Genomic DNA, 144,179 nt, shown 5'->3' with positions numbered 1-144,179 from the left:
GATCTATCATGCGAAGCCGTCCGCTGTGACAGAGCGGTTCTAGGCGCTTCAGTCCGAACCGCGATGCTGGTACGGTCGCAGGTTCGAATCCTGCATCAGGCATGGATGTGTGTGGTGTCCTTGGGTTAGTTAGGTTTACGTACTTCTAAGTGTAGGGGACTGATGACCTCAGACGTTAAGTCCCATAGTGCTCAGAGCCATTTTGACCATCATGAGAAAGTTAGAGTCTACGCATGATATGGTGGCCGGAGCGCAGTGGCGAATTTTCTTTCGAAGTGCTGAGTGAGTTCATTCGTTTGTTCAGAAGAAGAGACCGACAGGTTTTGCCCTTTTCGGCCGCTCTGCGATGACAGAATGGAGAAGCAAGCATTACAGTCTTTCTAAAGCGATTTGGGTTTATATGTCAGTCTCTTGATGAAGTGCCCATCATTTCGTTAAAGGTCATAGTTACTGCGACACTTGGAATTAAGTAAGACACTGCGTAAAATTCGAAAAAGTTTGCAGTGAAAAATAGGGGTCGGAATGATTTGGTATTTGCATATTACATAAGATGTTACTGTGTATAAGACTTAGCTACCACACTGAAGTTTTCTTTAGACTTGGTTGGAGATCTTTGCCTGTCAGCAATCACGAGAAAACTGATATGTGGCGCATTCTTTTGCGATCGCGATAAAGCCAGAACGAAACATCCATAACACTGCTCATATCTCATAAACAGTTTGAGATATCGAAACGAGATTTTGGTAAATGACAGCGCATGAAGAAGAGAGCATTTTTTTTGCATGGTTAATAAGCAGAATTTCATTAACTAGCGTATTATTTCACTAATTTTTAACCGCCATCGATAGCTGGTCAAACAAGAAATTGTATGGGTTTTGGGGTGACATAAGTGAAGGCATTACACATTGATATTTGTATTGAGGATGTGATTTTCCATTAGCTATTGACCTTACTTGTTCTCAGTTCCTCACTTAATGAACCACTGTTTCAGAAATATTTTACAACTGCAACTGCACAAGATGTCCGTGAGGTAACATTGCGTAATCTCCACTGTATTTTGGCGAAAGAAGAAAATTTTAACGTGGTAACAATGGAAATGTAGTTTTTACTCAAAATTCGCCACTCACGACGCTTCTCTGAAAGGTACAAACGGTTCACAAGTCAGGCGCAAATGAATCGATGCTTTTGTTACCTTTTCAGCGGAAATATTTTTAGATACTAATCAAAGCAGAGGTGACAGTGGATCTTTTTTGGATGGTCACTATGCAAGTTTGGGTGTGGAGGGGCTCCACTTCATATTCGGAAAAATTGTAGCGTAGACTGCAGCTTAGTACGGCGCTTCTACTCCACGTTCGGTATTTCCCCTACAGTGCGCTGCCCGCCTGCCCGCAACCCCCACCACTGCCGCTCTCGCCTCGCTTGCGCTGCAGACTGCGCGTCTACCGACCACGTTATTTTGCGCGCACTCTACTTCCGTTGTCAAGTTTTGCTTATCATTGTATTGGGTTATACTATTATTTAAACTAGTTGTCACTTGACAGGCAACAGGCTGCAGCGCTCCCGCCACCAATAAACCAATGGCAACCGGGGCTGTCGGCTGCCACTGCGTTGCCACTTCGCTCTGCTGAGCTGACTAAGGCATTGTGCCAGACAGTCCTCAGCGAGCCGTTGTAGACGTGCGGGTGAGAGATTTGAGTGACTTGTAGCTTCGCGTGTTTACGATGTCTGATGAAAGCAGTCGCAAGAGAGGGAGGCCGAGGCTGCACACTCCTCGGAAACCTCCAAAAAGTGGCGGACATGGAGTCGTTATACGCAGTCAGGCGCGTGAATACGTGTGTTCCTTAAGGGAGTATTTTGAGAGAGAGAGGGATGCAGGAGGACCTCTCGTTCCTTTGGATAAGGTGGTGGAGCGAACTGCAGCTGCTCTGCAAGTTAGCGACCGATCAGTAATAAGAATCTGCAAGGAGAAATTCACGAAAGAAGGCTCAAGTGAATCCTGTAAATTGGAGACACCTGGGAAAAAGAGGCGACTAGAGAAGAGGGTCACAAAACTTGACTCTTTTCAGGAAGATGCCATTTGTCGTCAAATATACGCATTTTATTCGAGGAAGGAGTATCCAACACTCAAAAAACTACATGCTACCTTCACAGCGGCTTCAGGGTAGTAAATCTTCTTTGTTACGAGTCGGGAAAATGTTAGGATTTCGCTATAAATCCGTCTCTGGCAGAAAGTTACTAATAGAACGCCAAGATATTGCGGCCTGGCGATGGCGCTTTCTTAGAGAGTTAGTGGGGACAAATTTTGATGATATCGTTTGGCTTGATGAAACGTGGGTGAATGCAGGACACAGTTTAAAAAAAGGCTGGACAGACGGTGCCATCAGCGGTAGTATGGCAGTTCCGATCGGCAGAGGAAAAGGATAATTGTAGCACATGCCGGAAATTCAAAAGGTTTCATTCCAAATTGTCTGCTGCTATTCAGTTCAAATAAGATCTCGGACTACCACGAAGAGATGAACCACAATACTGTTGTGAAATGGTTTGAAGACTGTATGCTCCAGAACTTAAAAAAAAACTCTATCATCGTTATGGATAACGCTCCTTATCACTCAGTAATGCAAGATAAAGCACCCACAAAGGCAACGAGGAAAAACGACATTGTTAGCTGGTTACAGAAACATGAGGTACAGTACGACAGTAATTTGACAAGGGCAGAATTATTAGAACTTGTATCGCAACACAAACCAAAGAACCCGATTTACATTGTGGATGAAGTAGCAAAAAAATACGGGCATAAAGTGCTCACATTGCCTCCTTATCATTGCCATTTCAACGCAATAGAGCTGATTTGGGCTGAGGTTAAACGGTATATTGCAGCAGAAAACAGGAAATTCACATTAACCGAAGTGGAACGCCTTTTGAAAGAGGCAGTTGAAATTGTGACATCGGAAGACTGGCAGAAGGTAGTGCATCACGTGAAAGGAGTGATACAGGACGCATGGAACGATGAAGGTATCTTACAACAAAGTGTCGAAGACTTGATTATATCTGTCAATACGAGCAGCGACACGCACAGTTCCACTGTCTCTGACTCTGAATTAAGCGGTGTTTTCGCATTATTTGCTTTAAGTTAGACTGAATTTTAATTCTATTTCATTTTGTATATACACCAAGATGTTATTCAATGTGTGTAATAGTTTTCGAGATTTGCAGTCTAAAGAAGAAAACTTTTCCGGACGCGAAAATTTCTCACACTTCAATAGTTAATGTAAGAACGGCCCTAATTAAAATTAAGAATAGATATTTGATATGCTTATAGATACCACTGAGACCGATACTGTACGTAAATTTCAAAAATATTTACATAATATTTATAGAAGATAGAGATTTTAAACGTCATACTTGTTTCGAGTTCAGTACTGATAGGGTTGCTTAAAAACGCTGTTTTCAGAAATTTATATACAGGAAACGTTACGCACTACGAAAACTTTTAAGGATTCTTTACCGAGTGCATTACTTTGGTAATGAATGGAAAAAAATATTTTGCTGTGACACCAATAGTTTCTCAGTAATGACGTGATAAGTTAGAAGCTGTTTGCGAAATCGAGAATTTAAATGGTTTCAAACAAATTAACGTAACTCTTGTCCTAATTAAAATTAAGAATAGATATTTGACAGATTGAGAGACATTGTAGAGATATACATCATATGTGGGTTTGAAATTTTTTACTTACTTTTTGTAGAAGATACAGGCTTTAAAACGATTTTCTATCGCCGGGGGTAGCGATGCGCTGAGGCGGCTGCCTCCAGCCAGTGCTTGACGTGACAACGCCGCAACTTCGCAGCGCAAACGTCAAGTGACAACTACTTTAAATCAGACTATAGTTCGATGGTGTACAGCGGCGTGTCGGTTCGCAGGCGGCGGCGGCAGCAGCTGGGTGGGCCGCCGCGAGGGCGACTTCACGCCGCGGCTGGGCCGCGAGTCGGCGGAGCAGGGCCCGGCGCAGCCCGCGGCGCAGGAGTGGCAGAGCGCCGAGGAGCAGGTGCTGTCGGGGCCGTTCGTGCCGCGCCTGGGCCGCGGCGCCGCGCCCGCCGCGCAGTTCAGCCCGCGGCTGGGCCGGCGCGACCCGCCCGCCGACGGCGCCGGCCTCGTGTGGCTGCCGTTCGTGCCGCGGCTGGGCCGCCGCCGCCCGCTGCCCGCGCCCGCCGCGCCCTTCGTGCTCCGGCTGGGCCGCGAGTCCTCCGAGAACTGGGCGCAGCCCTTCGTGCCGCGCCTTGGCCGCCGCGTGCAGCAGTACGGCATGCCCTTCAGCCCTCGCCTCGGCCGCGACGCTCCCGACCAGCTGCAGGCGGACGAGCAGTAACGGCGACGACGCGTCGCCGCGATCCACTGTGCCTGGCTGAGACGCAGCATGCCGACATCTAATGCTGCCTGTCAACATCGCGTTTCACTGTAGCTTCTCGGCAATAAATCGATTGCTGCATATCTCACTGTATTTTTGTGACCTATCCTTTCCACTGTAAAGAATCTTCCTCTATTTTTTAAGTTAAATAAACCATCCTTCGACTATACGAAAGAAAAATTACCATTTGCCCGTATGTTTTCAGATGATGTTATTTTATTTAGATGACCAGTTTCGGCATCTCATTAAGGGGGATAGGACGTCAAACGGGCCGACTTGGAGCAGGAGAGGCACGATAGGACATTTTAATTTTCAATGTCTATATTTTTACAAATAAATTCATAAAACTTTGTCAGCATGACCAGGAAGGATTCAGGATTCTCGCTCATAGCAGTGGAAGTTCAAAAACATTGCAAAATAAATATTTTTACATGTGAAATTACATCATTTTTTTCACTTGCTATTGGCTGCATTTGTTGTTATAGGTACACTTTTCTTCGTAAGTAAGAGAAATTCTTCGACGAATTTTGCACAGCACACAATTCATACTTCCAGATTTATGAAACTCTTGAATTTTCCAAATCTATTAAAAACTGTGGTAAAAATTGAGATAATTAACCATAAAATTTAAGTTTTTTCTAAACATGACGTTTAAAACGTAGCAACTCATTCATTTTTTCATCAATTAAATAAATCTTAGAGTTTCATACGTCTGTAAGTATGTTTTGTATGCTGTGCAAAATTCATCTAAGACTCTCTCTTACTTATGTGGAAAAGTGTACCTATAGCAACAAATGCAGCCAACAGTAAGTGAAAAAAATGATGAAATTTCGCATGTAAAAAAATCATTTGATTATGGGATTTCCCCGTACGATCATTTCACCAGTATACCGTGGATATCAAGAATCCGGTAAAATATACATATCATATGGTACTGTGACCGGTCATGGGCTGATACCTGGCTCTTCTATGAAAGCTTGCAAAACGCATTCTGTGTGGTCAGGCGTACAAGGAAATCTTGGTTTCCTTTGATGGGCCAAGTGTCATGTGACCCATTCAATTTCAGCAGTGAGACAAGAGACAGAACTAAGATACGATTATTCGGGTATGTTCTCTCTAAACACATTTTGATACTACAGTATCTGCCGTAGGTGGTCAAACAAGTCAGGTCCAAGATTAAAACGAACACAAGTTAATTTGAATTACGTGAACAAAATTTTCCTTCTTGCAAACAAGTCTTGAGGTAGTCATGAACAAATTAAGGTATCGTGGCTGAGCTCAAACAGAATTTCTGGCGGCAGATATGATAATAAATGAATTAAGTTCTGATCTAAAAGTTCTTGGCACACTTACGACAGAACAAATCCGTTCATAGCGTCACAGCGCTGTGAGGCCAGTTAAAGTTTGAATAAAGTCAACTCTTCCAGTCAAAGCACAAAACAGTAAATCACGAGGCCTGGTAAAGGAGAACGTAGTTCTGAGCTAAAATTTTAACGCACTTAGGATACAAGCAAAATCCGATCAAATTTCTTGGCGCACAGAGTAAAGAAACAAAGTCCGATTATCGGTTCTTGACTCTCGTAAGGTAGAACAAAGTCTGATTGAAGTTCTGGACACACCCGTGCAGAAATAAAGTTCATGAGAGAGCAGTTAGATTTCCTACGGTGAAAGTTTCTAAGAAGTTCGGCGAAGCTGCATTAAAGACACTTGAAGAAAAATGACAAATCCGGTGGTCGGTCACCACGTCGTAGCCACATCTTCTTTTGGATGGTCACGTTGCAGGATGTGGGGCGAAATGTTGGCTCGGACGCCAGTGACGGCGTAGCGACGGCTCAGGAGTGATATCCTGTTTGAAGAAATGCGTAAGTATTCGGCACCTGGTCCAGGAAGCCCGGTAACTTCCCAGTGCTCGTGTGCTGGCCTAATCTCTACCCTCGGCATCAACATACATTCGGTCTGGCTTCCTGTCACGTGGCTGACGTAGGAAAGAGGTCGTTGGAGTCACCGAACTTTGCTCGCGCCTTGGGTGACGTCTGGTGCTCGCGTGTAGCGAGGCAGCCTAGTGTCGGTTGTAGGAAAGCCGGCTGCCCGCGGTACTTGAATGTAATGTGGGTTGCTGGCAAAACAGGCGCAAGCCCACGAAACTTTCCTTTACTTCTTCGGTTTCGCGAAAATTTGTGAGTTCGCCTTCTCTAACTTCGGGAGCGACAAACGCCTAAACTCTCCACACTGCCATCTGGGTTACTCCAGAGCACAACAAACGTACCACGGACGCTTGTGAGCTCACGAAACGACCGAATCTGCAGCTGATCTCTCGCACGCTTCTGTTAACATTTTTGTGACCTTAAATAAAAATTGCATTTGTCTTCTCACAAAATGAATATCTTGCCTTAGTTAAACAAAACACTTGTCAGGTAACTCATGACTACTACACAAATGAAACGGCCAAAGCAGACTGACATCAATTGGACACAAATGAACATGGGTCCACATAGAACACATCGTTATCGAGGGTACAACGAGTGCATCAGCAGAGTGATTTCTTTCAGTTTTTTGCAAAATGAATTTTAATTATTGATTACAAACTTAATCTGATGAGTATCACTTTGATCTTAAACATTCATTACAACCCTCAAATGGTGAAAATTTCGACATATATTCATGTGAGCTTTCTTCGTGGTCTTTTTACTGACAAATACGCCTGGAATTTGTTACGGTATTTCAAGTGTTCCAGACATCCAAATTTTTTAAAGCTTATATTCTGCTTCTTTACGTTTTAGGAGAGCTGGTCAATGGCACTATATGATTGGTTATTATTTGTGTCCGTCAGATTATTGTAGTTGAACTGATATTTTTAAAATCCTATAATTCTAATTACCTGTATCTACCTAACATTATTAGTAAATGAAGAAAAATATTCTTTGTGAAAAAAAAGGACGTTACTGAGTGCTCGAAGTCTTTACTCATAAAAGTGGGTAAAAAATATCATATACGAGTAGAAGCTGTTTAAAGTTCTTAGGTTGTTCTACGCATTCAACTTTGTCAGAACTTAACATCATTTTATAATTCCTGGATAAGGCTTTACTTTCAATAGCGTGTAACAGATACACAAAAAATAAAGTAATTGAGTGTTGTGATTGTGAATACAGTTGGGCAATATTTACATACTGAACTGTAGTGTAGATTTGTGAACTTCAAAACTACGGTGTCGTGAATTGATTAACAAATATTGTAGGCTATGTAAAGCGTGAAAAAAAGCATTACTCTCAGTCCATATTCTGTGCTTATTAGACTGATCACTCCATTCAACAACTCCTGCTATTCTTTCTCACTTTCACTGAGGACAGCAATGTCATCAGAGAATCATACCATTAATATCCCTTCACGCTGAATTTTAATACCACTCATGAACCTTTCTTTTATTTCCGTCATTGCTTTTCGATGTGTAGATCAAACAGTATGGGCCAAAAACTAAGTCTCTGTCCTATACTCTTGCTAATTCAAGCACTTCGTTATTGGTCTTCCGTTCTTATCGTTCTCTCTTCGTTGTAATACCGAGCGAGGTGGCGCAGTGGTTAGACACTGGACTCGCATTCGGGAGGACGACGGTTCAATCCCGCGTCCGGCCATCCTGATTTAGGTTTTCCGTGATTTCCCTAAATCACTCCAGGCAAATGCCATGATGGTTCCTCTGAAAGGGCACGGCCGACTTCCTTCCCCATCCTTCCCTAATTCGATGAGACCGATGACCACGCTGTCTGGTCTCCTTCCCCAAACAACCAACCAACCTTCGTTGTAATACTTATTGTATATTATGTGTCTTTTCCTGCAACGTACACCTAATTTTTTCTGAGAAATTTGCGTTGTCCAAACTTTTTATTGGTCTGCAAGTCATGTGGCGTTCTGTCTCGGCAGACGTGCCCGATCTGCCTCGTCCTCCTGGTATCTACTCGACAGTGGCTGAGTCACTGTCACAGTCTTCGTGAATGCTCTCCATTAAAATAATGCAGAAACCTCACCAGAACAACAAAATAAGTAAAAAAAAGTCCAGGCCCTGTAACATCACACTCGACTGTTAAGTGAGGTTAAACTCTATCCCTCCTTCTATTGCGACCTCAAAGTCAACAGGGTGTGTGTAGTTTTGCTAACGTGGTTGCGGAGGTAGACTACCAACAAAGAAGAATTTCTACAATGCATCATTTATGTCTTCTCCAGCGTTATGCACGTAAGTACTCTCTCCACAAACACGACTGCCAGAAAGTGCAACATTGAGCATGATTGGCGGATTTTGGTTCTGTATTGGGGTTACGACAAACACGTACGATATGAAACCCCGTGCAGGCGAATACTAGGAAGGGCTCTACAGTTAGGAGCTACAGTATCTACAGTAAGTACGAAACATGTGTTGAACACTTGTAGGTGTGCTGACTATCACTCATCACCTTGTTAGTTGCGCTTATGCAGCTATTCAATTTTACAAAGGTTTTATAACGTGTGTGCTTTGTCTTTTCTAATTTTACTAAGCGGTAAAATGTTACATTGTCTTTTTGAAAACCTACCATTTTCTACCAAAGACAATTTTTATAATATCGATTCCACCACTCTGCCCCCAACGAGAAACGCTGTGATTGACAAGATCAATGTATAGTATCAATGGAGGCCCCTTACCCCCCAAATTACGGTGTGGCAAAGATTATATGAGAATTTCATCTCAAAACTTATGCGTATTTCATCACATATTGGTACACGCATGGCATCAAATCATACAAAGTTACGGGAGGGATAGCCAGAGTCCTGATGTGTGTAATGACGTTTTCTTTAAAGGCATGCTATATATTCTTTACCTTTAATACATTATTCTGTTGCAAGGTACGTGTTATTACAAGAATGTAGTATGTTACATCTTCACATAAATACATTACTACAGTCTTATCTGTTCATCTTCAACAGTAATTTAGATATTTAACACAGGAATGGAAGCCTCCCATTTTGAATTTGCTTCCTAGTGTTTCCACCACTGGCATGTTCTTCGTGCGTTGAGTGGAGCTCGTCCTCCTATCTCTGCTTCTAGCGCGCAAGATACTAAAAAATTTCTATATTTGTATCCTTTAGTAACGTTTTTAATTAAAAAATAAAAATTTTAATATTTTACGATCGCAGAACGTTACAGCCCTTACCGTAAAAAAATCTTTCCGTATTTCACTGTTGTCGCCCTGCAGAATGGTAACTAGGAGGAAGTTGCCGTGGACCCGAATCAGAAGACCACGAAAACATGAAATATCATTTCCACACTGTGACATCTTTTAGTAAACTCAAAAACTATGGAAATAAGTGTTATGGAAAAGTTTTGTAAATCATTCTTTGATTTTCGTTTTTGAACGGATCAGGTGTGGAAAGGAATCACAAGACAATACTATAACTGCTGCCAATCATCTTTATTGTATATATAAAACAAATATATAAAGAAAATATCTCTAGTAACCAAAGAAAATGTAATATTAGTGCGTTTTTTAGTTTTCCTGATTTACAGTTGTAACCCTCTAATTGCACTACTTATGCAACATTTATCAATAATATTCAAAACTACAGAAGGTCTTGTTCACCATGTTGCTTTCTTGCGCGTTTGAAACGTTGTTGAACTGGACTAGAACAATCTCGTATGTAACAATTGTCCCAGCAACCTGTTGAAAGCGGAAACGAAACACTATGAAACGAAGCTACGTCTTTCAAGAGACCTTTTCTATTCTCAAACATTTCTTATGCATACATGCAGACTGAAGAGACGACTGAAAATTTATACCAAGGCCGGGATTCGAACTAAGGACTCGTGTTCACTTTTTTTTTTTTATTTCATTTTGTTCGCTATTGTTTGTTGCATCTGCTCGGGGCGGACGTCGTAAGACATCCATTTATGTTCGTTGTTGATCGATTGACTCAGTTTTTTTATTACAGAGAGCACGTAACTCTCTGACTGAACACGCTGAGCTACCGTGCCGGCGTTTCACATCCTCCCACCACCACCACCACTGTTCACTAGGCAGGTACGCTAACCACTGTGTGATGATGATGATGATGTTTGGTTTGTGGGGCGCTCAACTGCGTGGTTATCAGCGCCCGTACAATTTCCCAACCTTTGCTCAGTCCAATTTCGCCACTTTCCTGGATGATGATGAAATGATGAGGACAACACAAACACCCAGTTATCTTGAGGCAGGTGAAAATCCCTGACCCCGCCGGGAATCGAACCCGGCTAACCACTGTGCCATCCTGGCACCGTGGTCTAGCACTAGTGCAGGGACTACCCTAGCATGCCTCCCTCCTCAGTCTGAATGTATAAAACATAGATTTGTGAGACTTGCGGAAGGCTTCTGGAACTATATAGTTTCCTTTGATTAAAACACCTGTGTCTGTGTTTCAGACAGCACTGCCGGCTTCGTTCGATGCTGAGGTGCTATTCTAATACAACTGGAGAGCATCTGCAGTAGTGTTCCAGTTTATGGAGAGTATCAAGTGGGCTGAGGCGTGAATGGGAATTTGGATTGAAGAAGGAGGTGTGGCGGGTTAGTCTGTGCAGCCGCTCAAGGCTACTGCGCGAGGGTGCTGTAGTGGTTACCGCATCTGCCTGGTCAGCAGGAGATCTGGCTTTGAATCCCGCCCTGGGAACAGATTTTCATTCTTTGTTTCAATCTTCATATATGCATCGTAGAAATATGAGTATTATGAGCTTGTAGCTCACTGATACAACAAAAAAAAGTCTGAAATTACAGTGTTAGTTCTTATTTGTAAAAAGGAAAAAAAGGTTCTAGCCTAAATCTATATTTGAAATCCACGACAATTGAGGAGCACTCTAGCCACTTCTATGCTAAAGGCATTGTAAATATACTTTTATCAATTAAAAATTCAGAAGCGAATTTTATTGTTGTGCACATCAATAGGGGGACTGATGACCACAGATGTTAAGTACTATAGTGATCAGAGCCATTTGAACCATTTTTTTGCACATCAGCACCACATACAATGGAATTTCCAGACGAGGGATGGATGAAAAATGATATCGAACCGTTTATTAATCTTACCCCAGCAATTTCCTCTACCATGGATACTGTCTCTCCATGAGAGAATACTGCGTCTATCACTAGTCGTCTACTTGAGTGTGAGTGGCTTGTCAGTGGTAGGTTTACATGCACTGTACGGGAAAGGCAGAGACCAGGGAGAACTCAGTGTGGTGCATCCATCTTCCTAATCAACAAGTTAGAAGCTTTACTTCCAGTGAGCCAGTGCTACACACCTCAGCTGCCGGGAAACCTGTCGTGTACTGTGAGGGAGAAGAAAGCGCAGGCGGGCAAGAATCTGTTAATGGTCGTCAGCTCGAATGTTATGCGAATAATGACACGCTTGAGGCAAAAGTCAACAAGAGAAAAAAGGGCCACCTTTTACCCTCGGCGTGTGCGCCTGAAGGCCTGAAACAACATGATCAGGAGGCTCTTCCAGCAGGCATTGAGTCAACATGTTATAGCCAACTGCAGGTTGTGGAACAAGTTCGAACGAACCATGCTTTTCGTTTGGGCTCCGAGATCATACTTGAATTATTCCAACGAAAGACGGAGAACTGCTCACGAAACTTCAATGAAGCACATAATTTGTAGCATCAGTGAATTGTGCTGCATATAAAACAAATTATAGAATATTTTCGTAAGGGCAACGTAGTCATAAAGTTTTAATTATTACCTCGAAAAAATAAATTTAATTATTTTTGTTTGTTTGCGCCTGCATGTATGACGTCCCAGTACCGTAGCACGCTGCTCGTGGAGTCCAAACAAAATGACGCAGTCCAGAGAGGAAAATGTATATTGTGTGGTAATTCGTATTCAGTAGCAGCGTGAACGTATCGAGTGTGCCAGGTCGATCTAGACTGCTGAAGAAGTCGTCTGGGTGCGTTACAGATAAAGATTCGTCACTTATTTTTGTCCCATGGAGGAAATTATTGAAGTCCTTTCACAGAAATATCCTCGTAAAAGCGATCTACACATAAATACAAGGGCTTTCAATAAGTAATGAAACACTTTTTTTCTGAAAGCAGGTAGGTTTTATGCAGGATTTCATTACGCCATATTATTTCCCACTCTATTGGCTGCAAAACCCTATTTTTAACATAGTCTCCGTTCAATGCGACGGCCTTACGGCACCTTACTGGGAGGGCGTGCATGCCAGCATGGGATCACTCCACTGGTCGACATCGGAGCCAGCGTCCTGCTGCGTCGATAAACACCCCGTCATCCAAGTACTGCATCCAAGTACTGCATCCAAGTACTGCATCCAAGTACTGCATCCAAGTACTGCTTCCCGCCGAGTGCATCCTTCATTGGGCCAAACAGATGGAAGTCGCAATCGAGATACGGGCTTTAGAGTGGACGAGGAAAGATAGTGCAATGATATGTATAAGAATATACAGCCTACACTTGCGGGTTAACTTTATCGTTTACCTGTGTTTCAACGTTAGTAATAACGTGTTCTTCAGAACCTGCAAAAAGTTAATATTATAGTGTGCTAGTAAATTATAATATAATATTAACTTTTTGCAGGTTCTGAAGAAGACGTTATTACTAACGTTGAAACCTAGGTAAACGTAAAGTTAACCTGCAATTGTAGGCTGTATATTCTTATATAAACAATATCAGTTGCTGTCGTTGCATAAAAATGTTAAAAAATAGTGCAATGAAGTTTTGTGAACTCTTACTGAGTGCGCAGATTTCTGTCAGGCTTTGCGTTGTCGTGGAGAAGCAGAAGTTGGTTTGCATCTTCGTGACGACGAACACGCTGAATTCATTTCCAAATTTCCTGAGGGTAGCACAGTACACTTCAGAGTAGATCATTGCACTACGAGGGAGGACACCAAACAGAATAACCCCTTCGAAGTCCCAGCAGACTGTCTTCACGACTTTACCTGCTGAGAGTGCCGCTTTGAATGTTTTCTTCGGAGGTGAGGTAGTATGGCGCATTCCGTGGATTGCCATTTTGTTTTCGGTTCAAAGTGATGAACGCATGTTTCCTCGCCTGTGACGATATCCGACAAATAAGTGTCACGATCAGCGTCATACCGCCTACGCAAAGATGTTCCTTCGTAGCTCTTACGCTCTTAGGCAGCGAGGTACCCAGCGGTCACACGCCTTTGGGAATTCCAAATGGTAAATAAGTGTGTCGGCACTACCAACAGAGACGTCTAGTCGAGCAACGAGGTATTTGGTTATGATCAGTCGATCACCTGAAATGTGAGTGTACGCCTGTTCTAACATTGCAGGAGTCACAGCTAGCTGCTTGTCGCCGGTCGACATGCGTGAGATCCGACAGGTTTGTGCGACCTTGTTGCGTTGATGATCGATGCGTCGCCCAGCTTCTCACTGCGCTTTCGTTCACTGCCAGGTTGCGCCTATGAATATCTGCGACTCTCTGGTTTTCCGCTAAAACAAACTCATTCACAACGCTCTGCCTGGAACGCGTCTCAGTTACAGACGCTGTTTTGCAGGCTACGTACAGCGTCGTCTCCTATCGGAACTCCAAGAAACTGTAGGGACCGAATTGGAAATATTCCACGATGTCCTACAACGAATTCCATATTTTTCCAACCAAAATTGGCCGAGAAAAAAAAGTGTTGCATTTCTTACTGGAAGCTCCACGTGAAACTACTACTACTACTACAGTAGTAGTACTACTCTTACCACTACTAAAATTCCTATCACATTAGTTGTTCTACACCTAAAAGAATTACACGTGAAACTACTACTATTATTATTACCACTAGTACTACCGTTACCACTCCTCCCCCTTCCATCCTGTTTTTTCCCCGCCTACCCTCTCTCTGCCTCCCTTCTCTCCCCCAAGTCCTTTTCCATTCCCCTCCACTTCCTTTCCCCACTCCCTCTCGCGTCTGCCCCCCCCCTCCTTATGAGCCATCTCCCTCCGCTGGTCCCCCCCCCCCCACTTCGTTTTTCCTCTCCTCCCCCTTTCTTTCCCTTATCTGTCCAGGTCCCCCCTGTCTACCCTTGGCTGTGGTGTGCGATATTCGTGCCCACTTTTTAGTGCAGTGTTTCCAGTGAGTGTTAAGTATTGTGCGTCTTTTCCGAAGTGTTGCGAATGGAAATCATACTGCAATTTTGTCTTATGATGACATGATGGAGACCGTGGCTGTTGTTTGAAGACAAATGTTGATGGTGTTAGGACAGCAACCAGCCACAAATTTACTTTCAGTTCCTTTATTCAAAGGATACCGTTACCGGTTTCGAATCGTTGTGATTCATCCTCAGACGGTTTACACGCTTTCTTTATGATATGTGGTGTGTTTTTACAGATACTGTCGGTGGGTGTGATTTTTATATCTCTTGCGAACAGAATCCAGACTGTCGCAGTGTTTTTTTTAATTGTCTGTCTACTATTTTACCTGTCTGCTTCCTGTGTATTTTATTAGCATCGCCGACCCTATGTTTTATATTTTAACTTATCCCAATTTCCCGCCATTTTACGATTTAAGTCAACGTTTTTATCGCCTGCTTTTATTGTTTACTATCTTCTTCCCATGTTTTAAAAATTCTGTAGGCTGAAGAGCGGCTTACTAAGCTGCTGCCAGCCCGCCCCTTTCAGGAGGAATCTAAACTCAATAAAGGAAAAAAAATACTGTTACCACTACTAAAATTCCTGTCACATCAGTCGTTTTACACCCAGAAGAATTGCAACTGAGAAACTACCAACTACAAATACCTTATGTCTGGCAATGACAAATTCTTTCTAATAGTCTTACCGTTAACATAAATGTTCTTGTTATACTGAAAAAATTAAACCCAGTAAGTGCAATCTCATCTGAATTGATTTGGTCAAGTAGTCTCTGCACCTGTTGAACAGAAACGTATCTTAGTGTAGGGTACTTAAAATGCAAAAACTGGAAAGTTAATGCTATTGCTTGTTCGTATCCACTAACTATGTGGAGTATATTCATAATTATGTACCTCTACTCCATAGCTCTTTGGATGTACAAGGAAAAGAAGCCTTTTAGGCTCATGGCTCTTCTCATAGACTCTTGCAGCAGACAGAGAGACTGCACAAGTTCTGGCAACGAGGTAGGCGAATGACCAACATCGATACACCATCTCCAGCATACTCGGATTCAAACTGTGAACAAAAGTAATCAGATTAGAAACTCAGTCCGAGCATTGACCTCACTATATTCTCTGGAGACATACACCGACGGAAAAAGAAAGTGCTACACCATCAAAACCTTGATCGCACGCTACAAAACTGACATGGCACTATTTCCTTGCCTGTGGGATTTGTAGGTTAAAATTTCCTCCTTAGTTTATATTTAGTACAGAAAAAAGTATTCCTACTTATGAAGGTGAGGCGAGAGCATGATGGCTGTTGGATGTGTGTAACTTCATTGGAACTCAACAGGTGGAGGATAGTAGTGCAGCAGAGGACTATTTGCTGCTGCAGATTGCCCACATCAGGGGCGACCTTACATTCAGAGTCAAACCTATTGCCCAACTCCATGTGTAAATACCAAGGTTGGAATTTAAATAGTGGCCAACACTTCTGTGGAGACACTATGCAATGGGACCTACTATTGTCGCTGATAGCACACGTTGCTGACATACCTACTTTACATCTGAGCAAATGGACTAGCCCGTCCCACGTCACCGGCGTGCCCACAATCTAGGGAAACAGTCACTTGTGAGCGAGCGGTCTAACGTAACGGTGTCACTATGTTTTCGAAACAGGAACAACGGAGTTGGGTTAAGATTGAATGTGCCAGAGGTCGTACAGTACGACAGTGTGTCATCAACGTCGTCAAGAGGCGTGCGGGGAATCGGCATTGCCGTACAGAACAGTGGCACGTTGGGTAAAAACCTTCAACGAAGGTCGGCAAACTGTGGCAGACATGCATCGACCAGGTCGTCCTAGCGTCTCTGAAGAAGAAGTGCATGCTGTTGCCACGTTAGTGGACAGTGATCGACGCCATACGATTCTGAGTTCACCCACGAAACCGGATTAGTGCATACGACTGTGCTTCACATCCTGAAGGAACGCATGAGCATGCGAAAAATTGCATCACGATGGGTTCCGCATGAATTGACGGAAATGCAGAAATGGATGCGTTACGACGCTGCTCAGACGCACTTGGGGTCCTATGAGCGCGAGGAAGGGGCTTTCTTACGCCGTTTCGTAACACTGGATGACGCATGGTCCACATCATACGAGCCAAAACTGCAACGCCAGTCCAACGAATGGCGTCATTATGGGTCGCCGCGAAAGTCGAAAGTGTGTCAGAGCCCCAGTATGGTCAAAGGTATGGTGAATCTCGAGTACGACTGTGATGGTGTTATCCTAACTCATTACGTTCCTCCACAGCAGACCGTCAATGCACAGTATTACTGTTCATCTTTGGAGCATCACCTGCAACTAGCTTTGCGAAAGAAGCGGCGGCACTCATCATTTTGCACGGTAATGTGCGGGCGCATACAGCGCAAGCTTTGGCTGCTGTGTTCGGTCAGTGGGACTGGGAAGTACTGTACCATCCACCATACTCCCCAGACTTATTCCTTGTGACTTTGGTTTGATTCCGAAGATGAAGGAACCACTTCGTGGCATTCGCTTCAGAACTGTTCAAGAGATTCGACAGGCAGTAGACCGCTCCATTCGCACCATCAAAGAACAGGCTCTGCTAACGGTATACTACGCCTTCCACATCGCGGGGTCTATACAACGCTGGTGACTACTTTGAAGGACAATAACAGGTACAAACATGTAACTCTTTTGTATCGGTTGTGAATAAATAGTTGCCACTATTCATGTTCCAACCCTCGTATATCTGCACAACATGTGTGAAAAAAATCAAAAAAGTTTAAAAAAAAGTAAAGAAAGGAGTAAGCAAACAAAAAAACTTATATATTTATTTATTATTAATTCACAGCGTATGTGTACTGTGTAAATATAAATATCTACCTAGCATGTGCGTCATGTAAATAGAATAGTTTTTAAGTTTCACCTCCCTCTAGCTGTACAAGACTGATTAGTTTTTAAGTGTACACGGTCCATCAGAGTTACCATTCAACATATGCTACTGAGACTGTGTAAATCAGTAGTAATAAGTAAAAGTATCTACGAATTAGTTTTTAGCGTAGATTTATAAAAAGATTGTAAATATTCTCATCCGGTGTAACTGGGGAAAAATGTAAAAATATACTCAACCAATGTTACTATTGCAGCGTGTATGTGAAATAGCATCTCTGCATTAAAATATCAGAGTCAAATTGTATTCAAATTGTATTCTACTGTACCTCAAGAACTGCACTGTATCTCAAGAACTGAATTGTATCTCAAAAATCAAATAGTATCTGTGTGAACTGAGTAAATGAAAAAATGGTTGCTATATATTTTTGTTGTCGTTATTTACAAAAAAACTATCCCATACCGCATTGTGTTTATAAAGAATGTGCATGACACAAATGACATTAGTTCCTCTGAAGATGACTGCTATTAAGGAGGTGAATTTTAAGATAGAAGATAGTAACATATATGGAATGGTTGAATTTAATTACACCTATCGTGGAGCATCAATTGTCCAATGTAGCAGGAGGCACATGAATGTGTCAACTTCCAAAGACTTGTAGCAAACATGTCTAAAATTACATCTACTGTGTTCGAAGAAAACCACAGACATAGTATCTGGGAAACACTGTATGCTATCAAAGGGGGAACAGGGTGGAAACAGTAAAGCCCATTGGTACCGACCGGCCACCATGTCATCCTCAACGACAGGCATCACTGGATGCGGATATGGAGGGGCATAACAGACATACACTCCTGGAAATGGAAAAAAGAACACATAGACACCGGTGTGTCAGACCCACCATACTTGCTCCGGACACTGCGAGAGGGCTGTACAAGCAATGATCACACGCACGGCACAGCGGACACACCAGGAACCGCGGTGCTGGCCGTCGAATGGCGCTAGCTGCGTAGCATTTGTGCACCGCCGCCGTCAGTGTCAGCCAGTTTGCCGTGGCATACGGAGCTCCATCGCAGTCTTTAACACTGGTAGCATGCCGCGACAGCGTGGACGTGAACCGTATGTGCAGTTGTCGGACTTTGAGCGAGGGCGTATAGTGGGCATGCGGGAGGCCGGGTGGACGTACCGCCGAATTGCTCAACACGTGGGGCGTGAGGTCTCCACAGTACATCGATGTTGTCGCCAGTGGTCGGCGGAAGGTGCACGTGCCCGTCGACCTGGGACCGGACCGCAGCGACGCACGGATGCACGCCAACACCGTAGGATCCTACGCAGTGCCGTAGGGGACCGCACCGCCACTTCCCAGCAAATTAGGGACACTGTTGCTCCTGGAGTATCGGCGAGGACCATTCGCAACCGTCTCCATGAAGCTGGGCTACGGTCCCGCACACCGTTAGGCCGTCTTCCGCTCACGCCCCAACATCGTGCAGCCCGCCTCCAGTGGTGTCGCGACAGGCGTGAATGGAGGGACGAATGGAGACGTGTCGTATTCAGCGATGAGAGTCGCTTCTGCCTTGGTGCCAATGATGGTCGTATGCGTGTTTGGCGCCGTGCAGGTGAGCGCCACAATCAGGACTGCATACGACCGAGGCACACAGGGCCAACACCCGGCATCATGGTGTGGGGAGCGATCTCCTACACTGGCCGTACACCACTGGTGATCGTCGAGGGGACACTGAATAGTGCACGGTACATCCAAACCGTCATCGAACCCATCGTTCTACCATTCCTAGACCGGCAAGGGAACTTGCTGTTCCAACAGGACAATGCACGTCCGCATGTATCCCGCGCCACCCAACGTGCTCTAGAAGGTGTAAGTCAACTACCCTGGCCAGCAAGATCTCCGGATCTGTCCCCCATTGAGCATGTTTGGGACTGGATGAAGCGTCGTCTCATGCGGTCTGCATGTCCAGCACGAACGCTGGTCCAACTGAGGCGCCAGGTGGAAATGGCATGGCAAGCCGTTCCACAGGACTACATCCAGCATCTCTACGATCGTCTCCATGGGAGAATAGCAGCCTGCATTGCTGCGAAAGGTGGATATACACTGTACTAGTGCCGACATTGTGCATGCTCTGTTGCCTGTGTCTATGTGCCTGTGGTTCTGTCAGTGTGATCATGTGATGTATCTGACCCCAGGAATGTGTCAATAAAGTTTCCCCTTCCTGGGACAATGAATTCACGGTGTTCTTATTTCAAATTCCAGGAGTGTATTATAAGCTAAAAGTTCATTTACTGCTCTTTCAAATTAAAAGTAATTTTACATTTTCATCAACACACACAGCAACACGATTTTCACACATCTTCTTGAGCCGATGGAGAGCTGGACACCCATAGAATTCCAAGTCTTGAATAGCACCAGACTAGAAGATTCGATGCATCCATCTCTCCGCCCGCCTGGAAGGTGAGAGATCGCTGCCCTTCCTTCCTTTGATTGAACTGTCCACAGAGAGCAGAGGGTATGCGATGGTGCAGGGGCCGGCGCTGCAGTGGTTGCAAAGCGATTCCACCATCTCTCGCACAGCTACGAGAGGTGCTTTGCACTGAGGTGCATGCTGCTCAGGTTCGTGTTTCACTTCTGCCTCCACACTCTAGGTACCTGTGCCACAGCTAGATATTGTGGCACTAGTGGTAACTATAGTGCCTCAGTAACACACGAATAACGAAAAAAAAGTAAGTAGAACGCTCAAGATTTTTGTAAGTATATGCTATAAACAAATAAAAACATTTCAGACTTTTGCATTATAATCATCTTTTACACACTGGGTCCAAGAATTGAGCAGCTCAATTGGTCGATTTGATAATTCTCCTCTGTATTTCCTCCTCCTCATCCAAAAGGACGAGGTAGTGATGCCTTTCAGCATCCTCAGGAGCCGCCATCTCATGCACCCACTCCGGTACTTCACCCTCTCCTTGGAGCTCTGTACCTCGTTCGCTGACGTTGCCAACAACAATAAGATGTAGAACGTAATCATTTCTTGAAATTGTTAGACATGTACAGACAATCATTCAGGAAATCGTATTCTTTAGCTCCTGAAATACAAATAAAATATCATATTCTCTAGTTCATTGAAATTACTTATATATAAAAAACAGAGACTGAATTAGAAAATCGTATTCTGCTGCTTACAAGGCTGAATCAATGGCCTGCTTTTGGCCTCACACACCTTGATAGAAATACCTAGGAAAGCAAAGAATATGTCTCAGACAACTGAATGCAACGTGTTACGAAAAATAAATGTAGAACATTACATCCACAGTACATTATGTTAAAAAAATTTCTCTAGCAGCTACATTTTGGGAAAAAAATAAAAAAAATGCACTTATGTTATTGCTGCGCCGACTCGATTATTATTCCTGGAGGCAGCTACTGCAAGTCTCCAGCTGCTGATCTACAGCAGATCAACCAACATCTTCGGGATGAATGCTGAAACGACAAGAAACAAAAAGGAGGACTGTAATACCAGCTACCCAATAAAAATTAGCCACACACTAAAATTACAGCAGCAGTCTGTTCAAAAGCTCGGTAATACGGAGGTGTGCCTCTACCGACTACGACATAAACGGTTGCTATGAGGGATACTAAAATGAAGGTACATTGAATGAATGGGACGATTAACTTACATGGCAGGCTGTCCTGGCGAAGGCGTTTGCTGCTGCTACCCCTTATGATGCTGTCGTTGAAATTTCAGCGGTTTATTTCTTTCAAAAAATAAATAAATAAATAAAAACTGATGCAGGAACACACAAGCAACCACACAGGTCAACTGACGATGGCAGAATGAGAGCGACTGCACCACGATGAGGGTTTATATAGCGTCTACTCCACCCACCATTTTACCCAGGGGGCCAGTAGAAGTGCAGCATTCCTCTCATCTGCTGATGAATGCTGGTCTGTACATCCAGGACAATTTGGTGCTGATCTGGCAGCCACAGATTTCGTGCGCTTTTGTATGCGAGTTCTGGTGCACTCTAGAAATACCCACTTGTTCTGCTGATCCGTTCTATGTGCTGGACGCGCACGTCGACCCAGGCAGAGAGCGCACTTCCGGTTGCTGCTTCACTCTGTGGCGAGCTGCGGCCACTGATGAACGCGTCGCTTCACTGGTCCCAGGTTTTGCACTAACAAGCTACCGTGCTAGTGTATTTAACAATATTTTTACGTGATGTAGAATCGTCTTGATGTGGTTTATTTGCACTCATTTATTTTAGTTTCAATTTATAAACAATATTCGCATGCGACGGATTTTGGAGTGTATTTGGGTTCACTTATTTTTATGTGAAGTATTTCTGTTCCACGCAAATTCACAACACCACCTCTTGTGAACACTGCCTCATCGGCAAATAACATCTTGGATGTGAACAGTGGATCTTTGGCACACTTCTGGAACGATTGACAGAACCGCTGTCTGCCATGATGACCCTGTAGCCCTTGGAGCCTGAAAGTGCTGTACATGATATGAGTACAACAATTGTTCATGAAGTACCCTCCCCCAAATAAATGAGTGAGACACGCCTTTTGCTATTGCTAATCGTCGCACACTGGTTCCTGGGGTTTCTTCCACCGAACGTGGCACACGGTCCTCCATATCATGGTACTTGTGTACCTCAGACGCTGGAAAAGTTTGCCGAACAGCTTATCAGAGGGCGCTCTGCACTGTTAATATTTTTGAGCGTGGAGGGCACGGACTGGCAGGATACGTTCATTTGCTAAACCGTAGCAGAATATCATATCCGCCATTTCACTCGTCGAGTAGTAGGCTTCTACTTTTAACAAGTGGTGGAAGAGAGAAAATGTGAATGTATTATACCAATGGTACTCACAAACGTTGCAATAACAGTCAACACATAAGTGAATTCGCGTTTGGAAGAAAGGAAATAACCATGATACGTACTCAGGATTGAGCGTACTGTACAATAAGGGAGACAAATACGGCGAAAACTACTGTAGTCTACAACACGACTCGAACCACACAACTGCTTGCAGACCACCTAATGGTAGGTAGAATACTGTGAGTAAGACATCATAATATCCTGCAGACACATCTGACGGAGCGCCAGTACTACGACTGAGCTAATATCCGCAACCAAACGTAGCACAGCCCTTCCTCTAAACAAGTGTTAATCTCGGAAAGCATGCGTTTTCGCACCCATGTTTATTGGACTTATTTTTCTTGTTTCGGTGAGTACTACCGCCTCTCAAAGTTTTCGTGGTTTTTTTTTTAACATCCTGTGTTTGGACATACCATGCAGACACTAACAGTTTCAGCTCACACATTAACCTTAAACTGAACTTTTATGTGGCCTGAATTGTATCATCAGCTTTTTATAACACCAAAAAAGTAGGCTATAAAATTTGTTGTTTCATCTCAGTTGTAACCAGTACTAAAGATACAAGAAGTGGATTAGCAGCTGCTGCAGCAGAATATAGGTAAACTAGCAAAGGCTGCGTGTCTCGGATGCCTTTTTTCAGGAAACATGTCTTTATGGGACTGTGTGGTCCCTCGCCCATTGCGAGCTGCACGGCCGTACATGCAATCATATGTGCCTGTTCACAATGTTCATAATGCAAACACCTTGTCATGGTTAAACGAAAAACGTACCAAGCGACTCAATCACACTGTAATCATGAAACGTTGGAGACAGATTACTTTCAAATGTACATAAATGTCAAATGAAAACATGTATCTGTAGGGACGTGTCACTATCGAGGTCACAATGGTGTAACAGCCGATTGACTCGCGTCTTCACTATCATCTTATGTAACACATAAATACTAATTACTGGACACAACGGTCGTGGCATTTAAAATTTGAGTAATAACTTAGAGATACAAATAATTTTTAGATAAATTTCTATGTGAACTTTTTTCTTGTTACCGTATGAGAAAGCCACCTACAAAGATTTCAAAAGTATTTCTGGTATTGCCTGTACATGAAGCTCGTCCAGTGGATATCCTGGATATCCTGTTTATTGTTCAGGATATTTCCATAATGATGTTGATATAAACATTCAGGTATAATGAGGAAGGGCGATATATCAGTGTGAGACAGAGAATGCTGCTTCAGAAATTAGTTAGTCGAAAGTTATAGAGAAAAATGAAAGAAAATTCAATTCATTGTTGGTGTACTGTCTAGGCCAACGGCTTTGCCGCAGTGGTAACACCAGTTTCCGTCAGATCGCCGAACTTAAGCGCTGTCGGGCTGGGCTAGCACCTGGATGGGCGATCATCCGGTCTGCCGAGCGCTGTTGACAACCGGGGTGCACTCTGCCCTTGTGAGGCAAACTGAGGATCTACTTGATTGAGAAGTAGCGGCTCTGGTCTCGTAAACCGACATACGGCCAAGAGAGCGGCGTGTTGACCACATGCCCCACAATATCCGCATCCGGTGACGCCTGTAGGCTGAAGATGACACGGCGGCCGGTCGGTACCGATGGGCCTTCCAAAGCCTGTTCGGGCAGAGTTTAGTTAAGTACAGACTAGGACAAAATCCAAGTAGACATATTTATGCAACACTTTTGTTTTCACAACTTGCACAAGGTGTTACATTCACAACAGTTGCTGGGCGTGGTAACACCAAGAAGTTATGTTGGCACGACATTTGCTCTTGTTGCTTTTAAATGTAAAGTTCATGTACAGATAAAAAGGTGCAGTTCTCAGCACATATTATAACTTTATTCTATTTCTGCGTGTTCATGTGAACACCAATTTTCATTAAAGTATTTGTCCATACATCGACTGTATTCAAATAAAAGCAAATAATGTCTCTGTGCAAATTACGATATATCTTCGTATGAGGTTCCTTGCATCAGTACCAGCTGTACGGCACATGCTGGATGCTGACTAAGTTTCGCAGCTATCATGTCCTGTGAAAAGTAACCTGTCAATCATAATGGAAGCTGATAGAAGGAGACGAATAACAAAGTCACCTATACTATCGCAGTAGGTGTAGAATTCGTTTTTGGATCTAAATCGCTTATAAAAAATACTCATGGGGATTCGTTAAAGAATTTTCCATCTTCTTGTCACTGAGCCAGCATCCGGCATTACGCTATGAGACAGTCATGTGACTTCCAGTGCATCATCTGAATATGAGCCTGGAAGGGTGCTAAAAGTTCTAAAACCGGCTTATGGAATAAACAACATTTCAAGAAGTGACTCATTGCAAAAAAAAATGACTCTGAGCACTATGGGACTCAACTGCTGTGGTCATCAGTCCCCTAGGACTTAGAACTAATTAAACCTAACTAACCTAAGGACATCACACACATCCATGCCCGAGGCAGGATTCGAACCTGCGACCGTAGCAGCAGCGCGGCTCCGGACTGGAGCGCCTAGAACCGCACGACCACCGCGGCCGGCAACTCATTGCAGTTTCCTGTGTTTGTATTGAAAAGTCACGGGTCACGAAACAGCCGTAAGGGATAAGTTTAATAATAATGCTTTTTGGTATTGTTTGGACATGACTGTGTAGTATTTTTAAAGTATTGGAAATAAAAGATCACTGACATAAAAATTTGTGTATATTCGAACGTCTGAAATTCAAATTCGAATAATTACACTTTATTTAACCACATTTTAGTGTTGTAAATTGTTACAAGATTTTTATTTACATCTGCGGTCTGCTGTGCATTATTTCGTACTTCTGTACATTCTGGCGTCTTGCAATACCCTAGTCGTGAAGGGTTCAAGAACAGGGTCTGTTATTCTCGGCACATACTGGCTAGCATTCAGTCAATCTTAAAAGATTTTCAAATCGGTCCTGGTGTCACAGCCAATATCTTTCCACACAATGATTCCAGGAGTTGGAGAGCTATGGTTCTGGAGAATCGCTGCTTCCTGTGATTCTCCACCATGTTGCCTATGGACACAATGGCGTGGAACTGACAACTACAATCAGAAGAGAGACTCGTCGCTGAACATTATAGGGCGACCCTCAATATCCCAGTCCTATCTCTATACCATGCAAGTCCCTGTTGTCTGTGGTAAGGTGCCAATGGGAAACGATGCGCGGCAACTCGAGATCTCACCCAGCCTCCAGTAATCTTTTCCCAACGACTCCTGGTGACGCTGTACCTGTAACTTCTGCTTTCATTTTAGATGTTGTCCTCCATCTACTCGCCACACTGGTATCCTGAATCCAACTCCTTTTATTTCAGGCAATCGTCATTGCGATTTGTCGGTATGATGCTATCATGTCCCCCAGAACAAAGATTCGACCTCAGTGCACATCCTCAGTAGTGGAGCAAATAGAGAACGAGGGCAGTTTCTCAGTGTGGGGTCCCTACATAGGAGGTAAGCATATAATCTGCTCCATGTCAGCCCTTAACCTATTGTTCCTTTTTATTGACAGGTCCTTACTCTCTTGTTATAAGCCGCTTTATATCAAATTGGTATCAAAATAATTAATTAATCGGACCCACCCCTTGCCTGCCCCTCCTCTTCCCTCCCCACCCCTCCACAAACCTCCAACGGTCCCCCCATCACCCTCACCGAAACAGGTGCACTTTCAGGCCTGAGTTATTCGAATATCCCCTCCCAGTCTATCAATTTGATTGACTATTTAATTAAATTGATCAATTCATTAATCTCTCCCCCTCTGGGAAATCCTCCAGCCCTCCCGCTTTCCTCCCTCACCTCGAAATTGGTGGCTCTGTGCTGGAGAGGAGGGAACTTAGAACAGGAAATTCAGTTACATAGAAGAAGGCACATTGTTTGCTAAAAGAATTGCTTCTATTTGCAGTGGTTAGATCTCTCTTGCTCATCAGTCTCTGCTGTTTGGGAAGATGCAGGTCTTGCAGAATACATCGAAAAGAATCAATTACATCGATCGATTTTTTTAAATTCCGAACACACAAGGAATACTGCCAACATAACTCACCGCACGTAGTCATACCGCTAAAAATCTTTCAGTCGCGAAGCACGTGCTGTACGCCATGCGCCACCTGCGTCACGTATTCCTCTGACCGCTGTTGACTGCTGCACAACCAGCCGTCCCATTTGCGCGCGTAAAAAAATTAGGTAAAGTGTTTGATGCCCCAGTACGTTTGCAAATCTTGCTTTAAATAATTTGTTTCAAATACGTTTGCACACATAACACTGCACTGTGTACGTAGGCTGTTTAGATTTTTATATTGGTAATGCCGCGTAGCGCTCTGTATGAGGATCACTGGCTGTGCTGTGTGCGGTCTGTGGCTGGTTTGCGTTGTTGTCTGCCATTGTGGTGTTGGGCGGCGGCGGCTGGATGTGAGCGGCGCGTGGCGTTGCGCGGTTGGGAGTGGGCCGCCGGCGGTGGTGGATGTGGGGAGGGGGATGGCGGAGTTTTGAAATTTGTCATGAACTGCTATATATATTATGACTATTAAGGTGGATACATTGTTTGTTCTCTATTAATATCTTTCATTTGCTAACTATCCCTATCAGTGGTTGGTGCCTTCCGTGGTTTGAATCTTTTATTTGGCTGGCAGTGGTGGCGCTCGCTGTGTTGCAGTGGTTCGAGTAACGAAGATTTTTGTGAGGTGGGTGATTTCTGAAAGGTATAGTTTAGTGTTACTCAGGGCCATTCTTTTGCAGGGATCTTTGATAGTCAGATTGCGTTGCGCTGGAAATGTTGTGTGTCAGTTTGGGCACAGTCTTGTATACTTGTTCAAAGGGGACGTTTCACTGTCTCACTACTTAGACGAACCACAGATGATAGTCAAAGAAGTGTGGCGTGGAAATGGAAAGGAAGAGAAAATCTCCACACGCAACTCAGGCACTGTGTGGACATGAACTCATATATACAGGATGTTAGGGATATTAAGACAGATATTATAATCACTGGCACCTTAATATGTATCCTCTTCGGTGTATTGGTTTCTTTTTCCCTGTGTGTAACAGTTTTTCTGCGACAATAAGGAAATTGTGAGTCCGTCTTGACGCAAAACACTTTTTGTTCTTTTTTTATTCATTCCGAAAACTAGTTTGAGCTACAAATATCGCTATCATCGGTGGGTTCTTTAAATCTAATACATGGAGAAAATGGTATAGTTTTAAACATTGTAAAACATTATTGCATTTGTACTATTTGTTTTCTTAAATATTGATTTACTTTGAATACCTTCATACTACCCTTTTCTTATGCGTTACAGCGACAACAATCTTAAAACCATGCTGTAACGTATAAAAAATAACGTAGTAAGAAAGTATTCACAGAAAACAATATTTAAAAAGTACCGTTTTTTTATAAATATGCTATTTAAAAAGTACCGTTTTTTTATAAATATGCATGTATTAGATTTAAAGAACCCACCGATGATAGCGATATTTGTAGCTCAAACTAGTTTTCGGAATGAATAAAAAAAGAACAAAAAGTGTTTTGCGTCAAGACGGACTCACAATTTCCTTATTGTCGCAGAAAAACTGTTACACACAGGGAAAAAGAAACCAATACACCGAAGAGGATACATATTAAGGTGCCAGTGATTATAATATCTGTCTTAATATCCCTAACATCCTGTATATATGAGTTCATGTCCACACAGTGCCTGAGTTGCGTGTGGAGATTTTCTCTTCCTTTCCATTTCCACGCCACACTTCTTTGACTATCATCTGTGGTTCGTCTAAGTAGTGAGACAGTGAAACGTCCCCTTTGAACAAGTATACAAGACTGTGCCCAAACTGACACACAACATTTCCAGCGCAACGCAATCTGACTATCAAAGATCCCTGCAAAAGAATGGCCCTGAGTAACACTAAACTATACCTTTCAGAAATCACCCACCTCACAAAAATCTTCGTTACTCGAACCACTGCAACACAGCGAGCGCCACCACTGCCAGCCAAATAAAAGATTCAAACCACGGAAGGCACCAACCACTGATAGGGATAGTTAGCAAATGAAAGATATTAATAGAGAACAAACAATGTATCCACCTTAATAGTCATAATATATATAGCAGTTCATGACAAATTTCAAAACTCCGCCATCCCCCTCCCCACATCCACCACCGCTGGCGGCCCACCCCCAACCGCGCAACGCCACGCGCCGCTCACATCCAGCCGCCGCCGCCCAACACCACAATGGCAGACAACAACGCAAACCAGCCACAGACCGCACACAGCACAGCCAGTGATCCTCATACAGAGCGCTACGCGGCATTACCAATATAAAAATCTAAACAGTCTACTTACAACTGTAGCTGGAAAGTGTGCTGTAAGTTGCGGCGCAACGAACCACAGCTTGGAATGCATGGTGGCTCTCTCAAGTGTTTAGTTCTGGTACCAACTTCTTGTCGCCGCTCGTGAGCATAGCAGCCTTCCCAGGAGCACGTGGAACAGAAATACTTCACATAAAAATAAGTGAACCCAAATACACTCGAAAATACGTCGCATGCGAATATTGTTTATAAATGAATGGGCAGATGCAAATCCCCGAGTAATTCAGGAAAGAAGGCATCAATAACGATTCTAAATCAACGTATGGGTAGGCGTACTTGGCGACGGATGAATAGGGCCATACCACAAAAGTTAACTGGTTACCTGGGACGCATTATTTGGACTTTATCATTGTATTTCCTACCTTGCTGGAGGCTCTGCAGCAACGAATACAAACGTGGTTCATACATGACGGCGCACCAGCACACTTTCGTCACAATATGTGCTAACATAGAGGGGGGGGGAGGGGGAGCACACCTTGGCCTGCTTGTTCTCCAGACCTTAATCCCTACACTTTTGGTTAAGGGGGCTCTTGAACGAATTGGTCTACACCAGGCCAATCAACGTTGTGAGTACACTATAGGGTCGCGTCTTTAATGCGTGCCAGCAGATACAACAATAACCGGATATATTTCAAAGAGTGCGTCGTTCCTTACGCCGGAAGGCAGAGTTGTGTATTCTCATGAATGGACGCCATTTTGAACACCTCCTGTAAACACGTGTTTATCATAGAAAGTTTGTGTTGTGAATTGGCAGGAGCCAATTCACGGAGTAGTTTAGAGGAAGCCGAAATGCACGCGTTTAATTACACGCTGACTGGCGTGAGGTCTGGAACAGTTAAGGGAATTAATAGTAGCAAATAAAGTACGTAGTTGATATAATACTTAACTTTAATCCACAATTGGTGTACATCGCTCTTGACGGTACATGTTATAATCTCAATAACAAATGCTATGGCGCCTTGCTAGGTCGTAGCAAATGACGTAGCTGAAGGCTATGCTAACTATCGTCTCGGCAAATGAGAGCGTAGTTGTCAGTGATCCATCTCTGGCTAAGTCGGCTATACAACTGGGGCGAGTGCTAGTAAGTGTCTCTAGACTTGCCGTGTGGCGGCGCTCGGTCGGCAATCACTGACAGTGGCGACACGCGGGTCCGTCGTATACTAGCGGACCGCGGCCGATTTAAAAGCTACCACCTAGCAAGTGTGGTGTCTGGCGGTGACACTACAGTTTGCATTTCCGGATCCATGTTTATTGGACTGATTTTTCTTGTTTATGCTACCACCTCTATCTATGGACAAATCTAAAACTATTGGTTCTATGTAGAGGGCATTCATAACGCAAAAATTCTCCATCAGAGTGCAATAGAAGTGCGCAAAACCAGCGACACCGTCCGGGTAGGTTCCGAGGGCGTGACAGTCCGTGATCCTACAAGTACCTGCGTGTGTGGAAGCTTTGGTGTGTGTTTCCGGCTTGAATACTTTGTAATGTGTTCTTTCGTTAATAACTAAAAACAACGGATTTCAGAGCATACGTTTCCTTTACTGGTTTTCTTGTTTTGGTGTGGAATACCCGTCCGACGTTTGCAAGAGTACATCTGATGCATCCAGTATAATTATGCCTCTGTGTTTGATGCATATTGTGAAATTCGTGGGACACTTACGAGAGACTGTTGAGGAGCTGATAGCAAATGAAGTAGAGATTAGTTGTGAATGACAGCAGAACAATTTTGTTGATACGCGCATTCGTGGCGTGGGCGAGGTGTGCCAGGCTGCAGTAATTCTCACGGATGCGCTGCCAAATTTTCTGTGGCACAGCCTGCAAAAGAGGAGAACACCATTTTAAGTGCACCCAGCAAGACATCACAAAATACGAACATCAATTTTAATCAACGATATAGAAAATTTTATGGTTTCTTTAAAGTACTGTTTCAGTTTGCTGCGAAGATCGAACCACATTCGTCGACATTTGTAACTTAACCTGTAAGGAACACGCTTAATTTCAGTAAAGTGAGCCACACGTGTACTGTACTGTGACAGAACACTAATACAGATTAGCGACGTTTAATTTGAGGTTCTGTTTTGCCTTGCACAAAGTGGGTAAAAATATCAAATAACAGTAGTGTTTTGGTGCCAACAAGATGGCCAACTCCGCCGCACATACTGATTGACTGTTTCATTTTAAGTAGCGGTAAAGTACTGTGTTGTGATTCGGAGAGCAAGATGTGGGAGTGTGTGTGTGTGTGTGTGTGTGTGTGTGTGTGTGTGTGTGCTGATGAATCTGTGTGGGTTATGTGAATGCTGTGTGGGTTTTGTAAATACAAAGGAGCCCGCCATTGTCGCTGCTCTAGCCAAGCCCTGCATATGGGCAACCCATAGATCAAACGTCAGTTTGTGCCCGAAGGGTGGACTTGTCTCCTACCATCCGACCACCTCTTCCGGGTATTTCTCTTTTTTTGCCAGGCACTGTAGATTACGTAAGTTAGTTATTTGATTGCTGTTATTATTATTGTTGTTACTGTTATTATTTTGTGTATAGGAATTTGACATGTCGTCTAAATACTACTGCAAATCGTTTACATCATCAATTTTAAGGTAATGCGTGTCATTCTACAGATCATAAAAAGTTTGGATGCCAGTCAGCTTATGTTACTTCAATTTGTTAGCGTTCTGTAACAAAGGGTCACACTTTAATTTGTTAGTACGTAGTGCAGTCATATTAATGTGACCACTGTCTATGTCCCGGCCGGAGTGGCCGAGCGGTTAAAGGCGCTACAGTCTGGAACCGCACGACCGCTACGGTCGCAGGTTCGAATCCTGCCTCGGGCATGGATGTGTGTGATGTCCTTAGATTAGTTAGGTTTAAGTAGTTCTAAGTTCTAGGGGACTTATGACCACAGCAGTTGCGTCCCATAGTGATCAGAGCCATTTGAACCACTGTCTATGTTCGGCGACAATGTACGATAAGTCCTAACAGACGGCTGGTAGTAGCAGTAGCAAGGGAGGGTATATAAAACGTGTTGGGGGGATTTGCAAAACAGAAATGAAATGATGGCATGGCACTGCTGGCCAGGAGGCCCCCATCCGTGGAAGTTCGGCCGCCGAGTGCGAGTCTTACTGCAGTCGACGCCACATTGGGAGACTCACGTACCGGCGATGAGGATGAAATGATAAAGATGACAGCACAGTAACCAGTCCACGAGCGGAGAAAATTTCCAACCCGGCCGGGAATCGAACCCTGGCTCGCTCCATAGGTGCGAGGTTACACCTGCAACATTCGCCGATATGATCATGTTAGTGCTTCATACTCCGAGCTAGGGTGGCTGGGGCCGGACAAATTGCGTGACGACCACACTCTATGTCTACTTCACCGACTCCTCGACGCACAAGCACCCCAGTACCTTGCTTCAGAGATTAAAAACCTGTCATGCCATCATAATCGAAACACGAGGTCACTCTTATTTGGTATCCTAATTGTGCCCACTCGCAAAACAAAAACTTTTGCAAACTCCTTCTCAGTTGCCGCTGTCCGCCTCTGGAACAAACTGCCCCTTACCTTGCGCAAAATTCAATCTCCTGCTGCTTTTAAAAAGAAGTTGAAGCATTTCCTACTATCATTCTCATAACGTTCTCCACAAAATTAATGTACAAGGCCAATCCTCTAATCTGTCAAATAGCAAAGCTAGCGTCTCCTATCTTGCTCCTGAGATGCCTTCCTCTTCATCTATCTCTATTAGCCACGCAATCTTCTTTTCCCTTATATTTCCTTAATTATGTTTCATCATGTCTCTCTATTCTTCTCCTCCCTTCTCCATCAGTATCCCTCATACTCCCTGCTGCTAGCACTCCTATCTAAAATCTGTCTCTTCAATAATTTCTAATTATAACAGTACTTATGATCTACGAATATAAACTCTGCATGTATGTATTTTTCCAGGTGTGCCTTTGTAATTGTTTATTTCACTTTTTGTGCGAGATGTAGTTTAACATGCCTACTAAAACATATGAATGTAAAATAAGTAGAATGCCTGGTTAGATGTAAGAGAGGAAATAAATAAACTGCCGATTCAACTGTGTTGCACAATGAGCCGTAGATGAAAGAGGCGAACAACCGCTGCGAACACGTGTACGGGCGAATAGACGTGCAACTGGTGCCCAACTGACCGCCCAGATCAACCTAGCGGCTGTCGTGTCTCCTCAACGACCGATCAGCGAACGTCGCTGCATGTGGACCTCTGCACCCACGATGACTGCTGTTCACTGGCGACAAACATTGGTATTTGAAAGCCAATACCGCAAATGGACGTCCACTGACAGGTGGTCTTTTCCGATGAATCAAGTTTCTTGATCGGTCGGATAGAAAGCAAATACTCTGTAACATCGCCAGATGTGTCAGGCCGGATGAGGGAGCGTTATGAACTGGGGAATGTCTTCGTGGCATTCCCTAGGCGATCTCGTCGTTCTAGAAGGCAAAATGGATCAACACAAGTTTGCTTGGGGACCATGTCTACCCCTACATACAGTTTCCTTGTAAGGTGGCTATAATTTCGCACCTTACAAGCACTCATCCACATATTTTGCCGTGACCTACAAACACAATTAGGTACCATGTGATACGTTGTACATCGTATATATGAATATATAAAGAAGAATGACACTGTCACGTACGCCTTGTAAATAATTGTTAACGCTTATTGCATGAAAGGTGACGGAGTATCTTTATTATCAGAACGGCGTAATGAATGATTGCCTATACTAGTAGAGGTTGGAACGACAGTGGAAATGAAACTGCAGGAGGAACTCAAGCCCTGGGCGGAAGGCCACACACAGGTGTGTTGGTTCTGCTTAAATACAGGAAGCAGCAAGACGGACGTTGGGACACGTGAGCGCTGGCGCACATTACAGGGCTATTACAAATGATTGAAGCGATTTCATAAATTCACTGTAGCTCCATTCATTGACATATGGTCACGACACACTACAGATACGTAGAAAAACTCATAAAGTTTTGTTCGGCTGAAGCCGCACTTTCAGGTTTCTGCCGCCAGAGCGCTCGAGAGCGCAGTGAGACAAAAGGGCGACAGGAGCCGAGAAAGCGTATGTCGTGCTTGAAATGCACTCACATCAGTCAGTCATAACAGTGCAACGACACTTCAGGAAGAAGTTCAACAAAGATCCACCAACTGCTAACTCCATTCGGCGATGGTATGCGCAGTTTAAAGCTTCTGGATGCGTCTGTAAGGGGAAATCAACGGGTCGGCCTGCAGTGAGCGAAGAAACGGTTGAACGCGTGCGAGCAAGTTTCACGTGAAAGATTCAGTGTTTAAACCTCCTCCACCAAGAAACGTGCCAGAAATGCGAGCTCGCATCAACAATGCTTTCGAACTCATTGATGGGGACATGCTGCACCGAGTGTGGGAGAACTTGAGTATCGGCTTGACGTCTGCCGAATCACTAAAGGGGCATATATCGAACATTTGTGAATGCCTAAAAAAACTCTATGAGTTTTTGTATGTGTGTGCAAAGCATTGTGAAAATATCTCAAATAATAAAGTTATTGTAGAGCTGTGAAATCGCTTCAGTCATTTGTAATAACCCTGTAGAGTCGCGACTGGCCAGTATTCTAGCCGGACGGGAAGGATTATACTTCAGAAACTACGAAAATCTGGGACGCAGCTGAGAGGAACGAGGAAGCGTCACCTTGGAAATCATGCATCAGAAGCGTACCATTGTATGAGTATTGGTATTTTCTCGCAAACTTTCTGCGCTGGACAACTAAAAGACTAAAATATGGTTAATCGGCGTTCGGAAGAATATGTAGAGAGGGAGAATATCCCGTAGTTTCGGGAATATGATTCGTTTTCGCAATTACGATGGTGGGGAGCCGAGCCTTGCCGGGGAGCCAGCGGTGGAGAGACGAGGTCTTCTGTTGTGAGCGGCCGTGTGCGACGGTCGCTCGGTATCAGCTTTGTTGGTACAGACAGAGTTACTGTCTTTGCCCTCAGGAGAGTTTACAGTTAGAACAGTTAGGCACTGTACTGCTGCGAACCTATACGATTCTGGATTTCACCTCCGGGATGGAAGTCGTCGTCGAGGACGCAGCGTTCAGTAATTGAGAGCACTTCCTCTGCCTATTCTCCCTTTCGTTGAGACGACATCTGAATTCCGTCCTTGTGGCTGGGAGTTCGCGTTTCTCGTCTGTAGAACACAGAGAGGAGAAGACATCAGAGTAGATTAGTCAGAGGACCGACTTCTGCCGTCCTAGTGTTTGAAAGAGTTTATTTGTGGCTGGAGTTCTTCCATCATGGCAGACGAGTACGAGAACCATCACTTCGACGCACCGGACGCAGTAGATACGGTGACATCGCAAATTGCTTCGGCGTATTAGGGCTATAAAGCTAAACAGCTGTGATCACGTTAGTTTATTTCCACTGAGGTTCCACACCACCGTAGATCATCTTTGACAGTAGTATCTTCTAGTGTTTGGTACGTAGATGATGTCAGTCATTTCGCATTATTGACATTAGATCGTGCAGTCATAATAAGGGGCAGAGTTGGGCAATTAATTAATAATTTTAGTCAGGAAATATAGACAATTGTACTTAAAGGTTTGATTTTAATCTAAAATAAATATATATATTGAACAACAACGTTTATGATTCAGTGGTATTAGTTGTCTTCATCATTCGTTTATGTTTAGATTGTAATATATAGAATTAAGAGATCCTAAGATGTGCTTCAGGGGGTAGTCGGAGAGGGCCAAATCATCATTTTAGCGTTTATTATTTTCCTTTGCGCACATTCATTTTACATTCTTTGGATGTTTTTCTTTGGCACGAAGGCATCTACCAGCAGGTCAGTGCAAAGTGTCACATAGCTCACAGTGTACTTGTGTGGTTGTAAGATCACCAGGATAAGTTTACCGTACTCTTCTGGCCACAAAACTCTCCTGATCTGAGCTCAGTCGAGAATCTGTGGGACCACCTAGATCGGGCTCTTCGCGCCATGCATCCTACGCTAGGATACTCAACCGAGAGACCCAGCGCAGCCAGCCACGGCGTTGGATTGCAAGTGACTGAACATCTCTGTCTGTACCTTCCAGAACATCACTGATGCTCTTCCTGCACGTTTCGCAGTTGTTTACGCTGCAAAAGGTGGTTATTCAGCCGTTCGACAGGTGCTCATATTACTGTGACTGCACAGTGAATATTATACACCGTTCATCTACGTCAATGTTTATGTATAACCTACATACATCGAAATAATATGGAATAAGTTATTTTTCAGATAATTTAATTCATTTACATTTAAATACACTACCGGCCATTAAAATTGCTACGCCAAGAAGATGACGTGCTACAAACGCCAAATTTAACCGACAGGGAGAAGATGCTGTGATATGCAAATGATTAGCTTTTCAGAGCATTCACACAAGGTTGGCGCCGGTGGCGACACCTACAACGTGCTGACATGAGGAAAGTTTCCAACCGATTTCTCACACACAAACAGCAGTTGACCGGCGTTGCCTGGTGAAACGGTGTTGTGATGCGTCGTGTAAGGAGGAGAAATGCGTACCATCACGTTTACGACTTTGATAAAGGTCGGATTGTAGCGTATCGCGATTGCGGTTTATCGTATCGCGACATTTCTGCTCGCGTTGGTCGAGATCCAGTGACTGTTAGCAGAATATGGAATCGGCTGGTTCAGGAGAGTAATACGGAACGCCGAGCTGGATCCCAACGGCTTCATATCACTAGCAATCGAGGTGACAGGCATCTTATCCGCATGGCTGTAACGGATCGTGCAGCCACGTCTCGATCCCTGAGTCAACAGATGTGGACGTTTGTAAGACAACAACCATCTGCACGAACAGTTCGACGACATTTGCAGCAGCATGGACTATCAGCTCGGAGACCATGGCTGCGGTTACACTTGACGCTGCATCACAGACAGGAGCACCTGCGATGGTGTACTCAAATACGAACCTGGGTGCACGAATGGCAAAACGTCATTTTTTCGGATGAATCCAGGTTCTGTTTACAGCATCATGATGGTCGCATGCGGTTTTGGCGACATGGCGGTGAACGCACATTGGAAGCGTGTATTCGTCATCGCCATACTGGCGTATCACCCGACGTGATGGTATGGGGTGCCATTGGTTACACGTCTCGGTCACCTCTTCATCGCATTGACGGCACTTTGAACAGTGAACGTTACATTGCAGATGTGTTACGACCCGTGGCACTACCCTTCATTCGATCCCTGCGAAACCCTACATTTCAGCAGGATAACGCACGACCGTATGTTGCAGGTGCTGTACGGGCCTTTCTGGATACAGAAAACGTTCGAATGCTGCCCTGGCCAGCACATTCTCCAGATCTCTCACCAACTGAAAACGTCTGGTCAATGGTGGCCGAGCAGCTGGCTCGTCACAATACGCCAGTCACTACTCTTGATGAACTGTGGTATCGTGTTGAAGCTGCATGGGCAGCTGTACCTGTACACGCCATCCAAGCTATGTTTGACTCAATGCCCAGGAGTATCAAGGCCGTTATTACGGCCAGAGGTGGTTGTTCTAGGTACTGATTTCTCAGGATCAATGCACCCAAATTGTGTGAAAATGTAATCACATGTGAGTTCTAGTATAATAAATTTGTCCAATGAATACCCGTTTATCATCTGCATTTCTTCATGGTGTAGCAATTTTAATGACCAGTAGTGTATGTTGCATACTCATTTATTACATACGAGTATAAAAATATATATCTTAACAACAGCAGCAAGTATTCGATTGTTTCCACTAGATAAGCGACAAATTTTTAATATAATTTATTTTACACCGTAGTAGTAGTTTTCCACGAGGAACTTGGGTAATTTGTTTTCACACTTAGCTTTCGTATGTGCAAGATATTTTATATTGTAAGGTAAATGATCAAAGATTCCGTAATCAGCATTTGTCAAGACCTTATCAGCTAAAGCTTTCACCATTTTCCGCAGACAGCGTCGATGAGTTGTTTCTTTCAACTTGTGCCACGTGCCTTAGGTGTGATACCGACGCGCTGAATCCAGCTGTGGAGAGGCCGATATAATCGTGATTGATCACTGCTGGACCCATACAGAAGATGGTGAGTTCACTGCTGCTGACACACAAAGCCGACGTATCATATCGTATCACTGAGCGTGCGAAATACAGTACTTGGATGGAGCACCTCCACGTCACCTCTAGGCTACAGTGGTAACAGTTGGTGGATGAGCACGGCAAAGCATTCTTTAGCGTGGCGAAACACGACTGCTCAGCCGGTACTCAAAAATCTTTCGTTGTGGCAACGAGACAACAGCGCACTTTGCAATTAGTTCGATGGATTGCCTATACCGAGGTAGCGCACTGGCTTCTACTCTCGCCTCCTGTGTTCGGTTAGGGAAATCTGGGTCTCTGACTACAGGGTGCTTATGAATTACGTATCAGCGCAGAAAAGACTAAACTGGTTTAAGGACAGATGCTACGGACACTGGTGCCATAACAAGTAACCGAAAATCTCAGCCGCTGTCTAGTGCTCGTTGAATATACGTTAGTTGTGCAATACAAAAACTTCAAAATTCTAGGTAATGATTACTCTTTCTGTGACAATGTTACCTAAGAGGACCACATCCACATAAGTATTAATTCGATTAATCTATTAGAAGAGGCAAGGGATACATCACAGCGAGCTGTGGAATTTGCCACTGACGGCGCAATAGCCACACCGACTGCAATGGGCGACGTAGGAGGTGACTTAAGGATTCACAGTTTCGTACTTCGGGCTTCGGCAGCCTTGCAGACGGGAGTTACATGACTGCGGAATCTACAGGTCGTCGCTCCACTCCTGCCTGTTACTGTTTCGCCACGACAATTGGCTACTTACTGGACTATTTCATCCACAGTCGTCAAACGCTTGAAGAATGAAAGCAGTTGTTTCATCAACATACTGCGCATTCTCTGTGACACCTTTCTCCAAAAGATTAATCAAGATTTATTTATTGAGTAAGCCTTATTTTCTTTTATTGGTGTACATACTATGTGATCAGCGCCTCATTACCTAGATGATACATAGTGTTGCCAGATATCTCGGTTTTAGGAATGTCATGACCTGTCCCGCGTGAGCATTAGGTGGACGCCAAATGTCCCCACTCTTAGGTACTGCTAACAAAATGGCCGAGTACACGGAATTTCCAAAAAATTTCTGAACGTAGCAACTAAGAAAGTTTGAATTCGTTGCGACAGGAGATCGCAATCAGCCGATGGACAACTCAGTACATGCCTGAACTGTACATGTCGAAAACACTCAGCCGTATGGCACCCATCAGAATTCTTTTACTACCAGCTTAAAGCTGTTACTTTTGGTGAACAGAGCGAAGACTTTCCACTACCGGTGGACCAGTGTACCAACTTGGTTCATAATACACTCAAAGACAAAAAGGAGACGTACTACGAAGAAATCATCCGAATGGCAAGGAAATCGGTAGACGTGATGTACATGTACAGACAAACAGGTTGTTACAATCATTTTGTGGTGGAAGCTCTTTCCTTGTCCACGTTTACTTCCTAGTATGCAATATAGGAAATGCGGTTCTGCCTGGAGAGAGAGAGAAAAAAAATGTGTTTGCTCATAGCAGAATCACATTTCCTTATAACGTAGAACGACTGACGACTGCAATTTCAGAATAATTGTACCATCTATTCAAGACAAAGAGCTTCACGAACTGAGCAAGTCAGTAACGAGTTGGTCCACCTCTATCCCTTACGCAAGCGTTTATTCGGCCTGGCCTTGACTGATATACACTCATGCTCATAAATTAAGGATAATACTGACACACGATGAAACAACGCTCTGGTGGGCGGTTTGCGGGTTTAAATCACCTCTGGGTATAACCATGCAGTGCATTTGACCTGCGGTCGTCGTACGGTGGCGCTGGTAGCAGTACACATACGCAGATATGTGTTGGTGCATGTCAGTGTACGGTGCAGCGAGTAAGTGTGCAGACGTTTTCAAACGTGCTAATGGTGATTATGTGTTGAAAATGGCTCAGAGAACACATATTGATGACGTTATGAGGAGTAGAATACTAGGGCGACTGGAGGCTGGTCAAACACAGCAGGTCATAGTACGAGCCCTCCGTGTGCCACAGAGTGTGATCTCAAGATTATGGCAACGATTCCAGCAGACAGGGAACGTATCCAGGCGCTACAGTACAGGACGTCCACAGTGTACAACACGACAAGAAGACCGACATCTAACCATCAGCGCCCACAGACGGCCACGGACTACTGCAGGTAGCCTTGCTCGGGACCTTACCGCAGCCACTGGAACAGTTGTCTCCAAACACACAGACAACTGAACAGACATGGTTTATTCGCCCGGAGACCTTCAAGGTGCATTCCACTGTACTCTGGTCACAGGAGAGCCCGTAAAGCCTGGTGTCAAGAACACAGTATATGGTCATTGGAACAGTGGTGCCAGGTTATGTTCACGGACGAGACCAGGTATAGGCTGAACAGTGATTCTCGTCGGGTTGTCATCTGGCGTGAACCAGGAACCAGATAACAACCCCTTAATGTCCTTGAAAGGAACCTGTATGGAGGTCGTAGTTTGATGATGTGTGGTGGGATTATGACTGGTGCACCTACACCCCTGCATGTCCTTGACAGAGGTCAGGTCTATCGGGACGTCATTTTGCACCAGTATGTCCGCCCTTTCAGGCGTGCAGTGGGTCCCACCTTCCTCTTGATGGATGATAACGCACGGCCCCACCGAGCTGCCAACGTGGATGAGTACCTAGATACAGAAGATATCAGGCGAATGGAGTGGCCTGCCTGTTCTCCAGACCTAAACCCCATCGAGCACGTCTGGGATGCTCTCGGTCGACGTATCACTGCACGTCTTCAAACCCCTACGACACTTCAGGAGCTCCGACAGGCACTGGTGCAAGAATGGGAGGCTATACCCCAGTAACTGCTCGACCACCTGATTCAGCGCATGCCAACCCGTTGTGCGATCTGTGTACGTGTGCATGGTGATCATATCCCATATTGATGTCGGGGTACATGTGCAGGAAACAGTTGAGTTTTGTAGCACATGTGTTTCTGGACGGTTTTCTCAACTTATCACCAATACCGTGGACTTACTGATCTGTGTCGTGTGTGTTCCCTATGTGCCTATGCTATTAGCGCCAGTTTTGTGTAGTGCCACGTTTTCTGGCACCACATTCAGCAATTATCCTTAATTTATGAGCATGAGTGTAGTTGTTGGATGTCCTCCTGAGGGATAACGTTCCAAATTCTGTCCTTTATATTGTGATAATCCCGAGTTGGTTGGAGGGCCCTGCTCATAATCCTCCAAACATTCTCAGCTGCGGAGAGATCTGACGACCTTCTTGGCCAAGCTAGGGTTTGACAAGCACGAAGACACTCAGTAGAACATGCAACACGACAGTAGCTCTCATATACCGTAATGCCGCAGTATTGTTTTAAGGTGATTTCCTACGCTCGTTTAGGGAAACATCGAGATGGCCTCCTTGCACGGCTCACAAAACGCGGGCCAAAAATAATGAAAGAAAAGGATGAAGTCCAGAACAAAATTTACAAACAAATGGCATTGCGTCACACATTCATCCATCGGCCACCGAAATTTACAATTTTGCATTTTCCGTCGACAGTTGTATTAATATCAATTTATGACCAATCTGAATAACTCCTTCGTGGTGCGTCTTTTTTTCCTTAGAGTCTACATCATAAGGATATTCTTATTTAATGACTGAAAATTTGCGTCTTCTTGGTTTCTCTTTACGTCCCTACTTTTGGGTTCTTGTCTCACCGGTTTTTTATACCACCAGTTGATAACAGCCAACACATCACGATAAGTGACAATAAATACAATTCTTTGAGGTTATCGTGGGGGAAAGATGAAGATAATACACTCCTGGAAATGGAAAAAAGAACACATTGACACCGTTGTGTCAGACCCACCATACTTGCTCCGGACACTGCGAGAGGGCTGTACAAGCAATGATGACACGCACGGCACAGCGGACATACCAGGAACCGCGGTGTTGGCCGTCGAATGGCGCTAGCTGCGCAGCATTTGTGCACCGCCGCCGTCAGTGTCAGCCAGTTTGCAGTGGCATACGGAGCTCCATCGCAGTCTTTAACACTGGTAGCATGCCGCGACAGCGTGGACGTGAACCGTATGTGCAGTTGACGGACTTTGAGCGAGGGCGTATAGTGGGCATGCGGGAGGCCGGGTGGACGTACCGCCGAATTGCTCAACACGTGGGGCGTGAGGTCTCCACAGTACATCGATGTTGTCGCCAGTGGTCGGCGGAAGGTGCACGTGCCCGTCGACCTGGGACCGGACCGCAGCGACGCACGGATGCACGCCAAGACCGTAGGATCCTACGCAGTGCCGTAGGGGACCGCACCGCCACTTCCCAGCAAATTAGGGACACTGTTGCTCCTGGGGTATCGGCGAGGACCATTCGCAACCGTCTCCATGAAGCTGGGCTACGGTCCCGCACACCGTTAGGCCGTCTTCCGCTCACGCCCCAACATCGTGCAGCCCGCCTCCAGTGGTGTCGCGACAGGCGTGAATGGAGGGACGAATGGAGACGTGTCGTCTTCAGCGATGAGAGTCGTTTCTGCCTTGGTGCCAATGATGGTCGTATGCATGTTTGGCGCCGTGTAGGTGAGCGCCACAATCAGGACTGCATACGACCGAGGCACACAGGGCCAACACCCGGCATCATGGTGTGGGGAGCGATCTCCTACACTGGCCGTACACCACTGGTGATCGTCGAGGGGACACTGAATAGTGCACGGTACATCCAAACCGTCATCGAACCCATCGTTCTACCATTCCTAGACCGGCAAGGGAACTTGCTGTTCCAACAGGACAATGCACGTCCGCATGTATCCCGTGCCACCCAACGTGCTCTAGAAGGTGTAAGTCAACTACCCTGGCCAGCAAGATCTCCGGATCTGTCCCCCATTGAGCATGTTTGGGACTGGATGAAGCGTCGTCTCACGCGGTCTGCACGTCCAGCACGAACGCTTGTCCAACTGAGGCGCCAGGTGGAAATGGCATGGCAAGCCGTTCCACAGGACTACATCCAGCATCTCTACGATCGTCTCCATGGGAGAATAGCAGCCTGCATTGCTGCGAAAGGTGGATATACACTGTACTAGTGCCGACATTGTGCATGCTCTGTTGCCTGTGTCTATGTGCCTGTGGTTCTGTCAGTGTGATCATGTGATGTATCTGACCCCAGGAATGTGTCAATAAAGTTTCCCCTTCCTGGGACAATGAATTCACGGTGTTATTATTTCAATTTCCAGGAGTGTATGAATACAATAATTAGTTCTGAATTCAAGTTGCTAATTTACTTCTGGTTGCATGATAGTTCCCATAAACTATGGATGAAATACGTAAATGCAGCACTATCGCCTGCCTGTACAAGGGGCGGTAGAGGTACTTAAAAATACGAGCAAGGTACAATCTCTCAAAAACTCCATGATGGCTCTGTATATTGTTCCGTTTTCTGATGCGAGGATAGTGATGATGCTAGTAGGGATTCCGTGTTTCGACTTGTTTAGTTTCTTCTAAAAAATGATTTTCTGGGAATGCATACAGTTAGAAATACGTCCGATCCAAAATATCTGGGAGCCACTCTGGGTCGTACTGTGACATACAAGCACCATCGCAAGAATACGTAAATAAAACTGGAAGTTATAAACAACATCTTTCACAAGATCACTTGCATGACCTGTGGCTATCGACTACAAATCATGAGAACGACAACCCTAGCAACAAATTACAGTGCTGCAGGGTATATGTGCAGTTGGGTGCAAATCTATCCACGCAAATACATTGACAAGGCACTAATTAAACATCTAGGCTGTCTTAAACCTACGCCATTTGTAAAATTCTACCGGTTCAGCCGGCCGGGGTGGCCGAGCGGTTCTAGACGCTACAGTATGGAACCGCGCGACCGCTACGGACGCAGGTTCGAATCCTGCCTCGGGCATGGAAGTGTGTGGTGTCCTTAGGTTAGTTAGGTTTAAGAAGTTCTAAGTTCTAGGGGACTGATGACCTAAGAAGTTAAGTCCCATAGTGCTCATAGCCATTTGAACCATTTTTTGCACCGGTTCACAGGCATAGCACAACCGGTTATACGTCGTGAAGTAGCTGTCAACACAGAGAGAACAATTCGGTCTCATCAGGAAGCGCATCCATTACATGGGTGCGTTGCAGCAGTTCCAAAGTTGAGATCCAGAAGAAGTTTCCTCAAAGCCACTTCAGTCTTGCATACAGCGGCAGTTACAGTACGCAAACAATCGTAAATTTCTCGACTTGACAATAACTACCTCGCTTCTCCGTTCGGAAATCCTCCCGTTGGTCATAACAGATTTGGATCGTGTTGAGGTCAATCAACCGTCTTCCTTCTGGAGCAGGAATATCCGGGAGTAGCCTCCATAAATGGCAATTCCCTGTGGATACCACCAATTGTCATTGTGGAGAACCGCAAACGGTGGATTGCCAACTGTTCCCTGCATCCTGGACAGAAGATCATCTGCTTGCAACTCCGAGAGCCATTGAAGTTGCAAGATTTTGCTCAACAGTAATGTAACTTGATTACTTTTTTTCATTTGCTTTTAATGTTAATAAGTATGTATTTCTTTATGTCTCGAATGAATAAGTAAATAAAGTAACTTGTTGGATGCTGCACCGCTTGCACAAAAGGAATGTGTTGCTGAGTCGCACGAACAAGTTGAGAACTCACTGACGCCTCTCTATGAGGGTGACTAATAGTTGCTGTGATGTAAATGCATCCTTAAGATGTTGTATACTGCATGTCTTGTTCGTAAACCTCACTGTTCTGAGTTGGAGTAGGTTGCAGAACATGCTACTGATGACCACTGTGTTCTTCGTGTTTCTCCCCTCCCCTACTACCCTTTTCGTTCCACACATTATGTGGCCTGACTTTTCTTTCAGAGATCTGATTAGTGCAATGAAACTGGGATGAAGTAAATCTCCGTTATCCGTTGCTCCCTTTACCGTAAGATTAACATACTCATTTCGTTGGGTGGCTTACACACACTCGTCTGCGACTTTATAATACACTCCTGGAAATTGAAATAAGAACACCGTGAATTCATTGTCCCAGGAAGGGGAAACTTTATTGACACATTCCTGGGGTCAGATACATCACATGATCACACTGACAGAACCACAGGCACATAGACACAGGCAACAGAGCATGCACAATGTCGGCACTAGTACAGTGTATATCCACCTTTCGCAGCAATGCAGGCTGCTATTCTCCCATGGAGACGATCGTAGAGATGCTGGATGTAGTCCTGTGGAACGGCTTGCCATGCGATTTCCACCTGGCGCCTCAGTTGGACCAGCGTTCGTGCTGGACGTGCAGACCGCGTGAGACGACGCTTCATCCAGTCCCAAACATGCTCAATGGGGGACAGATCCAGAGATCTTGCTGGCCAAGGTAGTTGACTTACACCTTCTAGAGCACGTTGGGTGGCACGGGATACATGCGGACGTGCATTGTCCTGTTGGAACAGCAAGTTCCCTTGCCGGTCTAGGAATGGTAGAACGATGGGTTCGATGACGGTTTGGATGTACCGTGCACTATTCAGTGTCCCCTCGACGATCACCAGTGGTGTACGGCCAGTGTAGGAGATCGCTCCCCACACCATGATGCCGGGTGTTGGCCCTGTGTGCCTCGGTCGTATGCAGTCCTGATTGTGGCGCTCACCTGCACGGCGCCAAACACGCATACGACCATCATTGGCACCAAGGCAGAAGCGACTCTCATCGCTGAAGACGACACGTCTCCATTCGTCCCTCCATTCACGGCTGTCGCGACACCACTGGAGGCGGGCTGCACGATGTTGGGGCGTGAGCGGAAGACGGCCTAACGGTGTGCGGGACCGTAGCCCAGCTTCATGGAGACGGTTGCGAATGGTCCTCGCCGATACCCCAGGAGCAACAGTGTCCCTAATTTGCTGGGAAGTGGCGGTGCGGTCCCCTACGGCACTGCGTAGGATCCTACGGTCTTGGCGTGCATCCGTGCATCGCTGCGGTCCGGTCCCAGGTCGACGGGCACGTGCACCTTCCGCCGACCACTGGTGACAACATCGATGTACTGTGGAGACCTCACGCCCCACGCGTTGAGCAATTCGGCGGTACGTCCACCCGACCTCCCGCATGCCCACTATACGCCCTCGCTCAAAGTCCGTCTACTGCACATACGGTTCACGTCCACGCTGTCGCGGTATGCTACCAGTGTTAAAGACTGCGATGGAGCTCCGTATGCCACGGCAAACTGGCTGACACTGACGGCGGCGGTGCACAAATGCTGCGCAGCTAGCGCCATTCGACGGCCAACACCGCGGTTCCTGGTGTGTCCGCTGTGCCGTGCGTGTGATCATTGCTTGTACAGCCCTCTCGCAGTGTCCAGAGCAAGTATGGTGGGTCTGACACACCGGTGTCAATGTGTTCTTTTTTCCATTTCCAGGAGTGTAGATATATAATAATTCCATCTGAATACCTGTGAATAATAATGGATATAATTTTAAATGTCAAGGTAGGAACGTAAATAACATCGTGTTACACTGGATATATATCTTACCCTGTCAAATACACGAGCAATATCTTGATTGAAATGTTCAAAGCGATCGGCAAGTGCAAGGCTAATCAGTATGAGGAAGAGGTCCATGTAGTTCCAACTGAAAGTGGCCGCGGTGTTTATGGTAGCGAGCCAGGCGGAGGTCCAGTAGCTGAAGCCGATGTAGTGGTAGGCCGACGGGAACTCGTTGGCCAGGTACAGCTGCAGCCACGACAGCCCGCCTGGGGAACACTCGTAGGCGTGGACGACGTTGAACAGCCTGGCCAGGATGTGCTCCGCTGTGGAAAGATTGTGTGGAACACTTGTACGTCCAGCTACCACACACACGGTGCGCGCTGCAAACACTACACGTCAACAGCTTAAACAGAAGGAGCGACGGAAGGAGCTTTCAAAAGTTAAAGCTAGTGGCTTAGTGGCGTTGTGAGCGCGGGAAGCAACGGGGTTATCCCTCATTGCTTTCCTGGATAAATTCCTTGTTAGAGCAGTTTGTTGCCATCTTCCTACGAACTGTTAAGATCTGTAATTTGTTCTGTGACAAGAGGGAAGATGAAACGCCGTGCTAGCACAGAGTCGGTGCTTGTCGACCTCCGAGGTCAATGTCGCCATCCAAAGCGGAAGAAATGGCGCTGTGATTAAGTGGTTGATCTCGCATTCGGGAGAAGTAGGGTATGTATCCCCCTTCCTATCAGCTATCCCGATTTACTGCTTTGCGATATGTATCTTTTGTAAATCCCTTAGGGCGAAGGCGGATGTGCTCCTTTGAAATGGATACGGCCGGTAGTCCATCCTAATCCAGTCAGAGCTTCTCCACCATCTTCGATGACCTCATCTTCGGTGAATCTTTTGGCACTACTCTTGGTTCACCACCCACTGGTTGTATCACCATCACCCCTAAAGACTCTTCAAAGTTTGGGACGTAACCTAGGGGAGGGGCTTTACACTGCCAATTCTCTGCCGCTGTCAGCTCAGTGTTGTTGATCAACAGTTTTTCCTGCTCCAGGATTCGAATCGGTTATCTGGGGGTCGAATGTCTGCGCGCTAAAGCCCATTAACGACATCTACTGAAGAAACTCGTGCTCCTTAAATGAACTGAGATGGATTTAAGTACGGTAATGTATAAGATGTCCATAAAAGAATGTCCCAGTTTCAATGGTACATTACAGCAGTTTAATTTAGACTATGTACAACAAATCAAACATCAAATTGAAGGTAACCTAACCCACTTTGTCTTATAAATGTTCAATACGTCCACATTAAGCTATGCGGCACACATCCAACCTGAAATACAGCTCCTTCCACGCTTCAGTTAACAAGCCCAGAATAATGGAAGCAATAGCCTCCTCACTTCTGTGGCTCTATTATGGGAAATCATTAGATAGTGGCTGAATGTACACACGATCTTTTATAAAGCACCAAAAGAAAAAATCGCATATTGTGAGGTCAGGAGAACGTTGACTCCAGTGACAATTACAGCCAGTCCAACGGTCAGGGTCTCCGACATTGAACCACTCTCATACAAAGAGATGCCAATGGGGAAGGGCTCTATCTTCTCGCCAAGTTTTCAGGTTCACCTTCTAACTGGGTAAACAGCCATTCTTGTAACATATATGAGTCACCTCTATTGCGTTCGCTTTAGCGAATGAAATTGTCCGTACACTTGAAGTCAAGAACCAACGCAGGAAACCATTAGTTTATGGGAATCTCTTTGATATTATACAACTTCACGAGGATGTTCTGACACCCAGATAAGAACATTTTGGATATTTACCTTTCCACTTAAATGAAAACTTGCCTCATGACTGAACACCAAACGATGAAGAAAGTCATCTTATCACTGCAACAGTTCACTTGTAAGTTGCAACGTACACCATAGTCATGTCGCTGTAAAGCAAGTACGGTACCGACTGCAACCGGCATGGGCGCATGTGCAAACGTCTTCTTAAAACTCTCCACACTGTCGTCTTTGGCAACTGAAGTTCAAGACTTGCTTTCTGAACAGAATTCTTATGATTACGAAAGTAAGATGCTCTGTGAGGATCAACATACTCTTCAGACACTGCTGGTCGCCCCTTTACCCGATCGTGTCGAATTCATCATACCGTCGGCGGATGTATTTGCGAAATCGGGCATTACAACTACGCTTTAAAAGAAATTCACACTGAACTGAAATTGCGGATTCACTCTTAGTAAACTGCAGAACACAAAACGCTATACATTCAGGAGTCGCCATTTTGTGATGTGGTGTTGCAAACGCGAAAACAACAAAGCAGTACTCGCGCATGCGCACATCTAAAATTGTTTGAGTTACTCTTGCTAACATCGTAGTTGAACAGAACGACGTGATACATAAAATTTAAAAAGATAAAAGTACGTGCTTCATAGACACGTGGTACCCCAGACAGTTCAGAAGACTGTGGTGTGATGTACGAGTAACACAGTTCGAAAAATAGCTATCTTGTCAAATATCCAGTTGACGGGTACCAGTCATGAGAGTTTCTTGGAGGTTATTGAAAGTAAATTATTTCTCAGGCGTTCCCTCACCCATTTTAAATAAAAGAACAAAGCTTCGAACAACAGTAGATATTCTCTTACTCTTCAGTGCAGGTACATAACCGAGAAGAGCAACCGCCAAGGCTCTCTTATTTCGTATTGCGTTGAAACCCACCAGTACCAGTGGCGTCCTAAAGTGGTTAGTAATCTGAATTCCAATGTTCCAGTTTCGGGGAACGAAAACTCCAACCACACATAGTTCTAGAGCCGCTCGTCATTTGGCACCAGTCATTAAAAAAAGGAGATTATGGTTTAATGTCCCGTCGCAACGAGGTCATAAGTCACGATGCAAAAGCTCTGCATAGCGAAAAATGGAATAGGAAATCGGCTGTGTCCTTTGGAAAGAAACCATCCAGGTATGTAGGAAAACCTAAATCTTTGTGGCCAGGTAGGTATCTGAGCCTCCCGAATCCGAGTCCACTGTACACACTGCAGTCAGGCGGCAGGCGTAGCTCAATGAACGCCAGGGACGCAGCGAGCGTTGTACGTGAAGCAGTGTAATACGTTATAACACTTTGCTGCGTGGCGGATTTACAGGTAATACTCCAGCACATTTTCATGGGAGATTTGACAGGAAAATGCCTTTGGATTAAAAAATTTATTATTGGCAATATCTTTGAATACTTCTATCTAGCGCCATACCTATTTACTTCGTGCTAAAAGTTCATAACAACTAGGTAATTTCCTCATAAACATCTCTTCTATCTTTAGAATAAACGTAGCAAACAATTTTTTAAAAGAGACCTGAAGACGCACAAATCAGAGATCGATGCAATTCCTTTCGGGATACTTACTAATGCAGAAGTACAACTATTGCAATACTTTGTATAAAATGTGCACAGTCTTTGGATATACGTCAGAATAAAATTACAATATAACTCTTTGTATACTAAAATATACTTCAAGTTTATTGCAGTTACAAACTTACATGTTGTAACCTAAAATGTAAGAGACCAAGAAAAAAGTTACCTACCCAAAGCTGTGAGCATCAGAACACACGTGATGATATAAAAGAGCTTTGGCAGACGTGGACTGAAACTTGGGACTGTTGCATCCATCGCCCACCACTGGGCCATGAGATCCGGCCATCCTCGTGCAAGTTGTATAAACAGTAGCGAGGTAAGGACGTGGCACATGAAGAACACACCTGGTGCTGGAAAAACACACATAATTCTCGTGAGAAAGCATACAAATCTCTAAATAGAGGCACTGAAATCATTCTACGCACCATAAGAAACACTTCACTCTACTATGACCACTCGCATTAATGTGACCACATGTCAAAGACACGGATAAACAAACGTTTCAGAGTGGACCGCTGTGAGACTGGCAGGAAGAGAGTCAATGACGTTCTGAAAGGTAGCGACAGGGGTGTGGAGCCATGCCATCTCCGGTACCGTGGTCTGATGAGATAGGTTTCTCGGTTGAACAGCCCATCGAGATGGCTCCTCATATCTGTGTGAGAGGCTGCATTGTCCTGCTGGTAGATAGCGCCGTGCTGAGGAAAAACAAACTGCATGTAGTGGTGGACATGGTCTCCAAGGATAGATGCATATTTGTGTTTATCCATTGTGCCTTCCAGAACGACGAGATCATCCAAGGTATGCCACGAAAACAATCCCCAGACCATAACGCTCTCTCATCTGCCCTGGACCCTTCGGACGATTGTTGCAGGATGTGTGCGTTCAGGCGTTTCATGCTGTACACGCCAATGGCCAACTGTTATCTGAAAAGGCCACCTGTTGCCTCTCAGTGGTCCAGTTGTAGTTTTTTTTTTTTGGGGGGGGGGGGGGAGAGGGTCATCAGTCGTCTCACTGGTTGCTGCAGCCCGTCACGAATTCCTCTCCTGTGCCAACCTCTTAATCTCAGAGCAGCACTTGCAATCTACGTCCTCAATTATTTGATGGATGTATTCCTATTTCTGTTTCCTCTACAGTTTTTATCCTCTGCAGCTACCTCTAGTACCATGGAAGTTATCCCCTGATTTCTTAACAGATGTCCTACCATCCCGTTCCTTCTTGTCAGTGTTTTCCACTTATTCCAGTCCTGGCAAATTCTTTGGAGAACCTCTTCATTCCTTATGGTATGAGTCCACCTAATTTTCGACATTCTTCTGTAGCACCACATCTCAAACGCTTCGATTCTCCTCTTTTCCGGTATTCCCACATTCCATGTTTCATTATCATACAATGCCGTGCTCCGAACATACATTCCCATAAATTTCTTCCTCAGATTAAGGCCTATGTTTGGTACTAGTAGACTTCTCTTTGCCAGGAAAGTCCTTTTCGCCAATATTGGTATGCTTTTATGTCCTCCTTACTTTGTCCATCATGGGTTATTCTGCTGCCTAGGTAGCAGAATTCCTTAACTTCATTTACTTCGTGGTCACCAATTATGATGTTAAGTTTCTCGCTGTTCTCATTACTTTGGTTTTTCTTCGATTTACTTTCAATCCATATTCTGTTCTCATTAGACTGTCTATTCCATTCGGCAGACCCTACAACTCTTCTTACTTTCAATGGGGATAGCAATGTTGCGGTAGTGGCGTGCAAAATCCAGCCTTCATCGCCGCTGAACAGAAGTCACCGCAGTTGTCTGAACCATGTGCCTGCTGCTGAGGCCCATACACAGCAACGTTCGCTGAACGGTCATTGAGGAGGAGACACTGTTGGTAGCGCATGGTTCATCTGGGCGGTGAGTTGCTTAACAGTTGCGCCTCTGTTCTCTCGTACACATGTCGACAGTCGTTATTCATCCCTATCGTCTATGGCCCGTGGTGCACCAATGTTACCTTGACGCCAGTTTCGAATAGCGCCATTTTGCCATGCACGGAGTACTTTAACCACAGCGTCGTGCTAACAGATAAACGTAGCCGGTTAGGAAATGATTCTGCCATTTTCCTGAAAGCCAATGGTCATGTCCTTTTGGATTTCAAATAAATCGTTGATTTTCCGGGTTACGATAGCGACTGTAGTTTTTCCTGCGTCCCACTCTGCATCCTTTATATGCCTGCCACTGCTAGTGCTGCCATCTACCGTCTGTGAGTGGTTATTGCGCGTTCATGTCGAACGTATGCTGTGGTCACATTAATGTGTAATTACTATAACTATTCTGTTGTTGTTAAGAAGAGCGTAATATGGACAAGAACAAGATACCATTCCTCAATAATATAAGGGGCGTTCAATAAGAAACGAGCCGGAATCTGGAATGCGCAAACCGGTGACAGGAGGGTAATATCGTGGCGTGTGTAACGAGATGTGCTTCCGACCAGAGCGTGGAAGTTTACAGCTCGTCGCTAGAGGGCTAGAGGGCTATACACCAACATCCCTCATGCCCTAACTTTGCCACTATTGAACAGTCCTCTCCCAAAGTCCTTCAGATTTCAAACCCACCACATCATTCCTTACACATCTTGGCAACTACATAGTGACTCACAACTACTTTTCCTTTGAAGGGAAGGTATCCATACAAATTGCAGCACAGCCCTGGCCACCTGCACTGCACGTCCTACTCCAACCTATTTATGTGCCATCTACAGGAAACCTTCCTAGCCTCTCAAAACTTTCAACCATGTTTGGTTCAGGTTCATTAATAATCTAAACTCAGGGCCAAGACATCTTAACCACATTCCGGCACATCCTCAACACCTTTTCTCACTTCATCTGATCCTCTCCTACCCCATGGTCCACCTTCCTGTATGTTGACCTCCACCTCACTAACAGATCCATTCTTCCCACGCCCGGGTTCCCGAGTTCGATTCCCGGCAGGGTCACGGATTTTCTCTGCCTCGTGATGACTGGGTGTTGTGTGCTGTCCTTAGGTTAGTTAGGTTTAAGTAGTTCTCAGTTCTAGGGGACTGATGACCATAGATGTTAAGTCCCATAGTGCTCAGAGCCATTTGAACCATTTGAACAGATCCATTCAGAGCTCTGTCCACATTAAACCCACTAACCACCAACAGTACTTGCATTTCAACAGCTGCCATCCATTACACACCAAAAATTCCTCCCATACAAACTAGTCACCCATGGATGACATATCTGTGATGACGAGAACTCTCTTGCCTATTATGCTGGTGGCCTTACAAACGCCGTCAAAGACAGGCAGTACTCCCCAGACCTAATTCACAAACAGATTTCATGTGCCATACCCTCACATACGCCCAATTCTTCCAACTTCCCCCAATAATCAACTAAAAAGGAGCACCCCCCTGTCATCCATTACCACACCAGACTGCAACAACTGAATGTATTCTGCGCCAGGGCTTTGATTATATCTCATCCTACCTTTAAATGAGTGATATCCTACCCCAGATCCTTTCCATCCCTCTCTAAGTGGTGTTCCGTCGCCCATACGGTCTACAAACATTATAGTCCATCTCTATACCACTTCCACACCCAACCCATGTGATAAGGATCATACCCTTTTGAGGGACTAAGGTGCAAAACCTGCCCCACACATCCACCTAGCATCATTTACTACAGTATTGTTACAGGCTTATCCTACCCCATCAGAGGCTGGTCCATCTGTGAAAGCAGGCATGTCATACTAACTCCGCTGCAAACAAGGTGCAGCCTTTTTTATTGGTGTGATACCAACCATCTGTCCAGCAGGATAAATGGCCATTGCCAAACTGTCATCAACAACAAAGATGAGCACCTGCTGGCACAACATGCAACTGAGCACAACATGCTCAATTTCAATGGCTGCTTTACAACTCAACCCATGTGGTTCCTTCCCTCCACCACCAGCTTTTCTGAACTACACAGATGGAAGTTATCCACACAACACATCCTACTCTCCCATAATCGTCGTGGCATCTTCTCAATCTCAGGTAACCTACTGTCCCCACGGCCCTCCACCTAACAGTTTTCCCTTCCTCCGTTCTGTCACCCCCTCCCAATTCACATCTCCATGTACCCTTCAGCGTGAGCTACTTCCAGCTGGCTGCTACAACTACAACTGCCACCCTTCCCCCTGCACCCCTAGCCAGCAAACCGGCCTCTACATGTACATGTACATGAATACTCTGCAAATCATATTTAAGTGCCTTGCAGAGGGTTTGTAACAACACTAACGCTATCCTACTGTATATGTAATAAAATTTTGTCTTCTGAATTTCGATAAATTAGTATAATCGATGTTCTGATTTCATTTCTTTTTTGTTTCATGCCATTATGTTGAAGAAGCTATAAACAATTTTCGATGTAAATTTTAATATTTATGTCAAATTTCAAGTAATGTTGTAATCAAAGGGAAGTGGAACTAATGTTGGAAATATTGTAAGATGTGAAAGATGTAATTGTACGCCTGGTCCATACGTAGGCAATGTATTAGATTATGTGGAATGTAAAACCTTTGGTGAATACCCTATCTGTAGGGGAGCGGTAAAAGGTGGAGGCAGGCGAGCGCGGGGAAATGCACACGGGCGCTGCACGGCACAACGGGCTCAGCAGTAGTAGTCGGAGTTGGGCATCGATCTGAGAAACGTGCTGGATCGAGGAGGCTCTCCTGAAAAAGTGGTTTCATTGAGCCTCGGATGCGCTGTTTCCGACGTCTATACAGCATGACAATATTCCACAGGCACTAAATGGAAAAGCATTGCGACGCCATGAAGAAGTAAAGTGCCGATATTTCATGAGCCATTGCTGTAATTGCACGTGTGCTTTGTGCCTCGCCATCTCGCCGCCTGCCGACCGCCTCATCGATACGAACAGGTTGAAACTTTCAGTACTGTACTCGTGTGGACCAGTGTCACTTTTGCTACATACTGTTCAATAACAACTTAAATTTTACCAGAACTGTCTTATCAATTAATTATCCTCACAATTAACCTAGACAGGGTCCTTTCCACATGTTGCGCAATCCTAGTATCCCAAGATGAAGATTTAAAGTTTATGTTAATAATAATTACCTGTAGACTTATCTATGTTAGAATGATGTTTAAAGAACTTTGTTGTTAATGAAATACTGGACGAATAATATAGGTCTGACCAAGTTGGAAGATAATATTGAAATTGGTTTAGTAATGAAGTTTATTTAAATTGAGACGAAAATGACGGTAGTTAAATGAGCAGGAAATAAGACAAAAAGTGTGGTAAATCATATATTGGAAATCTAGAATGCTTAAGGTTCTCAATGATCAAACTTTCACTACAGTGATCATAACAGTTTCAGCCCCCCCCCCTTTCTCATTTCTTTCTTTTCTATTCATTTGAATCCTGAAGTGCACTGAACTGCTTTGACCAGCAAAGTTAAAGTCAATATAAAACTTAAATTTATCAGTGTTTTACCCTTCTTAAAATTGACATTGTATGTGTGTTTCAAAAGTGCTATTTCTAGGGTAACCTATGCCCGATTTCAGTCGGATCAATAGACAAAACGCAGTTTGTAGTAATCATTATAGTGTAATGTTGTGTATTTATAGCTTGTCCAAATTAGTACAGAAAGTGAAAATATTAGTTCAGTAGATTTTTCTGGTTCTTAAGTTTACCATATAATGCAATGTTACTACGTGTTGTTATGCTTGAACGTACTTCCTCTTGTACAGGGAAGAAGCTCAGTTTATGCCTAACTAGGCTGGCGACCGTATTATTAAAAATTGGTAACATCTGCTGTGTATGTTTCTTGTCCGTCCTAACGTGCAGTTGCGATTTAGACTTGCTTGACGTCTCGTTGTTGTTACTGAGTGGGTGTAAGTCTGATTTTGCCTCCATTCAGGTACACGCGGTCAACATATTTACTAAAATCCTTTCTTATAAGGTGAAGCCCATCAACTTACCATAGTACAGACTTTAAAGAGTTAACGTACGCGAGAGCGTAGACGTTACAGGTTCATCGAACCACCTTCACAATTCTCTATTATTCCAATCTCGTATAGCACGCGGAAAGAACGAACACCTATATCTTTCCGTACGAGCTCTGATTTCCCTTATTTTATCGTGGTGATCGTTCCTCCCTATGTAGGTAGGTGTCAACAAAATATTTTCGTATTCGGAGGAAAAAGCTGGTGATTGGAATTTCGTGAGAAGATTCCGTCGCAACGAAAAGCACCTTTCTTTTAATGATTTCCAGCCCAAACGCTGTATCATTTCTGTGACAGTTTCTCCCATATTTCGCGATAACACAAAACGTGCTGCCTTTCTTTGAACTTTTTCGATGTACTCCGTCAGTCCTATCTGGTAAGGATCCCACACCGCGCAGCAGTAGTCTAAAAGAGGACGGACAAGCGTAGTGTAGGCAGTCTCCTTAGTAGATCTGTTACATTTTCTAAGTGTCCTGCCAATAAAACGCAGTCTTTGGTTAGGCTTCCCCACAACATTCTCTATGTGTTCCTTCTAATTTAAGTTGTTCGTAATTGTAATACTTAAGTATTTAGTTGAATTTACGGCTTTTAGATTCGACTGATTTATCATGTAACAGAAGTTTAACGAGTTCCTTTTAGCACTCATGTGGATGAGTTCACACTTTTCGTTATTTAGGGTCAACTGCCACTTTTCGCAACATTCCGATATTTCTTCTAAATCGTTTTGCAGTTTGTTTTGATCTTCTGATGACTTTATCAGTAGATAAATGACAGTGTCATCTGCAAACAACCGAAGACAGCTACTCAGATTGTCTCACAAATTGTTTATATAGATAACGAACAGCAAAGGGCCTATAACACTACCTTGCGGAACGCCAGAAATTACTTCTGTTTTACTCGATGACTTTCCGTCAGTTACTACGAACTGTGACCTCTCTGACAGGAAATCACAAATACAGTCACATAACTGAGACGATAGCCGGCCGGTGTGGCCAAGCGGTTAAAGGCGCTACAGTCTGGAGCCGCGTGACCGCTACGGTCGCAGGTTCGAATCCTGCCTCGGGCATGGATGTGTGTGATGTCCTTAGGTTAGTTAGGTTTAAGTAGTTCTAAGTTCTAGGTGACTGATGACCTTAGAAGTTAAGTCCCATAGTGCTCAGAGCCATTTGAACTGAGACGATATTCCATAAGCACGCAATTTCATTACGAGCCGCTTGTGTGGTACAGTGTCAAAAGCCTTCCGGAAATCCAGAAATACGGAATCGCTCTGATATCCCTTGTCAATAGCACTCAACACTTCATGTGAATAAAGAGCTTGTTGTGGCTCCCTCCACGCCACTAGTTACCCACCACCAGTCCCTCTCCTTACCTCGTGCCTCCCTTTCCCTAGACCCACCCCACCCAACATTACCCCAACACAAGCAGTCCACCTGCCGCAAATAGCATTGGCACTGTCAGTATAGATGACACAATTTAGGGGGATAGACGTGTGTATGCGTTTGTGAGACAGTGTATGTGTTTGTTTGTGTAATCTGGGTCGTCAAAGAATAACTTAAAACCTAGCAAGTTTTCCGTCTGTTGTATGTGCCTATCGACTCAATGCTTCTGCTTTTTGGTGAGTGGTCCCCTTTAATCCTAAAGTATTTACATTCTACAAGAACTTCCCTACAACATTTGCATAAGGTACGTTGTTATCCTGGCGAAAGGCCATTTTGTTTCTACACAGAGTGAACTAGAACGCTACTGCCAAAATTGCGGAGGCTGTCCACGGATGTTTTCTGAGTATTTTGGTATAAGACGCTCGTAGTCTCCAGTGGTTCGTTACGGAGTAATTTCGTTTGATTTATTACCCCTTGTATCGGTATTGCATTGAAAGCATCTGCACAACAGCGAAAATGTCGGCGGCATGCGCTTGTTCCACTCACTCGTGGTATTTGCTGTTGATAAGAGTAGGGTCTACTTTACTCTTGGTCCTCAAGTTTGCATTAAGTACTGAACGGTACAGTCTCGGGTTGGTTTTCCCGGCAATGTTGGTTGTGCGTTAACAGTAACAGATAGCATTATGGATAAGTCTACTGATGAAAAATCGGCCTAATTGCATGTCGTATATGGGTTCACTGAATGCAATGGATAAACGGCGCCGGCCGGTGTGGCCGAGCGGCTCTCGGCGCTTCAGTGTGGAACCGCGTGACCGCTACGGTCGCAGGTTCGAATCCTGTCTCGGGCACGGATGTGCGCGATGTCCTTAGGTTAGTTAGGTTTAAGTAGTTCTAAGTTCTAGGGGCTGATGACTTCAGATGTTAAGTCTCATAGAACTCAGAGCCATTTGAACCATTTTTGATAAACGGCAAGATGATATGCTCAGCCGTTTCCGCTGCGATGGCAACTACATAAAAGCAGTGTTACATCTTTACATAGACGCCCATGAAACACCGGATCCTTTTGTATTATTACGTCTTGGTGGCTGCATATTACAGCTCTTTCCTTGTTGTAAATGTGTTTTCGTAGAAATAAAAATAATTCTAGTTAAAAACGTATAAATGGTAATGACAATATTACTTTGCGACGAGCGACCGGAGACTAGGGTCGTTATACCAAAACACTCAGAAAATGTCAATGAACAAACTCCGAAATTTTGTCGACGGAGTTCTGTTTCATCCTGAATAGATGACATGAGTTGTACATAGCTCTCCCACTCTAGCGCTACGTGACTTTAAAACCATGTGACTCAAGAACATGAAAACAACTTCTTTATAACAAAAATTCTACATCTACATACATACTGTGCAAATTGCTGTAAAGTGCATGGCAGAGATTACTTCCCGTTGTACCCATTTAGTAAGGTTTCTTGATGTTCCATTCACGTATGGAGTGTGGAAAGAACGATCGCTTAAATACCTGAATGGACACTGTAATTAGTCTAAACTTATTCTTGTGATCGCTTCGGGACCAATATGTAGGTGGTTGTACTATATCCTCGATTCATTATCTAAGGCAGGTTCTTAAAACTTATTAATTAGGATTTCTCGGGATAGTTCGCTTCCATCTTCAAGCGTCTGCCAGTTCAGTTTTTACATCAGCATCTCCGTAACACTCTTCCACTGTTGAAACAAACCTGTGACCATTAGTGCTGTCTTTCTCTTTTTCGGTGAATATCCCCTGTTAGTCCTGTCTAGCACAGGTCCCGCACACTTGAGTAATATTCGAGGATGGGTCGCACAATTATTTTGTATGCAGTCTGCTGCGTCTACTGATTGTATCTACCTAGCATCCTCCCAATGAACCGAAGTCTGCCCCTACTTTACCTATGACTGAGCCAGCCCATGTGATCGTTCCCCTGCAGATTGTTACGCCCAGGTATTTGCATGCTTTGATCGATACTAGTTGTGATTCGTACCACGTAACTTTTCGTTTCGTAAAGTACACAAGTTTACGTTTCTAAACATTTAAAGCAGGTTGCCAATCCTGTCACCACTTTGAAATCTTATCAAGATCTAACTGCATATTTGTATTTTTTTTTTCCAGGCGTTACCTCGTTATAGAGGATTACATCATCTGCGAAGAGACTGAGAGGGTGGGGGAGGGGGATAACAGTGGCGATAGGGAGGTCATCCGGCCACCCCTTAAATTAACCACGCCAGGTCGGTTAATAACCGTGCCGACCGTGCGACGATGCGTTACGAAGGCACAAAAAAGGAAGAGGAAGACTAGTGGCAATGGTGAGACACAGGGCACTGGCAGACTGAAGGGATCCAATTCCTGCCAGTTCAGATATGAAAAGATTTACAGACAACAACCATAATGCAAACATTTTTTTTTACTTTATTGTTATTTTGACACCTGAGCAAGCAGGTAGGCTGGCAGCAGCACAATACGCTGCTCTTCAGCCGAAGAGAGTACAAGGAAATAAACAGAGAAGAGACATCACGCAGAAAAACGGCCGTTCACACTGATGACAATTCACATTACGAACTGTTGACACGACGCACAAACACTGAAGAAGACAATGGCACTGGTGAACAATGGAGTGTGACGACGAAACTGAACACTAAACACGACGGCACACACGATACACTGATGGCGATGACCTCCGGCGCGCGAATGTTCACTCAGCGTATACGAGTCCGGGGACCTGCCAAGAGTGGAGGTGGAGGAGGAGGAAGGGGAGATGGGAGAGGGGAGAGCAGAGATGCCATGGGCAAAGGAGAGAGGGGGAGGGAGGAAGGGGGAGGGGAAGCCCGGAGGAGAGGGTAGGAGGGAGGGGGGAAAGGAAAGAGAAGGGAAGGGAAAGGGGGGGGAGGGAGGGTGCCTAAAGGAAAGGACACAGGAGGTGGGGGGGGAGGATCAAAGTTGATAGGAGGGGTAGATGCAGGGGAGGAGGACATCATCAGGGAGGGGGAGCTGGCGGAAGCCACCTTGGGAGAGGGTAAGGAGGGTGGAGAGATGGAGACCAGGTGGGATGTGGGAATACAGGCGCGGCAGCGGGCGGGGGTGGGAGAGGATCGGGGACACGAGCGGGTGAGGAGGATCAAGTTTACGGGAGGTGTACAGGATCCGTATCCTTTCAAGGAAAAGGAGGAGGTGGGGGAAGGGGATGAGATCATACAGGATCCGCGTGGGGGAGGGGAGACGGATGCGATAGGCAAGGCGGAGAGCATGGCGTTCAAGGATTTGGAGGGATTTATAAAAGGTAGGGGGCGCGGAGATCCAGGCTGGATGGGCGTAACAAAGTATAGGGCGGATGAGGGATTTATAGGTGTGGAGGATTGTGGAGGCGTCCAAACCCCACGTACGGCCAGAAAGGAGCTTGAGGAGACGGAGGCGGGAACGTGCCTTGGCTTGGATTGTCCGGAGATGGGGAGTCCAGGAGAGGCGACGGTCAAGGGTGACGCCAAGGTACTGAAGGGTGGGAGTGAGGGCGATAGGACGGCCATAGACGGTGAGATAGAAATCAAGGAGGCGGAAGGAAGGGGTGGTTTTGCCTACAATGATCGCCTGGGTTTTGGAGGGATTGACCTTAAGCAACCACTGGTTGCACCAAGCAGTGAAGCGGCCAAGATGGGATTGGAGAAGGCGTTGGGAGCGTTGCAGGGTGGGGGCAAGGGCAAGGAAGGCAGTGTCATCGGCAAACTGGAGAAGGTGGACGGGGGGTGACGGCGGCGGCATGTCCGCCGTGTACAAAAGGTACAGAAGGGGGGAGAGGACGGAGCCTTGGGGCACACCGGCGGAGGGGAAAAAGGTGTAGGAATCTGTGTTATGGATGGTGACATAGGAAGGACGGCGGGAGAGAAAGGAACCGATCAGACGGACGTAGTTAATGGGAAGGGCAAAGGTTTGGAGTTTGAAGAGGAGACCGGAATGCCAGACGCGGTCATAAGCGCGTTCGAGGTCAAGGGAGAGGAAGATTGCGGAGCGACGGGAATTAAGCTGTTCAGAAAGGAGATGAGTGAGGTGAAGGAGAAGATCGTCAGAAGAGAAGGACGGCCGAAAGCCACACTGGGTGACGGGAAGGAGGCGGTGCTGGCGGAGATGCTGGTGGATGCGGCGGGTGAGGATAGATTCCAGGACCTTGCTGAAGACCGAGGTAAGGCTGATAGGACGGTAAGAGGAGATGGCGGACGGCGGTTTGCCAGGTTTAAGGAACATGAGGATACGGGAGGTTTTCCACAGGTCGGGGTAGTAACCGGTGGACAGGACTACATTGTAGAGCCTGGCCAGGGTGGAGAGGAAAGAGACAGGAGCTTCACGAAGGTGACGGTAGGTGGCACGATCGTGACCAGGAGCGGTGTTGCGTTTTGTGCGGAGTGTATCAATGAGATCCTGTGTAGTGATAGGGGCATTGAGTTCCGTGTGTGTAATGTTGTCCAAGTACTGGAAACCAGGAGCGAGGGGAGGGACAGAGGTGTCAGTTCGATCGCGGATATCCGGGAAGAGGGAGTAATCGAACTGGGGATCATCGGGGATGGAGAAAACATCGAAGAGGTAGGAGGCAAAGTGATTGGCCTTACTAAGGGCGTCAGGGAAGGGGTGATCATCGTGGAGAAGAGGATAGTAGGGGGAGGGTTTAATTCCGGTAAGGCGACGGAAGGCCGACCAGAACTTGGACGAGGTGATTGGTAGGGGAGCATTTAAACGGGTGCATGTCTGTCGCCAGTCCCGGCGTTTCTTAGCCGCGAGCAAATTACGAACGTGTCGCTGGAGTTGCCGGTGGCGTCGTAGTGTGTCCGGGTCATGCGTGCGGAGGAAGGCACGGTAGAGACGACGGGATTCACGGAGGAGGAGAACGGCCTGTGGGGGTAAGGTAGGACGGTGGGGGTGGATGGCGACAGTAGGAACGTGGGCCTCCACGGCCTCAGACAAGGTCGGCTGGAGAAAGGAGGCGGCATGGGTGACATCGTCAGGGTGGTGGTAGGTGAGAGGGTGGCTATCGACCTGGGTGGAAAGGGTATCCCGGTAGGCATTCCAGTCGGCTCGGGAATAGTCGTGGACATACTTAGGGGGAGGATCAGTACGAGGGTCGGGGCGAGGGCGACGACCGTCTGAAACGGTGAGGAGGACAGGGAGATGGTCGCTACCAATAGGTTCCAGGACATCCACCGTTATGCGGCCAAGGAGGTTGGGGGAGGAGAGGATAACATCAGGAGTGGAGTTGGATTCGGGACGGGCGTGCTGGGGGATGGGAATGAGGTCGCCTTGAAGGGAGGAGAGGAACCGATGCCACCGCCGTAACTGGGCGGCGGAACGACTATGGATGTTGAGGTCGGCGGCGATCACGTAGGAGGAGAAGGTACGGTCAATGTTGGAGAGGAAGTCGAAGGGAAGAGGGGCGTTAGGGCGGACATAGATGGTGGCGCAGGTAACGGTAAGGCCAGGGAAGAAGAGACTAAGGATCAGGTGTTCGGTGGGGTCGGGAAGGAGAGGTTGGAGCCGAACGGGGATCTGGCGGTGGTGCCCAATGGCAACTCCGCCACGCGCAATCGGGAGGGGATTATCGGAGCGGTGGAGGAGGTAGGGCGAAGTGTGGACTGTGTGGTGGGGTTGCAGGAAGGTTTCATTGAGGAGGAAGGCATCCACGCGGTGGGTGGCAAGGGTGTGCAGGAAGAGGTTTTTGTTGGCGGGAAGGGAGCGTATGTTGTTGAAAAGGATACGTTGCTGTCGCGCCATGACAGGGATTTAAACGAGGGTGTCAAGACGGGAGAAGGTGAAATGGGCCTGGTTGTTGGAGTAGGTGGCGTACATCTTGAGTTGGAATATGGAACGGGCGGCAAGGGAGATCTGCTGGAGGGTGTGGGGGCGCTGAAAGGGATGAACATTCTGGAGGACGACGGTAAGGAACCTGATGATGTCCTCAGCGGTGGGGGGGGGACGAAGGGAATTGCCAGGAGGGGTGGGGGCGTCCAGGGGACGGACAGGGACGGTGAGTTTAGGAGTGGTTGGAGGGGGTCGGGCTTTACACTTTTGGGAGTAGGTGGGATGGGGGAGATTGCAGGTATTGCAGGAAGGAGGGGATTGGAGGTTAGGGCACTGCCTGAGGAAGTGCGCTTGCCGACAATGCGGGCAGGTGGGGGCCTCGCGGCATTCAGCTGTGGGGTGCGCGTTATAGCGCAGACACCTCTGGCAGCGCAGGGATTGAGGAGGGGAACGGGAGGGGTCGACCTTGTACCGCTGGTTAAAAAGGAGGGCACCCTCCTTCAGGAGACGGTCAATGGAGGGGGCGTGCTCAGAAAAAACCCGCATAAGGCGGGTGGGGCCGGCAGCGTTATGTATGCGGCGAACCGCACGCACCTCCAAATGGGGATGCGCCTGGAGCTCCGCCAACACCTCCTCCTCCGTGATCACTGGACTAAGCCGAGTGATCACGGCGGTGAGAGTCGGCGGGCGACGCGGAGGTTGGGGTTGGCGGGAGGGAGGTGGTGAAGGAGCAGGGGTGAAAGAGGCATGAGGGCCAAAGTGGGTGACAGGGATGCGGGAAAGGAGGTATGTGTGGAGGGTTGGGCTGGGGGAGGAGATGAGGACCGAATCACGGCGAGGAGTGAGGAGGGAGATGGGGGCACCAGGACAATGCTGGCGAAGGAAGAGGGTGAGGTTCCGGGCATCAAGGAGAGAGGGATCAGGACGGGAGAGGAGGTAGCGGTAGGAGGAGGGGGTAGAGGAGGAGGAGGAGGGGGCAGGGGCAGGCGGGGTGACATCCATGGCATCATGGGTGGGGGAAGGAGGACGAGGCGAAGCCTTTTTGGAAGCAGAGGAAGCAGGGGTGCCACTGGGGCGCTTGATGGCGGTGGAGGAGGTGTGGGGGACGGGAACAACGGGAATGTGGCGGGGAGGGGCAGGTCCCGGGGCCGGAGTCGGCGCCAGAGATGGTGACGGTGAAGGTGAAGGTGAAGGCGACGGCGACGATGACGATGACGGTGGCAGTGGCGATGGTGAAGGTGACGGGGAGAGCTGGGCGTGGACAGTGGCCCGACGGGCCACCACCCGAGCCGGAGCTGCAGTGACAGGCTGGGGGAGTGGGGGGAAAGGATCAGAACAAGAGGGGCGAGAGGAAGAAGCGGGAGAGGGTGCGACAAAGATAGAGGGTGAAGGGAGAGTGAGGAGAGGTGGGATGGAAGGAGGGGGGTGGGACTGGGCACACCAAGTTATAGTGGTGGAGGCGGCGGAAGGGGAAGTATAAACTATGGCGGTGGTGGTAGCGGTGGCAGCGGTGGTGGGGGCGGACATGACGGTAGACAGAAACAATAACGAACGGAACGAAGAGGAGAGGACAGAAACTGGGGACAGACAAGGACGAAGACGGAGGAAGACGAAGACGGCCGTAGACCAAGGTCAGGACGGCGGCGACGGCGGCGACCAGGCGGCACCGGATGGCGGCGGCGACGGGCACCGGCGGCGGCGGCGGCGGGCACCGGCGGCGGCGGCGGCGGCGACGGCGACGAACAGACGGACGGACGAACAGCAGATGGCGGCGAACAGGCAGACGGACGGACGGACAGCAGGCAGCAGCGGCGGCGGCGGTGGACAGCGAGCAGGCAGGCGGACAGACGGACGAACAGCGACAGCAGGAAGCGACGGGCAGGCAGGCAGACAGACAGACAGACAGACGAACACAAACTTCGAAAGCGGAGATTCCAACCAGGGAGTAGCCCAGGCCTTGGAATCGGACGCCTTCGAATGAGGGGATCCAACCCTCTGATGATGTGCAAACATTTCAACTCGGTTGATTTTAAATTTGGATGCAAGTGTCGCTAAAGAGAGAAGAAGTGCAGAGGAAGCATGTTGTGTAACAAGTATCCACTCTAAATGTACACTCCTGGAAATGGAAAAAAGAACACATTGACACCGGTGTGTCAGACCCACCATACTTGCTCCGGACACTGCGAGAGGGCTGTACAAGCAATGATCACACGCACGGCACAGCGGACACACCAGGAACCGCGGTGTTGGCCGTCGAATGGCGCTAGCTGCGCAGCATTTGTGCACCGCCGCCGTCAGTGTCAGCCAGTTTGCCGTGGCATACGGAGCTCCATCGCAGTCTTTAACACTGGTAGCATGCCGCGACAGCGTGGACGTGAACCGTATGTGCAGTTGATGGACTTTGAGCGAGGGCGTATAGTGGGCATGTGGGAGGCCGGGTGGACGTACCGCCGAATTGCTCAACACGTGGGGCGTGAGGTCTCCACAGTACATCGATGTTGTCGCCAGTGGCCGGCGGAAGGTGCACGTGCCCGTCGACCTGGGACTGGACCGCAGCGACGCACGGATGCACGCCAAGACCGTAGGATCCTACGCAGTGCCGTAGGGGACCGCACCGCCACTTCCCAGCAAATTAGGGGCACTGTTGCTCCTGGGGTATCGGCGAGGACCATTCGCAACCGTCTCCATGAAGCTGGGCTACGGTCCCGCACACCGTTAGGCCGTCTTCCGCTCACGCCCCAACATCGTGCAGCCCGCCTCCAGTGGTGTCGCGACAGGCGTGAATGGAGGGACGAATGGAGACGTGTCGTCTTCAGCGATGAGAGTCGCTTCTGCCTTGGTGCCAATGATGGTCGTATGCGTGTTTGGCGCCGTGCAGGTGAGCGCCACAATCAGGACTGCATACGACCAAGGCACACAGGGCCAACACCCGGCATCATGGTGTGGGGAGCGATCTCCTACACTGGCCGTACACCACTGGTGATCGTCGAGGGGACACTGAATAGTGCACGGTACATCCAAACCGTCATCGAACCCATCGTTCTACCATTCCTAGACCGGCAAGGGAACTTGCTGTTCCAACAGGACAATGCACGTCCGCATGTATCCCGTGCCACCCAACGTGCTCTAGAAGGTGTAAGTCAACTACCCTGGCCAGCAAGATCTCCGGATCTGTCCCCCATTGAGCATGTTTGGGACTGGATGAAGCGTCGTCTCACGCGGTCTGCACGTCCAGCACGAACGCTGGTCCAACTGAGGCGCCAGGTGGAAATGGCATGGCAAGCCGTTCCACAGGACTACATCCAGCATCTCTACGATCGTCTCCATGGGAGAATAGCAGCCTGCATTGCTGCGAAAGGTGGATATACACTGCACTAGTGCCGACATTGTGCATGCTCTGTTGCCTGTGTCTATGTGCCTGTGGTTCTGTCAGTGTGATCATGTGATGTATCTGACCCCAGGAATGTGTCAATAAAGTTTCCCCTTCCTGGGACAATGAATTCACGGTGTTCTTATTTCAATTTCCAGGAGTGTAGATAGTCATCTTTCTTTCCTGAGGAGGAATTGTATGTAACTCTCGCGATGCACTGACCATTCTGAAAGGAAGATGTTGTAAGAAATAAGCATTACAAATTGTCTCACTGAGTCATTAGTTCGTGGTTTAATGAAACACCTACAAAAAGTAAACATCATTTACCTTTCATAATTTTAAAAGTAAAAGTGTTCAAACAAAATTCTTTTTCACTCCAATGTTTGGTTAGGAGATGATAAAGATGATGTAGCGGGGACAGGAGGGGGCGGGGGTTCAAGTTAGTACCTGACTGCACTCATGGCGACGATCGTCGAAAGGTCGGGAGCCACTGCCACGCCGTAACTCTGCCCCCACAGGTCTGCACCCGTGGCGCAGTGCGTGTTTCGATGTTTCGAGCAGCCGTTTGTCCAGATGACTGCATATCCGAACGGGACACTCAACATGTTGTAACACAAAACGTGGCTCATTCGACCAGGCGATATGTTTCCGTGGGTGCACGGAACAATCTCAATGATCTCGAGCCTACTGCAGTCGTAAATGACGACGTCGTTGGGTATGTATTGGGAAACGTGGGGGTCATCTGCTGCTGACAAGGGAAACTTCTCATCGCAGCCCCCTCAGATTTAGTGGTAAGATGGCCCAATGGATACTCCGTCACAAACTGAACACAGATCAAGATCAAGCATGAAGACAGGAAGAAGCTGTACTGAACTGTGAAAAAGGAAGCAATATAGAATCAGTGAACCGTATAAGCTTAACGAGAGCTATTATGAGTGAATATCATCATCCGTACCGTCGTGGTTAGGTGGACACGGTGTTGGACTATGAAGCGGACGAGCCGTGTGCAAACCTCTCTCGTGCCGTTTATTTTTTTCACAGCAGTTGTGCAGTCCGGTCATGGAAATGTTCGTTCTCTTTCTGTGGACTTGGCAGTTGTCATACTATACATTGGTTATAGAATATGAGTCATGTGGTAAGAATACGTCACCATCGCAAGTAAATGTCATGAGTAGTGAGAGCAGGCGAGATATCACATAGGCGTCTCACAGAAACGAAAACAACAAATGAACAATTTGAACTGCTGGCCGGTGTGGCCGAACGGTTCTAGGCGCTACAGTCCGGAACCGCGCGACCGCTAAGGTCGCAGGTTCGAATCCTGCCTCGGGCATGGATGTGTGTGATGTCCGTAGGTTAGTTAGGTTTAAGTAGTTCTAAGTTCTAGGGACTGATGACCTCAGCAGTTAAGTCCCATAGTGCTCACAGCCATTTGAATTTGAACAATTTGAACTATGTTGTAACTAAGGAATTCAGTGTCAAAAGTTCCAAAACGCAACGCAACTTTAAAAAAATATGTTTTGACAGAGCACAGAGAAACGGCGTGATTATGAAACTGTTGAGTTCATTTGTTGCAGCTTATGAGACAAACTATTATGTTTTCATCATTCCCTTGGGAATGATCACATCCTACGAACACTGAAATCGGGCAAGGACGTATATCTCACTCACTTCCCAGGCGTACAAATTAGGCGCTTCGGTAGGAGATTCCTGTCATATCTACATCTACAGTTATATTCCGCAAGCCACCCAACGGTATGTGGCGGAGGGCACTTTACGTGCCACTGTCATTACCTCCCTTTCCTGTTCCGGTCGCGTATGGTTCGCGGGATGAACGACTGCCGGAAAGCCTCCATGCGCGCTTGAATCTCTCTAATTTTACACTCGTGATCTCCTCGGGAGGTATAAGTAGGGGGAAGCATTATATTCGATACCTCATCCAGAAGCGCACCCTCTCGAAACCTGGACAGCAAGCTACACCGCGATGCAGAGCGCCTCTCTTCCAGAGTCTGCCACTTGATTTTGCTAAACATCTCCGTAACGCTATCACGCTTACCAAATAACCCTGTGACGAAACGCGCCGCTCTTCTTTGGATCTTCTCTATCTCCTCTGTCAACCCGACCTGGTACGGATCCCACAGTGATGAGCAATACTCAAGTATAGGTCGAACGAGTGTTTTGTAAGCCACCACCTTTGTTGATGGACTACATTTTCTAAGAACTCTCCCATTGAATCTCAACCTGGCACCCGCCTTACCAACAATTAATTTTATATGATCATTCCACTTAAAATCGTTCTGTACGCATACTCCCAGATATTTTACAGAAGTAACTGCTACCTGTGTTTGTTCTGCTATCATATAATCATACAATAAAGGATTCTTCTTTCTAATTATTCGCAATACATTACATTTGTCCATGTTAAGGGTCAGTTGCCACTCCCTGCACCAAGTGCCTATCCGCTGCAGATCTTCCTGCATTTCGCTGCACATATACTGTCACTAATGCCGTGTATGACACACCAGATGTGTTTTCCGGTGGAGGGTTCGGCTGACTTGTCGTTTTGTCATCAAAAGTTTGCGATTCCCACTCGAAAGCCACTTCCTTTCGCTGTTGTGCAGGATCAACTGTCATTAAAGGTCCTTCCGTAAACCCGGCTGTTGCAAACGAAGCAACATGAAGACACGGACACAAATTTGAATACAGCGAATATCGAATGAAAAAAAAAAAAAAAGAAAAATAGGGCACGATCGAGGTTTGAACACGGTTCCCGTGCCTTGCAGACCAACACTGGGACCACTTAACCACGACGCTGTTGCTATTGTATTCTTCTCTATATTATACTTCTTCTCCTTGCACCGTTCACTGTCTCTACTGTTTTTTTCACAGTTCAGTACACCTTCTTCCTGTTTCTATGCTTGATCTGTGTTCAGGTTTTACGGGCTGTGCACTGGCCCCTCTGACCACAAAATCTGAGGGGGTCCTATAGCAACTTGCCCTTGTGAGGTCCATGTTCAACACTGTGCGCCAAACAGTGTGCTCCGTGACACATGTGCATGCACCAGTATTGTCTTCTGTCGTCAGACATGCCGCAGATCAACGCCTTGTCCTGCTTCATAGAGCGATCAAGCCACCGATCTCGACGTTGTGGGACGAGGCGTCGACGTCTAACACTTTATCGCCTACTTCTGGTTTCACCGTCCTTTAGTCAGTTTCCATGGATGCCCACGACAGCAGCTCACGCACAACGACTAGCTTCGCCGGTTCTGAGACTCTCGTCCACAGGCGCCTTAGCATAACGGCATGCCCTTTGTCAAAGTCGCTTATGTCAGAGGATTTTCCCTTTTGCGGCCCGTATGGTCCCTCTTTTGTCAATGCTCCGCTTGTACTTCCTCAAAAGCGTCACGTGACCCCAACGCTACCCTGTAGCATTCAGTCACGCTCTGGGCAGTGGCGATAATGCTCATCAGTATATTCCTCGAGCTATTCTAAACAACTGGGAGGAATGTTGCTGTGAAATATCGGATGATTGCGTAGTACTGCTCATATAATGCATAGCTCTAATTCTGCTCTACATACCTACTCCACAATCCACTGTACAGCGCATGGCGGAATGTACTTCGTACCAGTGCTAGACTTTACGTTTCCTGTTCCATTCGTTGATGGAGTGAGGGAACAGCTGCTGCCTCTATACCGCGGTACGGCCTCTAATCTCAATCATTCTATATCCACATCTACACAGATACTCCGTAAGCCACAGTACGGTTTGTGGCGGAGGTTGTCCACTGCTAGCCATTTCCTTTCCTGTTTCATTCGAAAATGGAGCGAGGGAAAAACAGCTGTCTGAACGTCTCCGTATGAGTCCTAATTTCTCGTATCTTAAATCATCATGGCCCTTACGTGCAAAGTATGTTGGCAGCAAGGGAATCGTTCGGCAGTCAGCTTCAAATGCCGGTTCTCTTAATTTTCTCTGTAGTGCTTCTCGAAAAGAACGTCGCCTTCCCTCCGGGAATTCCCATTTAAGTTCCCGAAGCATCTCCGTATAGCGTCCCCAGCGAAATAATAATAATAAAAGACTTAAAAGACAGTATTTATAAAGAAGAGACATTTAAAAATTGGGTAATATACATTTACTCATTTATTCGTATTATAATAATTTCTCTGTGTACGTTTCGAGGGCAAAGAAATATAACATAATGATCTAAAAAGACGACAAAATACGCTCCTTTGTTAATTTTTTAGTCGTCTTCACATCTTCTCTTGTTTTGGTTGCGTGTAGACGGACATCTTGCGAGTGCTGGCAAATGTAAGCATATTTGTACTAATTAAGTAGATAATATATTGATTTAATATTACTTTTCACTTTTAATTTGTAAGAGGTGATCCAGATTTCATGTCCCCCTTCCTTGAATTAACCTGCATTCAAGTAATTTACAGTTCAACACTCGCAGCGGCCGATGCAGCCAACGACGCCATTACGTGGCGATATTAATTTATAAAAAAATAGCGGAAGCGAAAAACTCGCCCGCTATTAACATAATATTCATTTTTCCCCACAGCCGCACGAAGTTGCAGAAAATACGTAGCTTTAAGATTCTTATTTTCAGTACCATAGCCGAAAGCCAGAGCCAGGACCCCAACTACAATGCAATGGTTAACGGAGGTAAGAAAAAATACTCTCGCGCGTGTGTGGGCCGCAATTGTAATCAATAAGTAAAGATTTTTTGCTTTAAAGTGAACTGACTAGCCGAGGAAATTAATATGAAAAGTTTATTCCATGGTTCAACTTATATGCTCATGTCTTAAGGTTCAGCGAGTCTAACATTCATTAACGTAACAAATAATTTAAGATTAATATTGTTAAAAAGGAGAAGTTCACAAAAGCATTTAAAAGTAAATCAGAATTGAATGAAATATCATTTTTATTAAGGCCCACCACGTAAGTCTGCAACAATCAATAATAATAATAATATATTAAATTACGACGGTCGACGGACACGAGATCCGTAATACTTACATGTTGTTAGAACCTACCAGTAACAAATCTAGCTGCCCGCCTCTGAACTGCTTCGGTGTCTTCCTTCAGTCCTACCTGGTACGGATCCCAAACACTCGAGTTATACTCAAAAATAGGGCGCACCAGCGTCCTGTGTGCGATGTTCTTTACAGGTAAACCATTCTTTCCTAAAATTCTCCCAATAAACTGAAGTCGACAACACGCCTTCCCTACCACAGTTTTCACATGCTCGTTCCACTTCATTTCGCTTTGCAACATTATGCCCAGATATTTAAACGACTTGACTGTTTAAAGCAGGACACTAGTAATACTGTACACGATCACCAATTAGATATTTTGTCTACATCGTATTGTATCTTCCCACAGTCAGTCAACTTCGACACCATAGTATCATCAGCAAACAACCGCTGGTTGCTGCCCACCCTGTCAGCCAATATATATATATATATATATATATATATATATATATATATATATATACTCCTGGAAATGGAAAAAAGAACACATTGACACCGGTGTGTCAGACCCACCATACTTGCTCCGGACACTGCGAGAGGGCTGTACAAGCAATGATCACACGCACGGCACAGCGGACACACCAGGAACCTCGGTGTTGGCCGTCGAATGGCGCTAGCTGCGCAGCATTTGTGCACCGCCGCCGTCAGTGTCAGCCAGTTTGCCGTGGCATACGGAGCTCCATCGCAGTCTTTAACACTGGTAGCATGCCGCGACAGCGTGGACGTGAACCGTATGTGCAGTTGACGGACTTTGAGCGAGGGCGTATAGTGGGCATGCGGGAGGCCGGGTGGACGTACCGCCGAATTGCTCAACACGTGGGGCGTGAGGTCTCCACAGTACATCGATGTTGTCGCCAGTGGTCGGCGGAAGGTGCACGTGCCCGTCGACCTGGGACCGGACCGCAGCGACGCACGGATGCACGCCAAGACCGTAGGATCCTACGCAGTGCCGTAGGGGACCGCACCGCCACTTCCCAGCAAATTAGGAACACTGTTGCTCCTGGGGTATCGGCGAGGACCATTCGCAACCGTCTCCATGAAGCTGGGCTACGGTCCCGCACACCGTTAGGCCGTCTTCCGCTCACGCCCCAACATCGTGCAGCCCGCCTCCAGTGGTGTCGCGACAGGCGTGAATGGAGGGACGAATGGAGACGTGTCGTCTTCAGCGATGAGAGTCTCTTCTGCCTTGGTGCCAATGATGGTCGTATGCGTGTTTGGCGCCGTGCAGGTGAGCGCCACAATCAGGACTGCATACGACCGAGGCACACAGGGCCAACACCCGGCATCATGGTGTGGGGAGCGATCTCCTACACTGGCCGTACACCACTGGTGATCGTCGAGGGGACACTGAATAGTGCACGGTACATCCAAACCGTCATCGAACCCATCGTTCTACCATTCCTAGACCGGCAAGGGAACTTGCTGTTCCAACAGGACAATGCACGTCCGCATGTATCCCGTACCACCCAACGTGCTCTAGAAGGTGTAAGTCAACTACCCTGGCCAGCAAGATCTCCGGATCTGTCCCCCATTGAGCATGTTTGGGACTGGATGAAGCGTCATCTCACGCGGTCTGCACGTCCAGCACGAACGCTGGTCCAACTGAGGCGCCAGGTGGAAATGGCATGGCAAGCCGTTCCACAGGACTACATCCAGCATCTCTACGATCGTCTCCATGGGAGAATAGCAGCCTGCATTGCTGCGAAAGGTGGATATACACTGTACTAGTGCCGACATTGTGCATGCTCTGTTGCCTGTGTCTATGTGCCTGTGGTTCTGTCAGTGTGATCATGTGATGTATCTGACCCCAGGAATGTGTCAATAAAGTTTCCCCTTCCTGGGACAATGAATTCACGGTGTTCTTATTTCAATTTCCAGGAGTATATATATATATATATATATATATATATATATATATATATATATATATAGAGAGAGAGAGAGAGAGAGAGAGAGAGAGAGAGAGGGAGAGAGAGAGAGAGAATAACAGCTGTTCTATTACACTTTCCTGGGGCACTCCTCACAATACCCTTGCCTCTGATGAACACTCGCCTTCGAGGACGACATACTGGCTCTATTATTTAAGAAGTCTTCGAGTCATTCACATATCTGTGAACTTATTCCATATGCTCGTACCTTCGTTGAGAGCCTGCAATGGGGTACCGTGTCAAACGCCTTCCACAAATCCAGAAATATGGAATCTGCCTGTTGTCGTTCATCCATAGTTACCAGGATCTCACGTGAGAAAATTGCAAGCTGAGTTTCACACAATCGATACTTTCTAAAACCATGCTAATTCAAGGACTTAAGCTGCTTAACCTCAAGACAGTTTATTATATTCGAACTGAGATTTTTACGAGACCGGAGCTGCCACTTCTCAATCAAGTAGCTCCTCAGTTTGCCTCACAAGGGCTGAATGCACCCCGATAACGACGTACTGCCTGAAAAAAAAAAAAAAAAAAAAAACACAGAAATATGCAGTTAGATCTTGATAAGTGCTGACAAGATTGACAACTTGCTTTAAACGTTTAGAAATGTAAAAGTGTGCACTTGACGAAACTAAAACTTAACGTGGTACGATATAACTACAATATCAACGAGTCACAACTAGAATCTATCAACGAATACAAATACCTCGGCATAACAATCTGTAGGGGTATAAAAAGGAACGATCACATGGGCTGGCTCAGTCGGAGGTAAAGTAGGGGCAGACTTCGGTTCATTGGGAGTATGTTAGGTAAATGCAATCAGTATGTATATTTGCGGGTCCGTTCTTTTACCCTTCTTCTATACTGGAGTCACCTCCGTTTTTTTCCAGCCACTTACTTGGGACTTTGCACTGGGCGAGAGAGTCACAATAAAAGCAGGCTAGGTAAGGGGCCAATGCCCTAGAGTACTCTTTGTAAAACCAAATTGGGATTCCATCCGGAGCTGGTGACTTACTTGCTTTCAAATCTTTCAGTTGTTTCCCTACGACAGGGATGCTTATTACTATGTCGTCCATACGAGATTCTGTCCGATGGTGAAATGATGGTATGTCTGTACGATTCTCCTGTATGAACGATTTCTTGAACGTGAAATTTAAGACTTCGGCTTCCGTTTTGCTATCTTCAACTGCCACACTAGACTTCCAGTTCTTATTGAGACATGAACGTTAAGAAGCAGCCCACTGAGACAACCACTGCGCCATCTCGCTCGAATTCTTCTACTTAGGGCCCTTGGTTTAAGCTGTCCACACAGGGACGTGTTTCTCATCACGAAGCATGCCACAAGTTGTGTCCGCTTTTGTCGCTGCTCGCTTTGAAATGACCAGCTACATCGTGCTCATGGAGGTAAGAATAAGGGAAGATGGCGCTACGTATCCCAGCCGTACTACGTTTTGAATCCATGGGGGCGTGGCTCGCTGCCATGACACTCTGACCAAAACATTGCCAGTGTGCTATAGCGCTGCGTGTATTACAGTCGCTAATTGCACTATATACGCATGTAACGTCATCAGATTGGTTGTTTCAAAGTTTTTGTTTAAAATAAAATCTCGTAAAGGCGAAATTCCGCGTTTCTTCTGATTAAAAATAGTTTTTAATGTAATATTACGAATAGCTAGCCTTCAATGTAAACGATACAATTTTGTTAATTCAGTAATAAACGTGTATCACAAACTAAATAATAGAAACTGAAAACTAAGTTAGCTATACCCTCCCTCCAAAGCCCCATAAATACATCTTGTTTGTAATACGCACTGGGACATTTCAGTTACGTTACACTACTGGGAAACACTATTCATTACCACCAATATTTACTGAAATACGGTACATAGAATGGAAAATCTACACAGTGTCCTGTTTAGGCCCATACTTTACGCCAGTTAATGAAGTGTTAGCTTTTAATTTAGTTCATGATGAAGACAAAGTGAGTTACTCAACACTTCGATTATCGACGATACGTACGTATTATACTGAAACGTGAACTTGAAAACTAAGAACTTAATTCTTTGAATTAACATACATTTTGCAAATGTTTTGGGTGTGTAGGGAAAACTGATGGTACAGCATTTTCTCGGAGCCTTACTGTTGAAAGGGAAGTTCGGTATATGTCCTCTTCTCGGAAATGCTGAGAACATATAGTGCTCCATTTAGACGCACGCCAATTCTTCCTCCTCACGGCATTCTCCCACAGAGCTTTCCGGCTTTTATTTTTAGGAAATCTAAAATCATACAGGAGGAAAACACGCTATAGTACAAGTACCGATGTAGCACACGTTCATTCACAATGAAGTTGTAAAATCACACTTAACGAGACAACTTACACATGAAATGTTATTCCCTTCGATTTCGCATCACAATCAGAACGATTCGTACATCCGAACACCACACAAGTCACCATAATAGCGCAAAATCCTTCCAAAAGCGAGCGACAAGCCTATGCACACAAGCTTACAGCAGCAATGTTTTGGTCGGATTGAGATGGCTACCCTCGGCTTCACATAGCTTCACAGCTGTGACGTCACGGCGTCTCCCTCTATTCTTACCTCCATGATCGTGCTCCTCGTCGTGATTTGCGACCTCAGAGCTCTCCAGCGGCAATCAACGGCGTCTTGAGCGACATCTGGCGCTTAAATCTCAAAGTTTCTTTACGAAAATGGACGCGATTGTAACATGAAAGCGAAAGAAATAGCGAAGAAGATTCTAGACTCGTCGACGGCTTGAACAGCGAATAATGCTGTACAACGATCTGACTTACGCACTAGTAGAAGTTATTCGTTAACTCAATTGAATCTTCATTTCATTTTCGGTTTTAAGCTGACTATAGTTGAAATGAAATGAAGTCCCATGCTTCTTTACAGAGCGTAGGGGAACGATGCGGGAGACCCGCACCGCCTTACTAGGCAAGGTCCTAATGGAGGTGGTTTGCCGTTGCCTTCCTCCGACCGTAATGGGGATGAATGATGATGATGAAGACGACACAACAACACCCAGTCATCTCGAGGCAGGAAAAATCCCTGACCCCGCCGGGAATCGAACCCGGGACCCCGTGCTCGGGAAACGAGAACGCTACCGCGAGACCACGAGGGCGGACCTGACTATAGTTATAGTGTCTAATGTCAGCTTGTGCATACACCCCCCCCCCTCCTCCGCCGACTCCCCCCCCCCACCCATTCTCTCTTTCCTCTCTCCCTCCTCTCTGACCTCCCCTTCCTTGGTAGGTCCTTCCAGTTTTAATCCAGTTACTCTTTGTCGTGTGTTGGTGCTCTCCATGTATGTTACATAAGTGCAGTGTGTGTTCATTGCCGTAGTCCCATATTTCGAACGCCCTTTTTAATTGTGCTATTCGTGGCGCCAGTGTTTATGTGCTACGTCGAGTAGCATTTTAATTATATATGGATTTTATGCAAACGTGTCTCGTCAAACTACCCATTTTTTGTATAATTTCGCTCCAATTGTTCCCCTTCATCTTTTATCCCGGTATTTTATGTCTGTACCGTTCTCCTGTGATATTTTATACAATCTCTTGGCTAAAGAGCGGCGTACTGTGCCGCTGCCAGTCCAGATGGGGGAGGGGTATGAAATAATAATAAAGGAAAAATAAACTTGCGCATCCATAAAGTTTTGTTCTCGATGTTGCATTGACTACTATCACTCTCAAGTAACGTACATAATTGTCAACTGAAATTCATTTTGTAATTTCATTTGAGTGGAAGACGACATTTTTCGAAGCAGCTCGGCACAACTGAAAAAGATATTTACCGACGAGATATAAACTTGAGGCAGTTCATAAAACCAAGAGATAGATGTAAGCCGGCAGGTGTGGCCGAGTGGTTCTAGGCGCTTCAGTCTGGAAGCCCGCGACCGCTACGGTACCAGGTTCGAATCCTGCCTCGGGCATGGATGTGTGTGATGTCCTTAGGTTAATTAGGTTTAAGTAGTTCTAAGTTCTAGGGGACTGATGACCTCAGATATTAAATCCCTTAGTGCTCCGAGCCATTTGAACCATTTTTTTGATAGATGTAAAGGGCGATTCAGCTGTCCCTACCAATGTCGTTTTATGCAACCCGCAACATTACTTCTGGCCTTCAAAAATCATCCGCAAGATTTTCATCCGCAAGATTTTTGCATAGCGCAAACTGTTAGTCCTCCAGAAAAAAATGCCCAGGAACTTTTTGTAGGAAATTTAATTTAGTAAATTTTGTACTGAGATACGTTTTCGCAAGGAGCCATAGTTTTCGAGTTATTCTAGAAAAAAACGTACTCATCCACTCCCACACGCAGCCCCCACCGGTCAATATTTCTAGTATGTTGTTCGTGGCACTCCCTCCTACCACAGTACAAAAATTTGAGGTTGCGCGAATTATTTCTTACATTCGGCCATTTTTGGTCTTAACTAACTGCCCTTATTACGCCACCGTCTTAGTCGAGCACTTGTGCATTGTAAAAATAATATTTGCGCAATTTTTACCCCATAGTTTTGTGAATTTCAACACCACAAAAAACTAGTTACGTCGTTGTATTTCGGCAGGTCTTCTGACTACGAAACTACTGTGCTTGTAAGGGTTAAGTTTAGATCGAATTGTCATCGTAATTATTTTTAGGGTAACGTCGTTTTTCTGTTATTGTCCTCGCGAGTACTTTTAAATTAATAATGTTAACGAAGTAGCCGATAATGCTGGTGACGTAACAGCCCAGTCAATACAAAACAAATAGGTCGAATGTCAGGAACAGTTCGTGTGGCCGGAAATTTTTGTACGCTTGTAGGAGGGAGTACCACGAACAACATACTAGAAATGCTGTCTGGTGGGAGACTAATGCCGGGGAGGAACGTTTGAAGGTCACTTTCATACGTATTTCTTAAATAACTCGAAAACTGCGGCCTCCAGCTAAAACGGATCTGTATAAAATTTACTACATTAAATTTCCTACAAAATAGTCCTGTTTATTTTTCTGTAGGACTAATTGTTTGTGCGTAGCAAGGGAGATAATGTGAAAATCTTGTGCGTGCTTTTTGAAGCCCAGATATAACATTGCGGATTACATAAGACGACATCGGTAACAGCAGCTGAATCAATCTGTATAAACATCACACAAAGTTTCATAAGGGAAAAAATTTCCTGTGCGTAACTTCTGTTTAGTTTCTGGCATAGACTGGCAGTTACATTTAGATTTCCGGTTACTGGGCAAACATTTTAATCGTTACTCTTTGCAACAAGAATAGCAGTAAATACATTATTTGTAATAAATAACACTGACTTAAATATTAAATTAATAAGGAATACCCAGAATATTTTACAAAACAAAAAATGAAAAAAATCTTTCTTTGGAAAGAGATGGATGCGTACCTGCTACTGTGCACTTCAGAGCTTAAGACGCTCTCCACTTAGCTATGAGTTGAAGAGGCTAGCTTGGCTTTCTCGTCTGGAATACAATGTCTACAGACTGTATTTACAAATGTCATTATTTGATATTTAACTATGAAAAATTATATCAAAACGATCCGCTTTTGAAATATTATCATTGTGCCGTAGCACTGAAACGGCGTACTGTCATAGCACACAAGTTATAACAGTAAAAACATTAAATACAGGAAATTTTGACCTGCCGATATGTAGTTTCCCGTCATTTTATTATGACAAATAGTAGCTAAAACGAAGCATTTTCGAGAGATCCTCAATTTGCAGATGTTTTGAAACAGCTTACATTCATACCACGTACTATACAGGGTGTTACAAACTTTCAGGAAACATTCCTCACACACAAAGAAAGAAAATATGTTACGTGGACATGTGTCCGGAAATGCTTACTTTCCATGTTAGAGCTCATTTTATTACTTCTCTTCAAATCACATTAATCATGGAATGGAAACACACAGCAATAGAACGTACCAGCGTGACGTCAAAACTTTGTTACAGGAAATGTTCAAAATGTCCTCCGTTAGCGAAGATACATGCATCCACCCTCCGTCGCATGGAATCCCTGATGCGCTGATGCAGCCCTGGAGAATGGCGTATTGTATCACAGCCGTCCACAGTACGAGCACGAAGAGTCTCTACATTTGGTACCGGGGTTGCCCCCATAAATGAAAGTCAAGAGGGTTGAGGTCAGGAGAGCGTGGAGGCCATGGAATTGGTCCGCCTCTACCAATCCATCGGTCACCGAATCTGTTGTTGAGAAGCGTACGAACACTTCGACTGAAATGTGCAGGAGCTCCATCGTGCATGAACCACTTGTTGTGTCGTACGTGTAAAGGCACATGTTCTATAAGCACAGGTAGAGTATCCCGTATGAAATCATGATAACGTGCTCCATTGAGCGTAGGTGGAAGAACATGGGGCCCAATCAAGACATCACCGACAATGCCTGCCCAAACGTTCACAGAAAATCTGTGTTGATGACGTGATTGCACAATTGCGTGCGGATTCTCGTCAGCCCACACATGAATCGAGGAAGTACAGTACATACTGACGAAACTAAAATGAGCTCTAACATGGAAATTAAGCGTTTCCGGACACATGTCCATGTAACAGCTTTTCTTTATTTGTGTGTGAGGAATGTTTCCTGAAAGTTTGGCCATACCTTTTTGTAACACCCTGTATAATAAAGAAAATCCACCAAATACCTAGTTTAATTAAATACAATATGTTGGCTTGTTAAGTCCTGCTTGCGATACAAAATGATGTCGCTCTGACTGGCCACGTTCCTCTCCACGAGGCAAAAATATATGCCAGATTCTTCACTTCACACTCCACAGTGTAGTTAAACGTGGAATAACGCTTTGTGACGTTATCAGCTCCTGGCCCAAGTGCCTTTTCACGTCCCGTGAGAGGACGGCATTACTTAACAATGATATGGCCATTGGTAGCTTTAGCTCCTAGCTAAATACAAGGCATAATTTCCTAAATGCGAATCAGCGTTTTCTTAATCTCCTATAAAAGCGATATACACGAAAAAATCGGCTGCAGAATCCACATGACTTGCTTTATAAATATTGCCCTGAGACAGGGTTGTAGCCTCTCCCCGATGTTATTCAATCTGTATATTGAGCAAGCAGTAAAGGAAACAAAAGAAAAATTCGGAGTAGGTATTAAAATTCATTGAGAAGAAGTAAAAACTTTGAGGTTTGCCGATGACATTTTAATTCTGTCAGAGACAGCAAAGGACTTGGAAGAGCAGTTGAACGGAATGGACAGTGTCTTGAAAGGAGGATATAAGATGAACATCAACAAAAGCAAAACGAGGATAATGGAATGTAGTCAAATTAAGTCGGGTGATGCTGAGGGAATTAGATTAGGAAATGAGACACTTAAAGTAGTAAAGGAGTTTTGCTATTTAGGGAGTAAAATAACCGATGATGGTCGAAGTAGAGAGGATATAAAATGTAGACTGGCAATGGCAAGGAAAGCGTTTCTCAAGAAGAGAAATTTGTTAACATCGAATATAGATTTAGGTGTCAGGAAGTCGTTTCTGAAAGTATTTGTATGGAGTGTAGCCATGTATGGAAGTGAGACATGGACGATAACTAGTTTGGACAAGAAAAGAATAGAAGCTTTCGAAATGTGGTGCTACAGGAGAATGCTGAAGATAAGGTGGGTAGATCACGTAACTAATGAGGAGGTATTGAATAGGATTGGGGAGAAGAGAAGTTTGTGGCACAACTTGACTAGAAGAAGGGATCGGTTGGTAGGACATGTTCTGAGGCATCAAGGGATCACAAATTTAGCATTGGAGGGCAGCGTGGAGGGTAAAAATCGTAGAGGGAGACCAAGAGATCAATACACTAAGCAGATTCAGAAGGATGTAGGTTGCAGTAGGTACTGGGAGATGAAGAAGCTTGCACAGGATAGAGTAGCATGGAGAGCTGCATCAAACCAGTCTCAGGACTGAAGACCACAACAACAACAAGAAATAACACAAGCGAAGTTGTTAATCCTATTCGTTTTTATCTCATCAGCTTTGACTGCAAAATCGAAAGCATTGCATGTAATCTGTTAGAGGTTGATCACGCTCAGTTTTACTTACAGGTATTTGAGAAAGCAAAGCTTGTCTCTGTGAGCCACATGACATGAGTAACCACCATGAGCGCAGAACCTAACGCCATCACCAGCGAATACGCTGTCCGAAAGCTCAGCCATCGGTATCTGAAAAAAAGTAGTTTCAGAACAGAACAGAACTGTAAACACCACTTGTACGTAAATGAAGCATCTGTGCAAAAAGAGAAACAAAAGTATGAAACAGCACACATATACTGCGCCAAGTACAATTTTACGTATCAGTGTCGGAACAACTTAGTTTATCAAGTACAAATATTCTTACAGCAACACAGAAAAGTAAATAACGGCAAAGTATTGCATCTATTTAACACAGCAGTGTGACTGACAGTACCTCTCGAGATATCCTGAACTACGTTTTCCAGTATGGAGCTTGGCTAAGTTATAGGCCGCTTTCAAAAAGAAACAAGCAGGAGGCTTTAAAATGAAAACCGCTCAAAGGATGGTACTGCCAGTGCCCACGGAAGAAGGCGTGGTCCACATAAGAGTGGTGGCGTCCCAAACCCGCCGCCAGAGGGATGTTCGCGCACATCCTCGTGACGAGAGACTGGGCACGAGTACCCACTGACAGCCCACTGCTCTCTGTAGTGCTAAAAAGCCTGAAATGGAGGCTTCAGCCGAGAACAAAGGGATGTAGTGTGTTTCCCTATAGCGGAACGAGTGCGGGGAACGTAAATTCATACACGCCTGGAAATTGAAATAAGAACACCGTGAATTCATTGTCCCAGGAAGGGTAAACTTTATTGACACATTCCTGGGGTCAGATACATCACATGATCACACTGACAGAACCACAGGCACATAGACACAGGCAACAGAGCATGCACAATGTCGGCACTAGTACAGTGTATATCCACCTTTCGCAGCAATGCAGGCTGCTATTCTCCCATGGAGACGATCGTAGAGATGCTGGATGTAGTCCTGTGGAACGGCTTGCCATGCCATTTCCACCTGGCGCCTCAGTTGGACCAGCGTTCGTGCTGGACGTGCAGACCGCGTGAGACGACGCTTCATCCAGTCCCAAACATGCTCAATGGGGGACAGATCCGGAGATCTTGCTGGCCAGGGTAGTTGACTTACACCTTCTAGAGCACGTTGGGTGGCACGGGATACATGCGGACGTGCATTGTCCTGTTGGAACAGCAGGTTCCCTTGCCGGTCTAGGAATGGTAGAACGATGGGTTCGATGACGGTTTGGATGTACCGTGCACTATTCAGTGTCCCCTCGACGATCGCCAGTGGAGTACGGCCAGTGTAGGAGATCGCTCCCCACACCATGATGCCGGGTGTTGGCCCTGTGTGCCTCGGTCGTATGCAGTCCTGATTGTGGCGCTCACCTGCACGGCGCCAAACACGCATACGACCATCATTGGCACCAAGGCAGAAGCGACTCTCATCGCTGAAGACGACACGTCTCCATTCGTCCCTCCATTCACGCCTGTCGCGACACCACTGGAGGCGGGCTGCACGATGTTGGGGCGTGAGCGGAAGACGGCCTAACGGTGTGCGGGACCGTAGCCCAGCTTCATGGAGACGGTTGCGAATGGTCCTCGCCGATACCCCAGGAGCAACAGTGTCCCTAATTTGCTGGGAAGTGGCGGTGCGGTCCCCTACGGCACTGCGTAGGATCCTACGGTCTTGGCGTGCATCCGTGCGTCGCTGCGGTCCGGTCCCAGGTCGACGGGCACGTGCACCTTCCGCCGACCACTGGCGACAACATCGATGTACTGTGGAGACCTCACGCCCCACGTGTTGAGCAATTCGGCGGTACGTCCACCCGGCCTCCCGCATGCCCACTATACGCCCTCGCTCAAAGTCCGTCAACTGCACATACGGTTCACGTCCACGCTGTCGCGGCATGCTACCAGTGTTAAAGACTGCGATGGAGCTCCGTATGCCACGGCAAACTGGCTGACACTGACGGCGGCGGTGCACAAATGCTGCGCAGCTAGCGCCATTCGACGGCCAACACCGCGGTTCCTGGTGTGTCCGCTGTGCCGTGCGTGTGATCATTGCTTGTACAGTCCTCTCGCAGTGTCCGGAGCAAGTATGGTGGGTCTGACACACCGCTGTCAATGTGTTCTTTTTTCCATTTCCAGGAGTGTAGAAGAATGGCGTAAGTGTATAGATAAAACCACATGCCCGTTACAAATCCGACACTCAGTCCCATCTCTACGGCAAGGGCTGCCACCGTAAAACACCGGTCTTCAATAACGGGCACAAGGGAGTCCCTACCCAGAGATAGGAGGGGCTTTCTGGAAAGGAAAAATACAGTGCAGTCTTGTGTTTTTCTTTCAAGAAAATGATTTAAAAGTCGGCATTACGCAGGTTTTTAATAGGTTTGGAACTGATTTATGGCTACTAACAAGTCACCATTCGTCTTCCAAAATATTAAAAATATTCCATACCCGCAGGCCTTACCCCCATCCCCCTACAAACTATCATATGGGTGCCCTTGTGAGAGCATACATATGCTGGAGGATGGTAACGGTAGTCAGTGTGCATCACTGGCCAACGATTTCTATCCTTCCTTGAACCGCTTGTGCCACAGTTTGACCCTACATGTAGTGGTGTTCATATACTTGTGTCATTCTTTGATGAATTTCAATTCCCTGCACCTCTTCCACCGTGAGGAAATGCACTACATCCCTTTACTCTTCTTTTGGAGTCTACATTTCACGGTTTTCAGCACAAATGAGTGCAATGGACCGCCAACAGATGCACGTGCTTGTTCTGGAGTCACATGGGTGTATGCCCATGTACCCCTAGCGGTGAGTATGAGGGACATTAATTCTTCCAAAGGGAATAGCGTTAAAGCCCTTCTGTAGTTTTCGTTTTACAGCCTCTGGCTCGTTTCTTTTCGAATGCACCTTACAGATATGTCCTAGTAATCCTAAACCGCTGCAAGCATTATACAGAATGGCTTCTTCAACATGGCTAATCAGGAATTTGGATGGTATGCCACATCGAAACACATTGTCACTTATAGTTAATATCACACGAAAGCCACTTTTCAAATTTTAAGTACCAGTACACTCTGGAACGTATCTATACTTTTTTTAAACTATTGCCATTGATATAGTGCAGGTAAGGAAGAGATGGATATCCTGATGTAGCTGACTAGCTGATACTTCAGCCAGTGTGATGTGCATGGTCAAGAATGAACTGTAATTCTACTCAGCTGGCCATTAAATATACAATGCCATGAATAGCAGGATTAAGTGGTTACCATACTCCTGAAGGTCACCCTATCACCTTCAAGGTCACACCTCACATCATACCCTTCCTCCTGAAGGTCATCTCAACTCCTGTCCCCCTCAAAAACCTAAATCCTCCCTATGCAGTGTTGCCATGTTTCTGGTAGGAAAAATGCAAAATCGCGGATCTAGCCTACTTGTGGTACTTAAAATCCAAGATGGCAGCAACAGGTCACTTGACCTAAATAGATCACTAGACCTAAGTTAAAATGATGGGAGATTGTTGGTGTATGAATCCAAGATGTGAGAAACTATGGTAATATAATTCAGCTTTTTGTATATACTACTACGTTGGAGACAACCTAGTTGTGATACTTAAAAATCCTTCAGTATAACATTATTAATTTTTAATTTTTATTAATATCATGACTTTGTTATACACCATCTGACCAAAGGTGTCCTGAGATACCTATGAAATGACTAATTGATTACTCGATTCATGAGAAGCAGACTCACCAGTATACAAGAAGAAAGGTGGTATTGCATTCTGAATAGAGAAGCAATAGCAACAGGATGGATCAGCCAGGAGAGTTTAGTATCTTCGAATGTGACCTAGTCTTTGGAAGTCACCTGAGTAACAAATCCATCAGGCACATTCCAGCCGTCCTAAAGCTGCTGAAGATAAATGTTGGTGTTGTGACTGCATAGTGGGAGCATGAAGGAACAACCACAGCTACACCAAGACAGTCAAACCTCATGTAATGATGGACAGGGACCAACAAGTATTGTGGAGTGTGGTCGTAAAAAATTGCATGAAATCAGCAGAAGGCATCACTCTTGAGTCACAAAGTGTTACCAGAGGTCCAGCCAAAGCAATGACTGTGTGTAGAGAGTTAAAAAGATTGTGGTACAATGGTTGAGCAGCTGCTCACAAGCTGCACATTTCTGTAATAAATATTAAGTGATGGTTAAGGTAGTGTAAAGACTGATGCCACTGGACAGTGGATGACTGGAAACGAATGATTTGGAGTGACAAATCAGACTACACTCTGTAGTAGTCCAGTGTAAGGACTTGGGTTTGGTGAATGCCTGGAGAACATTACTTGTCGCTATGTGTAGCACCAACTGCGAAGTGCAGAGGAGGTGGTTTTGTTGTATAGGGGTGTTTTATGTGGTTAGAGCGTGTTCACCTTATTGTGCATAAGAACATTGAAGTAGCTTCAGACCCCAGCATCCAATTTCACTACCTTCTCTGAGTTTGACTCTTGAGGAATAGTGGGATGCATTCCTTCATAGACATACAGAGACCTCACTGAAAGCTTTCCCAGCTCAGATCAAGCCCCCATAAAAGCGAAAGGCAATGTCCCATAATAGGTGTCTGAATACCTTTGATCTTCTCATTGAGAAAATTAATATCTAAGTGACATTTGTAGAATAATATAAGTGATGAAATAAACTGGCGAACATCAGTGGCAGAATAAGAATCAAATATAGCGAAAAGAGTATTCATATACTAAGTAAAAATGGTTGAAATTTGTGACAGAAAGATATTCAGCATGTAGGATCTCATGAGGAACAGTATTTCCAGCAGTTATGGCAGTTTTTTCAGCAAAGTTTGAGCAGCCCTCTGGAAGTTTTGACTTATTCATTGTTGTCACAACTCCTATATTGACTGGCCTGGACAAACTCCCTGCAAGTTTCGACTTGTTCATCCCCTACCCCTACCACCGCTGGCTCGTTTGAACAAGCTCCCTGGAGGTGTTAATTTTTCATTCCCTCCAACTACCATCACCACTCTTAGGGTTTGAACAGAATTATTACAAGTTTCGACTTCTTCACCGCTCCATCATCCTGTTCATATTACCACCTTTTCTGACATCTTCAACTTTCACATTACCAATCTCCCACACTTAACTTAGGTGAAATGAATTATTTCCATCATATGAGGAAATGGGGGAAAAGGTGACCTTACGGTATGACATTGAGGGTGACAGAGAGCTGTGCCCTTGAGAGGTGACAATGAGAGGGGACGTTGAACTGCACTAGAAAGCGCTTAACCCCTCTACTGCTGTGAAGATAGCAGTAAAAAACAGCATATTGACATGAAGTTTACACTACACAATACGCGAAAAATGATCAGTATTTCAATTTTTTGTGTTTGGTATCTCTTTCACAAATTACCAGTAACCCCATCACCACCACCAATTCCTTGAAGGGTCAAACTCTCATGATTTGAAATTAGGTTTTAAAGTCTGTTCGAAGTCGGTAAGTGCTCTTACGGTCAAACAAAGGATGACTATAATGTGGGTTATTTGGCTTTGTTTTAAGAAAAGCTAATTTTTCATGCATCTCATTGTGTATGATGTCATATCCTCTAAACTATGAAACCGTTTCGCAGTTACGTTTACTGGGACATGTGGGTACTTCAGAAAAATGTGGTGCAAATAGAATTAATAGTGAAGAAGTAATAAATTAAGACGCCGCACCTGACGCTCATGTTTTACTGTATATACAATGAAAATGTAGTAAGTAATAAACTTCTTTCCTTCATTGTTGTGTGTGTGTATGTGGATGAGGGAGGGGGGTTTAGCGAGAGATAAATTCGAAAAGGGTTGAAATTAAGTATTAAGTGTAAAATATACTAGAAGTCAGTAAGTGCAGTCATCTCAAATACTGAAAGTAGTGCAGCGAGTTACGTTGCATCAAGATGCAAACACAGTTTCTAATTTTAATATTTAACCTACTGTCTTAAGCCCTTAATGAAAGATTGCACAGCTTAATGAGTAGATTGTGGCACTATTTTAAATTTATAAACTCAGTCCATCATTATATGAAATACTGAAAATAAAATTTTTGTTTGCCGTGGAAGCCATTAGATAACCAACCAGCAAGGGGGCTATACCCTGGGTTAGCCATTTAGTATTATGTATTCCCAGCACTACCAACATATATTGGAAGTTCGGGCATGTCTAGTCCACAGAAACATAATAGGTTTTTTGGAGGATAGTTTCTATTAACTAAGTCCACAAAGCCTGATATAAAAACAGGGCTCAATTAACTTTTCGATGGTTTTTTTGAAAACATTCCGAAGAAATTGAAGTATCGAAGTCGATATACAAGTTTGAAATACTCCTATGTAGGTAATTTAATTCATTCAAAAGGTAGGGTACATTGTTGTGGTCTTTAGTCCGAAGGCTGGTTTGACAAGCTCTCCACGCCAGCATATCCTGTGCAAGAATCTTCATTTCTGCATAACTTCAGCAATTTACAGCCATTTCAGCCTGCTGACTGTGTTCATGTCTAGGTCTCCCTCTTCAGTTTTGTCCCTCACACTTCCTTTCGTTACCAAATTGATTATTTCTTAATGCTTCAGGATGTGTCTTATCGACTGGTCCCTTCTTTTACTCAAAGTGTGCCACAAATTTTCTTGTTCTGCAGTTCGATTTAGCACTTCCTCGTTAGTTGTTACACCTACAACTTAATATTTGTAATTTTTCTACAGCGACAAATTTCAGAAATTTCTATTCTCTTCTTGTCTGAACTCCTTATTGTCCACGTTTCTCTTCTGCACAAGGCTATACTCCACTCCTTCAGAAAAGACTTCCTAAGTTTTCAGTTTATATTAAATGTTTAAAAACTTCTTTTTTCAGAAATTCTTTTTTTTGCTATTGCCAGTCTGCATCTTATGCACTCTATACTTGGGCTTTAGTTGGTTATTTTTCTGCCACATAACAAAACTTTTCTATTACTTTTTGAGTCTCACTTCCTAATCCAATTTCCTCAGCATCACCTGATTTTATTCGACTACATTCCATTACACTTATTTTACTTTTGGTGATGCTCATCATATAACCCCTTTTCAAGAGAACATTCCATTCCAATGTTGTTCAGAATTATTTGTTCTCTGAGAGAATTACAACGTCATCAGCAAATCTCAAAGATTTTATTTCTTCGCCCTGAACTTTAATTCCCTCTCCAAATTTCTCCTTGGTTTCCTTTACTGCTTGCTCAATGTACAGGTTGAGAGTAAGTTACAGTCCTGTCCCACTCCTTTCTCAGCTACGATTCCCTTTCGTATCCTTCGACTCTTATAATTACTCTGGTTTGTGTACAAGTCGTAGATAGCATAGAGTGTTGTCAGTTGTGAGGTGGGATCAGAATTGTCTCGTGTGATCCTACGTTACTCCTGTATCCAAACTGATCTCCAAAGCTGGCTTCTACCAGCTTTCCCATTCTTCTGTAAATAGCTCCGTCCGTATCTTCAAACCATGACTTGTTAAACTGACAGATAGATAGTGCTCATATCTGCTTTCCTCGGAATTGGAATTATTGCATTCATCCCAGAGCGTCCGCAGCTCGTGGTCGTGCGGTAGCGTTCTCGCTTCCCGCGCCCGGGTTCCCGGGTTCGATTCCCGGCGGGTTCGGGGATTTTCTCTGCCTCGTGATGACTGGGTGTTGTCTGATGTCCTTAGGTTAGTTAGGTTTAAGTAGTTCTAAGTTCTAGGGGACTGATGACCATAGATGTTAAGTCCCATAGTGCTCAGAGCCATTTCTGAGCCATCATCCCAGAGTCTGAGGGAATTTCGCTTGTTTCATATATCTTGTACACCAGATGAAAAAGTTTTATCATGGCTCTCTCTTCCATTCTGAAGAAATGTAATTTACTCCACGGGCCCTGTTTTGACTGAGAACTTTCTGTGAGTTTCCATTTCTTCTTACAGCCTCATATCTCCCATGTCATCTTCAACTACATCCCCTTCATTTCTATAATACTGTCTTCAAGTTCATTTCTCTAGCAAAGTCCCTCTACAAATTCCTTTCTCCTTTCAGCTTTCCTTTCATTGTTTAGTACTGGCTTACCATCCAAGCTCGTGATACTCATACAGCAGCGTCTCTTTTCTCCAAATGTCTCTTTCATTTTTCTGCTGGATGCACCTATGTTTCCTCTACCCTAAGAAGTTTTCACAGCCTTGCGTTTGTCCTCTAGCCATCTCTGCCTAGTTAATTTGCATTTTCTGTTCAAATAAATGGTTCAAATGGCTCTGGCCACTATGGGACTTAACGTCTGAGGTTATCAGTCCCCTAGAACTTAGAACTACTTAAACCTAACTAACCTAAGGACATCACATACATCCATGCTCGAGGCAGGATTCGAACCTGCGACCGTAGCGATCGCGCGGTTCGAGACTGTAGCGCCTAGAGCCGCTCGGCCACTATGGCCGGCCGTTTTCTGTCAATATCATTTTTTTGACATCTGTATTTCCTGTTACCTGCTTCATGTGCTACGTTTTTATACTTTCTCTTTTCATTAATTAAATTTAATATAGCCTTTGTTTCCCAAGGATACCAGATCTTGGCTTTTTAACTATGTTGACGTCTGCTCCCTTCATTATTTCCTCTTCCAAAGGTAAGCTTTCGTCTTCTAGCGTATTCCTTTCCCCTGTTTCAGTCAAACTTTATCTAATGGTTCCTCTGAAACACTCAACAACCTCTGGTTCTTTCAATTTATCCAGATGTCATCTTCTTGTATGGCTGCTTTTTTGCAGTTTTAATATACAGTTCAGTAGCAATCAACTATGGTCAGAGTCCATAATACCCCTGGAAATGTCTTACAGTTTAAAATCTGCTTCTGAAATCCGTGTCTTACCACTATATAATCAGTCTGAATCCTTCCAGTGTTACCAGGTCTGTTCCACATACACACTCTTTTTTTCTTTCTTCATTCTTAAACCAAGAGTTAGAAACGGTTAAATTACGCGCTGTGCAAAGTTCTGCGAGATGGCTTCCTCCTTTCTTCCTTTCACCCAGTCCATGTACTACTGTTTTTCCTTCTCTTGCTTTTCGTATTGTCGCATAGCAGTCATTCATATATCAGGCAGATTGTGTTTCACTTTTGTTTAGCAATGTTAGAGTGATTTTCGTTTCTGTATGTTTTTAGCCACTGTATCCCCATGCCAATCTGGATTAATTAATGCTTTGAAAACATTATTTTCATGTAAATAGAACCGGCAATCTTTGAGAACCCCGGAATTATAATTTGGTCCATTGAATCACACTGAAAATAAGGCTTCAGTGTCACTGGAAATTGTGTGAACGATGATCTGACTCATAAGGCGCTTCGCACTTCTGACGAAGAGTTTGCTTGATGCCGTATGATGGCTCTGAGCACTATGGGACTTAACATCTGAGGTCATCAGTCCCCTAGAACTTTGAACTACTTAAACCTAACTAACCTAAGGACATCACACGCATTCATGCCCGAGGCAGGATTCGAACCTGCGACCGTAGCGGTCGCGCGGTTCCAGACTGAAGCGCCTAGAACCGCGCGGCGACAACGGCCGGCCGATGCCGTATGACGTCACAAGTTCCCAGAATAAAAGACGTGGCATTAGATGAAGTTGGGCAGTTTTGGCAAGATCTGAAAGTTTTCAGTGAGATACGCCAGTTATTGCTGATGGGTGCAACATTATCAGATGTTTCGATTCTAATAACGTTACGGTGGCAAGGTATGACACCACACAGAAGTGGAACAGTGTGTTTTTATTTTGTACACAATAGTAACAAGCAAACATTTTGAAATCACGTCAAATATTATATGAGCAATATAACACCGAACAATGGACACCAGATAAGCAGCCTCTATCCACAAGAGTTGTACATTTGAGAATCTAGAGGCTCGCCTTTTATATGTATATACAGGGTGTCACTCCTATGAGTCGGGGAGGATTTTTCTCTGGTGTTTCGGCAGTTATCTGCAATTTTTTTTTTTTTTTTTTTTTGCAAAGTGTAGCTGGATGCAGCCCAGTCACAAATTTCCTGCTGTTTCTATCGTCAACGAAGAATGTCGGTTTCTTTCCCGTTACAGACATAATGATTTTAAAGCGGGATTTTACGTGCCTATTCGATAGAGCGGTTCCAAATTAATAAGTGAGATATTCGGTTTGGCGACATGTACTAACAGGGACCGTAAAAGACGAAGAACAACCAGTGTCAGAGCGGCCGTGGCCGGCGCTGTCTGCTTCCGCCACACAACAGCTCAACTCTGTCGCTGCTGGAGTACTGTCCCTGTGTTTCACTGTCCCTGTTGATACATATCGCTTAATTTATGTTGCTAAACCGAATGTCGCACTATACCAATTTGGGACCGCTCTATCAAATGGGTACGTAAAATTCCGCTTTAAAAATCGTTTTGCTGGTAATAGGAAATAAGCCAACGTTTTCCATTGGCAATGGGCGTCGCGGGAAACTTGTGATGAGCAGTAATTGTTAGGGCTGACCCTTAAGAGGGACACCCTATATACCCAAAACTCCACTGACAAACTTTCAGAGGTTGTTCAGGAATACCTTTTGACTATTTTGGTATAAAGAAGCCAAGGTCTCTGGCGGTTCGTTACAGAGTAATAAATTAATTATAATTTATTCCGTTTTTTACCGCAATCACCCTTGCTTCTGTAAAAAGACCTTTACAACAGTGAAGAATCCTGTAATATGCAAGAACCAAAACGTAGAACACACAATACATAGTAAAACAACAAACCCTCAGTCTGAACACACTTTCAGCACTTAATAAATGTAGATCTGTTTCCTTAAGGGCATTCTTCAAAATGTCGACCACCATGATCATGGAAGTTTGTATAGTGCCGCTCTGTGAACTGTCTCGTATGCTCAAGAATTCTAGGAGTTTGGCACACCATTTCTGCAGCTGCGACAATCCTAGCAACCAGGTCCGCGCAACGTAAACTAAGCACTTCATACGTCCCCGGGGGAAGAAGTCCATTGGTGTCATGACTGGTGAGCGGCTTGGTCATGGAATAGGATCGCTGCGACCGATCCAATGAGTATATGAAACAGAGGGTGGGGAAGGGAAGGGAAGGGAAGGGAAGGGAAGGGAAGGGAAGGGAAGGGAAGGGAAGGGAAGGGATGGCTGGAAATCTCGTAAGTTCCAGCCTCACAGGGAATTGTGTTAATGCAATGGTGAAAGTTGAAAATTTGTGCCGGATCAGGACACGAATCCCCGTTTGCCTTAACCACCTTGGCCATCTGGACGCGGTCTCCGTCCGACGGAGTTCTTAAGTCGGGTGGTGCGATGTACCTTTCGCATTTCTTGCTCTTACGTTTTTTTTTTTTTTTTCCAAAGGCAAAGAGAAAAGGTGAAGCGGTAGCCCAGCGTAGAGACTGCGCCTACCGTCATATATTTTTGATTTTCAAATGTTAAAAAACATAAGATGTTTTTCCTGTTCCTCAGTAAGAGGAAGGAATCGCTCTCTGTTAATGAACGAAGATAGACGCACTTATTTTACAGTGAAATCGGCAGTAGCCATTATGGTTGTGAGACTAAGTAAAAAGTCTGTATTTTTTATGTGTGTAGAAGGAAGAACATAGCGGTATTTCATCAGTGGAAAATTAAGTAATTAATATAAGTAGTACTGTAATATGTAAAAATCCAAGAAGCCCAACTGTGTACTTCAGAGTTATTACGCAGATCCGATTACAAAAGGAATGATGGACACGGCCAAGATTTTCTAGGTGGAACGGCAATCGGACGTAGTATTATTAATTGGTAAGCACAAATCTACAACAAGAGAAAGACTATTTCGTTTATGAGGAACTAATATGAAAAGATTCTTTACCCATTTACTGTCATAGCTCAGCTTATTCTGCTTGTCCGACTCGCCGAAAAATTAATCTCACTATTTCCAGATATCTAAAAATTTATTATTATTTTTTTATTGTATTGTAGTGGCCGAGGCGATTAAGGCAACCGTTTAAGAAAAGCGCTCATCTGGGTTCCAGTCCCAGTTTGGCACAAATTTTCAACTTCAACCATTGCATTACCACAATGGACTGCGCGGCTGGAAATCACGAGTTGCCCACCCATCCTTTCCCTTTCTCCCCATCCACTGGCCGGTCGTTGTGGCCGAGCGGTTCTAGGGGCTTCAGTCTGGAACCGCGCGACTGATACGGTCGCAGGTTCGAATCCTGCCTCGGGCATAGATGTGTGTGATGTCCCTAGGTTGGTTAGGTTTAAGTAGTTCTAAGTTCTAGGGGACTGATGATCTCAAATGTTAAGTCCCATAGTGCTCAGACCCATTTAAACCATTTGAACCTATCCTCTGTTTCATACAAATGTATGCACCAGCAGCGTCATCAAGAATGGAGTCCTGTCGGACATGTCCGACGGAGCAGGCACCACCTAGAAATATACAACCCATTGTCATCCAAATTATACTTCAATGTCGTTCCTAACATCGAGTTGCGAAGTGCACCACAGCCTCGTCATGTTGAAACAACGTAAAGTGACGAATTCTCAGCGGTACATTTTCTGCGAATTGTTTGAGGACATGTTTAAGGAACGATTTGTACAGCACTCCGTTCAGTGTATAAGGAAACAGGTAAGGCCCAATCACAAATTTGTTGACTATACCAGCCCATACGTTTACGGCAAACGTCCTCTCAAAACAGTTGAGTGGCTAGTGTTCAGACCTCGTGCAACGCGCCAAGTACTAGAGACAGGTGTGGCACCAATCGCGTGTAACACATTCTCTTCCATAACGGGTGCTCTAGTATACTGCACACAGCCACTATATTCCATTCTAAAATCGAAGGGTCCTGTTTTTCGTAGGCACCTATTTACAGATGCAAAAGTACAGAGTGTTTATGAATTAGTTACACAAACGTAACCTTTAATTGGGAAAAAGGTAAATAACTTACAGAAATGTTTGATACTGCACTGAGTGTAGCGTATCTTCAAGTTTTATTTGCAAATGTTCCATGTGGCTACCTTTTGTAACTAATGCCCCGCAAATCCAATGCAGCAATTCTTGATGCATGGTGGCGACTGTTTGTATTATCCATTGCTGCAGCTCGTCTACGTTTCTCGGAAGTGGAGGAACAAACACTCTGTCTTTCATGTAACCCCATACACAGAAGTCCATTTGTATTAAGTCAGGTGGTCGTTGTGGCCAGGATATTAGGCAAATGATTCAAATGGCTCTGAGCACTATGGGACTTAACATCTGAGGTCATCAGCCCCCTAGAACTTAAACCTAACTAACCTAAGGACACCACACACATCCATGCCCAATGCAGGATTCGAACCTGCGACCGTAGCAGTCGCGCGGTTCCGGACTGAAGCGCCTAGAACCGCTCGGCCACCGCGGCTGGCGGATATTATGCCTCCACGTCCATTTCAAGTGGGCACATTCCTAAGGAGGACGACTTCGCGGCGCGCCATCTTGGTGAAAATAAATTCTGTACCCATTTCCTGTTGTGATTGCGCCATCAGATAATGTTCAAGCGCGACCAGGTACGATATGCCAGTTACTCTCTGCACCGTTATACGACTCCATGATGACTATTGGAATGATTAATCCGCTTATGTCACCTAGTGAAACGCCGGGAACTAACAGTGTTAGGCGGGAATGACACTTGCAGATAAACTGCATTCGCTGCTGTATCGAACGTTTCTGTAAGTTACTTACCTTTCTCACAATTAAAGGTTACTTTCATCTAACTAATTAATAAACGACCGTTCCTGTGATGCATTTGCCATCAGTACAGGAGCAGATCATCGTAGTGTCGTTGCGCAGTTCTTCCATTACGTTCAGTGAACCCATACACGAGCTGCATGTCGGCCAGCTTTTCATCAGTAAACCTATCCACAGTACTGACTGAATCACTGCTGGAAAAGGAAATCCTAGACATAACCGAGCAGTACTGAATGCAATCGTGAGACAACGTGTTAAAAGGGCCATTACTGTTGTCAACAGCAGGTACTGTGAAGAATGGAAACAACACGCACAGCGCATACCGTCGAAGTTTGCATTGTGGTGCACTACTTTCAGTACAATAGAGGTACAAAGCTAATCTGGTGCAAGAAAGCGAACGAAATGCAATAACTCTGTAACGAGCCGCCAGAGACCGCGGGTCCGTTATACAATGAAGAGCCAAAGAAACTGGTAGACCTGCCTAATATCGTGTAGGGTCCCCGCGAGCACGCAGAAGTGTCGCAACACGACGTGGCATGGACACGACTAATGTCTGAAGTAGTGCTGGAGGGAACTGACACCATGAATCTTGCAGGGCTGTCCGCGATTCCGTAAGAGTACGAGGGGGCTGAGATCTCTTCAGAAGAGCACGTTGCAAGGCATCCCAGATATGTTCAACAATGTTCGTGTCTGGGGAGTTTGGTGGGCGGTGGAAGTGTTTAAACTCAGAAGAATGTTTTTGGAGCCACTCTGTAGCAATTCTGTATGTGTGGGGTGTCGCACTGTGCTGCTGGAATTGCCCAAGTCCGTCGGAATGCATAGTTAACATGAATGGCTGCAGGTGATCAGACAGGACGCTTACGTACGTGTCACCTGTCAGAGTCGTATCTAGACGTATCAAAGGTCCCATATCACTCCAAATGAACACGCCCCACAACATTACAGACTCCACCAGCTTTAACAGTCCCCTGCTGACATGCAGCTCCTGTGGTTTCATGAGGTTGTCTCTATACCCGTACGCGTCCATCCGCTCGATACAGTTTGAAACGAGACTCGTCCGACCATGCAACATGTTTCCATTCATCAAGAGTCCAGTGTCGGTGTTGACGGGCCCAGGCGAGGCGTAAAGCTTTGTGTCGTGCAGTCATCAAGGGTGCACGAGTGGGCCTTCGGCTCCTAAAGCCCATAGCGATGATGTTTCGTTGAATGGTTCTCACGCTGACACTTGTTGATGGCCCAGCATTGAAATCTGCATCAGTTTGCAGAAGGATTGCACTTCTGTCACGTTGAACGATTCTCTTCAGTCGTCGTTGGTCCCGTTCTTGCACGATCTTTTTCCGGACGCAGCCATGTCGGAGATTTGATGCTTTACCGGATTCGTGATATTGACTGTACACACGTGAAATGGTCGTACGGGAAAATCCCCACTTCATCGCTACCTCAGAGATGCTGTGTCCTATCGCTCGTACGCCGACTATAGCACCACGTTCAAATGCACTTAAATCTTGATAACCTGCCATTGCGGCAGCAGTAGCCGATCTAACAACTGCGCCAGACACTATTTGTCTTACATAGGCGTTGCCGACCTCAGCGCCGTGTTCTGCATGTTTACATATACCTTTGTATTTGAATACGCATGCCTACACCAGTTTCTTCGGCACTTCTGTGTATCAGATTAGTGAGAAGGTAGCTGCAGTCTCGTGTGCTACGTATGCGGAGGGAAGTGGCACAGTGTGCCGCTGCAAGTACCTGAGAGAGGCCGGCGACGCGTGCCGCAGTCCCTCCACAGGCATCAGGGCGAACACCTGCGCAGCCACCAGCATGGGCCGCAGCGCCTCGTGCAGAGACGCGCCGCGCCGCCGGACGTCGCGGGGTATCCGGGGCATCACTGGGCACACCACAGGAAAGGGCGAAAGCTTCAAAACTGGCCACAAACAAACTTAATTGCATGACACGTCATTTCCCAAGAAGATCCATGACTCTTCTGAGTAAAAGAGGTGATTTTCAATTCTTATACCCACACTATGTAAACCATTGTGAAGTTGATGGTAGTGGCTAATTCCCAAAAACCAGTTATTAGGGCTTCTTCCCACTCCATTCGCGTATGCAGAGTGGTAGAAATTGTTGCCTGAACGCATTTGTGCGTGCCATAATTAGTGTAATCTTGACTTCGCGAACACTGTTAGAGCGATACATAGGTGGTAGTAGCATGCTCTGACACAGTATTCCGTTCTCGGAGTGGCTCGCAGTTTATTACAGAACCTTCCTCATCTCCCCCGTCCAAATTTAACTTGTCATTACCACCACTTATAAAGTGCCAGAGGTGCCTACAATCATTATTATTATTATTACAAACAATCCTGTCGGAGGAACATCCGCAACTGAGCACTACACCACAGGTTGCAAATACCGCTACAGTTGTAAGGTTCTTTTATTTAGAACACGGCCGTTTTCGGGCTGTTATACGCCGCTCGGGGTCACAGCACGAACTGATAACACCTGAAGATGGACGTATAACAGCCCGAAACCGGTCGTGTTTTAAATAAAAGAACCTCACAAATGTAGTGGTATTTTCAACCTGTGGTATTATTAGTATTAATGTCCACCACCGGTAGCTGAGTGGTCATCGCGACAGGATGCCAATCTTAAGGGCCCTGGTTCGATTCCCGTCTGCGTGGGAGATTTTCTCCGCTCAGGGACTGGGTGTTGTGTTGTCCTAATCATCATTATTTCATCCCCATCGACGCGCAAGTCACCGAAGTGGCGTCAAATCGAGAGACTTGCACCCGGCGATCGGTCTACTCGACGGGAGGCCCTAGTCACACGACATTTACATTATTATTATTATATCAATAAAGGTAAAATGTTTAAACATAATAATAACCAGAATTAGAAACGGTCTTATCATAGCACAAAAAGGCCAATACGAGTATCTCCTGAGCAGACTTAGGGATGTAAACGAAGGGAACTAGCTTTTCGACTCATCTGGCAGCTTCGAAGGCATTTAAATCAAAACATCTTGACATATTCACGCTTTTTTACTTGTTAGTATTGATACGCAAGTCATGTAATATAATCCATCGTGTCAAGTACATTAACATGATACCTGATGAAACGTCGTATAACATGTCACATGTCGTTCTGGCCGTTGTGTCCGAGCGGTTCTGGGCGCTTCAGTCGAGAACCGCGCTGCTGCTACGGTCGCAGGTTCTAATCCTACCTCGGGCATGGGTGTGTGTGATGTCTTTAGGTAAGTTAGGTGTAAGTAGTTCTAAGTCTAGGGGACTGATGACCTCAGATGTTAAGTCCCATAGTGCTCAGAGCCATTTGAACCATTTGAACATGCCGTTCTGTCGCCGCGCTGAGTGGTCGAGCGGTTAGAAGCTACATGTTACGAATTGCGCTGCCCCTCCCGCCGGAGGTTCGACCCCTCCCTCGGCAATGGACATGTGTGTGTGTGTGTGTGTGTGTGTGTGTGTGCGCGCGCGCGCGCGCGCGCGTGTGTGTGTGTGTGTGTGTGTGTTAACCTTAGCGTAAGTTATAGTTTAAGTAGTGTGTAAGTCTAGGCAGTTTAGTCTCTTGGAATTCACACACATTTGAACTTTTGCCATTATTTCATGTCTACTATGGTTGGTTTTTGGGCACACGATCAGTGACCTTAGTCTATTAATTTGCAAGATGCAGCTAAGAGACTCACTGTTCGGGGGAAGTAGGGTTAACTCTCAAAAAAAGCGCGAATATGTCAAGATGTTTTAATTTAAATGTCTATTAAGCTGCCAAACAGCCAGTTCTCTTCTTTTGTATGCCTAAATCTGCCCACGATATATTCGCCTGTTTTTTATGCTAAGATAGGAACATTTTTCATTCTGTTTCCCAACTTCACGTGAAATTTGAATGGAGCTAGATTTTTGAAAGCGAGTTTTCAATTTTATCGAAGGAGGCACTTTTTTATTCGATTTAAACTGTTTCCGCGCACTCATCTGAGATAAGAACGAATTTTATGCGGTACATTTAGATCGACTTTAAGCAATCGTATCTCGACAATGGATGAAGATTATTGGATCGTTTTGACTTCATTCATTTCTCTACAGTCGTCCAAGGTTTGAACCGATTCGTACAAGTTTAAAATACAGAAGCGCCTCGCTTCAAAAACTCCCAGAAAAACGTGTTTTTTTTGGGGTTGGGGGGGGGGGGGGGGGTCGGAGGGGGGGAGGGGGACGTAAAAAGTGGTGCGTGTAAAACAATCTCTCAAAAATCGTGTTTTGCACTTAAAATCCGAATGAAGCTAGGTTTTTGAAAGCTAGTTTTCAGTTTTATCGTAAGAGTACATTCTTTTTCTTTTTTTTTGTGTGTGATTGACTTTAAACAGTTACCGTACACTCCATTGAAATAAGAACAGACTTTGCAGACTACATATAGCTCGACTTTAAACCATCGTATCTCGACAACGTGCAAAGATTATTGCATTTTTTTTTTTTAACATGATCCATTAACTTACCTTCGTGCAAAGTTTGAACCGATTTTTACAAGTTTAAAGTACTGAAGTGGCATGCTTCAGAAACCTTCCACAAAAACGTGTTTTTTGTGTATCTTTGCTCTTAAAATCCCAACGATGCATATATAAAAGGTGCCGTTAACTGAGCATTAAAAATCCCGATTAAAATGCTTTGCAAAGGAAATTAACCGACTCGCGTAATTTGTCTCGGCGCCTGTTCAGATTCGGCGTTCGGACCTTGCTTATTGCACTGTAACACAGCTATAATAAGATATATGTTCGACTGGGTACACAAATGGCCGCTAGTCCGGCCCAAACCAAAAACTTTTCATCCCATTTTCCTAGCTCAGATAGGAACCGAGAACATCAAGACCCACCCAAACCGGGATTCTGCGCGCCGGCTTTTCATATACTGTACTACATTTGTTATAGTGCTTCTGCGCTGTAATGGCAATTTCTTTACATCAGTAGTCAGTACATACCTCTGGCAACACCTTCGAGAAATTGCAGTTTGAATAAAAAATCGTCCAAAAATTAATAGTAATAGTAGGAGTAGTAGCACTAAAAAGTACATTGTCGTACAACTGATTTAAGAACTATAGTTGCAACAAACTCTCACAACTCTGACAATATAAAAACTTACACGATATAAAATCAAAGTGCCTAATCACCATTATCGCTATTTCGTTTAGCACTACAATTCTGAACACAGATCTGCATAATGCGGCAAGGTGAGCGCGCAACCGAACGGAAGGTGTTTCCTTCAGTCATTTCCATCTACAATAGGAAAGTCAGTCCTGTTATTTTCTTCTTAATGGAAGGAACGGAGGTATTTCCCTTTTTGCCTTACTTTACTCACCTTCCTGTGGTTGGTTCATCCTAGCTGTGGACTCACAAACTTTGTCAGACTTGCTTTCGGCGGCAGGTATGATGTGAGTCTTTTCCTTAGGCAGTCAGGTAGCAAGCGGGCAAGAAACTGTAAGGTACTGTGTAGCTAACATCGATTGCCAGTTTCTACACTTCCTTGCCATCTTAGGAACTGTTATTTTTCATATTTCTTTAATCTCCAAAAGTCAGCTGAGAAATTTGGAATCTGATAAATATAGAGATTAAAGCATTTTCCTAATTTTTTATGGGCTGGGGCGGCATTAATGACCCGCTCGATCCGCATCTGGCTGGTAGTATATTAATTTTGAACGTTTGGAGCTACAGGTCGCATTCCAGGTTTTCCTAAAACTTACTTGTATTTTGACTTCAGGAACTTGACCATATCTAATTGATCTCGCTTCTTCTTTTTCGTAATTCTGTGAGGTCCACTGTAGAGAAGATTTCTTCCTCCTGGCTGGCTCATTTAATTTTACGCACTTCTTTAAATACAAAGACCAGCCCGGATAAGGGTCGCATACACGAGCGACAGATCGCAGCGATCCGTCGCGTAGGCGACCGATCGCTTTGTAGATCGCATGTCTGGGTAAATCGCAGCGCTAAGTCACTGATTACTGATCGCAAGGAAATACCAGGCAATCTGATGGATGGCATGCAATTCGCGCTAGCAATTTGGCTATCTGGCCGGTTAGCGGCGATGTGCGGCAACACGATTGCGAATCGTTTCTCTAGTTATTAAGTATGGTTGTGCAGTTTTGTTTCGTTTTGCTTTGTCTACGATGAGTAATAACTTTGTTCCAGAATTTATAGTTACTCGGGGTCCAAGAACTACTCTGAGCGTTGAAGTGGAAGCCAGAGTTGCCATTTATACTAAGATATAACACAAAATACACCCTCTGATCCTGCAGTAGTGAGCATTTCGACACTTGTGCTATAGAAATAGAATTGATGGGAAGTTAACAGTAATATTCGCAATATATTGGGGCTCCATCTGATTCTTTCGAGTTATTTATGAAATAATTACACGCATGACTAATGTTTTTGAATCTTAAATAGAATGACGTACAGACCATAATGTTATTTTAAATGTCCAAGGAAAATCTATTACATACAGCTATTCTAAACAGCTGTTAGACAACAGTCCCTTGTCATTTCATGTACCAGTAATCTAAGTCTCCTTCAGACAGTATATAACAGGAGTTATGATTATCAGGAGAGTTGCTGTTGACAACTTCTCTATAGACACACCGAGATTGCAGACCAATTGTGTTCATACTTGCAGTCATACCTTTAGTCTAATGAATGAAAGGGGAATTGAGAATTAGCAGAAGAAAAACGAATCGTATTAGCACACTGGAAAGATGTACACTACCCACTTGATGTAATATATTCTGTAAAGTAAACTAAAGTTACCAAGAAAGACTTTTCAAAAAAATAATAAATTATAGTCCTTGTTTATTTTAAATTTATTTTCTGTAACTGTACGTTAGGATACGGAGTTCAACTGCAACTGTTGCTAAATGTAGCAGTTCATTTTCTGTAACAGAACTTCTCGACCCTGTAGCTCCCGTAATACTGAGAGAAATTGCCTGGAAAATCGCTCTGACGTAGGGTATCGGGGTGAGCGATTGACCGCAGGCGATACTGCATGCGACGGATCGCTGCGACTCATCGCTCGTGTGTGGGGCCTTTAAAGCACCGCTTCCGGGATGGAATCAGGTGAGCCTGCCCCTGTTCGAATCCGCGAGGCGGCGGGGCTGGTGAGTCGACCAACCTGGATGTGATTTTAGGCGGTTTCCCACGTCCAAGTAGGTAAATATCGGCTGGTACCCACGTCCCAGCTCAGATACATGCTGCGCAAACATTTATACAACGTTCTCACACGTGTACGTGGATTTACTCTGGATGCAGACATATGGAGTATACATATTCTGTTCCGAGAAGCTGTAGGATGCCTCGACCCATATAACCATAGCGACCCTGGAGAAGACACGAGAAGAGGTAAAATGAGAAGATAACCTATAGCAAAAGACTGCCCATCGTAATTTCCAGTCCAACGTTCACTTACTTCTAGGATTATGTCATTACATCCTATTTCAAAAGTGGTTACTACTGTTCGGACTCGGAACTGAAAACAATGAGAAATAATATCTCCACCAAGTGTTGAACGAGTGTATGTTATTTCGTTCGAAGTGGTTATGCGTCAACCATAAAATGTTCATTTCATTGTTGCCTGTTTTTTATATGTCTCTCTTACGGTTACTTACGAATCAGTGGCCTAACCGTCTATGTTCAGGGATAGGGTGTACTCCTTACAAGGCATACGGCATCAGTGTACTGCACTGCTCAAATTGATCATACAAACGACAGTATTACTAAGAAGTGTACAGCGTAATTTGACTCACCTTAGCTGGAGAATGTTTCGCAGAGACCGACTTCCCTTTCTGGACACTATCGATTATCCTTTCACCGCACGTCATTCACGTATACTCTTGTCACTGTGAGTGACACGTTGTGCTGCCACTCACGTTTGCGGTATAAAGACTTATTCAAAGAGTCCAAAATACAGGATTACGATTCCAGAATGAAGGTAGGAGAAGAGATACTGGCGGAATTGAAGCTGTTAGGATTGCTCGTGAGTCGTGCTTGGGTAGCTCAGATGGTAAAGCACTTGCCCCCGAAACACAAGGGTTCCGACGTCGAGTCTCGGCCCGGCACACAGTTTCATTGTGCCAGGACGTTTCAAGATTACGATTACTTGTAGTGCTGTACCCGGACAGATACCCAACGTCCGATGAAACGTGCCATACAGCGTTATTCACGTGCACACTTCAGGTCAGACAAACTGCCATGGCTACACCTGTTACAAGTGAATATCCCTCACGCGTTCTGGCGTCGTTCAAACTGATACTGAGCTACGTGTGGCTGGGCGGAATTCCTGGCTGCCTTTTCCTGCACCTCGTTGGGTACGCCTTTGGTGGTGGTCACGATGTACTCCAGTGTGGGAAACTCGAAACAGAAACTTCATCTTACAGCGAAAGAGCCACACACATACTTTCAATCAATCCTTGGACAATAAGATAAGATAAGATGAGAATAATATATTTCGGAACTTAAATAAAGTTCGCTTAAAATTATACAGAAACAGTCTGAAAAGCTGGTGGTGCAGAGAAGGTAGCGCTGAGAAATAATTATTAAGAAAAAGAAATTCGATATGTTGCGCCTTTCCGACTTAATTAGCGTTGAAGTTAGCCAATCAGGCCGCTGTCCGAGCAAATTCAGGTGGCCCGCCAACAGACGGTTTTCTCAAACGTGTTCCTCGTTTGTTTGCCTAAAACCCAGGGGGGCGCAGAAAGCTATGCGTAGAAAGCAACGTGTTTTCTCAGTTGTGCGCATGACGTCACGGTGGAAGCAGCTGTGCCAAACAGTACACAGTTCGAATTGTGTGTGATTGTTTTTCTTGTGTTGTTTTGTGTTTGAAGGAGTATTTTGATTGAGTTCTTTCTTCTGAGGTACTCAGTCAACAGCGGAAACATTCGGAATTCGGGAGTGTTAACGGTTTTTGCTGTAACTGATATTTGATTCGGAACTGAAATAGTTAGCGATACTGGACAGCGGGATCAACATTGTGTTCGCCAGCTCTATAGTTTATGGTTCGTCCTGTGAAATTCTTATTGGAGAATCTACAAGTGAGTGAGAAAATAAATTTTTACAATGCCAGGCTGTGCTGTAACGGGCTGTTTTTACTACAATTGGAGCACAAGGGAACTGACGTAATGTATCACAGTTTCCCACGTAATGAAACATTACAAAAACTGTGGTTGTCGAAATGTAGGAAAGACAGTGTAAATGTTGCGCATGCAAGAATATGTTCTCGCCATTTCGCAGAAACAGATTACTTAAGGGATTTTCAGTCTGAATTGCTTAATTTGCCCCGAAAAAGAATGCTCAAGCCAGATGCAGTTCCTTCGTGCAATTTGCCGTGCAGTAGTGCGACTGTCAATGTGTCACCCGCAACAGAAGACAGAACCAAACGGTATAAGAAACGAGAACTACATAAGAAATCTCTGGAAACTCTGGAAAAGCTGTCACCAAATAAGAAACATCATAATAAGAGCACATGTACAGATGACAGTTTTTTTTCAGACACAGATAAAGTTACTTTGATGAATACTATAGCGGCTTTAGAAAGAAGGAATGCTGTTCTTACAAACAAGTGTGTGCAACTTCGAGCTCTTAAGTAAATTCATTTCAATGCGATTAAATGAATAGTTTCTGATTTGTTTGAGCCGAGGTTTCGAATTTCAAGTGTGTGTCGGTGTGGTTGTGATCTGACATTTTACCGATGTGTGAGGCATAAGCTGCGAAAGAATATAACTCATCAGTTTTAACTGTAATATTTCAGCAGCAGAAAAGCAGTTTAGACATCTCATTTCTGGTATAAACAAAATCTTCCGCCAAAAACTTGACGTAAACGCGCATGCCGTGTCGTCTGCTTGTGAGCGCTTGCTTCCACGCCGACGTCACTAGGCCAGCCAATGGCAGAGCAGAGCGCTTACTGCCCAACCTTATTATTTAGTAACCTTGCCTAAAACCGAGCAAGAGAGCGATACAAAAATTGGACACGGAAACCCGAGCCAAAAGCTGGGCAGTCTCGCCCGCTGTCATCTGCGCTACGATAACAACTGACACTAATTGTACCCGGCGGACTGCTTGAATCTGCGCGTGCAGGGGGCTGATTGGATAATTTTAATGCTAATTAACTCGGAAGCGGCATAACACATCGAATTTTTTTAACAATTACTTCTCAGCACAGCCTACCCTGCAACACACTTACAAGCTTTTCAGACTGTTTCTGATCACCTTGTATGTAGCATGAAACATTACGTCATACTGCATGGATCTAGTTTCGACGACTCTGTCGAGCAGACCTGTGTTCGACATCCGTAACTGCTGCAGCATTAAGCGGTACGTAACAGTACCGGACTTGCTCGGGGCCAGCGACTCTTGGATCTTATACAGTGGTTTTCAAGAGGAAAAATCAATGCTCTTCATTAAGAAACTTCACGACCTACAAAGGTTGTCAAAAACATTCTCTTCGGCGCGTAGTATCAACAAACAGACGCCGCCGTGTCACATCAACAAACAAATACTGCCGATCGATTACTGAGCAAAACTATATTCTCAGCTACAAGGTGGTTGACATACCAGCCTGTAATTGTAAGTGGTGGTAATTTGTTTGTGTTTTAACGGATACACTGTTGGCCATTAAAACAGCAACATAATGGAGGCGACATGCAACAAACATCAAATTAGTATTAAACGTACTATATACTTGGATTAGCAATCAGTTAGCATTCCAGCGTAGTCGTACTACTGGAGTAACCCACATACATTCTGTAAATATTGAAAGATTACCTAGTGGGTTTCACATCCACGAATCGCATCTGCATATTGTTGTTTTTTTTCTGAGAAGATCGTATGGCGCCATGTGTCAGAAGCAGAAATGTCTAGAGGCACGTGATAGAATTCGAAAAAAATGGCTCTGAGCGCTATGGGACTTAACATCTGAGGTCATCAGTCCCGTAGAACTTAGAACTACTTAAATCTAACTAACCTAAGGGCATCACACACATCCATGCCCGAGGCAGGATGCGAACCTGCGACCGTAGCGGTCACGCGGTTCCAGACTGAAGCGCCTAAAACCGCACGGCCACACCGGCCGGCCAATCAGGTGCTGGAAGGTTACTTGGGGAATGGCAGCCCGTTGTTCAGGGAGTGCAGCACTGAGGAGAGGTATCGATGTCGGTTCTACGCGCTTCAGCCCGGAACCACGCTGCTTCCACGGTCGCAGGTTCGAATCCTGCCTCGGGCATGAATGTGTGTGATGTCCTTAGGTTAGTTAGGTTTAAGTCGTTCTAAGTCTAGGTGATTGATGACCTCAGCTGTTAAGTCCCATAATGCTTAGAGCCATTTGAACTTAAAATTTATTATGACTTAGACTGTATTATACATTGGATCGGTGCTGATTGCTGGAGACGTATTGGACAAGGGTTTTATTTGTGACAGCGTGACCGACAACGGAGCTTGAAAGTTCCTTAGCGCTTCCCTTCCTAGTAATTCTTCATCTTAGAGTTCACTGAGGCTACCTCTTCTTTCACAAAAGGAAGTACATCATTTGTGTTAAGACATTCAATATATTTCGAAAGAGAGTGTCATTATCATTATCTGCAGCAGCGACGTCATCAAATGGTTCAAATGGCTCTAAGCACTATGGGACTTAATATCTGAGGTCATCAGTCCCCTAGAACTTAGAACTACTTAAACCTAACTAACCTAAAGACATCACACACATCCATGCCCGAGGCAGGATTCGAACCTGCGACCGTAGCAGCAGCGCGCTTCCGGACTGAAGCGCCTAGAACAGCTCGGCCACAGCGGCCGGCTTGTATGTCTGTCCCCAGGCGTTGAACTACAGGGGAATTCCGTGATGATGTTAACAAACTTCCAGGGATGGTTGAAAAGCGTAAATTATCAATTTTAGGTAAGGGTCGCTGGTTGGGAAACGAACGAGTCGAAAGTTGGAAGGGAAAATAATTCTGATACCCCTGGCAATGGAATACATCTACCGGTACTGTTGTTGCAAACATTGTTAAGGCAGATGGTAGTGGTGATCAAAAGAAGAGAAAAATGTGCAGTGAGTGTACCGGAGATGAGCAAGTTCTCATAGCTCTTAAGGTAAGAATTTTAGAGTCCAAGTTTACTGGACACACTCTTTTCCTTGTTTCGGCCCCTACTACTACCCCTAAAAGTTGCCTACTAGGACTGCCGATTGTTTTAAAATATCGGGAATCCGATATATCAGTATTTAAAGAGAGTATCATTATCGGCCATCGATACATCTAAAAAACCGTTATATCACGGGAAAAATATCGACGTAGCGGCCTATAAAAATATCGACTGCACGTTGTAAATATACTGCCGAGTTTAGAGCTGTGCATTTAAGTATCGATTTATTATTAGGTATTTTGTTCATCAACAAGCTAGCAGCCTGCCTATCCACCTCAGATCAAGAACTGAAGGGAAAACGATGCACGTCCACTCTTGGCGATAACCAATGCTAATATTGGTAACTGCACGTAAGTGTCACAATAAAAGGTGACCAGTGGGTCCGTCGTTCGGTTTCGTCATTATCGGACTTATCCGGCACACTTCATGTCGACTTCCCTGTTTTTTCGTTTCTGCCAACGTCAGCGACCTAGCAGTTGTGGTTTCAAAATTGAGTGGTGAAGCTAAACGTTGCGGTCTCTGTTGGTAGCGCCGAGCGCCGAGCGTCAATTACGTCAATATTTCCCCTCACGCGTCTCCGCTCACCGCGAAGACCAGTCTTGTCTTTTAGATTTTTGTTCATCATTTTCAGCAACTGTTTTTGATGAAACAGCACGCTAGTAGCGTTATAATTTTTTTTTTTTTAACGCAACTGGTGTGCTATTTCTTCACGTCGGAAATCTTGTTATTCCATTCACACTGCCACCCCCCAATGCAATCGGACTTCTTGTGTGCCATCTATACTTCATTCACACAGTTAAAGAGAAAGACTGGACGTGACGAAAGTCCAAAAAGTTTAAGATTCCTTCACACAGTGAAAGTACAATTATGTTCTACTACAATTTCAAAAGAACAACTTCAAATATTTACCGAAAATTGCGAAAAAATATACTACACAATAAAAATATCGTCAGTCGATATTGCGTCTTGTTATCGTTATATTGGTGAAAGTAATGTCTCCGATATATACCGATATTTAACCAGTAGCCCCATTGCGTACTCTACATCTTTGGTACACGCATTCTACTGTCAGAAGTATCAGAACAGCCTCCGCTTATAGCTTTCGGTAGTCTCCGGGTCAAGGTCCTTTACGTCAAAACTAAACTTTACTCTTCTCCATCATCTCTGAAAGTTTGTAACATCATGACGGAATCAACCTGTATAGGGGGGGGCTACTTATACACACAGACAGTGCGACGGACTATCTACATGGCAGCCATTGATGTGGTTGCCCTTGGCTCTGCAGCAGAGAGAGGTGCGACAGACAACACTGGATACAAGAGCAGTGCTATGTCATAGAGTCCCGGTTCTGGGTTTCACGATGGACGAATCCGTGCGTGAAGGCTTCGACGGGAACGAGTGTTACCGGACTGCATTGATCGTGGTCATACGAGTGCAGCTGTTTGCTGTTGCTGTTCTGTTTGTGCTTTTGACTCACACTCTGTAAGCATGTACGACAATTGGTGTATCATCAGAAACCACTTGGACGTCGTAGTAGAAAGAAATGTTATGCAAAGAAAGGGCATATTTAAAGCAAACTTGCATTAACATATGTGGATAGTTTGAAAAGTTCTAGGAATGGAGTAGAAAGTAACGACTTATCTCACTGAAAGTTCTTTATTTTGCAATTTAGTCTCTCTGTACCAGCGATGCTCCAGTGCCTTAATCCCATCTCGAAAATTACGAGATTCCTCCAGGCCTGCAAAATATAGTCAACTTTAGCTCTCAGTTTTTCGTTTGAAGAGAATCTCCGTACACCAAAGAAAATTTTGAGTTTGGGGAAGAGATGGAAATCTGATGGCGCCAAATAAGGCGAATAAGGCGGGTGTGTTGAAACAGTTCGTATCTTTGTTCATGCGTTTTTACCATGGCAACGACAGATGTGCCGGCCGGTGTGGCCGTGCGGTTCTAAGCGCGTCAGTTTGGAACCGCGTGACCGCTACGGTAGCAGGTTCGAATCCTGCCTCGGGCATGGATGTGTGTGATGTCCTTAGGTTAGTTAGGTTTAAGTAGTTCTAAGTTCTAGGGGACTGATGACCTCAGTAGTTAAGTCCCATAGTGCTCAGAGCCATTTGAACCAGCCAACGACAGATGTGTGTCTTGATGGGGGGACGCTTCCTTGCCACACTACCATTTTTCCGCGTATCTTTTGTTGTTATGGTCCAGGAATGTAGCGTAGTATTGTCCCATAACTGCTTGACCAGTGGAATATAACATCAGCAGAATCCTTTACGCGTCCCAGAAAACTGACACCGCCGCTCGGCATAGCCACGCGATCTGAGGCACCTTTCCACGGTTCGCGCAACTCTGAAAAAGCATTCTCTTCGTTCGGGGCTAGTCAACTGAAAGCATCGCAGTCTGTTCCATCTGCAACCAAAAATATCGGACACCAACTCACCCCATATACATAGAGGTACATCTATTAGGATGTTAAGATGGGAAACCTTACTGATGAAATAAAAAGAAAAAAAAAGAACTTATACTCGAAATTAATGTAAAAATGTCCGGTGTTTCACTTAAAATTCCCGCTAGTCTTAGAAATGACCATATATTCGATGCCGCGAAAAACATGTCTCTACATGGCAACATCGAATTCATCTGGCAGCATGGGAACGGTACGTTTCCGGACATGGGTTTCTGTTCAAAATATCATGTACTCACACTCTTCTACAAGTCCTAGAAGTTTGTAATGGGAATTTCCGAACACCCCACATACAGCAAGAAGGAGGTACGCAGCATACTCCGGTTAAGTATGAACATGTTAGCATGCCTGCACAAGCCTGCATAGCTGAAATCCGATCAAGCAGCTTGTACAGTCCTGAACGAGCCTACGATTTAGCGACACAACTCGGAACTTGTTCCTTGTTGCGATGCGCGGAGCAGAGCGGCGTGGTTTGACGTCTAAACCGCACTCTCACGCTGTGCCAAAACCTCTCTCCTTGGTTTTGCGCGGCGCTCCCGGTGTAGATGCGGCTTTATGTTCCTTGTAGAACCGTACCGAGGGTGCGACTAGCTGATACCCGCCAAGAGCGCACGATGCGGTGCGCAAGAACTGCCCGAAAAAAAGCAATTTAAAAATTAGCCGCGAGAGGTAGTGAATTCTCGTACCTCTCGTCAGTGTGCGATTTGCAGGCGGGGATGGGGGGGGGGGGATTTCCCCCCCTCTGCATCAGACCATCCCATCCTCTGGTTTTAGTTTATGCATCCCAACCTGGGATGTTTATTTCCCATGCACTGGAATAAAACTTTACATATAATTTAAATTTGTGGAACCGAACACTGAAAGTTTTTAATAAGTCTTACTATTAATACTATTAATATGTTTCAGTTTTCTGTCATCAGAATAAGTACAACTTTTCACAAATGTGCCTCTACTTTTTGAATTCCTCTCGTATATCTGTACCCGTATGTAGATGATTTTGTAAATAAGCTTTACCTATAATGTACTTTTAAAGATATAACAAGGGATGGTTTTTCTGATAGTGCGTGCGCGTCAATAGTGAGTTTCAGCATTAACATCTATTTATAAATAGCTGTTTAACCATGCGTAACGCCACGGTCCAAGCTAGTAACATATATAAATCTACTAACCCCCTAAGACATCCCCCCCGCTGGTAAAAGCACAAATCACACCCTGCCTCTCGTGGTCTACTTCCTGCCTTAGGGATGGGAAAAACCAATCGGCTATAACCGATACCGGTTTTTTACTTCTGAATAACCAGTATTTTTCGGTATTTGTTTGGTCTTAGTTATAACAGTCTCTTTTATTTTTTTCTAAAAAAAAACGAAATGTGAGTTACCCTTAGCATCAGTACTAAAATCTTTCCTTTAAATCCTGAGTAATTTTCATTTGTAAAATTTGCATTGGTTTGACATATTGCGTTATTATACAAAATGGGAAAAGCGATCAGCGCTATTTTAATAAAAATACCGACAGAAACGAGGACAGACATAAATCGTGGCATAAGAATTTGTACAGCATTGCTGAGACAGTAATGTCCATATCGTTGTGTGTCATGGCTTAAGGTAACGTGTGTGCAAGGTTGCTACATAGAGACGTGTGTGCAAGACTTGCCCCCACCTGGTCTATGCGGTAGCTTCTCACTGTCGTCGCCGGACATATGTTGTATTGTTCAATGGCACCAATTCTAGTACAGAAATATTTTTATGGAGTGACGCAGCAATGAAGTACAATGCTTCATTTATTTTAAAAGAGTATAGATTTGTCTCTCATTCCTATGAAGTAAAAAACAAAGAGGAAGGAAATTATGATAGCTTTAATGAATTAAAAATCTGACAACAATTCATTCATAGTATACAATAAAAGCAAAAAGTAGTTGGCTGCTGCCTGCGTCTACATAACATGCCTTCATCTGCTTGTACCTCTTGAAAACGGACAAATTAACGAGAAAAAAGAGTTCTTCAGCCTCAGTTTCCACCCTTTAGCATTGACTATTCTTAATGACCCACTAGTGCAGTGTTTCAAAAAAATTAGAATCAGTAGGAGAATAGTGGTGATTTTTTATAGAATTCAACTGCTTACCACTGAATTTAATATTTGGTTTGACGTATTTAGAAACTGAGTGAATCAAAATTTTTTGAATCTTCATTCTATTTATACACTTATTACAGCAAACAATAGGAATAAAAAACCTAAAATCGGTTGTTTGAGAAACTGCTTATTCTGAGCAGCTTTAACAGTCAGTTCAAATTGGCATGGATAAAAAAACCGATATAACCGGAAACCAGTTGTTTCAGTTGTAAGTACCATCCAAATTCTGCATCAAGAAGAAGCCTTTCCATGCGCCCGCAACTCTAAACGCATTATGGTGTCAGTATCATTTATACAGTGTCATTTCTTACAAGTAGAATCATAAGGAAACGACTGAACGAATGGTACCGAACAGATGTCTGTTGCCCAATTACATTAACAACTACTTTCTAAGTGTACCTGATAAATTAAGCAAGAGCTTTACCAAAGAAGAGAAAACAACAGCACCAAAAGTAGCCAGTAGTACGGTATTAAGTCCCACTAATAAATATGAACTATCGAAAGTAATTAACAGTGTGAAACCCAAAATGTCTGCAGACCTGGATGAAGTGCCAGTAACAATAATAAAAAAAGTCACCTCACAGATCTTGGAACCACTGGTACATATTGCCAATTTATCATTCAGTGAAGGTGTGTTCCCCCAAAGGCTGAAAATTTCTAAGGTTAAACCATTATTCAAAAATGGGGATACACATAAGATAGAAAACTATAGATCTATATCCCTCCTTCCATCTTTGTTAAAAATTTTTGAAAAACTGATGAAAATTAGACTCATAAGCTACCTTGACACATTCAATCTTCTAAATTGTAATCAACATGGATTACGTACAGGTCACAGCACAGAAATAGCTATACAGCCCTATATGGAAGAAATTATTAGAAATTTAGACAATAACAAATGTGTGGTAGGAATCAACCTAGAGCTTTCCAAGGCCTTCAGTATAGTAGATCATCAAATTTTCCTTGATAAACTGGAGGCAATAGGCATCAGAGGAATTGGGAGGAAATGGTTTGAATCCTATCTCCAAGATAGAACTCAGGTTGTGGAACTCACTTCATCTCAAAATAAACAAAAAATAAAGTTGGTATCTGATGCTAAGAAAGTGGCAGTAGGTGTCACTCAGGGTAGTGTTCTTGGCCCCCTATTATTCCTAATCTATATAAACGACACTGAAAGGCCCAACAGATCATCAAAAATTATGATATTAGCAGATGATACAAGCATAATTATAAGTGATGACAGCAAATCCTTATTCACTACAGCTGAAAAAGTTCTGAAGCGTTTGCAACAGTGGTTCTGCACTAATAAGTTAACACTCAATTTAAATAAAACAAATTACATACAGTATGGTAAAGTAAATGAGAAGGATGATCACCATTTATCATTGAGTGACCATGAAATATAGAAAGTCTGGTCTACAAAATTTTTGGGCATATACATTGATCAGCACTTGAGCTGGAAAGACCATTTCACATACATATCCAAAAAACTCAATTCAACATGTTTTGCACTGAGAATAATTTCTAGAGTTTGCAGCACAGAGTGTACAAGATTAGTGTGTATGGCCTATTTCAAATCTATTATATCCTCTGGAATAACATTCTGGGGTGCAACTAAATGTCGCTTGAGAGAGGTTTTTAAATTACAGAAAAGGGCCATTAAAATTATTACACACAGCTCTCCACAAACACACTGCAAGCCCTTGTTCATGCAGCTAAACATACTTACAGTACCATCCTTGTACATATTAAAAAGCATACTGCATACAAGAACACACTTGAGTAGTTTACATGTAAATTCAGATCTCCGTGACTACAATACACATATCTGTAAGAATCTGCATGTAGAAAGAACAAGAAAAACAAAAACTCACTATGGAATAAAGCTTTATAATGCTCTGCCACTCTGCATCAGGGGAACAGAAGATGAAGGAAAATTTAAGTTAGAAATAAAAAGTATCTGATAAATAAATGTTTTTATAGCATAGAGGAATATTGTGAATCCTTAAATCTCTAACTGATAGTTGTATTGTCAATATCATGTTGTTCTCATTGTCAGCTCTATGTCTTGTTTATACTCTTTTAAGTCTAAATTATGTGTAATATGTGTGTTCCAAAATGTACTAAATATATATAAATTCGTCACATACGGTACATGTTAAAAGAGCATGTGAAAGAACAACCCATTAATTCAATGTCTTAATTTTCAACATATTATATAATGTGAATTTTATGTGTTTGATAGAAATTTGTACTATTCTGCTGTGCATATTCTGGACAATATTATGACAATTCCTATGTCAAGTAAATGATGCAAAGGATGATAATAAATGAAATGAAAAAGAAAACATGGTTTATGTGGTAACAGAGAACTTGGTTGCCACAGATGTGAACTGGGCTACTGCTACTGGACTACGATACTGTAGGATCTCAAAGGTTGGGAGACAGGCACTGAAGTAAATAAGATACTCATCTGAAAGCTTCTGATTTTTGCCAACTGAGGACTCGAGTAAAACTGACCTGGAGTGCTTCGAAGTATACAGTACAATAGAATTATAAGTCAAATGCAAAACAAATCTCAAAAATATTAATGACACCATTTCATTCTACTTAAATTTCATGTCAGGAGGCGCCTTAAAGCTGTGTATCTTAGCTTAGAACATTTGCAAATGGTTCAAATGACTCTGAGCACTATGGGACTTAACATCTGAGGTCATCAGTCCCCTAGAACTTAGAACTAGTTTAACCTAACTAACTTAAGGACATCACACACATCCATGCCCCAGTCAGGATTCGAACCTGCGACTGTAGCGGTAGCGCGGTTCCAGACTGAAGCGCCTAGAACCGCTCGGCCACAACGGCCAGCTTGGAACATTTGCAGCTGATTAGGTTGCCAAATATGGTAGGGACATTGATAAAGTGGAGCTAATTGATGAAAGGGATATTTTCTCAGCTCTTGATTATAGCCATCTTCCTTCATTTCTAATTAGTAATTCATGCACTATTAATAATTTCTTAGGAGCAAATAAAATGTGCTCTTTATTATATATCATACTAAAACCAGTATCCAGTACCTGCAATCAATAATGAGCTATAGATTTGTAATAACAGTAAAATCAGACATCAAATCATTCCCTAAACTACAAGCCTACAAACGACAGCTATCAGAAATCAAAATAAAAGATTTTTCAAAAGAACTAGCACAACAAAGCTGGGATGAAGTGTTTAGGAAAACCAATGCGAATATGATACTCTCTAAATTCTCCACATTATTTAAATCTAACTTTGAAAAGGAATTTCCAAAAGTATGCATGTTTGTATCAATGTCTGACAAAAACAGCTGGATAACAGAAGGCATTAAGAAGTCCTGCCAAACACTTAAATACCTCAGATCCATGGAAAAGAGTCGCAATGATCCAGAACTCTTAAATTTTATAAAGATCTATATGGAGGTGCTGATTGCTGCAAAAAAGTCATTTTATGACAGAATAATATGTAATGCAGAGAATAAAAGTGTATCAGTCTGGGATGTTATAAAAAAGGAAATAGGAAGAGGCAAACAAACACAGAATAACATACAGCTAAGGGAAGGGGATAAGGTAATAAATGATCCATAACACTTAGCAAACTATGTAAATAAGCATTTTTCAAGTATTCCAGAGAAGTAACAAAAAAATTCTCCAAAACAAATATAACACCTGTAAATAATGTTGCACTAAACAGAATGATGTTACTACCAACCACAGAGAATGAAGTCAATAAAACTGTTCAATACTAAAAAATAAAAAGTCAGTAGGCTTAGATGAAGTACCAATGTGTGTACTGAAACTGCATAGGGATTATACTAGGCCCCTTAACAAATATAATAAATGAATACTTCACATAAGGGACATTCCCAGGGCAGTTAAAACAGGCAAGAGTTGTACCTTTGCTTAAGAAAGATAATGCAGAAGTCACAGAAAATTACCAGCCTATTTCCCTGCTGTCAACATTCTCAAAAATAATAGAAGCAATTATGAAAGACAGATTAATGAATTATCTGAATAAATACAATTTTTTAAGTGAATCACAGTTTGGTTTCCAAAGTGGCAAAAATATGGAGTCAGCCACTGTAGAATTCACTGAAGGTGTTCTTGATAAAGATGAGTGTGTCACAGGCATATTTTTGGATCTTTATAAGGCCTTTGATACTGTCTACCACAAGATTCTATTAAATAAATTAGAAGCATTAGGAATAAGAGGGGTAGCTCATGACTAGTTTCAATCATACCTAACAGATGGGGTACAAAGAGTAGAGATAACATATACTTCAAGTAGATATAAACATTTAGTAAAACACTTATCAAAACCAAAATACATGAATATAGGGGTTCTGGAAGGTAGTATATTAGGACCAACACTATTCCTGATCAATGACTTTCCCAGTAGTGTTTCTCGTGGTTAAAATATTCTTTTTGCTGATGACAGCAATATTATAGTCACTTAGAAAACAAGAGAACTCATTGCAGGGAAAGCAAATGAAACCCTCAAGGAAGTCTATGATTGGTCAATAAGCAATAAAGTGACACTGAACATAAAAAACTAATGCCATGAATTTCAGTTTGAAGAGGAAAAATGACAATGTTAAATTAAATGTAGATAGCACCTATATAGACTGTGTAACAAATGCAAAATTTCTAGGAATGAATATTGATTCTCAGTTGAAGTGGTGTGAACATGCAAAGGTACTTACAAACAGAATGTCATCAGCATGTTATACCCTTAGAATCCTATCATCAGTGTGTAACATGCAGTGTCTTTTAGTTACATACTATTCACATGTACACTCAACTCTCAGCTATGGCATTCTTTTTTGGGGAACAAGTGTGCAAAATACGAACACAATTTTCAAACTCCATAAAAGAGCCATAAGAATAATAACCAAAAATATTAGTCAAGCTCATTGTAAAGATCTGTTCAAAACACTGGAGATTTTAACTGCCCCATGTGAATACATTTACCAGTCAGTTGTACACATCAAAAATAACATTGGTAATTACTGCACAAACAGCTCTGTCCATGACCATGGAACAAGAGCTAGACTTAACTTACATTTACCAAGAAAAAATAATAAAAAATTCAAAAGAGCATTTTCTACCAAAGAATAAAACTGTACAATAAATTACCAAAAGAGATTAAAGAAATTACAAAAATGCACTTATTTAAAAAGGTAACTAAAAATACCTGTTATGCAATACATTTTATACACTGAAGGATTACTTACATAAAACAGAGTAGGGGTTTGGTAAAAAAAATGTTATACAAATAAATAACAATAATGATTATAAAACATCCAACATTCCACATAACACCTTCATACTATGTTTACTTCCTTCTTTTTTTCCTTTTCTAGAAATACTTAGCCTCCAAGCTAAGCATTGCACAATACTAACAACTCTTCCTCTTTCTGAGCTCAACATCTCTCTCATTATAGAGGGATGCTGACTCAGCTTTTCAGGATAGCAAATGGGAAGTTGCGGTATAGAAAATGGCCCAGAGATCACCAGTGTGTGTTTGTTCGTGTGTGTAGGGAGTGAAGTGTTATGAAACAATGTGTGTATAGTGTTTGCAGTTACTGACAGTGAGATATGAGTGAACAGTGTGGCATTATATTATTTAATAAGTTATTTGTAAAAACAAAAGTATTGTATACCTGGAGTAAATCTAATTATTGTCTCTAACTAGAAATCTGTAAATTTATGTGTATCCAAATTAGCTTATTTTAAATTGGTCTAAACTTGTAAATACTTTGACATTCCTGTATCCTTTAAAAAGAGATCCATAGATGAATAAAGCTACTACTACTACTTTTACTTACAATTTGTAATTCATTTACCACAATGAGACATTAAGTTTTTTGTAATATTTTTCATCAGTATAGCTCATTTAAGTAATATATTTCGGTAACAGTTAACTTATTTTTAAATTTGCTTACAAAACTATAAAACTTACTAAATCTGTGTAAACAAAAATTGCACAAAAATAATTTATGGGGGAGGCTGGAGTGTGCAATTTGGAACTTCTGTGAGGGGCACAGGATCATCGCATCTTGGTAGGGATCTGCATTGTTGTGTAAATGAAAGTTAGTAAGAGCTGAATAGGGATGCGCCTGTTGTGTATGGATCCAGGGGAAATCGGACACTGACCAGAAAAAGTTGGAAGCTGTGCTGGACACAGTCGACAGGCTTCAGGCTGCTGTCCTGGACTGTGGTGGCATTGTGACATACTGGGAAGAAGTTGTGGCCTGGGAACTCTTATATTGCAGCACCTACCAGTACAGTCAATCTGGCTGTCAGAATTCACCTGTGTGTGAATGGTTGAAGTGGCAGGTGTTGTGAATCTCTGAGCGTAAAGTAAGAGTGGGTACCAGCCACACAGCTGTGACCTCCCAAGTTAAAAACAACTTTGAGGCCTGGCCCACTGGTGACAGTATACCTGAGCCAGGACAGGGCGTCTTGTCTGTTCTGACACTCCTGAAAGATCTGGACAAGTACACAGGGTGGCAGTGGGTTCAGCCAGCTCATGTCTCCAAACGACGCCTGGCACCTGGGTTCAGAAGCCATTGTTGGTTGGTTCCTACACGTGGGTGGCTGCTTTTGTAAAGGCAGCTAGTATCACGCGCAGGTTGGAAACAGAGCGTTTTGTAGCATTGTTACCAGAATCAGTAGCATCCTCTGTTTTGGAGCCAAGTGGAAGGCTTAAACCAGATGCTAACATGATTTTACAATGTTCTAGATGCAGATTTATCAACTCTCGCTATCGGGTGGGGAATTGTAGAACTCCTGTCAACAGGTCAGGTGTGCACCACATATGGGGAGCAACTACTAGAGTAGCAGAGCATGTGTGGTGTGAAAATGTGGGATTTTTAGGATGAGAATTCCTCTAGAGACTCAGAGAGGAAAGAAAATCAGCCCCACTGATCACAAAGAATATCATTCGTAGTAGCAGGTCATAGAAAGAAAATGTTAACATACTATTAGTTAACTGCACACAAGTGTCTGCTTGTGTCTGTGTATGTGTGGATGGATATGTGTGTGTGTGCGAGTGTATACCTGTCCTTTTTCCCCCTAAGGTAAGTCTTTCCGCTCCCGGGATTGGAATGACTCCTTACCCTCTCCCTTAAAACCCATATCCTTTTGTCTTTCCTTCTCCTTCCCTCTTTCCTGACGAGGCAACCGTTGGTTGCGAAAGCTTGGATTTTGTGTGTATGTTTGTGTTTGTTTGTGTGTCTGTCGACCTGCCAGCACTTTCATTTGGTAAGTCACATCATCTTTGTTTTTAAATATATTTTTCCTTCGTGGAATGTTTCCTTCTATTATAAACATATATATATATATATATATATATGAAGAGCCAAAGAAACTCGGACACCTGCCTAATATCATGTAGGGCCCTCGCAAGCATGCAGAACTACCTTAACACGACCTCGCATGGACTCGACTAATGTCTGAAGTCATGCTGGGGGGAAATGGCACCATGAATCCTGCAGGGGGGTCCCTAAATCAGTAAGAGTACTAGGGGGTGGAAATCTCTGAAGCAATTCTGAACGTGTGGAGTGTCGCATTGTCTTGCTGAAATTGCCCATGTCTGTTGGAATGCACAATAGACATTAAAGGATGCAGGTGATCAGACAGGATGCTTACATATGCATCATCTGTAAGAGTCGTATTTAGACATATCAGGGGTCTCATACCACTCAAACTGCACATGCCCCACACCACTACAGAGCCTCCACCAGCCAAAACAGTCCCCAGCTAATATGCAGAGTCCATGGATTCATGAGATTGTCTCCATACCCATACATATCCATCCACTCGATACAATATGAAACAAGACTCGTCCAACCAGGCAACATGTTTCCATTCATCAACAGTCCAATGTCAGTGTTGATGGGCCCAGGCGAGTCAGAAAGCTTGGTATTGTGCAGTCATCAAGGGTACACAAGTGGACCTTCGGCTCCGAAAGCCCATATTGATGATGTTTCGTTGAATGGTTTGCACACTGATACTTGTTAACAGCCCAGCATTGAAACTAGCAGCAATTTGTGGAAGGGCTACACTTCTGCCATGATGAATGATTCTCTTCAGTCATCATTGGTCCCATTCTTGCAGGATATTTTTCTGGCCGCAGCGATGTCGGAGATTTCATGTTTTACTGGATGCCTGATATTCATGGTACTCTCATGAAATGGTCGCATGGGAAAATTCCCACTTCATCATGCTGTGTCCAGTCATTCATGCGCTGACTATAACACCACGTTCAGACTCACTTAAATCTTGATAAACTGCCATTGTAGTCACAGTACCCAGTCGAACAACTGCACCAGACGCTTGCTGTGTTATATAGGCATTGCCAACTGCAGTGTCATATTCTGCCTGTTTACATATCTCCGTATTTGAATACGAATGCCTATACTAGTTTTTTTGGTGCTTCAGAGTATGTGTGTGTGTGTGTGTGTGTGTGTGTGTGTGTGTGTGTGTGTGTGTGGAGATGGACAGAGAGAGTGGGACAGAAGGAAATGAAAAGAGAGAGTGAGAAGGTGACCACCAGAAAGAAAGGAAGGAGATGGATAAAGTGAGAGGGAGGAGGGAGGAGGAGAAGGATGGAGATAGGGGGCAGAAGGAGATGAGGACTTATATCCAATTCCCATACATATTAGAAACATGTGCTTTCTCTTTCCTTTATTTTCCATTTCACCAGACTGAAACACAGCAACAAGTGGCTGGGAACAGCTAGTAAGCAAATAATATTCTTTCAAACTGCTCATACTATTGTATTTCACAGTTTTAGGGCCCTGGGATATGGAAAATGATCTAGTGTTTGGAATGGCACAAACATGTCAGACACCATACAGATGTTATGGAATTGCCAGTAGCAGCTCATAGGAATACATTCTGTGTGTTCACAAATTGTTAAATTCAGATAAACATGAGAGCGCAAAATTAATGACATCTGCTGTATAACAGTTATGCTTATCAACATATTTATACAACTTCAGCCACTGTCAATAATAATAATAATAATTTTAATAATAATAGTAATATTATTAATAATAATAATGTGCATAATTTGTCTGAAAAAAAAGAATTGTTTTTGTGGAATGTTGTTTTGCGCATAATTAATTACAGTTTATGCCAAGAACGAAATAATGTTTCGCATTTTTTTATAAGTGGGAGTTTCCATATTTTCTGGACAAATGTACACAATCCCTAATACATATATTAATTAACAAATTAGCATCTGGGCTGTAAATCAGGCATTCTTACGTTGCACCGACTCAACAGCTTACCATTATTGTTCACTTCTTCATTAAATGTTCACCTGTAGACATGCTTATTCGATTTAATCACTTTCTCAGACAATGGATCTGGTCTGGGATGCTCTATTTCCTTTGCAATTAACTTTTCCTGGTAATTTTCTTTTCTGTTAGCACTTAATACAGGTTCAACAGAATGCATGTTGACACTGCACAGGAAAGCCGATTCCTTCACAGTAACCAACCAACTCCAAACATAAACTGTCGTTTGCCGAAATTATTAAATTCCAATAATACTATCTATCAACAAGACCACTTGACTAGAATACAAATGAGGCATTGATAGCCATAAAGGCCAAAAGCACACTGTCTGTGACCCCCCCCATATTTAAGTAGATATCAGAGGAAACAATGAGACAGTTTTTCGTGAATGTTCAGATATAAAATGTGGACCTACTACAGATAAACCTGACACACTATAAGATCAGCAGATGTTAGAAACATGAATAAATGCTACAGTCTCCCAATTGACTATGATGTCCTTCATGGTTCTCAGTGACACAAATGGAATACTGTACGATAAAATCCAAAACTTAATATATTGCACCTCATTCAAAATCCTACAAAATAGGTTTTTCTGTGAATAAAACTATAATATATACTGACGTCTGACCTAATTTTACCATATAGCAAGTGAATTGGCATATCTGTGGAGTGTGCTACTGCCTAGGGGGATTTATGCCAAGCCAACGGGGATATGTCTGCTGCAGTGTGCTTCCACCCGGTATTGGCGTAAACTTGTAGTTGAGTGGGAACGATCAGCAGTGCATGCCTTGAACTGTACACATTGTCTATCAAATCAGTAAGTATTAGGTCCAAATGATTAATGGAACATCTCATATAAAGATGTGAAACAAATACTAACAAAGAGATAGAGGGGCTGGCCAGTACTTACCTCAGCTCAGTACCGCCGATAGATACACATAAAACAGAACCGAAAATTTACGTTCCTAGCTTTCGGAACAAATGTTCCTTCATTGGGGAGGAGAGAGGGGAAAGAAAGGGAAGAAGGGAAAGGAGATTCAGTTACTCACAACCCAGGTTATGAAGCAACAGGGAAAGGAAAATAGGGAGGGTAGCAAGGATGGAGGCATGGTTGTCAGAGGGAAGCCAAAGATATTCTACTGTAAGTACTGTGCCAGCTTCAAACCAAAGAGGATGCATACAGCAGTAAAGAGGTATATAGTATAAAGATAAACACAACTATGTAGGATGAAAAGATGCGTGAATGGCTAAAGAGGAAAGGGAAAGAGGAGAAGACTGAAGAGTAAATGGGAGTGAGGTTGTTTAACATAGGTTCAGTCCAGGGGGATGGCGGGATGAAAGGATGTGTTGGAGTGCAAGTTCCCATCTCCGCAGTTCAGAGGGACTGGTGTTGGGTGGGAGGAGCCAAATGGCACATACAGTGTAGCAGGTTCCTAGGTCCCTAGAATTATGCTGGAGGGCATGCTCCGCTACTGGGTATTGGGCATCTCCTAGGCGGACAGTTCGTCTGTGTCCGTTCATGCGCTCAGCCAGTTTAGTTGTTGTCATGCCGATGTAAAAGGCTGTGCAGTGCAGGCATGTCAGTTGATAAATGACATGTGTAGTTTCACACGTGGCCCTGCCTTGAATTGTGTATGTTTTACCAGTAGCAGGGCTGGAGTAGGTGGTTGTGGGGGGATGCATGGGGCAGGTTTTGCAGCGGGGTCGGTTACAGGGGTAGGAACTGCTGGGTAGATAAGGTAGTCTGGGAATATTGTAGGGTTTAACAAGGATGTTACGGAGGTTAGGGGGGTGACGAAAGGCAACTCTGGGTGGTGTGGGGAGAATTTTGTCAAGGGATGATCTTTTTTTCGCCACTCACTATCTCTGTTTTTGAGCAACGTGTGTTCTTTTCCCCTGATCTGGACATACTTGCTTGGTCTGGTCAACTTTTTCCGTATTTTTCTTATTTAGTGGTCTTCCTTTGGTATTGAACATTACCAACACAATTTCTTTCTTTCTCGTCCTTCCCTCCGCATTTTATTCCTTCTTATGATTACTATTTCAACTTTAGTTATTTAATTTCCCTACCCACTAGTTACCCACTATGTACCCTAATCCTATACCACATTATTTACATTCATTCCGGAAACATGCATTCACCGTAGCCAAACTGCAATCCCACATACTTTTCCTCCAGTCCTGCTTAACCTTTGGAATTACCCCTAAAGGACTTACCTTAAAAGTTCCCATCTCCGGGTGCAATTCCTCCTTCCACCAGTCTCTCCTGGACTTCCTGAACCTTCAATCCTTAGCCCTTACCCAATTTGTCCTGAATCTCTACACTACTTCATGCAACCACCACTCCCAACAGCTCCTATCTCTCTTCAAAGTCCTCCACCTCTCAAACCCTTGCTTGGAGAACACACTCAGGAACATCACCCTAGAAGCCAGCTGCAAACTTGAGTTCCATGCCACACACCACCTGAAAAAACTACCCACAGTGCTAGTGCAACACCTAAGAAGTGGGGTCCCTCTCCCTATCCCTCACAAACACCAACCACAACAGAACCTTCAACAAACCCCCCTCATAGCCAACAAACCTAGCCTAGCCACCCTACTCAGTCTCCCCATCCCAGCACATACCCCACACAGACCAAATCTCAAGTATAACCACAGTCAAATGCCACATATCACCAGTCCCAATTCAGTCCTAAACCTCTCATCCAGATCCCTCTCTCCTCCAGAGACATCTGTTCTATCAAAAGGCTTAACCTTTAGCCCCATGCCTAAATTCAACCACACTGCCCTGGTTAAAGATCTCCTCTCATTCACCCGGAATCTCAACTGGAAATATCACTTCACTACCCAAACACAGCCCCCAAATACTAGACCCAGTGCTGAACCCTGTCTAGAACAGTTCCGACTGCCTTCTCAAAGGGATCCTCCTCCCCTCCCCCAAAACCATCCCTTGCAGACATTTCAGGAATTCCTCACATCCAGTGTTGCCTCCCAGTCCTTCTTGAAGAACATCCCGACAACCCCCAACATCACCCCAGCTGAATCCCGTGCCATTAAGGAGCTGAAAATAGACCGTTCTATTGTCATCCTTCCGGTGGATAAAGGCTCCACAACTGTCGTACTTGACCATGTGGAGTATGTGGCAGAAGGACTGCGTCAACTCTCCGACACCTCAACCTACAAAGCTGTTACCCAGGATCCCATTCCCTCCATCCAGACTGAGCTACAAAAAATCCTAAAAATCCAAGGTCCCTCACAAGGCCTCACAACGGCTTCCATAGACTTACTCACTCCACCTGAGCCACGTACCCCTACCTTCTACCTATTACCCAAAATCCACAAAGAGAACCATCCTGGCTGTCCCATTGTAGCAGGCTTCAAAGCCCCAACCCAACGTATCTCAGCTCTGGTAGACCAGCACCTCCAACCTATCACCCGCAGACTCACATCCTACATCAAAGACACAAACCACTTCCTAGAATGCCTCAAATCCATTCCCACTCCTCTCCCACCTGAAACCTTTCTTGTCACCATAGATGCTACATCCCTTTACACAAACATCCCACATACCCATGGTCTCTCTGCCCTTGAGCACTACCTCTCTCAACGCCCACCCGAAGATCTTCCAAAAACCTCGTTCCTTATCACACTTACCAACTTCATCCTCACCCATAATTACTTCACTTTTGAAGGCCAGACCTACAAACAAATCAGGGGAACGGCCATGGGAACCAGGATGGCTCCGTCCTATGCCAACCTCTTCAAGGGCCGCATGGAGGAGGCTTTCCTGAAGACCCAACAGCTGCTTCCCCTGGCCTGGTATAGGTTTATGGATGACATCTTTGTGGTCTGGACTCATGGTGAAGAAACATTCCTTAATTTCCTCCATAACCTCAACTCCTTTTCGAATCTGAATTTCACCTCGTCCTTCTCCAAAACCCAAGCCACCTTCCTGGATGTTGACCTTCATCTTGTTGAAGCTCACATCCACACCTCTGCCCATATCAAACCCACAAACAAACAACAGTACCTTCACTTTGATAGCTGCCATCCTTTCCACATCAAACGCTCCCTGCCCTACAGCCTAGGTATTCGTGGCAAAGGTATCTGCTCCAGTGACGAATCCCTCAACAATTACACCAATAACCTGACCAGTGCTTTCCTCTCCCGCAACTATCCTGCAGACCTTGTCCACAAACAGATTTCCCAAGTAATACATTCCTCCCCGTCCAACAACAATGTTCCTACCCCCAGACCACACAGAAGCATCCCCATTGTCACCCAATATTATCCTGGCCTTGAAAACATCAACAAATTACTCCGCCAGGGATATGACTTTCTCAAGTCAACCCCTGATATAAGATCATCCCTTGACAAAATTCTCCCCACACCACCCAGAGTTGCCTTTTGTCACCCCCCTAACCTCCGTAACATCCTTGTTAAACCCTACAATATTCCCAGACTACCTTATCTACCCAGCGGTTCCTACCCCTGTAACCGACCCCGCTGCAAAACCTGCCCCATGCATCCCCCCACAACCACCTACTCCAGCCCTGCTACTGGTAAAACATACACAATTCAAGGCAGGGCCACGTGTGAAACTACACATGTCATTTATCAACTGACATGCCTGCACTGCACAGCCTTTTACATCGGCATGACAACAACTAAACTGGCTGAGCGCATGAACGGACACAGACGAACTGTCCGCCTAGGAGATGCCCAATACCCAGTAGTGGAGCATGCCCTCCAGCATAATTCTAGGGACCTAGGAACCTGCTACACTGTATGTGCCATTTGGCTCCTCCCACCCAACACCAGTCCCTCTGAACTGCGGAGATGGGAACTTGCACTCCAACACATCCTTTCATCCCGCCATCCCCCTGGACTGAACCTATGTTAAACAACCTCACTCCCATTTACTCTTCAGTCTTCTCCTCTTTCCCTTTCCTCTTTAGCCATTCACGCATCTTTTCATCCTACATAGTTGTGTTTATCTTTATACTATATACCTCTTTACTGCTGTATGCATCCTCTTTGGTTTGAAGCTGGCACAGTACTTACAGTAGAATATCTTTGGCTTCCCTCTGACAACCATGCCTCCATCCTTGCTACCCTCCCTATTTTCCTTTCCCTGTTGCTTCATAACCTGGGTTGTGAGTAACTGAATCTCCTTTCCCTTCTTCCCTTTCTTTCCCCTCTCTCCTCCCCAATGAAGGAACATTTGTTCCGAAAGCTAGGAACGTAAATTTTCAATTCTGTTTTATGTGTATCTATCGGCGGTACTGAGCTGAGGTAAGTACTGGCCAGCCCCTCTATCTCTTTGTTAGTATTTAAGTATTTGGTCCATAAGGCAATTATGTCACACCAGTTGCACATGCGATGAAGCTCCTTAAAACGTGCACAGGTGAAAGTAAGCTCTCGACCCCGATGCCAAATTTCACCAAGTCTAGAGGAGCAATGTTACACAGTGTGGTGGCTTTAGTGCCATGTATTTGAGACTACCACATCTACACCATGTTTAACAGCATTCGAACAAAAATAACCAATCAGTCCACAAAGTTATGTTGTTCATGTGCTCTTGTGCTCTTACACAACAGCCGCCACTGGGAATTGCCAAAACCATTGAATTAGAATGATGTTATTTCCTATCTATCTTTGTCATGGGCGGGGGGTGGGGGGGGGGGGGGGTGTCCATGATTTAAGAAGAAGTTGAGAAATGTCATCAGGCAGTAAATACTGAGTTGAGGTTGGACTAAGCAGATGTGTTGGCTTAGACACTCTCTTATTGGTCTATGTCCAAAAAATGGGGTAGAGGCTAAAGGAGGAGCCAAGGAATGTGATTAAATGGTAAAAGACTGAGCTGGCCAGATAAATGCCTTCACAGACCACAGCTTATTGTCGCTCAGGCATTGTCACTCCTTCACAGTTATATGGGTCATCGACTCAACAGTTAGATGACAGCCTGCAGGGGTGTGCCTTATGGTCAGCTTGAGTTGCATGGAGGCCTCTTGAGCTGCTACATCTGTTAACTCATTTCCCTTAAGATCCTACATGTCCTGTTGCCCTGCAGAATGATATCTGCTTTCCCTGCAGTGTTGGAGAATGAGCAGTTTGTCCTGTATTAATTGGACTATTTTCTACATTGTGTACATTTACTGCAACGCTTGCAGAGCACTGGAAGAAATTGTGCACAGAAGAAACTTCTTGCTTTGGTGATGTTTCATGTGCTCTCGTGCCTTCAATGGTTTTGTGCAGTTCAGCACTAAAAGCTGTACAGTGTTTGAGGAGTCTATACCTGAAGACACAGTTGGGGAAGGCTTCTGAGCAGACAAGGGTATTTGTTGATTTGAGGCATCCATAATACAGAATTATGATTTTTTACCTAAACTGTTATAAAAAAACTAATTTAAAAATTTCATTTGGAATGTGTTCTTTCTTGAATGTGATCAGTTATAAAATAATTCTGGGCCGTTTGAGAAGTTGAGGGTGGGAGGTGTGGGGAAGTTTACTCCAACCTTTGAGTACCTATTTCTAAAAAGATATCCTTTGCACATATCTCAAACGGCTTCATTACTTACATTCGAATGGTAGGTGAGCAACAGAGTAGTATGCAGGTGCAAGGGGAGAGGAATTAACTTTGTACACTTGTCACGCCATGAGGAGTTGCTGCCTGAAGTGAAGTGGAAACTGACCAGCCTCAGCACAGAGGCTGGGAATGGAACTGGTCCTAAATGCTCTGATGCCCAACTTGAATCTTTCACAGTGGACAGCATTCAGTACTTTTAGACATGTCTCTCTGGCTGACACATACATCATAGGCGTTTAGTAAAGCTGGAATTGTACAAAAGATTGGTAAAATTAAAGCAGACCACACCTGTCTGATTCCCAAGCCCTGTGACTACAACATTTTAAAATATTAAGTGTTCTGAGACAACTCGTCCTCAAATATTTGTCCTGCAGCAACCAAGTAAATTTTTCATCAAAGATGAGGCCAAAGAAAACCACTAATTCCTTAAAATTTCAAATGTTATCCCTCATTTGCCATTCAGGCAAATTAAAGTCAAAGCATGGATGGTTGAAAACTGCACACGCAGATTTCTCAGTCGAAAAACGAAACCCAATTTTATCTGCCCATTCCTCCAGTCTCATAACTGCAGCTGTAATTGGCGCATGCTGCCTGAAATTATGGAAGATGAGCTAAAAATAGGAAACACTGCATGGGGTCCCAACCTATGGATGTACTACTGTTAACAGCAGTTGCAAACACTGTCACACTTAAAATGTTACCTTGAGGGTAGTTCAAAATGAAAGGAGAATGAATTGCTGACTCCGTATTTAAAATAACATGGGAAAAGGGAAGAGTACAGGGAAACTGGTACATGTCCCTGTTGCTCCATTCTGGAGCTGTGCAAGGATATTATCATATTATCCCACCAAGCAGTATCATAGACCATTTCCAGGTCAAAGAAAGTATCCACTGGGTGACACCTGTGCAGAAAAGTCAGTTGTATAGCCACCTCCAGGAGAGTCAGATTATCAATGATTGGTCAACTAAGAAGCTTTCTAGATCGGAAACTCCAGAGAATGTGACAGCTGACTGTCTGCTCTAGTTCACCTTACTGAGCACTTCTCATGACAGATTACCTTCAGGCACTGGTCTGCCTTCAGATGAATCTAGATCAGGAAGTGGTGACCAGAATGCAAGTTGTTGACCACTTCCCAATGTGCAGGGTATGTGAGGGTTTGAAATCATATTTAAAGATTGATAGAAAGACCCCATACCAGTGCTGAAGTGTGTGCTCTGCTTAATTTTGAGCAGAAAAAGGTCAACAAGAAGTTTTCAACAGCTCTACCTTGGGGGTAGGTGGCAGCAGAGTCCATAGCACATTGCTGCATGCATTAAAATCTCAACACAAGAGTAACGGGAGGGGAGATGTGCGATGAAGTTGGTGAGGTATCCTCCTGGTCAACTAGTTCACAAAAAAGCAGATAGAGGGAAGACCTAGTGACCTCATGTTGCAGGTACACTTTGACAGCAAAAGCTTTCAAGTTCAAGATCATCCTTTATGTGGATGCTGTATCCAATCAGTGTAGGGGTGTCAGAAGCCTTAGTATTTGTCCCTTAGAGACACAAACACAGTAGTCTGCCCTATAATAAAAGCTTTGATTTCTCCACATGTGTCCTAAACCCATTAATGTTCCATTATAGTATGGGAGCCATTTTATCAGTGCAATTGTTTTCCCCATCTCATCACTGCAGTGTAGACTACATGATGGTTGAGCGTTTAGTTGCAGCGCTGATCATCCTTTATGTGGATGCTGTATCCAATCAGTGTAGGAGTGTCAGAAGCCTTAGTATTTGTCCCTTAGAGACACAAACACAGTGGTCTGCCCTATAATAAAAGCTTTGGTTTCTCCACATGTGTCCTAAACCCATTAATGTTCCATCATAGTATGGGAGCCATTTTATCAGTGCAATTGTTTTCCCCATCTCATCACTGCAGTGTAGACTACATGATGGTTGAGGGTTTAGTTGCAGGGCTGGATGGTTGTCTTTGGCAGACTTCATACTCCATAAACTCTGAAGCCAAATCGTTTGAAGTGCCAGACAGAATTAGATCTGCATGGTCTAACAGTTTATGTCACTTTTTCTTGGCCATTTTCCTTTGGGGTTTTCTGTCTGAGGGGAGTTCTAATGAACATTCATTGTAGTGGTTGCCTGTTTATTGGAGTCTGCCCGTTGTGGTGCTGGAAGTTCTATAAAATTGGCAACTATAGCCTTTCCTGTTGTTCAGACAGAGTAGCAGGTTTAGAAGTAAGAGCTCTTTTGTAATTAAACTTACAAATGCTGGTGTTTGTGTTGGCACTGTTTACTGTGTTTCTGTCGATGCATCAGCTTTATGGATTGGCCTCTTGCAAGCCAAAGCAAATGAACTATTGAAAGAAGCAATTTTTTAGCTTTATAAATCTTTTTTCCTTCACCATATGGAATCTACTCTGTCATTTTGTGCTCCTGCATTTTCTGTTCTTCCGTGTATACAGTGCAGTATTGACCCATACAGAATGATCTCCAGAACAATTAACACATCTCAGAGTGGATGAATAAATAACTCCCCAAAGACAAACTCATAAATTTGCTGAAAGTGGCTTCTCCTCTATGTGCTAAAGTTTAAAACAACAAGCTGAATTTGGTATACAAGGCTGCAATTTTAAGCAAAGGAATTCTGCCATGATGTGTTGTAGGACTGTTGTACTATTTGATGTAAGAAAAAAGGCACCTATTTTTAGTAGTTTGATATATATTGTTTTCACCATATTTTGCTCACCAGTCAGAAATTCTTGTGCTCACTCATCCTTCAGTTCTTTCCTTGGAATTTCTATAATGTATCTACATGATGCAACACTTTTGCTATAATTCAGTATATTATGCAGCTCAGCTTTTGTGGTATACTCCCTTAGGCACTTAGATGTGTTTTAACCAACAACGTCTTTTTCTTAACTGCTATACAGATTTTAAGGAGCCAGCAATGTCCTTTAGACCATTATCAACAGAGAAAGCTGAAACTTTCTCAAAGTTGTCCTCTTTTCTTTTAAATAGTTTTTGTTGATTGTGTTCCAAAGCTGTGATAAATCTTGGAAATGTCATACCGTAGCATGTGAAACTGCTGTATGATTTATTTTTAATTGTGAAATTGGTTTGAATCAGAGACCTCATCATGTGCTGGCACCTCCATGCTGTTGTCACAATGATCCATGAGGTGCCAATGCAAACTGTAGCTATCCAACTCATCTGCGCCGGTGTTGTGCAGCCAGCTGATCAAACATCAAAGGACAGCACTGCATTGTGGCCTGCATCCACTGTCGATGATCAATCCCACCACAGCTTACCAACAAACAGACTAACAGTATATAACCAGCATGGAAAGCTCTCTCTTTCATTTGCTACTGTACATTCATCATAGTACCCTGGACTACACTCTTGAGAAATGATCGTGGGTTGTATTGCGTACACTGTCATGACTGTACTCTGAAACTTGTGTGGAATTTCAGATTAGTGTTCTCATTACAGCTGTTTGTACTTTCTGCAGGTTCTTACTTGTGTGTGGTATTAGAATAAAGCAGCGACGACACGTTTGGACTTTTGCATCAGTTATTGGACACTTTGACAATGAGAATCAGTGTGATGTTGAAGGTGGTGCTTCAAAGTTCACTTTGACAGCAGCTGGAGGTCTAGTGGCACTTGGAAATGTGGTAGCCAGAACAGAGGGCCATGTTGGACAGGATGTTCAAGGGATTACTGACCAAACCACACGATCTGCCAGCCCATCCTGCTTACCTTCTCCGCCTGTGATTAGTCTGCAGAAGACTGGGACTCACTTACCTGCATTCAAGGTAACAGATGCCCTTTTTCTGTTGTCGATTACGCCTCACACATAGCACTTGTTATACAAGTTGATTCCACTTCAGGAACCCACTTCCACACATTTGATGGAATGTGCTTACTGGTGTCTTTTATCATCATTGGAAAACTCATGTGTTTATTGGATTGTGGAGTTTTATCAGTGCAAGAAGAAACCTCACCAAACATTCTGTGCTTAGGCAGTGAAATTGCAAGTCCTCATTCAAAACAGCTATTTTCTTACCACTCTGCATAAAGAGTCTTACGCTGGCAGTTGGGGTCACAACGAGGATATCCACCAACAGGCACTGCACTTTGATGACCCTTCCTTGGAAGAAGTATGTTCTATCACTCTGGCATTTGAAGTTTTCCATGCAGCAGGCCACCAATTGGAATCCTGGGCAGACATGGCCACAGTAAACAGTGATGACTGCACACACTTGTATTCAGGTGCACAGTGGAAACTGTGGTGGATCATCATGCCTGTAAGCCACATGCATTGCACACACAAACATGTTTGCAGCCAGCTGCCTACTGCAAGGCAATACCTTTTTGTTCTCTCTCTCTCTCTCCCTCTCTCCAAAGCAATACCTTTTTGTTCTCCCCCCCCCTCCCCCCGTCTGACTGCCCCAAGCATTGGTCTTCTTGCCACAACTGTCAGAATGTGGGACACATTGCAGTGGTGTGTCCAGCTCAAACCTCACACATCCTTGGGTCCACACTCTATGGACATCATTGTTGTCAGCCCTGTGTGTGATGCCCTTGTGGTGGCATCCAATAAGATGTTTATCAATGTGCTTATCAGCAGGAAGCCTCCTCAGTTGAAAGTCCATACAAGCACTGTGGTGCCCCTCAATTTTGACACATATCTGTGCATCAGTGCACCACTGTTGTCACCCGCTAGGCATAATCTTGTAACCTACAGCAAACAACAGATTCCCTTTAAGCAGATACAGTGTACAAAATTGTGGTCTGTTCATTAACCTATCTTATAGTGAACAGTGCTTTCATTGAAAACTTGTTTGATTTGGATGCTTTCATGGCCTTTAGCATTACGTTCTCCAGTCTAGTTTATCTAGTTTCTGACAAAGTCCCATGCCAGGAATGTGATGAACTTTTTCAGTTTTTTGCCTGGTCTCAGCAAGCTAAGAATTTTACCATTCACATCAACTTTAAACCAATGGCTCAGGCTGTTGTCCTCTATACAACTGTCTTGGCTACTAATGCTACTAATTCACCCCATGAACCATGGACCTTCCCGTTGGTGGGGAGGCTAGTGTGCCTCAGCGATACAGATGGCCGTACCGTAGGTGCAACCACAATGGAGGGGTATCTGTTGAGAGGCCAGACAAATGTGCGGTTCCTGAAGAGGGGCAGCAGCCTTTTAAGTAGTTGCAGGGGCAACAGTCTGGATGATTGACTGATCTGGCCTTGTAACACTAACCAAAATGGCCTTGCTGTGCGGGTACTGCAAATGGCTGAAAGCAAGGGGAAACTACAACTGTCATTTTTCCCGAGGGCATGCAGCTTTACTGTATGGTTAAATGATGATGGTGTCCTCTTGGGTAAAATATTCTGGAGATAAAATAGTCCCCCATTCAGATCCCCGGGCAAGGACTACTCATGGAATGTCAGATCCCTCAATCGGGCAGGTAGGTTAGAAAATTTAAAAAGGGAAATGGATAGGTTAAAGTTAGATATAGTGGGAATTAGTGAAGTTTCGTGGCAGGAGGAACAAGACTTTTGGTCAGGTGAATACAGGGTCATAAATACAAAATCAAATAGGGGTAATGCAGGAGTAGGTTTAATAATGAATAAAAAAAATAGGAGTGCAGGTAAGCTACTACAAACAGCATAGTGAACACATTATGGTGGCCAAGACAGAGACGAAGCCCATGCCTACTACAGCAGCACAAGTTTATATGCCAACTAGCTCTGCAGATGATGAAGAAATTGATGAAGTGTATGATGAGATAAAAGAAATCATTCAGGTAGTGAAGGGAGACGAAAATTTAATAGTCATGGGTGACTGGAATTCGAGAGTAGGAAAAGAGAGAGAAGGAAACGTAGTAGGTGAATATGGAATGGGAATAAAAAATGAAAGAGGAAGCCACCTGGTAGAATTATGCACAGAGCATAACACTTGGTTCATGAATCATAAAAGAAGGCTGTATATATGAAAGAAGCCTGGAGATATTGACAGGTTTCAGACAGATTATATAATGGTAAAACAGAGATTTAGGAACCAGGTTTTAAATTGTAGGACATTTCCAGGGGCAGATGTGGACTCTGACCACAATCTATTGGTTATGAACTGTAGATTAAAACTGAAGAAACTGCAAAAAGGTGGAAATTTAAGGAGGTGGGACCTGGATACACTGACTAAACCAGAGGTTGTACAGAGTTTCAGGGAGAGCATAAGGGAACAATTGACAAGAATGGGGGAAAGAAGTACAGTAGAAGAAGAATGGGTAGCTCTGAGGGATGAAGCAGTGAAGACACCAGAGGATCAAGTAGGTAAAAAGACGAGGGCTAGTAGAAATCCTTGAGGAACAGAAGAAATATTGAATTTTATTGGTGAAAGGAGAAAATATAAAAATGCAGTAAATGAAGCAGGCAAAAAGGAATACAAACTTCTCAAAGATGAGATCGACAGGAAGTGCAAAATGGCTAAGCAGGGATGGCTAGAGGACAAATGTAAGGATGTAGAGGCTTATCTCACTAGGGGTAAGATAGATACTGCCTACAGGAAAATCAAAGAGACCTTTGGAGAAAAGAGAACCACTTGCATGAATATCAAGAGCTCAGATGGAAACCCAGTTCTAAGCAAAGAGGGGAAAGCAGAAAGGTGGAAGGAGTATATAGAGGCTCTATGCAAGGGCAATGTACTTGAGGACAATATTATGGAAATAGAAGAGGATGTAGATGAAGATGAAATGGGAGATACGATACTGTGTGAAGAGTTTGACAGAGCACAGAAAGACCTGAGTCGAAATAAGGTCCTGAGAGTAGACAACATTCCATTAGAACTACTGATGGCCTTGGGAGAGCCAGTCCTGACAAAACTCTACCATCTGGTGAGCAAGATGTATGAGACAGGTGAAATACCCTCAGACTTAAAGAAGAATATAATAATTCGAATCCCAAAGAAAGCAGGTGTAGACAGATGTGAAAATTACCGAACTAACAGTTTAATAAGTCACAGCTGCAAAATACTAATGCGAATTCCTTACAGATGAATGGAAAAACGGGTAGAAGCCGATGTCGGGGAAGATCAGTTTGGATTCCGTAGAAATGTTGGAACACGTGAGGCAATACTGACCTTACGACTTATCTTATAAGAAAGATTAAGGAAAGGCAAACCTATGTTTATAGCATTTGTAAACTTAGAGAAAGCTTTTGATAATGTTGACTGGAATACTATCTTTCAAATTCTAAAGGTGGCAGGGTAAAATACAGGGAGCGAAAGGCTATTTACAATTTGTACAGAAACCAGATGGCAGTTATAAGAGTCGAGGGGCATGAAAGGGAAGCAGTGGTTGGAAAGGAATGAGACAGGGTTGTAGCCTCTCCCCAATGTTATTCAATCTGTATATTGAGCAAGCAGTAAAGGAAACAAAAGAAAAATTTGGAGTAGGTGTTAAAATCCAGTGAGAAGAAATAAAAACTTTGAGGTTCACCGATGACATTGTAATTCTGTCAGAGACAGCAAAGGACTTGGAAGAGCAGTTGAACGGAATGGACAGTGTCTTGAAAGGAGGATATAAGATGAACATCAACAAAAGCAAAACAAGGATAATGGAATGTAGTCGAATTAAGTCGGATGATGCTGAGGGAATTAGATTAGGAAATGAGACACTTAAAGTAGTAAAGGAGTTTTGCTATTTGTGGAGCAAAATAACTGATGAAGGTCAAAGTAGAGAAGATATAAAATGTAAACTGGCAATATCAAGGAAAGCATTTCTGAAGAATTGAAATTTGTTAACATCTAGTATAGATTTAAGTGTCAGGAAGTCGTTTCTGAAAGTATTTGTGTGGAGTGTAGCCATGAATGGAAGTGAAGCATGGACAATAAATAGTTTGGACAAGAAGAGAATAGAAGCTTTTGAAATGTGGTGCTACAGAAGAATGCTGAAGATTAGATGGGTAAATCACATAACTAATGATGAAGTATTGAATAGAATTGGGGAGGAATTTGTGGCACAACTTGACAAGAAGAAGGGACCGGTTAGTAGAACATGTTCTGAGGCATCAAGGGATCACAAATTTAACATTGTAGGGCAGCGTGGAGGCCAAAAATTGTAGAGGGAGACCAAGAGATGAATACACTAAGCAGATTCAGAAGGATGTAGGTTGCAGTAAGTACTGGGAGATGAAGAAGCCTGCACAGGATAGAGTAGCATGGAGAGCTGCATCAAACCAGTCTCAGGACTGAAGACCACAACAACAACAACAACTAATGCAGTCCAGTTTGTGCTTGGGGCTGTTCTGCCTCATTGAAATTCTGACAGTTCAGAGCAGATGATGGCATTCACCTCAAAGAGCTAAATGTGGCTCAGAAGACTTACTCGCAAATTGAGGATAAGGCCATTATTTATCTGATCAAGAAATTTCATAGGCTTTTTAAATGAAGTGTGAGGTTTCACTTCATCATTGACCAAAAGCTACTCATCTTCCCATTCAGTCCCTCTGTGCATCTGCTGGACAAGAAGGCCGCAGGCTCCAAAGGTGGGTCCTGTCCCTCAAGCACTTTCATTAAAATTTACAACTTAGTGTGCATTCTTACTTGTGTGTGGAGTTAGAACAAGACCATTTTCCAGTAAAAATTATTGTTAATAGCAAGTATTATATTTATAAAACATGTATCAAAATTATGAGATTTATTTTTGCCTGATGTCTCAGCACTCCAACACGAGTGGTCTCTCATGTCTTCCAGTAGGTCGCGAGCCCTAACCTTCATTTTTATCTCAACAATTAAGTTCAGCAGGCAGTTGACAACTTTCTTATTACTTCCTCAAGTACAGCTGTCACTATCACCGTAGATCCTATTCTATGTCAGGCGTGGCAGCATATCCTGTGGTGCTGGCCAGAACAGCCTCAGTCTGAATTCTGGACTCCACAACTTAGTGTGCATTCTTACTTGTGTGTGGAGTTAGAACAAGACCATTTTCCAGTAAAAATTATTGTTAATAGCAAGTATTATATTTATAAAACATGTGTCAAAATTATGAGATTTACTTTTGCCTGATGTCTCAGCACTCCAACACAGGTGGTCTCTCGTGTCTTCCTGTAGGTCGCGAGCCCTATCCTTCATTTTTATCTCAACAATTAAGTTCAGCAGGCAGTTGACAACTTTCTTATTACTTCCTTAAGTACAGCTGTCACTATCACTGTAGATCCTATTCTGTGTCAGGCGTGGCAGCATATCCTGTGGTGCTGGCCAGAACAGCCTCAGTCTGAATTCTGGACTCCACTCATAATTATTTTGTGTTGCACCACAGACTGATTTTCATTGATTGCATGATCTTATAGATGATGGAACACACCGTCCCATGGGTGATCATTCCTGCTGTGATGTACTTCAGCTCTTATGTCACAGCCAGTGGGGGTCATCATGGATGAAGATGCTTACTTGCTGCTATGTCTATTGGCCAGGTGTTGATCAAGAAACTGAATACTTAATAGCTGCATGATCCAAGTGTGCAGGTCACCAGATCACCCTTTAGGAGTGTTATTTGCCATAGTTGGTACCCATGCTGTCACAGGAACCCATCCAACTGAATATTGTAGGTCCCGATTTCGATGGATTTTGGTTTATTTGATGCATAATCCCATTTCCCATGTATCATCAGCTGCCACTCCATGATGGCAGAGTCTATTGTTCATGCCCTCATTCACATCTTTTCCATTGAAGGTCTTCCCAGCACTTTCATAATGAATAACAGATTGTGGTTCATCTTCCAAACCTTTCAATAATTTTGTGCACAGCATGGCACCCACCATGTCAAGGCACCCCTGTTTCACCCACAGTTCGGTGGGGAGGTGAAATGTTTCATGCAGATCTTTGAAACATAGATCAAGAAGTACATCAAGGTTGCTGTGGCAGAAGAGGTGCTCATGCTTTTTCTTACTTCTTACAGGTCTACACCTATTGGCAAGAAGTGTGTGGTGGAGTTACTTCAAGGGCACCAGCCATGCACCTTGCTGCACCTCCTGCTGCCAACCCCTCACCTGCCTCCTATGCTGCTGTCACTGCACTATGTGGCTGGTACCCCTGTTTGGGCTCACACCATTGGTCGTGACAAGCAGTGGATTCCGGCAGTCACCCATAAGCAGTAAAGTCAGTGTGTCTTCATGATACAGATGGGTGGCAGGTCGGTGGCCAGCAATTGCAGCCTGTTATGCCTACCCCACTAGCTCCTTGTGCACCTCCTGCACCACTCCACCTATTGGATCCTGGTCTTCTGTCTTCTCCTCCCTCTCTCAGGGCACCTCTTCCCTCTCTTGTCTGGCTCTCAGTGTTGTGCTTGCCTTTGTCCCTAACACCCTCATCTAGTGCTCTCCAGGATTGTCCATGGCCAGAGACAGAAGAAGTCCCTCTGTGAGGGAGGGGGGCACAGGGTGGACCACTGGAACCACCCCAGCATGTTCCCACACCCACCCCCAAGGAACTGAACATTCCCATGACTTCCACTCCAGCACCAGAGACCCCAGCAGTTATCTCTGGGTTGCACAGCCTCCGTCCATGGTGAAGTCATCATCATCATCAGGTCTACTTCCAGCCTCACACCCCAGCTGCCACTCCATGATGGCAGAGTCTATTGTTCATGCCCTCATTCACATCTTTTCCACTGAAGGTCTTCCCAGCACTTTCATAATGAATAACAGATTGTGGTTCATCTTCCAAACCTTTCAATAATTTTGTGCACAGCATGGCACTACAGGGCATGTGTTCTTTCTTGAACGTGATCAGTTATAAAATAATTCTGGGCCATTTGAGAAGTTGAGGGTGTGAGGTGTGGGGAAGTTTACTCCAACCTTTGAGTACCTATTTCTAAAAAGATATCCTTTGCACATATCTCAAACTTCTGTCTACTCCATGCTCTTGGACTCTGATACCTGGGGTGCCATGGATATCACTTTCCTCCATACTTTGCCACAGCACATGATACAGGGGAGGGACATCTAGTTCACACTGACTTGCTGACTGTAACCCACCGTGTTGTCACATGTCATGTACCAGTACCTCCAACTGCTACCATGACATTCTGCAAGGTGCTGATGCAAGCTGTCAGTATTCAACTCACTCATACCAGGTGGTGCACGGCCAGCTACCAGTAAATAGCACTACAGGCAGGACAGCAGAGCATCGCAGCCTGCATGTGCCACCAATGATTAGTGTCGCCACCACTCACTGACAAAAAAACAAGAAACATGTAACCCCCTCTCTCCCTCCCTCCCTCCCTCCCTCTCTCTCTCTCTCTCTCTCTCTCTCTCTCTCTCTCTCTCTCTCTCTCTCTCATTTACTATTATACATTCATCGTAGTTACTTGGACTATGCTCAACAGAACTAATCATGAACATACAATTAAAAATACACTTTTCTGCTACAATAATAAGATCACTTGCCAAATGCCTGAATAACCACCTTTTGCAATGCAGACCACTGTAAGACATGTAGGAAGAATGTCCAATGCAGTTCTGGAAGGCACTGACAGAGACGTGGAGCCACATCGACTCCGTTGCCATGGCCAGATGCAGTAGGTTTCTTGTTTGAGGACCCATGGTGGATACTGCCTGATGAAGGTGGTCCTCCAGACTCTTGATTGGGTTTTAATCCAGGGGCTTTTGTAGACAGGGAAGTATGATAAACTCATCTTGGTGCTCTTCGAACCATGCATATACACTGAGCTGTGTGACACGTTGCATAGTCCTGCTGGTAGATGTCACTGTGTTGATGAAAAACACACTACATATAGTGGTGGTCACCAAGGATAGATGCATGCTAGTGTTGATCCATTGTGCCTTTGAGAATGACAAGATTGCGCAGGGAATGCCACAAAAACATTCCCCAGACCATAACACTCCCTCCTCCAACCTGGACACTTCCAGTGATTGATGCAGGGTATTTGCCATACGCCAGATGGAACATAAAACATGAGTCATCAGAAAAGGTCACCTGTCACCACTCATTGAATGTCAAGATGAGGTACAGGCGTGCAAACTACAGCCTTTGTTGCCAATGAACAGAAGTCAACATGGCTGTATGAAACAGGCACCTGCTGCAGAGGGCCATAAGCAGCAATGTACATTGAATAGTCATTGCACTTTAACCATGAGGGCACATGAACAGTTTACAAACTTAGAAATTTTGGAAATTCTTCTGCCAATGATCATGCCGTTATGGACATTAGATAAATTGCTCCGTTTCCATATTACAATCATGGGTGCACTGTTTTCCGCATCCCCCCTACATGCTTTATATACCCTCCACTGCTAGTGCTGCCACCTGCCATCTGTGAGTGGTTATTGCACATTGACATCAAACATTGGTGGTGTCCACATTAATGTGACTGGACAGTGTTAAATATACAGCAGCTTCACATGCTACAATATGTCATCTCTTTTCTTTAACTGATTAAAAACACATTATGGCAAGTAACATGTGTTCTGTTATTATTAACTGACATATCTTGTAGAACCACTTTTCAGGATCTACATCTACATCTACATGGATACTCTGCAAATAACATTTAAGTGCCTGGCAGAGGGTTCATCGAACTACCTTCACAATTCCCTATTATTCCAATCTCATATAGCATGCGGAAAGAACGAACACCTATATCTTTCAGTATGAGCTCTGATTTCCCTTATTTTATCATGGTGATCATTTCTCCCTATGAAGGTTGGCATCAACAAAATATTTTCACATTTGGAGGAGAAAGCTGGTGATAGGAACTTAGTGAGAATATTCTGTCGCAACGAAAAATGCCTTTTTTTTATGATGTCCAGCCCAAATGCTGTATCATTTCAGTTACACTCTCTCTCATATTTCATGATAATACAGAATGTACTGCCCATCTTTGAACGTTTATGATGTACTTAGTCAATCCTATCTGATAAGGACCCACACTGTGCAGTAGCATTCTAAAAGAGTACGGACAAGCGTAGTGTAGGCAGTCTCCTTAGTATATCTGTTACATTTTCTAAGTGTCCTGCCAAAAAAATGCAGTCTTTGGTTAGCCTTCCACACAAAGTTTTGTATGTGTTCCTTCCAATTTAAGTTGTTCGTAGTTGTAATTCCAAGGTGTTTAGTTGAATTTACGGCCGGCCTTTATGTTTGACTGATTTATCATGAAAGTGAAGTTTAACAGATTCCTTTTAGCACTCATGTGGATGACCTCACACTTTTTTGTTATTTAGGGTCAACTGCCAATTTTTGCACCATTCAGATATCTTTTGCAAATCATTTTGCCATTGGTTTTGATCTTCTGATGACTTTATTAGTCAATAAACAAAAGCATAATCTGCAAACAACCTAAGATGGCTGCTCAGAATGTCTTGCAAATTGTTCATATAGATAAGGAACAGCAAAGGGCCTATAATGCTACCTTGTGGAATGCCAGAAATCACTTCTGCTTTGCTCGATGACTTTCGGTCAGTTACTACAAAGTGTGACCTCTCTGAAAGGAAATCGCAAATTCAGTCACGTAACTGAAACGATATTTCATAAGCAAAAAATTTCACTACAAGACGCTTGTGTGGTACAGTGTCAAAAGCCTTTAAGAAATCCAGAAATACAGAATCAATCTGAAATCCCTTGTCAATAGCACTCAACATTTCATGTGAAGAAAGAGCTAGTTGTGTTTCACAAGAATGATGTTTTCTAAATCCATGTTGACTTTGAGGTAAATCATAATTTTTGAACACAATATGTGTTCCAGAATCCTGCTGCATATCAACATTAATGATCTGGGCCTGTAATTTAGTGGATTACTCCTACTACCTTTGTTGAATATTGGTTCAACTTGTGCAACTTTCCAGTCTTTGGGTATAGATCTTTCTTCGAGCAAACGGTTGTATATGATTGTTACGTATGTAGCTAATGCTTCAGCATACTCTGAAAGGAGCTTAATTGGTATACAGTCTGGACCAGAAGACATGCTTTTATTAAGTGATTTAAGTTTGCTTCACTACTCCGAGGATGTTTACTTCTACGTTACTCATGTTGGCAGCTGTTCTTGATTTTAATTCTGGAATATTTACTTCATCTTTTTTGGTGAAGGTTGTGTTTAGTAACTCTTCTTTGTCAGCACTGTCTTTGATAGTATCTCCATTGCTATCGCATAGAGCAGGCACTGATTGCTTCTTGCCACTAACTTACTTTACATATAAACAGAATCTCTTTGGATTTTCTGCCAGGTTTTGAGGCAAAGTTTCACTGTGGAAACTATTAAAAGTATCTTGCATTGAAGTCCATGCTAAATTTTGAGCTTCTATGAAAGATCACCAATCTTGGGGATTTTGCGTCTGTTTAAACTTGGCATGTTTGTTTCGTTGTTTCTGCAACAGTGTTCAGAACCATTTTGTGTACCAAGGAGGATCAGCTCAGTCATTTGTTAATTTATTTGGTATAAATCTCTCAATTGCTGCTTATACTATTTCTTTGAATTCAAGCCACATCTGGTCTACACTTATGTTATTAATTTGGAAGGGAGGAGATTGTCTCTCAGGAAGACATAAAGTGAATTATTATCTGATTTTTTGAGTAGGTGTATTTTTCGTTTATTTTTGGAGGATTTGGGGGTTAGAATATTCAATCTCACAACAAAAACCCTGTATGATGATTAGTTACAAGAAACTATCGTGCTTGCCTGAGTAAGCCCTACACATCTGAAGTGTTGCAGGTTCCCTGGAGGTTATGTGCTAACATCTATTCTGTCTCAGCAGCTATACATCTCATCAGCACACAGCACACCTTGAGATGAGCTTTATTTATTTATTTCTCATTGTTGTTGTGGTCTTCAGTCCTGAGACTAGTTTCATGCCACTCTTCATGCTACTCTACCCTGTGCAAGCTTCTTCATCTCCCTGTACTTACTGCAATCTACATCCTTCTGAATCTGTTTAGTGTATTTATCTCTTGGTCTCCCTCTACGATTTTTACCCTCCACACTGCCCTCCAATGCTAAATTTGTGATCCCTTGATGCCTCAGGACATGTCCTACCAACTGATCCCTTCTTTTAGTCAAGTTGTGCCACAAATTTCTCTTCTCACCAATCCTATTCAATACCTCCCCATTAGTTATGTGATCTACCCACCTGATCTTCAACATTCTTCTGTAGCACCACATTTCGAAAGCTTCTATTCTCTTCTTGTCCAAACTATTTATTGTCCATGTTTCACTTCCATACATGGCCACACTCCACACAAATACTTTCAGAAACGACTTCCTGACACTTAAATCTATACTAGATGTTAACAAATTTCAGTTCTTCAGAAACACTTTCCTTGCCATTGCCAATCTACATTTTATATCTTCTCTACTTTGACCATCATCAGTTATTTTGCTCCACAAATAGCAAAACTCCTTTACTACTTTAAGTGTCTCATTTCCTAATCTAATTCCCTCAGCATCATCCGACTTAATTCGACTACATTCCATTATCCTTGTTTTGCTTTTGTTGATGTTCATCTTATATCCTCCTTTCAAGACACTGTCCATTCCGTTCAACTGCTCTTCCAAGTCCTTTGCTGTCTCTGACAGAATTACAATGTCATCGGCGAACCTCAAAGTTTTTATTTCTTCTCACTGGATTTTAACACCTACTCCAAATTTTTCTTTTGTTTCCTTTACTGCTTGCTCAATATACAGATTGAATAACATCGGGGAGAGGCTACAACCCTGTCTCATTCCTTTCCAACCACTGCTTCCCTTTCATGCCCCTCGACTCTTATAACTGCCATCTGGTTTCTGTACAAATTGTAAATAGCCTTTCGCTCCCTGTATTTTACCCTGCCACCTTTAGAATTTGAAAGATAGTATTCCAGTCAACATTATCAAAAGCTTTCTCTAAGTTTACAAATGCTATAAACATAGGTTTGCCTTTCCTTAATCTTTCTTATAAGATAAGTCGTAAGGTCAGTATTGCCTCACGTGTTCCAACATTTCTACGGAATCCAAACTGATCTTCCCCGACGTCGGCTTCTACCCGTTTTTCCATTCATCTGTAAAGAATTCGCGTTAGTATTTTGCAGCTGTGACTTATTAAACTGATAGTTCGGTAATTTTCACATCTGTCAACACCTGCTTTCTTTCGAATTGGAATTATTACACTCTTCTTTAAGTCTGAGGGTATTTCACCTGTCTCATACATCTTGCTCACCAGATGGTTGAGTTTTGTCAGGACTGGCTCTCCCAAGGCCGTCAGTAGTTCTAATGGAATGTTGTCTACTCCCGGGGCCTTATTTCGACTCAGGTCTTTCAGTGCTCTGTCAAACTCTTCACGTAGTATCGTATCTCCCATTTCATCTTCATCTACATCCTCTTCCATTTCCATAATATTGTCCTCAAGTACATCACCCTTGTATAGACCCTCTATATACTCCTTCCACCTTTCTGCTTTCCCCTCTTTGCTTAGAAGTGGGTTTCCATCTGAGCTCTTGATATTCATA

The 144,179-nt window shown here is 44.1% G+C and overlaps 1 protein-coding gene across 1 annotated transcript; it reads right to left on the bottom strand.

The window, feature by feature from the left end:
- Nucleotides 1-30,315: 30,315 nt before the first annotated feature.
- Nucleotides 30,316-96,887, bottom strand: LOC126156121 (gustatory receptor for sugar taste 64e-like). The gene is made up of 5 exons (XM_049916278.1): nt 96,751-96,887; nt 81,289-81,407; nt 49,858-50,037; nt 46,338-46,612; nt 30,316-30,474 (listed from the first exon to the last, which is right to left on the bottom strand). The coding sequence occupies exons 1-5, from the start codon at nt 96,885-96,887 to the stop codon at nt 30,316-30,318; spliced, it is 870 nt and encodes a 289-aa protein (XP_049772235.1).
- Nucleotides 96,888-144,179: the final 47,292 nt, after the last annotated feature.

The sequence above is a fragment of the Schistocerca cancellata genome, chromosome 2 (assembly GCF_023864275.1).
Source record: "Schistocerca cancellata isolate TAMUIC-IGC-003103 chromosome 2, iqSchCanc2.1, whole genome shotgun sequence".
Lineage (NCBI taxonomy): Eukaryota > Metazoa > Arthropoda > Insecta > Orthoptera > Acrididae > Schistocerca > Schistocerca cancellata.
Note: the sequence above shows the minus strand (reverse complement) of the source record. Positions and strands in the feature narration are given on the sequence as shown.

What these genes read in the sequence shown, in the direction of transcription:
- LOC126156121 (XM_049916278.1), bottom strand. Translation starts at nt 96,887, where the DNA reads ATGCCCCGGATACCCCGCGACGTCCGGCGGCGCGGCGCGTCTCTGCAC. An exon ending in CTTTGCTTTCTCAAATACCT is followed by an intron (nt 50,038 to 81,288) that starts GTAAGTAAAACT and finishes GTGTTTTTCCAG; the next exon opens with CACCAGGTGTGTTCTTCATG. An exon ending in TTGCTCGTGTATTTGACAGG is followed by an intron (nt 30,475 to 46,337) that starts GTAAGATATATA and finishes CCTCTTTTGCAG; the next exon opens with GCTGTGCCACAGAAAATTTG.